We start from the raw sequence: 144,179 nt of genomic DNA on the forward strand, positions 1-144,179 counted from the left end.
GTAATTCTAACTGACAACGATCCCGCTGCCCGGGTTTGTGAGAGAGCGTCATATTTATGGACGTGTGAGCTGTATGTCAATGAGATTTTGGTGCTACAGCGTCTGAAGAAGATCATCCCCAGTACGCCTGCTAGATCCCAATGCTGCTGCTCGGTAAACAGACGTAACATTAGGGGGGAAGGTACGCAATACTTCCCCCTACTAATGTCCTGTAAAACTAAAGAGATAATTTACAGAGATTTGATGATGAGGGAGAATGATTTTAAAAGGTGTCTTGAGAGCAGATTTAATGTTTCCTTTTTACAGTTTACGACGTTAAAAGCAAAGCGGTGCCGCTCTGTCTGCACTCAGCGGTCGGGTTTTCACATTTCTTCTGATGTCGCTCACTGATTCAGGGATTTGCTTCTAATAGATCCAATAGATCTGTGTGCGCGCGCACACACACACACACACACACACACACACAAATAGGTGCTGTGTTTGTACACACAATTTTATTTAACACCAAACAGTGTGACTGGTGTTTTCCACTGTCAGACACGCCTCTAATTGACAGATATTTCCAAGAGTACCCACTCAAAGGATCTTCTTTTTTGCTTTTCATGTCCGTAATTGCCTGTTGGCACGCCTGACCCGTCACGTTGACACCAGGCATGCCGAGCCACATTCTCACATCTTTTTAATGAGTCGCTGTTATGATGCGGCCTCTAATTGTCATGATGGGCGAAAGAACAACAACACTACAAAAAATAAGGTACGAAACCAACACAGACAGGCAGCCAGACAGCCAAGCCTTTCCCATCGCACCCGGCTGTGACCCCCCTCTGGCTGTGTGAGCGTACAGATTAGGGGGGAAAAAAAATCCCAGGCTCGGAGCCAGACACTCGTCATTTCAGCCAGAATGACTTCTATATATCAAATTGGAGCCTCTTGATGAATCCAGTTATTCTGTATCAAAAAGCCATCATGAGCAAAATTGAACTGGACCTCAAAGTTAAAGGTGCAATGTGTAGTATTTGGGGGGAGAAATGTTTAATCAGAAGAGAAAGATCTTCATATCTTTATGCCCGAACAAACTAAATAAACACGCTCTTTTCACGACTGAACTAAACTGAATCAACAACCTGACCTTAAAGGGCAACACAATTTCATGCTGTTTTACTTCGTTTATATGTGGCGGACCCTGCCACCTTTTGTAGCTCTCGCAGTGTTCTGGGGACCTTATTGTTCCCCTCCCGAGAACAGCTCGTTTATTCACGGATAGAAAAAAAGAAATATTTATTCAGTTTTGTATTATTACCTCATAAATATCGTGAAATAAACACACGTGATTGTATCCAAGTCACGAGGGAGGATAACAAAAGTGTACCAGATGCGACAGATGGTGCATGTCAGCATCAAGAGTCTGTCAAATTTTGCATCCCCTTTTTTTAAAAACAAAACAAAACACACACCATCCGATCACTGATAGCCCGTGTTGGTGTTGTTTTCCTCATCCCTAATCAATCAAATGGGAAAAAAAATAATAAAATAAACCCGCCTTTTTGGAAAATAGAGTTCAAGCCCATCTTTGCACCCACATCACCACCGGCGGCGTGCGGACTGACGGACGGACGGGGGCCAAGGGAGAAAATGGAGCCCCCGAGCACGAGAAGTAATCAACGCGGCCCACTATGATAGTGACAGCAGGGTTAAGAAGGGGATGGGGAGGAAAAAAAACAGCTCTGTTTCTATGCCAGAGAAAATGAAAACAGCTGGGGGTATACGCTGAGAGTGCACCATGCAGCCAGTCAGTCATATATGCTTGTTATCAAGTGTGTTTTTTTCTAAATGTGTGTGTGTGTGTGTGTGTGTGTGTGTGTGTGTGTGTGTGATGACACTTTTTCACATGCGGATGTGGTGGTTGTGCATGTCAGTGTCCTTCTGTGTGTGTGTGTGTGTGTGTGTGTGCGTGTGTGTGTGTGTGTGTGTGTGTGTGTATGTGTGTACGTGCGTTGATGGCTGTAAGTGGAGTTTACAATAGTCCGCTGGAAGAGGTCAAGAGGATTATCTTAAAATATTAGCCGACCTCTCACCCTTTCCTCCCTCTTTCTGTCTTCCCTCTCCTTTCCCCCCTACTCTATGCGGCCTCCTCCTCCTCCTCCTGTATCCTTGAGGCAAACGGCAGCACCTGTGGCACACAAACACACACAGACACACACACACAGTGACAGTAGGCATTTAGGACTACCTGCACCTGATTCTCTTGACCCCACAAGTGTGGTTATATTGGCGTAACATTCAAAGTATTTCTTGTATTTGTTTGTTTAGTTTTTACCTTTTATACGCTAGCCAAGAGGCAACTTACAGTCAAACTCACCTAGAAATCTTTGCTCTCCTCTCTGGAATCATCACGAATGTTAAGTTTAGGAGTTGACTTTACTTTAAAAAAAAGTCAGGAAACTAATTACATCAGAATTACCATGTAAAGTAGTAAAAGTACATTTCTAACTACTCCAAATTATTATTAAAAGTCTACTTTACTTGGGAATTTTGAAGATAATCGGTTCATCGATTATTAAATAACAGATTTTACGGTGCAATTTAAGATTTTAATGTCTGCATCTTATTATTTATTTCAAATTGTTATCCCAAATATCTTCTTCTTTTTTTTTTCTACATCTAATTTAATTTACATTTGGTCACATGGTATGGAGCACAAGCAGAATTAAATTAATTGGATCATTTTTTTGCAGTAAGTTCTAAACAACTCACTCTTCTTTCTGCTTATATTACTTTTGGAAATTGCTCTCAAAACTCTGTATTTTTCCACTTTTAATTTGACTGTAATAAAAGGCATAAAAGCTTTTTTTTTTTTTTTTTTTTCCATTTTCTTACACAAGTTCACATCACTTTTTAAAAACATATTACTCATATAAAAGTCATCAGCACGCACACACAAATGGCTAAAAGAGGGTTTGGGTTAGAGAAGAAAATAAATACAAAATAAAATAAAATATCAAAGGATTTTTCCGCCAAACTAAAATGCAGAAAAACATAAATGTTAAAGCGCCATGAGGTCGCTGTAAATCCGCCCCAGACGTGCTGCACATTGTATCCGTCTGAATTAATGTTACATTTATTTTCGTTCGGCATTTCCCACCTGAATTAAAGGCCTGCTGCTTGTTTTCTAAAGTTTCATAAATCCTCCTTGTGAGCACTTGTGTGATTTCGGGCGACGACAGACGCGGTTCCCCCAGGCGCGCTCGAACTTGGATTTGTCCCCCCGCCTCGCCCCCTCCCCGCCCCGCCCCGGCTGAGTCAGCTGTCCCGCACGGTCGCCACTGCGGGGCGTCTGGAGCGCTGGAGCGGCGCCTTGAACCCACCCGTCCGTCTTGCTTCCTCCTGCAACAGGCTGCCCCTGTCACAACTAACCCCCGGGAGCCCCGCACAGCCACCACCGCATGGCGTGACACCATCATGGAGAGGTCGTGAGGCAGCAGCTCCCCCCGCCCTCCCTGAGAGATGTGACCTCTGAGCTCAACTCCTTAGAATAAGAAAAAAAAAAAAAAAGGAACATTCTTTTTAATCAGCAGTTTGGCATTGAAAAAAAATAATAATCTGTGAACATTCCCCGTGTTTCTTTATCATAAACTCACATCTGAGCTAATATTCAGATGTAATTAAGTATTATTAATTGGGTTATAAAACCTCATAAAAGGCTTCTTTCCTCTTATTAGAAGAAAAAAATTTAAAAAGCAGTTTAATTGAGTTGAATGGAGAGAGAGAGGGAGAGAGTAACTGGAGTCTTCTTTGCTCCGCTGCGTCCGTTTGCATGTAATTACATCGCGTCGTGCGCACTTATCGCTCGGATCTGACAGAGTATCTAAAAAGCGGTCCCTGTCCTGCGCACCTCTCCCCCCACCCCGTCCCCCTTCCAGCTTTACCTCTTCCTAATTGAATTAGCTCGCTTTTAGGCAGGGGAGGAGGGGCTTGGCTTTGTTCGAGCGACGCCCATTCAAATCGTCTCAAACCAATGGGACTATCCCCCGCTCCGCCGTAACCAAACCCACTCTCTCATTCGGCGTCTGGAGCTGCCTGCCTTTGCCCTCACCTTCCTGCGCGTCCCGGCTTTTTCTCAACCCAAACACAAGAGAAGAGAAAAAAAAAGAAAGAAAGAAGGGGGAGACTGACTAAACACGGCGTGCACATGGGAGAGCGCGAGATTTTTTTCATTCCTGCGCGTCGCACCATGGCTTATATATGAGGAGGACACTTTTGGGATGCGGACATAAACAAGAAGCGTCTCCGCGGAGAGAAGCGCATGAGAAAAACGCACCGCCGTCCGTCCTCTCCCCCGCACCGAGAAGGACTCCTCCCCGCCGCGGCCGTGACACCTCCCGGCGGAATCGCAGAGGAAGGATAACATTACCCCGGAGACGAAAAACACCGAGTCTGACGTGACCATCCGTCTGCCAGCCGGTGACTGATTGACTGTACGGCTTAAAAAAAGTTGCCCGGAGAACATGGACATCTGACGTGCGCCACACGGCGTCATTGGACACATTGAGCCTCTCTCTCTCTCTCTCCCTCTTTCCTCCATCACATCTCGGACTGACTGATTTCCCCCCCCGAGCTCTGGGGTTGGAGTAAGAAGAAGAAGTGTCGAGCAGTTGTCATCTGCCCTGACACCGGCTGCGTATCCAGTAGCTCCCGGCATAAAGGGAAACATTCTCACACCAACCGAAGACACTGCCTGTTGTTCGCTGCGCATTCAAGTGTGTGTGTGCGCGCGCGTGTGTGCCTGCGAGCGTGTCGATCTCGCCGTTTGCGCATCAGTGGGGAGAAAATATTTGAGCCAGCCGCCGCCAAGGATTCTGTCCGGAGCTGACATCCTGCATGACATAAAGCCCGTGATTCATCCGGACCGTCGCCCTGCATCAGAGAGAAAGCGGCGCGACGCGCTGGTTTTTATTCTTCTTCTTCTTTTTCCCTCCCCCTCTCTTCTAACTTCAAATCCCCCGTCGACCTGAACAAGTGTCATCTCAAGTGTCCCCTTCGAATGGTCACGTCCTCGCCGTTCTCCGCGTTGTGCGCATTTGTGTTTGTCCAGCGTTCGCAAGCTGCGCCAGACGCGCGCGGCCACATGTGAGCAAGACTTCACCGCCGTCACCTGTCCCGGTTGAAGCGCCCGTGTGCAACTCGTCAGACTGACCCGACCCGCTTGAAGAGGAATAACGTGCCGAAGTTTCGCTGTAGTGATGCTGCAAATGGAAATGGTCATCTTCCTCTGCCTGGTGCTGTTGATGTGTGTATTTAGCCAGGAGCCCAGTTCCAAAGTGGTGGCCGACCGCTACGCCGTCTTCTGGAACCGGACCAACGCCAAGTAAGTGGCCCCCGACACCGGGCAGGTTTTTTTTTTTTTTTTTTTTTTTTACCGCGGAGGGGTCGGCGGTGTTCCTTCTCCCCCCGCGTCCGCATGAACCGCGGGGTTCGCAGGCTTGCTGGACCACATCGGTGTGTTTATTCTCCGCAGTGAGGGCATAATGCCAGTAGCTGTAGGTACAGGCTATAGCTGAGGACAGGGACAGGAGTGTAAAAGGGCTTCTGTGTCTTATTTCCAGTACGTTGCTGCTCGCTAACAGCGCGTCCTCCCGGGAAAGTAGCGATAGAAACCCGTGCGTAATGATAAGGCCTGGACGTAACGTCCAGCGTCTGCTGCTGTTGTTGCTCTTCACCCGCTGTCGATAGTGTCAATATCAGGTAATTCACTGTGAATTATTCAGCTGGAGAACGTGTAAAAAAAAAAACTGGAGCATTGTGTTGTGTTGTTTCCTCTGTCCGGCGCACTCAGCCTGGACACCAGAAAATAAGAACAAAGTCCGTCAGATCCATCTCCATATCCATTTACCAACTTCAGACTGTGTAAGGTCACTGGGAAACTTGGGTTGGAAGCGCACGCACAGGCCAAACTGTGAGGACTCCTGAAAGTGATTCTGTGTCAGGAGTAGCATTTTTTTTTTTTTTTTTTTGGTCTGAGTGGCGACACAAAACGTAGGCTGCGAGAGCCCAAAGAATCAGTCAACATTAAAAAGCTCCTTCACGAGATTCAGCACAATTGCCACGATGACATGTTTGGGCACACAACGGCCTCAGCACATCTGAAAGCACATTGAGTCATGAGTATTATAAAAAAAAAAAAAAAAAAGGCACCACGGCAGACAAATGACAAACTCAGAAGACACACAGTGCGGCTGAAGCACAGGAATATTATGGTGATTCTTTTAAAGAGCTCACGGCTCCTCAGAACTCACCTACTATTAATCTCCCCAATAGTTCTTGAATCACCTTTTTTATGAGAGCAAAACGCTTCCTGGAGAAGTTGAGCAAAAGAAAAATGATGTTTAGTCAGGGTTTTTTTGTGTGTGTGTGTCTGTGTGCAGCATTACGATGTTGGATCACTGACATTTGAATTAAGCACTTGATTGTAATAAAGTAAAAAATAAAAAACCAATTCAAATGAATTTTGGTTAGCAAGGTTTTCAGATGTGAGGCGAAGGAATAATACGACTTCCTTGCTAAAATTGAACCGCAGAGGACGTTTAAATGAGTCCCTGAGAGTAAAATCCAAAGTAAGCGTGATAATGTAAAACTGTGAAGATGTTTTTTTTTCTAATTCCACCAAGTGTGGAGACGGCTGTGCAGTTTGGACTGTCCCACTGGAAACTTTTGGAAAACCTGAACTTTATGTGACAGTGTGCTGCCTCCTCATTCTAAAATTGACAAAACTTCCCCGAAAGAATCTTTACTTATTGTTTTTTTGTCAATTCTTTTTTACCCGGAGGCACAAATGACGTCCTGACCTCACATATTCTTGTTAAAAAAAGGAAAAAAGTTCATCTGTATATATATATATATATATTGTCTGCTAAAAAGCTAAAAACTTTACATTCATATTGATAAGAAAACAAGTGTGTGTCCAGCGTGAGGCTCCGCAGTGAAGCAAGGGTTTTTTTTTTTATGTGCTGCTGACTCAGTTGGGCCACACTGGAGCAGGACAGCTAAAGTTAAAATGAAAAGTTTCTCAGATGTTGTGCGATCTCCCCTCCTCTCTGCTCCGAGAGAGAGAGAGAGTCCACCTCAGCGTTCGGTGTTCGTGTTTGTCGAGACAGCGTTTCCCACTAAAAGTCCCTCGTGGACTTGGACTGTGCCGCCTTGTCCCGGGCTTATTAAGTCTAAACACTGCTGCCGGAGTTTACAGAGATCTTTCACTCAACTGCCAACGGCACTTAGTATTTGTTGAATAAAATCCTCAGCTTACCCTCCGAGTGCGCGCAAAGCCATTAATAGCATACGCCAAATTTGTTGCACAACTATTTATATTCAGTTTGAAGTTTGGGGAAAACATGATTTATTGCTTGAAGCAATTAGTGGTCAGGGGTACAAACGCAGGGCTGACTGTAAGCCCTCTCTCCTGAAGCCGGGGCCGGTCTAGCAGGGTGCGTAGATTCTCGGCCTGATATACCGTAGACCGTGACTGTTGTGGTCTAGGTTCTCTACCCCGGCTGTTTATTTATGGACCGGCTTTCTCCGACGGAGGCAAACACAATTTTGAGTCGAGATCTCGATCCCTGCCGTTGATAGACGTACTTTCATTAGACAGTACATTTTCTCTTTTTCGACCCAAAAAAAGGAAAGAAAAAGTTTTGACTTGTCTCGCCGCTCGGTTAACTTGATATCTTCCAGATGTGCTGACAAGTTTTCTCAAGTTTGAGCGAAGAAAGAAAAGTTCAGGGGGGGGGGAGAAAAAAAAGTAAAAAGGGGGACATTTAAGCGAAACTACTGTTAATCTGTGATCTGACACACTCGCAGTGAAACAGAGAGAGAGGGAGAGAGAGAGAGAGAGAAGCAGGACTTTGTGTTCCGCTCGGCTGCGTGCATGTCGTGCCTTTTATTTTCCTCTCAGAGTAAAAAAAAAAAAAAATCAGAGAAATAGATAGTTTCCTGAGCCTCATCCGTTTTTTTTTCTGAAGCCTCCGACTTGCCCGAGGAAAAAAGGAAACAGGTTTTTTCAGCGAGACTCTAATGCTGCTAACACCAGTCACTCCGTTCTACTTACTCTAAATAGAGTTTGTTTGACTCTCACCCCTGCAGGGGCTGAGGCAGGAAGCCAGAAAGGTAACATAACAGCAGAGCGGGGGGAGACGGAGAGAGAGAGAGAGAGGGAGAGATAGCAAACTTGTCTTATTGATGACTCAGTTAATAAATATCGAGTCCCTTTCTTCATGCATTACTGTGGAGGGATGGCGTGGCACTGTAACGCGACTTGCCCAGCGCCTGCCTTTGTTCCCGAGGCTTCACAGTCACACCGAAAGCACGGCTGCTCCTAGAATTTACCGTGTGAACGCCCCGTGACCGCAGAGCAGGCACGTCAGAGCTCACATGTTACGTTTACAGTGGAAATAAATGAACGGCAATAACGTAATTTGTCACGAGTAATGATAGGACTTAAAGGATCATTCCGGTGTTTTTTTCCCCAACTCTTTTGAATCCTTCTCCACGTTCATCCTTGTTGTGTGAACGCGGTGGTTCCGGGCTGATTTTTTTACTGCCTTCAGGAAAAAAAGGAAGAAAAAAAAAGAGCCATTTGTTGCCATTCATTTTCTTTTGCGCCGTACGAAACCTGCGCCCCTTCCACAGACTCCACAATTACCCTCGGCTACATAATCCATCACACTAAAGCTGTAGTTTGAGTTTGGGTTTTGTCACAAAATCTGTTTGGCTCTTAATTCATTGTGCCCAAGTTGGATCGTGGTGTGCAATACGTTACGCTCTGCTTACTCGCTTAATCACCTGAAATACACAGCAAGAAATGAAAACCTCCACATGGAAATACCAACGAAAAACTGTTTAACTTACAGACTTTGACATGTGTTTCCCCTTTTTTTTCTTTAATGAGGAGGGGGGAGAGGTTGTCTAACTTCTAATTTTAAGTTTAAAAGTGAAAATATTTACTCTAAAAGTGACCCAAAGATTGCCTCGTTGCATGTGACATTTATTGCAAAAATGATTGGAGAAAGTGTGAACTAGACGCAGACAAAAATAAGCCAAAGGGCCTTGAGGAGTCACCTCTTGCGGGGTTTGTTTGACTCACTGGTAGACAAAACACGCTGGTGTGGACACGTTCACAGCTTGGACCAGCAGGCAGCAATGAATGGGCAATCTCAGATAAGGACTTTTTGTGTCTAAAACGGAACCTTTTGTCAGCAAAAATGTTAGAATTCCTTCTATGTGCCTTCTCCCGTGGTCAGAATGCTAAGTAGCTTAAGTGTGGACATTTTATATTTGCTTTAGTGTGTCCTAATTTGTGTTGGCGGTGGCACGGTCGTTTCTGCTGGGTGTTTGTGTTGTTGGTGTCTTGGTCAGGGGGCTGAGGGGATTTCCATGCTGTGTTGTTGGCTTCGGTCCACCGTTGTGTATCACAACTCCAGCGTGAGGCCAGAGACTTTGCTAAGTGTTGTGTTTTTCAGGAGAAAAAATCTTCTGTTCAACATACGCACCCTTCCTCATTAGGTTCCACCATTTGTGGTTCAGATTGTCCTACTGTTTCTCTAGCGTGTTTAGCATTTTGCCCAACGGAAAGTTATTTTGAGGGTACTTGTAGTAAATCTCGAGTTTTTTTTTTTTGTCCCGTCCTCGGAGACTTCCCCCTCAATAACTTAAAAATGAAAGGGACATTTCTCTCTCTCGGTCGATTTGACCCTCTGCTATCTCGCTGACCGTCTTTGCTTGTGAGTATTTATTCTAATGAGGGGACAGACAGCGGCTCTAATGATGTCTCAGCTGGAATGCCGAAGAGACGGCCCTTTTCCTTCCTTTCCTTTCTCCCCCCCTCTGCCCTTTCTTCTTCCCCATGTCCCTCCTCGCCTTTCTCCTGTGCTGCCTCTCGGCGCTCTGCTTTCTCTCCCTCACCCTCACCCCCTCTCTCTCTCCTTGCCGGGCGCAGAAAATGAATGAATACAATTAGATATTTCGGGAGTCCCTCCACGGTTGATGGTGGAGAAAGACGCGCAGAGGTCAGGCACACTCAGAGAGGAGCTCAGGGAGAGGTCACACACGCACACGCGCACACACACACACACACACACACACACACACACACACACACACACGGTGAGGAATAACGAAGCAGAAAGTTGGCCTGTGAATGACAAACTAGTAACTAGAAACTCTCCTTGAAGTGGAGGGGTGTTATTAACATAAACAGTTTGATGCGGTTGTGGTCATGCAAATTGCTCAAGGTGATTTGTATTTTGCTGCATAATTTGTAGCTGAGCAAACAAGCCTGGAAAGCCTTTTTTTTTCTGACGCGCTGCTCTGTGTTGTAGTTTTTTTGTAATGTTCATTTTTTCTATATTCCTGGACTGTAACTGGGAGCCGGTGTACAGCAGTTTGTGTTCGCTGGTGTCAAAGACAACTTTCTTTTTGTTGCATTCGCGTCTGGCTGATGTGTTTTTTTCTTTTCTTTTGCGTCTGAGAGCGCATGCGGGTGTATGCACGTGCATGCGATGTACCAAATGAGCCGTGGGGTCATATAGGGCTTGTTTTCCTCTCCTTCAGGCTCCTGGATGTCAGGATAATTACATATTTCTCCCTTGGACTTCTCATTACCTGTCACAGACCAGTGGGACGTGAATAAACGTCTCGTCAATCTGTGTCTGCATGCACGAGTGTGCAAATGCTGAGACTGTACCCTGACAAAGGAAGGTAGTCCATACACCCCATCTGCTTCTTACAACAATGTGAATGTGTATTTAAAACAATATGTAATTATAAAAATCAAGTTTTGCCTGCTAAAGTAGGTCGTTTCTGACCCCGTGTTCGCCCTCCTGTCCCCCTTATCATTTTTCGACTGTCTCGCTCGGAGCCGTGTTTTACTCTCTCCACCACTCCTCCTCTCCTCTCCTCTCCCTCCGTCTCTCAGTCTGAGGGCTGATTAGTTCTCGTTAATGACCCCTCGCTCTGTCATTCTTTTATGCCCGTGGCACTGGCAGAGCACGAGCACCGACCGAGCTGCAGGGACAAGCGAGTGTGGGAGACACAAAGAGAGAGAGAGAGAGAGGGAGAGAGACGGGGCAGGAGGGTAGCAGCAAAATAAACACAGGAACCAGCAAAGTCTGTGATGATGCTGTAGTGCGATTGTAATAATTCTGCTAGTTTTCTTTTTTTTTTTTTTAAATGGTGCTCTGTGTTTTCTCACCAGACCTGTAAATGCACTTTCCATTTAAATTAGATTTTTTTTTCTTTCTTTCTATTAACTAGAAAATGAGCCCAGCAGGCAGTAGTCAATGCTTAGTCAATGTGCTTGGCAGAGCAGCTGTTCTTCAGCGCGCGGTGGAAGAGGGGGAGGACTCTTGGCCGTGACCCTTGTGGACTTGCTATGCGGCGGACAGAAGCAGCCCTGTCACCGGGGGTGCCTGGTGGTCAGGCTGTAGTCTTGGATATGCTAATCCCACTGACGTGAAGGGCGGCCTACAACTGGACAGAAAAAGACATTCCAAACATGTATTATTTTTATAAATTTGTATGTGTATTGTTAATTGGATTTATATTGAATCATTGATTTTTCTTTTTTTATTCGATTTTTTTTACTGCAAAAGTGGCACGTTATTATTCTGTTGGGCTGCAGGATGTGGTCAAACAATCACATTACAATTATCGCCTTTGTGATATGATTTACAATTAGCAGGATGGTCATTTTGGCGGCACAATTTTCATTTTCAGTGGTAAAAACTATTCAAATCATGATGATGCCACCTTTGTTGGAGTACCTGTATTAAAATAATGTTGTTTTTTTTACATATGGAGAACCAGGTTTGTAGACTGGGGGCATCAATGCAGCACTCCATTACCAAAAAAAAAAAATAAAAAGGTATCCTCTGCAATTTGGATTATTGCACTTGGCCATCTTCCAAATAGTACTGTGATTAATTGTGCAGCCCTGACGTTGATTTTTGTAAGAAAAAATCTCAAACAAATCTCAAACATATGTACATTATTTCATATGTATAACTTCTGAGCAGCTGATATTGTGTTTTGACCTTCATTTTGGTGACTTATTTATCTGAACATTAAATGAGAAATCCAGAGTTTGCTCATGATTAGATAAATATTACTTAGCCTAACCAAGGTTAACAGTGTTCAATTTGAGCCTTAAAGGAGCATTGCCTAGTTTTAGGAAAAGGTGGCGCTGTCGAATATAGACAAAGTAAAACAGTGTGAAATTGTGTTTAAGGTCAGTTTGTTTAGGCATAAAAAAAAAATCAGTCGACGAAGATCTTTCCCTTTTGATTTGAATTTCTTCCCCAAAACTACACAGTGCAACTTTAAAAAGATTGTCATCAGTTGCCACGTTACGAGCAGATGGGATCTCTTACGTGCAATATTGGATGGCAGCTTCGGTTCAGTTGCATGTCTCCCTCCCTTTCGCTCGGGGGAATCAGATTTTAATGTCCAGGTTTTTGTTTTCAGAGTAATCACTCCCAAGGTCAGACGGAGTGCTGAAATGCTGCTATCAGCTGAGCGATCTGTCTTTTTTCGCCCCCATTCAACCCGTGGCTTTCAGGGGAACGCTCTCTGTATGGCTCTACTTGGAAACAATAAAGTATTAACCAGCTTATGCAACGGCGGCATGTGCAAAAGCTCGACGCGAGGTCGTCTATTCTTCCGTGAGGACGATAAAAATAAATGTTTGCCTTTGTCGCTAGTTGGTTGCCTTTCTGCTAGATGCATTTGTTTGTTTGTCGAGGGGCAGATTTGGTTTCTCTGTCCCTGCTCCCACTGTCTCAGTTTCACTCCAAATTTCAAAGTTGTGGAAAGTTTCTTTTTTTTTTTTCCTCCTGAACTGTTTCTTTATTTTCCCTAAAGTTAATTTGTGCCACCCCAGAGGAGCTGTGAGGGGGAAAAAAAAAGATCTGGCAAGTCCAAAGTTGTATTTTGTCTGTGAACACCTGAGCAGAATAATTGTTAGTGGGAACATAGAAGACGGAAGAAGAGAAAAATCTATTGTGCTGTTCTCAGAAAAGGCCTATATTTCCGTCTAAGACCCCAGGAAGAAGGAAACATGAATACAGGATTGCTGTCGGTCCAAAAAAAGGGTCAAAACTACAGTCGAGGCATCTCGCTATGTATTTTAAGTCCTCGTTCGTGGCTGAAAATGGCGCTACCCTATCCTTCTTCTGCTCCTCTGTAAGATGGAGGCTTACAAGCAGCTGTTACTGTAGTAACGCTCGGTTGATCTATCACCCCTGACCAGAAAGGGGCGCTACTGAGAGAGGTCTGATGGCCCCTCTTGTGTCCTCTGCTCTCAGCCCAAAGCATTTCAAGTGTACAGTTTGTGAATAAAAGCAACACAGCAAACGGCTTGATTTAAACCAGCTCTTTCTGCTTTGGTTGATTTGACCTCGTTAATCCCATTTACTGTCAAACTCATATTGTATTTACAGGAACTACAGCAGCATGTCAAAGCCAAAAAAACAAACTGATGGGTTACAGAAAAATGTCTTTTTTCCCCTCTTTCTGTCACCGGTCAATGTTCGACTGGAAAATGTGACGGGAACGATTGAGACTGTTCGAGGTTTTTTCGCCAGACACATTTTCCACAGATAATTCCTTTCATGGTAGACTGGCTTCGGACCTTACACTGCCGTTTTCCTTATTTAACTTGGGGGGGGCTTGCGGGGGAGTGGATGGATGTTTTTCTAGCTGGGCAGCAGTGTGGAGAATAGATCCCAGAAGAGAACACATCTCCAGCTTGTGAATAAAGACCTAATTGACGGGTTGCAGCCAGTTGTAAATGACTCATGAGGTAATTCGCCTTCGCGGGCTTGAGAAACACACAGAGAGGGCTGTACGATCGTGTGGTCTACCGAGACAATCGCCTTGGTTTATTTCCAGACGTTTATATCCCCGAATAGTAATCTTAGACGTCACAGGGAGCTACTTTTAGCCAGAGACGGTGTTATCACCTCCTCACCTGTATGTGGTTAGTATTCTTGGATGGCTTGGGCGCCTTCTCCTTGTTTTCATTCGTCCCTTTTCGCTGTGTTTGCGTTGGCGCGGCCCCGAAAAAGGTGAATTCGGGTGAGAGGGCTAATTGATCCCCGGGCCGCGTTTGTAAATACGAACACCTCATTGTGAAAGAAATTCCCACTCCTGCCACAATTTTTCCGGCCGACACAAGTGCAAACAAACAAACAGTTGTAACAGTGTCGCTTTCACTCTGCTCAGTTTTGCGGGGAGACGTGCCAATAATAAGCTAGCTGCATTAGCCTGTTTTGAATTGACAGTAGAGAAAAAAAAAATACTAGCAGCCAATGTCCTCCCCCCCCCACTTCCAATACTGGGTCGTGAGACTGAAAGGCGGCCATTGTTCTGCTCTCTGTCCACTCCACATAGCCGGGGCTGAAAGTAATGCATGCGCTTAAATGGAGGGAGAGGAGAGGAGGAGGAAAAAAAAAGAAAAGAAGGGAGGGCAAAGGAGAGGAGTGAGGGAGAATGGTGTGAATGGCGAGGGGGGAAAGGGAGAGCACACAGCTGAAGATGTAGTACCCTTTCGGACAGGAAAAAAAAAAAAAAAAGGAGGAGAGGAGGAGTAGAACGCGAGCGCCAGACACGAGGGGGGGAGAGAGGCATGTAGCAGCCGGGGGTGACACAGTGTGTGGAGAGGAAGAGGTGGCAGCTCCCCTCGTTTCCAACTAGCCTTATCCATCCTCTCTCTCTCTCCCACTCATCTGCCTCCCTCCATGCCATCCAGCTCACCCTCACCCTCCCCTCACCCTCCCTTCCCTCATTGTTTGTCCTTGCCAGGGTTTAAAGATGCATGTGGCTGGCTGGCCCTCCGTCTGCCTCCCGTGGTCGGTTGGTTGGTTGGTGGTGGTTCACCAGGGGATGGACTCCGGGTCCTCACCCCGAGGAGGTGTCGTCTTTGCGGTCCGGGTTTAGTGACACTGGGGCTATTTTTCTACAAGGAGAGGATTAAGCCTGCTCAGGTTTTTAGACCCCCGCTTTGTTTCCTCTGACACCGAAGGCTCCCACACACAGGGCTGTGTTTACTTGGGGGTTGGCGCTGCGCTACTAAGTTGCATATTGCTCTTAACTACTGTGACACACTGCACACTGTGCCCTTGAAAGTGCATTTTCCAGCAAAACGCATGCATCACAGTCGGGAACGCCGGGGTGTGTGTAATGTAGCGGCTTAATGGAGGGTTCCATTCCAAAATGCTATATATCTGCTGCGGAGACAAATTGGTGCAACAAGAATGAGCTGTTTTTGTCCTCTGAAGTAGATCTACTTCGCAGGTGAAGGTCAGGAGATGATGCGCTCCTGTCACTGTGATGAATAATGTGGATTATCGTCATTTTAACTCAAACGGCAGACATCTCGTTAGGCTAAATGGGATTTTGAATGGAACGAAACGGCAAAACTAAAAACATCATTTTACAATCTTTCATACTGTACTTTAAAAAAGAGCCTCATCCAAATTCAAAATTAGTGTAACTGAACTTCAACGAACCCTACTTTGGCATGAAAGGATCTTCTTTTTTTTCCAGATCTGCTCTCCTGGCGCCCGGCCTTTTATGAGGCAACAGATGCCTGTCTGATCTCAGAGCGGAGAAGAGGCTGGAATCAAACAGATATTAAATCATGTTTAAAAATGTATAACACAGAAGTGAATCTGACAGCTACAGTTGAATCTGGGTTTGATGTTAAGACCGGCGAGTGTTTTGTTGTTTTGGGTATCCATGTCTGTTTGCTGGCAACCCGCTCGTGTAGTAATTTGTGAATGTGTGTGTGTGTGTGTGTGCGTGCGCGGTTATCCTGAGCCGACCTCGGCACGGAGGCCCGCTTTAATGAAGCAGCACAAACACACACCCTTTACTATAGCAGAGCACACCACTATTCTTGACCCAATTCTCTGAGCCTGCTCCTCCGAGAGCCGCTTGATAGTTTTCCCATTTTGTGAAAGTTGCATTGTGCGTGTGCACGTCGGCCTTTGTTTATGTGCGGTTGCTGGTATTCCTATGTGAAACTGTACTGACTGTGTGTGTGTGTTTTTTTTTTTTTTTTTATCTCCACGCCCTGAAGGGAAAAAACGATTGATCCCGGGAATGTGTGATGAATCCCATCCTCACCCCCTTCCTCTCATCTGAGCCCAGAACTGACTGGCCTGGCTTACTCCAAACATTATCCCACATAACCAAATGTGACACCCTAAAGAACGTGGACTGACAAACACACAAACACACACACACACACTGGTCTGGAAAGGCAGTTCATTATTTCTTGAGTGAGGTTCAAGTTGCAGGAGATGTGGTATTTATCCTGCTTGTTTATTTTCTTCCTCTAAATCAGCGAGCAGCGAGCCTTGGAGTGCAGCAGCCTTTGAACCGCGGCCTATCCCATGACTGCAGCCCGGGGTATTAACCCAGAGCCACTGAGAGGCTTAAAAAGCCATCAGCTCATTGTCCGGAGACACAAAAACCCCCTCCCTCTAAAATCCCCCCACCCTCATCCCTCTCTCCTCTTTTCCTCCTTCCCTCCTTTCCTAAGAAAGCCTTCAGCTGGCCTCTGCTGGCATTCGTATTAATCAGTTTTAAGGGTCTAATGAGATAAGTGAGACTTAAGGGGAGTCCCCAAAGTGGCCTAAGCCCTTCGGATAAACAGAGGTGATGAGCGCTGCCTATGGTTACATCCTAAGGAGTGTGTTTTTGTTTTTTTCTTCCTTTTGCCAGCCTAGTCATGCATACAAAAGTTTTTTTTTTTTTAAATCCTTAATCTCACTGTTGATCTTTGAAAGCCAAAACAGCACCTTGAGACAGTCATCACCTCGCCTCGCAAATTGGCGAGGTGACGATGACGGTTTTCACGACTGCGGTCTGGTTCAGGGCTTGTACAACATCTGCGGTTTTGACCAAACATCGGGTCTTTTCCGATACAACTCCCTCCTTTTTTCCTAATCCCCCCCTCACCCAGTTCATGCCCTCTGTTCCCCATCCCGCCAAGTGTCCCTGGAATATAGGCCAGTCGGCTTCCTCCCGCTCTTTTGCTCTTCGTGCCATATTGTCCTCTCCTCCCCTCCCTTCCTCTCCTCCTGCATTTGAGGATGAGCAAATCTTTAACTGGACTGTCCTTGTACCTGGCTCAAGGGGTCCTGCTGAGCTGACCCAGCATGCCCACTGTCAGCATTAGGCTCAGTGCTGTGGCTGATGCGCATGACTGACAGTCGCTACACTCTCTCTTTCCTCCTGTTCTTCTTTCTGTTTTTGTTCCCTTTTAATGTTTTTTTTAAAACATGCACCACCCTAACCCCTCCCCACTTCAACTCAACTCCAACACAGAGAGACAAAGCTACAATGTGTGTGTGTGTGTGTGTGTGTGTGTGTGTGTGTCAGGAAACATGGCGGCCAAACCAAGAAAAACGTAGCACGCTGCAGACACAAAGAGGTTTAAAAATGGCAGCACTGCTCGAATCGGCGTTTGATTTGAAACTTTGACAGTCAGAAATTGCATCAATTAGGCAACAGTGATTAAAGCGACTCAGCAGGGATAACTGGATAGGCGAGCGAATAATCTATAATCTGTAATAATCTGCCCATAATTCACCAGGCTGGGATCAGTTACAGCAGGAACAACAAAAACAGACGTCTAAAAATAACGCTTTGTTTAGATATTATGCTTGAAAAGTTAATGTGTTTTGATTTTTTATTTTTTTTTTATGGTTCAATTTATTTTGCAAATTCCACAAGAAAACGATTTTCCGGCACATTTGGGCTCTTGTGTAACAAGAGGGTCTGCTTGAACCGTACAGTAGAAACTACTGGAGTAGCTATGAGGCGGGACAAGTCCTCAGGGAGTTCAGTTTCACCTGCTGTTCTGTTCCTCGGAGCCGCTGGACTCCACGACCGGAGACATTCCAGCCGGGATTAGTGCGTACGAAGCAAACGGAAGCACAAATAACAGGGAGGGAAGGGGCTTTTTTTCCTTCTTTTTTCCAGGAGCGACACAGTGTTGTGTCTGGCTGCTTTTAGGTGAATGAGCCTTTGACATTTTTTAAGACATTTTGTGGAAAATGTATGATCATAATGAGCATTTTGCCATTGAAGACACAATTTAAAAATAGTTATCATGAATGGTTAAGATTAAAAACAAACGTGAATTGCATCTATTTACAATAAACTACATTACAATGTAATAGTAAACAACAAAAAAAAGACAAATTGATAACAAGAAGTAGCAGCTGCTGTTGAAAAAAAATCCTTAATTTTCGCTTTGCCTTTTTAAGAAAATAAAAAAATAAAATTTGTTAACGTTAAGTGTTAATATAAAACAAAATATTTTTTTTATAAAGTGGTTGACAAGATAACATCTTACAGTAAAAATGCAATCCAATACAAAAGCCCTGAAATGATTCTATTTTGATAAATTTTCTGCCCTTCTGAATTTTACCAATTATATATCTTTATATCTATTTATCTCTCTCTATATATGTACATATTTTTATATCTATCTATATATATATATATATATATATATATATATGATTTTTTTTCTTTTCAATAGATTTAGTTTTAAAGGGACAGTACTTTAGTAGCTTCGTTATTATCAAATTTTAATTAAAACAAATTATAATAATGAGGTAATAATATAAACTTAAAAATAAAGATCTTTTTCCATTACTGATTAAACAAACTGTTTTAAACGAATAAACAAATAAGGTCCCTAGAACACTAATTGAAGCTAGAAAGGTGGCAGGGTCCGCCTAATCTAAACAAAGTACAACAGTATAAAATTGTGTTGCTTATTCAGTTCATTCAATCATGAAAACTAAGATCTTTTTTTATTTAGTTTGTTTAGGCATAAATATTCAATCTATAAAGATTTTCTCTTCTGATTCAAACCTCTTCCCCCAAAACGACGTAGTGCACCTTTAACACATATTTTCCCTCAGTCGTATTTAATGGATTTAAAACTTTGAAACCTGCCCTCTTCTCATTGCGTTTATGTAAAAGGCCCACAGATTGCAGATAGTTCAGTGGCATTACTTTTTATGAGGAACGGAGTTGAAGCAGATTATTAGCCTGTGGGAGAAGAGATGCATCACATTCCTCGTATTGGATTAGAGTGCGTGCTTAGCTTTGGGTGGAGTGATGAAATATTCATTACTGTTTGTGATCTCTAAGAAGAGTAGCACTTCTAAACCTTCGCACGCAATTCATGAAAAATGAAATCAAGGTAGACATGTTGCGAACATGAAGGTGGTTGGAGGTTGTCTGCTCGTCTGCTTCGTGTGACCTTAACCACGAACATCTGTGATGGTGCGAGCTTGTTTTCTTTGTCTGCTCTTTTAGAAAGTATTCTTTTAGTTTATTACTTATTTGTACTTTTCAGAAGTTGCTGATGAATTACATGATTATCTAGATGACTTTGTTTAATGATTGGCCCTGGATTCTCAGATTTCTTGTTAACAGACTGACAGGTGTCAGCAGCCGCGTCTGCGACAGTGTCAGACATGTCGATCTCTGAGTGACATCAGGTTCGCAGTTGCTTTAATAATGCAGCAGAGCCACACTTTTTATGTCCTCCCCGGCTCTCCATCCTCCCCCTCTGAGGAGAGTTGTCCTTACATTAGGGCCAGGTCAGACTGCGTCTGCCGTCGTACATTAGCAGCAAAGCCATCCTGCCTGTATCACTGGTAAGAGGAACATGGCACGAAGATGGCTGAATTATTCACACTCATAATCGGCCTTTATGTCCTGCTGCCAAGCCTGGCCCCACTGTTATTCTAGTGCATAATTGATAGTGCTCAGAAGTGGAAAAGTTAGAATAGCAGAAGTAATGCGAAGCGAAAGTGTAGTCAGGCAGCACAAGGAGGGAAGAGGGGGATTGGTGGGGTAGTGAGGGGGGGACAGAGGGACGGAGGTGGGCCCCTATAGGAGTTTTTACACTGAGCTTGTGTTAGCCTTTACGGGGCTTAGGCCCAGCTAGCGTGAGGATCGCGTGTGTAGGCCAGCCAGACTGGTCTGAGAGGGGGAGAAGAGAGGGGGGATAAGAGGGGGATGAAAGGAGGTGGGAGGGAGAGGAGATGGGGATCCAGAGTAACAAGGCCTGACGCTGAGCTGGCCCAGAATGTGGTCTGTTTTCTCCCCCAAAGTTACTCCGGGGCGCCTCTGTGGGCAAATATTTTTTTTAATTTTTTTAAATCAAATTGAATTTGATTCCGCAGTGAATACATTTATTTTTGTCTTTTTGAATAACTGGGGAGGAGAAATCACAACTGTTCTGTAGTCTGCAACGGTGATTTGTAGATTTCATTCACGACCTGCTTGCTCGGGCAGGTAAGAGAGGCCTTGACATCACATTTACAACCATGCGATACAATGATCAATAAACGGCAACCTCCAGAGAAGATCCCCGATTGGCTCCATTCCAATAGTAAAGAGAGGCCGTCTATTGAGGGATTGAGTGAGACGAGAAGAATACTCCACCCATCGGAGATAAAAGTGCTGTCTTGTTCCACGTTTTGTTTTCATTAACCCTTCGCTGCACATCCTCCATCTTTACTTAAACGGTTTATTCCCAGCGCTCGATATTTTATCTGGTTGGAAATTTCTGTCTGAAAAGATTTTCATCTCCCATCCAATCCTCTCCGTAAGCTCCCTCGATTGAACGGCAACAGCCTTCCGTGGAAGTTTGAATGTCTCAGGTGAAGGTGTTAACACAGCCCCCAGGTGTAGTCTATTTAACACCTCTCTGACCCTTAACAAAGCCTCACTAACTACTGCCTAGCTCTGCCTTTTGTGTTCCATAACAAAGCCCCTTAGCTTCTAATAACACCGCAGCGCTGCCAGTGTCAAGAGAAACCTGAGATAAGGTCCACATCAGAGGGTTGGTGGGAACTGTTTAATCCGCTTCTCGAAACCAAACCAACACACAACAGGCAGGGATCATGTTTGGCAAAGTGGCCTGCTTTGATGGAGGGATCGGATGGTGTGAGTCGGAGGAGTGGGGATGACGGAAAAATAGAAAAGGCGGCTGAATGCCGGTAGTCTTTTTTTACGGAGCTGTGAAAGAGAACATCTGGAGAATAATGCAGAGAGTTGTACACAGTGTGCGCCAATTCTCACACACACACACACGCACACACGCACACTAACACAGTATCACAGCAGTATTACATGCTGTTCTTTTTATGGTCGGTTTCCTGATTCGTCTTATTACTTCAGCTTTTTGCCCTCTAATCGCAACAAGAGTAAACGATTTGCTCGATTACATCAGGTTATTACATGTATGGCTGATACACTGACCGTGCCTGGTCGCAAGTAAAGCATGGTTGAAACACCACGTACCAAATACCAACTTTGAAAAAACTCCACTTCAAGTTAAAGTTGAAGTTGCATTGAAGTAAAAGTGTGTAAATCAGCAAAATTGATTTAAAATATCAAAAGTAAATGTACACATCGAGCAGTAAAATGGTCCCTGTCTGTGTTGTAGTATTATATCCAGTGTTTCAAAGTACCAAAAGTACAAGTTAAAGTAAATTGTACATATTTACATGTGTATAAGGTATACTGTGGGTTGACTGATTATTGGCCCGGCTGATTATCATAATAAGTGTGTTTTTTTATTCAACAGTGGATAAAATAAATACATTTCAAACGTCACTCTTTTGGCTCTAATGCAGCATGTAATCTGCAAAGTAACTAATAACTAAAATACTCGGTAAAGGTAGAGAGTTGAAATGACAATATTTACTTGAGTAGATGTACCTGAGTACATTCCATCACTGGTTTTATCTGATGTTTTTGGATTACCATTACTGCAGCATTGATGTGTGTGTTGCATTTTACTGCTGTAGATGTTTAAACTTAATGAACTTAGTTCTACTACTACTTCTATCTGTAATAACAGCGTCTCTGTCCTGCGAGGACCATTTAATCTCTGAGAAAAAGCAGCCCCGTATTCAGTTTTGTGACAAGCTGCATTTTCAGGAGGGTTTGCAAATAGCTGATTTATCTAATCTCACCACATCAGGGAACACTCAGTCCTACAGTGTATCAGAAGGAATCTTATTCAAAATCAGCATGTTTGGATGGTTTTCACTGGACAGAAAGGTACGGAAGATTTTAACCTGAAAACCTAGTAACAATAGCTGTACAAATGTACTGGAGTAAAAAGCATCATATCATCATATCATCTGAGATGTAGACGTATGAAACTGTACAAAATGGAAATACTCGGGCAAATTACCAGTAAGTAAAATCTGACTTGAGCACAGTACTCGAGTAAATGTACTTCATCACATTCCCCCACTGCAAGTAAATCAACAAACTAGCAGTCGATTAATTGAGATTCTTCTTTCGTTCTTCTCGTCTATTTCCTAAAACAAGCCGCTCGTACACTTGGGCCGCCGTGCCAAACACGTCGTTATCACTTAAACGAAAGCTTTAGATCCGGGCCGTATATTTCTTTTTGTCAACATCACTTTTGCAATATATTAGAAAGTATCTCTCACCAGAGTCGCTACAATGTGGCCATAAAGCCGTCGGGTGGAAACATTAGCAGCGATATGTCTCAGAAACTCATAAAGACAATTTACGAGTGCACTTAAGGCCCATACACCTACTGGAGCCATTCTATAAAGATGCAGACAGAGATTGCACCAAACTCCCCCCCAATTACCCACATTTAAAAGTAATAAATGTGGATCGATAAGTGATAGAGGGCCTGTTAATCCTGGTCTTACCCAGTTATTTCCAATCCCAGTCTCTTTCTTATTTCAAACTAAAATAGCAGCATTTACAAGCTCGCCATTGATTTGTTTTATTGTTCTCTTCCTACAGGCTAAACACTGCACCGAGCTGTCTTTTGCAGCACTCCTCTGGAATGACTGTATCTTTTCGAGTGTTTAAATTCTTTAGAGACTCGCCTTTATCTTATTAACAGAGAAACCGCGAGGACCAGAACGCCTGTTTTTTGTTTTTTTTTGTCCTGCAGTTATTCTTATTATACGCGAATAATTCGTTTTTTTAAGATATCCCAAATGAGAAAAAAGAATTTTAATTAAAAGAAACTTTAATAATCGACGCTTCGATATGAAGTAAACAACGCTGCCGCTCTGGTGCGCGGAAACACCACCAGCAAAGCCCTCCTGTGGATTTCACTCTTGGTCATCCCCGCAGTAGGACATACTGAATTGGCCGGTCTGCCTTGTTGAGCTCGTATGCTTATTTATTTACTGCTTGGCTCAGCGTGCCAGTGCTGGAATGCTATTGGCACTAGCAGGTATGGATTAGACCCCTCTCTGTCTCACTGTGAAGTTAATTGAGGGAATCCTCCTCCCACAGCGGACTGGGACACGTCTCGGATCTATGTGCAGACTCAGCGCATAAAGCACCACAGTTTCACTGTTAATGCGAGTTGATGATTTCTGACTCCGGATCTGATGGGGACCCGCATCCGATTAATCGTTTGCCTCGTGACCTTTAACACGCACCTGACACGAGCCGTCGCCGTCGTGCTCCCAGTCCCCCGGTTAATGTCATTAATATGATATAATGGCTTATTAGGGTGTCACTAATTAGATTGTACAGCAGTTAGATGCGTTGTCATCCTATTCCACCATTGACTGCCTCGCTAATGGTTCCTCTTTTCTGCATATTTACATGTAACTGTGCAGTCCTTCTACATGGCTTTGTGTTTTTTATGGACAGTAGCGACGCCGTAGAAATGTATATCTCTCTCTGCAACACTGTCACGAGTGAAACTTCATCATTTTCCAGCCCTAATTAGTGCGCTATCAAGGAAAAAAAAAAGACTCACAAGGAAATGCCACTGCTAATGCCCACGGATTGGCATTTAGTTTAAATGCCCACATGGCTGACAGAAGAATGAGCGACTGCCTCTTTTGATACATTCGTCTGAGCATGTGTTATTTTTATGTGCAGTTTTTTGACGCAAACGGCCAATTAATTAAATGTCACGCGGCAACGAGCCGATCGGCCATATGTTTATTTGCTCGCACAGGATACATGGCGACGCAGCGTTCGAGGGAAGGGATTCATGATTGATGTGTTATTATTCAACTGCCACGGCTTATCATATGGATTAATGTGTAAACACTTCCATCGTTAGGGTTTGAGTTGTTGAAGTCTCAGTGGCAATTTCCATTTGTTCTGTCGTGGCCCTTGAAACCCCCATAGAGAAACCATTAGTTTCGTCCGTGCTGATCACCCCGTGGAATTGTACGTTATTGTGTCCGCCGTTGCCGATGTTTTACTTCCAGTTTAATTCCTCTTCTCCGGGCTTTGTTTTCTCTGTGTCTCTGCCGGTCTTTTAATTGTGAATTTTTCCAGTGTTTTACAGCCCAGTAATGATTTTATAGCAGGCTGTTTTATACCGGTGTCCAAACCTGCAGCCTGGGGAAGATTTAGTGTGTTGCCGCTGTTGGGTAGTGAGCTCTAATTGGAAGGTCAGGGGGACGTGTTGCAGAGTAGCAGGAGATCACCCGCATACCGCAGATTTAAAGGTTATCCAAACCCACCCGCGGACACAAAGATGTAATTTTCCCGTTATTATATTAGCCATCTGGATGGAGGATATTGCATGTCAGAGTGATTTAAAAATTTAATTTTAAAGAATCGGGCTTGAGAAGCATCATAAAAATGACACCATATAGAATATTTGTCCTGCCAGTAAGTCCCGCAACATGCAAATACGCTCGTTTCATTTCACACTTCGTATGAATTAAGATCCCACTGTGTTTTCATGCACAAAGGGTATTTTAGTTTAATCGGGAATCATGCTATTTTGAAAAAAAAAAGTGAAATAGTCCTCTCGCCTCTTGCTTCGACACCGGGAAGATTTTTTTTCTTCCATCCAGTCATGGCGTCTCTCTCAAGAACAGCTGCCACCGGTCCTGCGTGGCATGCCAGAAGTTAACCACACTGTAGGCTCGGCTGAGACGTCTGTGCGCTCCGCTCTGTGTGTCTGAGGGGCTCCGTTTCTGCATTTCGTGCCACATTTCGTGTCTATCGCCAGCCCTTCTCTCACGCTTGCCTGGTCCCGTGTCGTTGATGGGGTTTGGGGTGGAGGGTGGAGCGAGGCGGAGGAGGAGGGTGGCGGCCGGTAGATAAGTGGTCGATGTCTGGCTTACGCTGTTGATGTAGGCTGGGGTAGGCTGGGTCACGTGCTGGGCCCACAAAATGAAAAAAAGAAAAAGAAAAAGGGATCTCTCTGGGTGATTCTTGGCACGCAATGTTATTAAGTCAGGCACACACACAGACTCTACTGTACATCCACACACACACACACATAGAAAACGAGTATTCTTCTGGCTTCCAACCTGATTTAGCCTGGCCGTGTGTGAGCTGTATTATGCATCTTGTGCACCTGCCTGTGTCCATGTGCCGCTGTGTGTTTTCTACCTGTGTGTGTGTGCGTTCGAGTGTGTCTCAGTGCCTCTCCCACCCACCCTCGCTAGCAATATGGTTATTGACAACAGAGGGAAAAGGTGAAGGTTCTGCAGACAAAGAGGCTGAATGTGCTGACCGGAGCATCCAGCGACAAAAAAAATAGCGAGGAGTGTGGGCTGAGGCGAGTGTGCAGAGAGAAAGGAGATCTACCATAAACTGAACCGGCTTGGCTTGCTGACCGACACTCCTCTATTTTATTTCTTCTCCTCCTCCCTTCTCCTTCCACTGTTTCTTTTTTCACTCCTCTTTTTTTCCGAGGGATGTCTGCCATTAAAGCAGGGAGAATTGATTTTCCTCATCCCCCCCCCCCCCCCCCACACACCCCTTCTTTTATTTAATACCCCTCTGCCATCGCCTACCCCTTGCAGCCCAAATCAATACAGTATCTACATGTACGCTGGGATAAAATACAAGCGCACACTAGAACAGTGTCACAGTGGGGCGGCGGCTTTTCTTTAGCCGGCGTCCCGTTTGTTCTTTGTCCTTTTACCCGTTTCCTCTGTCCTTCGTTCACTCGGCTCGTCCCCGTGTCTTTCCTCAACCTCGTCTTCCAGTCCGTCCACTCTCTTCTCCAACCTTCTTTCCTCGCCACCTCTCCTCTCACTGAGGCTAAGATGTAATGCATAAAGGTGAAACAATTTAAGAGGTAGAAAATGCATTCACAGTGACCTTTTGCCTCCGCCTCCTCCTCCTCCTTGGGATGGCTTGAAATGAGTTTGAATGATGCATGTGGGTGTGTGTGTGTGTGCGCGCTTGTGTGTGTGTGTGTAAGTAATGAGGGTCGGATCAGGTCAGGGAAAGCAAACATGCATCTTACACTACACCATTACACTTCCATAGTTTGTGTGGATATTGTACGTGGGTGTATGTGTATTTCAGTAGATTGGTTTATCGACTACCGTACTGAAGCCATGCGTTTGGCATCATGGCCATTGCTATTTTAGCTTTTCTGACCCATATTTGGGGCAAGAGGGTGGAGCTGCGGATCATATCCTGATTTGAGCTGACTGAGAAACGGGGACATAGTTTTTTATTTTAGTTTATTTGATTGCATTTGAGACCATGAACTAATAAGGAAACTGTTTACCGGGGTAACAAATCATGTGAAAAGTAGGTTCATTTTCTCATAAGCTTACATGCAATCAGATTCCTTTTTGCAACCAGCGCAGTCGCCATTAACAATAATGCAGGTTTTGAGCACCTCCCGTGTGCTGGCTTCCCTTTTCAGACCCGTCAGCTCCGTCCATACAGTCGATGGCCTGCGCTTGTAGGTTACACTATATATGCAGAGCCGACTCCATCTGCAGTCCTCTCCGCTTTCACCTTCTCTTTGTCCCCAGCCGGGCGCCGTCCCGAGAGAAAACAGACACAGGCGAGCACATGTAAGCCAGAGCGCACACACACAAACACAGCGAGCAGGGAGAAGGACTGACATGCAGTCGGAAGCACACTGACACCACTTCTCCATCCCCGTCTCCCTCTACTTGACTGCTTGGCTATATTCAGCGATTTTTTTGTAGAGCAGCATCGAGAGCTGTCAGGGCCCAGTGTGGAGCTCCCATGCTGGGTTTGCTGTTTCCTCGAGCTCCCCTTCTTTGATGACAAATGACCTGTGTCTCTAGATCAGACACCGGGAGCTGCCGTGGGGGCGGGGTGAGGGAGGGTTTAATAGTGTAAAGTGCTCGGTTATATGGACTGAATTTAAAAAAGGCGCCGGTGGAAGGCAGTAAAGAAAAAGAAAAAACAGACAGAATGACCCATATCTCTGAGGAATGGACCCTTTGAAGCGACGAGGACCTCGTTCACCTTTTCTGTTCATCGAGTCACCTTCACTTTGTATTACAGCGTGCCATGTGTGAATCTTCTTTTCCCATGACTTATTTTGTTATAACATCGGCTTATTTCCAGAGCAACGACACGTGATTGGATACACCCGTGTGCAGGACTCAAAATTAAACACACACACCTCAGCTCATCACAGCCGGCTGCTGAGGGCAACGGTTCCCCCTCGCTCCATTGTGCTATTGCAATTTCTGCAGAGTCCCTTTGGATATTCATGACAAAAAATACAATAGGTCCCCGTCAGACATTTGGCTCAAGGAAAAATAACTTCAAAATTGACTGGGTGGTGTCGCTGAGTAATTTAGGCCCATTAGAATAGCTGCTGATTGGAGACGCTATTATTTCTGTGTATTACCGCCTAAATGGCCTCTGATTCAACCGCTTGTCACAGGACGGGGCGGCCCAAGGGGGGCCGGTGTGACTAACAGTTCCTCTTTGTTCACGCCGAGGTTTTCATCAGGCCTTCAAGACCTCCATTTCTTAAACAGAAAATGCCTAATTCATCCCACATGCCTCTCCTGGTCCCTTCTCTCACTTTCCCCACCTTTTTTTTTTTTTCACCTTCTCTCAGTCATTTTCACATTCCACACACACACACATTGCAGATTATGGCCCCACGCGCACGGCCACAGTCCGAGTATGCGTACGTACAAACACAGACAAATCACGCGCTTACACCTTCACCCCTCGGCTCCCTCTTGGCTGTACCTTCCCCAGTAAGTCAGTCAAGTCAACGCTGGATCTTGCTGATTCAGACAGCCGTCACAGCGGCATCAGCACTCGGGGGGCTACACCACTCAGACACCACGCAAAGCCACGCAGACATTATGCTGCGGGGGGATGTGTGCATATGTGTCTGAGCATGCATCCGTGGTTTAGGTTAAGTCACTTTTAGGCTGCATTCGAACCAAAATGAATGAAATGTATTCACTGTTATTTCACGAGGGCAGACAGGGTGGCCTCGCGGTTAGAGAGAATGTGCCACAGAGGAGAAGTCACACGCTTGACAGCCGGTGTTTAGCGCTGAGTGCTCTTCACGTTGCACCCTCACCTGCTCATTCATCGTAATCTGCCCCCGGATGAAAAAAAAAAAAAAAAAAAAGTGACTGCGAAAAAAACCCCCCTAATTTTGTGATAGATTGGATGTGACAGCCGTTTGATGACAAAATGTTTTTAGTGATATGATACCGAGGAAAATTCACCCTGAAATTAACTTAGTGGGAAAGTGAATTAACCTCAAACTTTAAGGGTCAGTTCACCCAAATTACAAGAAAAAGACACATTTTATCATGAAATATGAGTGCAGAGTTTTTTTATTTGAGTTGTTTTGTGGTATCCCTTTCCTGAGATTTCTGCCCTCTCCCTGAACATTTGGATAAATCATTCAACGCTTCTCATAGTTACATAGTAGCTCCGATGGAGAATTGTTGACATTGTGTTTTGTGGGTTATCCAGAGTAAGTGGGGCATGCGCTGTGGAAAGACATGTTACTGCTGAATTTCTTGGTATGTTTTTTTTTTTTTTCCAATCCTATGAGCATCACATAGAAATGCAATTCACCCCCAGTGTACTGAACAAGAAAACACGATTTTTATCGTATTTTGGTGTACTAGCCCTTTATTTGGCGTATCTAAACAATCGTACTGCACTGAATTAATCTGACACATTTAATTGTGTTTTGGAGAGTACTACCGCAAGTAACCTGGTGCCTACATTACCCATAATGCAACTTAGCCACCAAGTACTATCACTGAAGGTAATTTATACATGCAGTAGTACTCCCCAAGACCTTTAAACACTTAAATGTGCATAAATATGTTTTTAGTTGCCATGTTTGAGTGCATGAGTCATGTGTGTGTATGTGTGTGTTGTTCTTTTGTGAGTCCGTTGGTGGTTGATGACTGTGTGAGCACCACTTGGGGTCCTTAGCTCCTGCTGTGCCCTGAGGAGGGGTGCTACCCTCCTTAGATTAGACACCATCTGTTGGCTGGCTGACTTGACGAACACATCGCCTTCTTGTGCACTGACACACACACACACACACACACACACACACACACAACCTTATACACATCTTACACATCTGTTGCACTCCTCACCTTTTCTACATTATTTACTCTTTTCTTTCCCCTAAACCAATCCCACCTTCACCTTTTCACTTTTTTCGTTTCATCTTCCCTGACATTTACTATAAGTCTTACTTTTTCCACCCCAGTCTCGTTCGCCCTTCCTCTTTTTCTTCCCTCCTCCCTCGTTTCCTCGCGCCTTCCCTCTCCCCGTCCCGTCGCCGCTTCTCGCTTTCCTTTCTCCCCTCGTTCCCTCCTTCCTGTCTGGGGGGAGTGTTTGGGTGTGAAAGACTGTCATTAAAGAGATGCCCCCCTCTCCTGCTGGGAGTAATCATCTATGAAAGAGGACACATTAATGTTACCGCAGCTAACACTGTTTGCTCTGTGCACGTGTGTGTGTGTGTATGTGTTGCCGTCTGAGTGGCCAATGATGCCAACATGGCCCACTTTGTCTCACTCAGCACTCCCTCCTCACACACTCACCAAATCCTCCCTCAAGGTCACTTCAACCAGACTTTGTGTGAGAGTGTGTGTAGATTTCAGTCTGTTGCTGATCCCGTGACTCTTTCTTTCTTGTACCTTTATGAAAAGGGCTCCTTCTCTGCCGAAACCACATGCCGTCATATTTTTCAAAACCAATTTTGAAATTGGCATATAATCTGCAGACCAATTTTGCACAAAATTGATGCTGAACTTAAATAAAGGTGCGCATACTTGTGTGTGAAGGAGTGTGCTTGTGTCAGCGGTGTGTGTGTGTTGGTGCCCAAGTTCTATTTTTGTGTCAGGCTTGTTTGTGTGTGTGTGTGTTTATAGGTATGTGTGTGGCCCCTCTGTTTCATCCTTCCTCCTGGGGTTCGATGCTCTCTAGCTGTTCTGAAGGTCAGAGATGACACCGTGGGAGAGGGGTCAGTCATCACTGCCACCCCTCCATCTCTTCCTCCCTCCATCGCGCCATCTCTCCATCTTTCCTTTCATGTATTCTCATCTCTCTCTCTCCCTCTCTCTTGTGTGGCTCTTGGTATGTGGACTTTATTAAATTTTCCTCCGGGTGGGTGACGGAGAAGACAGGAGGGGATCACGGGAGTCATCCCCTCTTTGCTGCTTTCATCTGTCTCTCCTCTTTCATTCCCGCACGGGGACTCTGGTCGTAGGGTCCATGCGGTGAAAAGGTAGCCTGGCTACCTCTGCCCTCTCTGGGCACTGTGCTTCACAACAGCTCCCTGATTCCATCTGGAGGTCAGGGAGTGGAAAAGAGATAAAAAAGATCCCTCTCTCTCTCTCTCTCTCTCTCTCTCTCACATATTACACACCAGACCCTGCTGCGCTCTCTTTAAGGCCTAGAGCCTGACAGAGGGGTGAAAACTTTGTTCCGCAGTCCTGCTCTTTCTCGTCAATCTTCCCCAATCAATAGGAAGCAGGAAATTGTGCTTTGCAACAGCAAAATGAGGTCCAACTTGGAATTGCTTTGCAATTTCGGTTAGTTGGCGGATGAGCTCTTCCTTTAATGAAAGGGTCAAAAGCTCCTGTTCTGCAGACAGTTTAGAGACGAGAGCACGGAAGAACATGCGTGTGTGTGAGCACATGTGTGAGTTTATGAGCTTGATCATCTATGTGTGTCTTTTTTGCCAGTCATAGCGCAATTACAACACTACAGCTGTTTATAAGCTAATAAAGGTTTTCACTCAGTCCTTATCTCTTGTGATAAGGCATTCTTTCCCTTGTGGTCAGAACACGAGGTCTGTGTTTTTGTGAGAGTGACGTGTGTGTGTGTGTGTGTGTGTGTGTGTGTGTGTGTGTGTGTGTGTGTGTGTGTGTGGTTGTGAGTGAGGGAGGAAAGGCATGGGGGGATTAAAGAGGGAAGGCAGCATAATTGAGAGCGTATTTGAATATTATGCATGTGAGACAGAAATGGATGCCCGTGACGCTCGATGAATGAAAAAAAAACGACACTACAATCACCGTCAACGCTGGTGTCCGTGCGGTCTTTGCCTATGTTTATCTCGTTTACATCTGCGTATGAGCGCGATCAATCCGAGATAAAGGAATGCCTGTAATGTCACTTCCATTGTGTTTTTTCTCCAGTGGCGGTGATGCAGTGTGGGTTTTTTTTTTTTTTTCTCGTGCTGCTATGAATCATATTGTGGTCTGCCCCGGGGCTTCCTGGCTCACACCGTCTCTGTTGGAATCAAACAATCTAATTGACTGCTTGAAATGATCCTCTCCCCCTTTTTGTTCACTGCTTACGCCGTTCCCTGCGCTGTAGCTACAGCTCGTTTAATGGCGAAGATTATTTACACATATTCCTCATGGAAAATGGGCAGATGATGCACTTAAGGCTCCATTTAGCCATCAAACCGGCCTTAATGATTTAGAATGAGTGACGACCAAGGATCTGCTGGTTTACACATGAGCCTGTACTGCTGCTAATTTTGCCCTAGCAAAACAGATGCACGTTGCATGGGAACTTGTTTTATCGTTTCCTAAAACAAACAACTTCATCTTGGACGTTGGACTCCCTTCCGGCGAGACGACCTGCGCAGCAACTCATTTGATTGGAAAATAGGAAGGTTAGACAAACATGCGGAGGACTATTACTACATGTGCAGAGTTCCGTCCGCTGTTTTTGTATAATGCGTTTTTTATGCAACCGATTGCTATTAAGACTTGACCCACATATTTGCTTAACGTGATCGCGTAGAAGGTCACCGTCACAAGAACGAATATCAATCCCAGTAATGTGCAGAAACTGCGTCAGACAACAGTCGATGTGATTGCACCCAGTGGGCAATTTGTTAAAAAAAAAAAAAAACCTAAAAGGGATTGTGACAGATGAATTATTACTTTCCCTCTTGTTTTACTCTAAACTCTGCAGCCAACAGAGCGGGATTGATAATTTGTGTTAACAAGAGGGATGCCAGCCTCCTTTCATTCATTCTCAAATCGTGCCCCTCGGCGCTTTCACCCCTGTCGCCCTGCTGATTATACCTGACAGTTCCTCCTTCTCGTCGTCAGAGATGACGGAGTGTTTCTCCCGTGCTCCCCGAGTCTCATCCCTCACCCACAGGATGGCCCAGATCACAGTAGGAGCAGATATGAGACCAGGGAGGAGATCCGTCACGACTACCCTTTCTACCTGGAACTCATTTTTCAGCTCCGGGTAAAGGCGGGCGTGAGGCATCTCTTAGCGGTAAATGTGATTTATCCACTAACTGTTGCTCGGCGGTGGCCAACGTGGCTATAGGAGCAGCCAGGCTCACAATTAACGCTGATTTATCTGCCAGCTCAACTGTTAGACTCTGAATCAGCGCTGGTGGTAATGAAGACGCTTCGGGTGGAGTTTTTTTAGCGTTAAAGTCAATCGACGAGCCTGTTTGTGCTCATTAAGTGTGTGTGTGTGTGGGAAAAGAAGGAAACTGTAGTTGGCCCTGTTTTCTTTCCATCCAAGATGTGTAATTTGAAAATATTTTCTAGGGAAATGCCAAAATGAATTGTCACTTATAACACTTAACTGAATGAGGTCTCGTTGTCTAGACGAGAAGACTAAAGACAAACGTGCTCGGATGGATCTCTAAAGATAGATAGAATATGAGTACAAGCGTTCCCTTGTTACTCACAAGGACACCTTATGACCACGGCGGTACAACGGTATTAAACACAGTCGCGTTCTACTCGCATCCACGCTGCTGCGTTCCCTTTCTCCGGCGCCACAATGGGAGGAAAAGCTCAGCCACATAATTTAACACAACACTAGACTAATATAAGACATTGTAGGCAGCGAAGACGGACATTTAGCAGCGCAGCATTAGACAGGATTAGGATGATTCAGCGTGGAAAGGAGGCGCCGGAGATGACAGCTTTAGCCACACGTTTCACTAGGTGTCATTTAATACAACGACACCGCCGAGCCAAAATTAATTCACTCGTGATGACTTCTGCTCTTTTCATTCCCTTTATTTATATATTTACCTTCATCGCATTTGTTCCCCGTCTCTTTTTCCCTTTTTTTCTGCATTCCACACAGTTTTTAATGGATTTATTTAATTCCGGTGCCTTTTCTCCCCAACGTGGCAGCAATCCGAATACCGCAAATTTGCAAGAAAATGAGTCCATTTCATCTCTGTAATTATTGACATGAGGGGAGGGAGGGTGGTGGTGGGGGGGGAGGGGCGTGTGCTTGAAACACTCACACATGCCCATTACTGGTTGTCTTTGAAGCCCGCTGAAGCTTGCTCCTTCAACAGGTTCGCCAAGAAACCGTGACATGATTTACTATCACCTAGACAGCTTATCTCGTGTCGAACAGTTTACATGTGTGGCGACTGCACTTCGAGAGCTGTCGAAGCGATGAATTCGAACAGTTTTGCAGCGCATCTCCCGTAATCCATCATGATCCAGATGATCAGTATGACTTACTCCACACACTTGCAGAAGTTTGGTGAGGGGGGGATAAAAAGTCGTTTTTTGTTTTGAGGGAATTGGGGACTGAGAGAGGTGAAGGGGGTCAGGTCTTAGCCTAATCTACCTCCAATCTGGTGTCGTGTGAAGAAATGCTGAGATCAGGCCGTGGCTGGAGGTTAGGTCAAGTCCCAGATGTACACCCACAGCATTCCTCCAGCTCTAATGGTGTATTGCGTTCGTGCCTCCTGCAGCCTCTGTGTGTGTGTGTATGTGTGTCGTAGCATGTGTGTGTGTGTGCATTTTTCACACTTTCTACCATATCAACTTATATTTCCACTGTGTGGCGGAGCGCAGGGAGCAAGAGGTCTCCGAGGGGCTCTGGGTCTGCGCTAAGACCGTTATAAAGGATCGTGATTGCGAGCGATTGTGTGAGAACGTGTTTATGTGCGTCTGCATGGGGGCGCTGACAGGAACTCTCTCCTGGGGTCTTGGGTTTTAATTCCAATCGGACGTGTGAGGACAGGCAGGGCGAGACGTGTGTGTATGTGGGGGGGGGGGGGGGGGGGGCACAGATGCAGTGTGTAAAATGGTTATTGTAGCGTAATCAGCGTGGTGACCTGAACCGGAGTTAATATTGAGGAGATTGACCTTTTGTGTTGGCGGGAGATGAGGAGTGCCCTCCATCCCCCTGTGGCTTTGTGCAAGCATTCTTTCATAAGCACGGTGCTTCACACACACACACACACGCACACACACACACACACACACACACACACAGGCTGCACATAGTCAAGCATGTAAGCATAGTCAGCGTTCTCACAAAATGCCAGACGTATAGCAGAATCAGAGACGGCCATCCGCCCACACATACAGTACATATAGCGCTTAAAATGCTCGGAGGTGTCGGCCCTGCTCGTCTTCTGCCGTACCCGAAACTGGAGAACAGGCAGAACGGCTCTTTAAACTTCAAAGGGGAGCGAGAAATAAAGGGGAGAAAAAAGAAATGCAGAAACAAACTTGTTGGGTGTTCTAGGTGAGCCATTGTTCTCTTAAAGAAAGCCACCTCATTCACTCGCTCTCTGCATCTCCTGCTTTCATTTGCATTTGGGAAACCTGCCCAGTCATACCTACCTCCTGTCCCCGGGGGGAGGGGGGGGGCGGAAATAGCTATGTGCTTTGATCACAGAGAGAGCACTACTACTTTACTAGCATCTACTTCACTTATCCTTGTTTCTCATCCTCGCGCCTTTTCTCCCACTTTTTCTGACTCGGTTATTCTCTGACTTCATCTGCTTTCACAAACCTCCCTTACTCTCGCCTCCTTAAATCCTCCCAGTAGTATTAAATGTGTGTTTATCCCGCCAGCCTGCCTCCCCCATGTCTCCAGGGTCCCCGAGGGAAACATCCAAGGCACAGAGCCCAAGGTAGGGAGCCCTAGGCTGGGCTTGTAGCTGCCGTGGGAGCCCTCGCAAGGGATTTCACGAGCTCTAGAGACCCCGTAGTAGCTGCACAAGGTCTTGTGTTGCTCTGGAGAGAGAGAGATGAGGAAGAAGAGCGGGTAGAAATAAAGTGCGAGAGAGACAGAGGGGAGTTAGATAAGTAAATCAGGGAATAAGTGTTGTTCTTGTGCATATTTTTAGGATCAAGAAAAAGTTTGTGTGTTGCTGTAAATCTACTCTGCTGGAGTGAGAAATGTAAAGGCCCTCGGCATGAACGTCTTAAACCCCTCCCACGCACCAACCCCTGCCTGCCATTTGTCCGACAGTGAGAGAACAATTGGTCGCAGTGGTTTCTGAGGCCCTGTCTCGGCCTCCGCTTTGTGCAGGGATAAGATGATGTCCCATGCTAAGAACAAAGCCGGATAATTGACCCCCTTCAGCGGCGCTAGCGCGGCTGGCTCATGTGGCCCATCGGACACAGGCGGGCGGCTTCCTGTGCGTACATATGTGCACACGTGAATGCACTGACAAGCACAATCATGCTCACACGCGGGCATTCGAACAGGCAGAAAATGCAAACAATACGTCTCGCGCTGCTCCGCTTTGAACTAAAAACAGCGTGCGAGTAAATGTGAGCTGTATGTCATTTCTGCCTGCTTGCCTACACGGCGCGTTTTCACTGATCTGCTGAGTGCCTTTCAGCAGCCGAACATATACACCCTGTAATCTTTTCTGCTTTGTTATACAGCCTAGGTGTAAACTTTCAGCTTTGATGGACAACTTTACAATGGGCCGGCTTTTCCCTTTTTCCTCCGTGTGAAAGGGGTACTCTCGGCGCATAATGATAGGCCGCGCTTAGCCGCGGGAGAACAATGAGAAATATTAAACGTGCCTGGTTAGAGTCGAAATGCACCTTGTTGCACCTAATCTCCTCATCTTTGTCTGCTAAATCCCGGTGTTTCCTCTCTGCATGCGCATCATACAGTAAGTGCTTAATGAACTCCGAAGATCATGCCTGAAATCTGAGGCTCTTTTTTCTCTCTCTCCATCACCACTCCGTCACCATTTGAAGCCTGAACAGAAGGGAAGAGAACGAATGACATTACCTCTCTTGCATACCGAGGCAAAAAAACAAAAAAAAAACACTCTTATTTAGTATTCAATACGCTGTTGAAATTTCTCATGAGAGCTTTCAACTTTCCAACGTGCAAATTGAATTGATTTCTTTGCGAGAGAAATAACAGAAACAAAAAAAAACATTCCCGACGTAATGCACTTGAATCTGTGGCCCTGCTCTCTCTCCCTCTGTGTGTGCCAGTGTCTCTCTCTCCCTCTCTCTCTCTCTCTCTCCATTACTGAGCTCGAGCTTAGTGCGGGTCAGTCACATCAGTCATTCTCAGATGGGCCAGAGTAGCAATATACTGTATGCTAATTGTTTGCTGCTTAATATGCTACATCAATCAGGACTAATTATGACATTGTTTCAGCACTCAGTGTTGTTTCAGCAAATGAGACTAGGAGTGGGTGAGCGAGGGGAGGGGGAGAGAGAGAGAGAGAGAAAGAGAGAGAGAGAAAGAGAGAGGAAACCGAGACAGAGAGGCGCTTGATAAGCAGAGCGGGGCGTGAAAACAAATGCAAGGGAATATTTGCAGTGTATTAAAAAAAAAACTAAGAAAAAAAACAACAGTGTGCATCAACTCTCCGTGCAGTTCTCGGAGCCCCACGGGGGGAAATCCTGCGTTATGATCAAGTCTTCTGTCATCTGAACCGAACTTTTCTATTTTAGTGTGAATTCACTCCTCAGCACGTTTCTCGCGAGGGTGAAATTGGCATTAAACGCGGTGCTTTCAAGGAGGGAGATGATCATCTCCGACTGAGCAGGAGCTCCGATTGCGTGCAGGGCCTAAGAAAAAAAAAATGCTCGGCAACAATATTACAAAATAAAAAAGCAGCTTAACAAGCGCTTTCTTTGACTTTTTCTCCAAATATGGCGGAGGCGTTTTCGATGGCTGCCGCATTAATCGCCTTTCATGATTGATTACCTCAGGAATTCCCTTTAATGTGCTCCCATCACACAGTGGAAGCGCCTCTTGTTACGCTGAATTATTGTCAGATATTGTGACATGCCAGGCTATCAAAATATTACTCCTCTGGTTTAAAGAAACTTTGACGCGCACACACATGCACACCCTGCACCGACACCCCGTCTTTCTCTCACACACACACACACACCTTAAAAATCTTCTTGACTGCAGTGTGTGACCTCCTGGTCGTTGCCAAGTGCCTGGGATGGGGGCCCTCTGGCTTGTGAGGCTTTTTAATGGACTCCTAGACAGTCCATTTCTATTGTGTGTGGAGAACAACCCCCGGTGAATGCAGCAAATTAATCACATTTGGACCCGGACTGGCTGCCACTTTTCACTGTGAGCCCCTTCCTAAGGTGCGACTAGAAGGACCAGAGGGGTCAGACAGGCACAAAATGGAGGGCTGAAGGAAGAACAGGGGCAACTCTTTAGTTAAGCTCCCGACTGAAAGAGGAACAAGGCTGTCATTTTGTATTCCAGCATGGCCTCTTTCGTGTTCCTGCTAGCATTCCCGCTGCATTCGTAGTAGTGGGTCCGCATGTCTTTGTGTGTTTTTGCGTGCACGGAGGAGGAGAGCGTTCTAGCTGTTTTGTTGTGGCAAAGGTCAGCTTGTAGTGCCAGCTGGAGAGAGGCCTCTGAGGCCCACTGGATGGTGCAGGCTGGCTGGAGGGGGAAAAAAAAAGAAGGCAAGAGAATGAATGAAAGGTGGGGGAAGTGGTAGGAAATGATGCAGAGGCAGGTAGCTGACGAGGCAGATTCACTATCTGACCCCGCGCTGTTTATTTCATCGGAACGCATTTAATGCAGGTGGCGCTTTCAGAGAGAAAAAAACACTGCTGGTTGGTTTGTGTCGGATTGTACCAAGCGGAGGCAGAACGAGGGTATCGTGGGAAGGAGGAGGAGATGGATTTTAAATGGGAAGAGGGAGGTGAAAGCATGAAAAAGCGAGAGGAACCCCTTGGCTCGCCATGGCCCCTGTTCAGTATGCATACCCACTGTTGGGATGATAGTGGGGGCAGAAGAAGGCCATTGTTCCTCTCGGATCTTCCTCTCCATTGAAAAGAGAGATGGATGGAAGAGAGGAAGAGAAGAAGGCAAGACACAGAAGGAGGGTTAGGGGTGCGGGGTCGACCCGTGACCCACCTCGACCCGCAGACACCCGCCACAACCGGGGCTTTTGTCTGAGGGCCGAGCCCTCCGCGACCTCCTCCATGTAAAAAAACCCCTAGATCCCCCCCCCTCCACCTTCCTCCTCCTCGGACCCACTCGAATGTGACAAGGTCAGGGTTCAAACACTGTCAGGGGCCCCGGGGGCAGTCACATAGAACTGGGAAGCGGCATGGTGCATGTGTTTTTTTGTGCGTGGACTTGGTGTCTGGATATGTGTTTATATGCTTGGGTGTGCAGTTGTTAAAAATCTGTGGTCATGTAATGTAATAAGGGGGAGGATTGAGAAGAACGGCTCTCACAGGGCTTTCGAGCGGTTAAAGTAATGCCGGCTTTATGTTCGTTTCAACACCCTTTCAGTCCCATTCTACCTGTGTGTGTGTGTGTGTGTGTGTGTGTGTGTGTGTGTGTGTGTGTGTGTGTGTGTGTGGCAGGGACTCATTATGATCCGTCCTTTGGTTTCAGGGCCAAATTAACTAAAGGAAAACTTTGAATTGGAACGAGTCGTCAATGGAGACAGACAAGAGTTTTGTGTTTTCACAGCCACATCAGCCGTTAGCGTATCCAACATGATCAGACACACACACACACACATTCGCACAATATTTCACTTTTCTTTATTTCTTTATCCCTCTATACCCTACTTTATTCTCTGTTTAGTCTTTCATCATAGTATATCATAGTTTATATTCATTGGAGAGCCCGTATACTACTGCGAAATCACAGGAGCCTGACTGCTTCCATGTGTTGGGTTTTATTGCCGGTTTCCTGCCTCGCTAATGTGGATTTTATCAACTCAGCATGTGGATATTGATGTTTGAGAGAAAAGTTTCCTTTTTTTTTTTTTTTTCGACCGAGACCCTCGATGACACAGTCTGTGCTCGAGCTCTAGGAAGGGAGCTCGTTCCTCGGACGCGGAGGATCTCGAGTCCCGTCTGAAATAAACACATCAACACCGATTCTCTCTCTCTCTCTCTCGCTCTTTCTGTCCCTTCCTCTTTTAGACGCACGCATCAGCACATTCACACTTCAGAATAATGCGCTTTTTTTTTTCGGGATGAAATAAATCACCCGCGAGATCACACGCACCTGCCGTCAACTCCTTGGCAAGGCATCCGCTGGTATAAATGAATTTCATAGACCTTGCCGGCGACTAGAAAACACATATTAACATTTTCCTCCATATTTCAAGCTTGTCAAATGAAGAGGGCGGTCGACGGCGTGTACAGCTGGTAAAACTTTTTGAGTGATGCCTGGTGACCGGATTGGAGTGTTATTTTTTAAAGCCATAGCAAGCGGGAGGGAGCGAGGGGGGGGGGAAGAGAGTAAGAAGAGCTAAATGTGGAAAACATGAGAATGCTGGCAGAAAAGCAGGCAGCTGAGCAGTGGGGGATCAACAAAGGGATGGTTTGACATGGCTCTGTCAAACCAGTGTAATTACTAAACACCCCAAATTACATACCCTTATTTAGTTGTACCCTATCATTTACCACTATCCACATAGCGCTCGTTTTACTCCTCCTCTCCGTCCTTGCTCATTCGGGCTCTCTTTTCGTCCCTTTTTTTCCCCTCCCCGTCTCTGCTTTCTTTCTCCTTTCTGCTCGATCACATCGCTCCGTCTCTCCACCTGTGGTTCCCTCTGAGGCCTTTGGGGTTCTGTTGCATACTCGCTATGAAACTCTTCCTTCCGAGAAGGTTACATTCTTGTGAAAGTTAACATCTGCACGTCAATAAATGTATGTTTGCCTATGTTTGTGTTCATTCTGCCGCTATGAAAAGACGTATGACCCTGATCTTCGGTTCTGATGGCAGCTTGGAGTTTATAAAACCTGAGGAATTTGGTCAACATCGGGCTGTGAATAGTTGGAAATTCATTCTGAAGTTGTTAAATGCAGTCGCACACTGTGGATGTGAAGCCTCGCTGTGAGAGCAGTAATTTACATTAGTGCCCTGAAAGGTAGAGAAACATCCTTTCCATGAGCTCAGCCTCTCGCATTTCCACAGGCAGAATGGAGACAACCATGTGCTTAGAAATCATCAGCGAGGCTCGAGGTCAGCGTGCCCACTGTGTACATCTGCGGGCTTCCTTTGGTGCGTACGCCCAAGTGTGCACATGCACACGCTTGTGTATACAATCGCATATTTTTAAGTACCTTAATGTGCACATGTGGTGAAGGGTGTATGCTTGTATTAATCCCCTGTGATCGTCCTGTTCTGATTGCAGCCATGCTCGTTTGCTTGGGTTGGCACCAAAAGTGGCACAGACGAGTAGCGAACAGACTAAATACCAGGCTAAAATGCCCATATCCAGTGTCCCTATGTCTCACCCACATCATGCTCACAGGGCTTCCTGTTAGGCTTTCAGTGTGTACCTTTTTGATTGAGTTCAAGCCGCTCTCCAAGCTGCCGCCGCTATCTGAAGTGTCTCACTCTGTTTGGGAAAGAATGAAGCACTTAGGAGCGCGTCCTGTTCCAGCGTTTTGTGACTGTTTGCACGACTTGAGACCTTGTGGATTGATCAGGCTGTCGGGGGCTCTCCGTGCCATATCTCTGCCGTGGCAGCACACTGATGATGTCATAAACCTGCTCCAGCCCCTCTACATCATGGCTGACATTTTCACGGTTGACGGGTCTTGGAATGGGCCGAGCGCCTCACATCAGGGAAGGGATTCCATTACTGCTCTCGTAACTCATAACTCACACACACACACACATACACACACACACACACACACACACACACAAACTGTCTGCCACGTATTCACACTAAAAGGTAGGCTTGAGCTAAAGGACACCCTCCCATTGGACACCCATTGTGCATGTCTGAGGAGGTGCGTATCGTTCCCAATGAGGACATTCTGGGTTTTCAGGGTCGAGGAGTGTGTGCTCAGTTGGTCTCCGTGGTGATAATCGCTAGGCGCGGTCTCTGATTTATTGTCCCATCAACGGCCACAGAAACCATCAGCGGAGCGATGCAGATGAGCAGAGAGGTAACGAGATGAAAAACGACAAGAGCAACGCAGAAGTGAAAGAGAAGGGGCCGTGATCAATAGGAGAGAGTGGTGTCCATTTGGGTAATGGACAGAGGATCATAAGTGAACAGGGTCAGAAGCTGTTTCATTATCCACTCCACCCTGATCTCGGTCTCCTGGATGCGCACATCTGCGCGTGCACACGTTTGAACCACGTGTGCATGATTATGTGCGTGTCTGTGTGTGTGTTTTTGTATGTGCGCGCGCCTCATACACACACTGTTACTGGCAGGTTGCGAGTCAGCTCCATTATCTCGCCCATCAGCTCTTTTTTCCCCCATCTCGGCCGTGTTAAGTGAATTAGAACCGAAAGAGAAGCGGCTGATTAGACAGGCCGCGTGAGAAGCTGACACAACCTTAAAGAGAGGCAATAAGATGGTGTTTGTCAAACGTCCGCGGCGTAATAACAATATCATCCTCGATCCATACGTCCGATTCGATTGCCCTGCTTGAACCCTCACAGCTTCATCATGCACGCCTGCACTCATTCTCCTTCACTTCTTCTTCTCCTTCTTCTCTTCTTCTCTTTCCTTGTTCAGGTGCACGGGAGCATTTGCATGTGTTTTTAAGATGCAGGTTAAGTTTTCCGAGTCACCTCCGAGAGCCCCGTCTCTCCGCAGCATTCGCTAACAGATCCTGCCTTTTTTCGCAGCGACGCTTTGAAGTGTATTTGCTTTGTGACTGGCTGCCAGGTGCTCCCGTTTCTTCCTCTCTGTCTCACTCTCTTCTTCCCTTCCTTCATTCTCTCTCACCTTTGTTCCCTCCCGCGTTTTCTTCCCCCCTGAATCTCTCTCCTTGTATCTCCCTGACTCTCCTTACCTTTTCTCTGTCACCCCATTTATCATCCTAGCCTTTTCTTCATTTTTTTTTTCTCCTCCAATTCTTCTGTTCACTCACTCCCTCCTTTCTTTCTTTTTCGTTTTCTTTTTTTTTTTTTCCCTCTGAGCCGAAAATTGACTTTAATGGATGAGGTCATGGAGAGCTGTCAACACCGTGATCATATGGCTGCTACCGGCTCTGCTAACAGCTGAGGATGCGCTTTCAATGGCAACTCTGTGTTTTGTAATCTCAGGAGAAAATTGAGTGATTAATTTGCTGGAAGTAAGAACCGGCTGATAGGCAGCTATACGGAAGGTCAGCGGGTAAGACGATCCCATGTAACAGGACTGTGAATATTAGAATATAAACAACCTGTAGCTTTGAGGTCTTAAACAAATAAACCCTGGACTGATCCCGGGTTCAATACCCCCTTAAATCCCACTCTCATAACTGGTGCGTCTGGTTATGTGTGTGTGGTCACGGCTTGTCAGACTGGGGTGTCGTACCTTTTCAACACATGCCGAGACATCAGAGACATCAGCCTGTGAGAAGGTGTTGATTTGATCCCACACCCACAACCCCAATGTGTACACACACGCAAGCATGCACATACTCTTTATCTGCTGGGGGATTTCCCTTTCAGCCCGGGAGAACTGTAGTTAATGATTTTCAGACACAGATAAGATCTCCCTCGTCTCACATACACCACGCAGGTAAGATGTTAATATAGCGCTCCGTTTCTGTGTGTTTTTAAGAGTATGCATTACTGTTTCTTAGGTTAGGGTTATAGATGTTTATTTCTATATTTCTATATAGATGTTTCTAAGTTCATTCCCGATGCTTTGGGATGGCGGCCAACCTGACCTTCAATCCCAAAGCGTCATGGTTTGACAAGTTGGACCTTTAACAAACGGCGACACGCTTAACACGTTGCACGTGTCTTGTTCTTAAAAAGACGTGACTGAAAGCATTGAACCCAGCGCAGACATTTACAAGGGCTTATTTGATCCGGCTAATGCATATTGGGCAGTCCAAATCCCCAACGTTGTGTCTTCTACAAATATCTTTCCTGAAATTAACCTCAGCAGCAAGTTAACGGATGTTGAGGTGCAAGTTTAACGCGCCTCGACAAGCCTACATGGAACTACTATACTTAGGGTCGAAAACGGTTCAGAATTTGTTGTGAAAGCGGTATCAGTGGATTGTTGTGTGCATTTATTCACAGTGCTCAAGTTGTACACCCTCTTCAGCTTTCAATTAGGCCATCGCTGACCCTCTCAGCTCTACTTTCATCTCTGTGGTTCTTACTCGACACACACTGCTGTTGTTGCTGATACGTTGATGACTGCCTCCACTTCCTGAGCTTCCTCCAGTCCATTTCCTAATGAAAACACCACACTTCCAGTGGCGCGGCTGTTCTCCGGAAGTTATGCAACCCATATGTCAATAATAAGTGTTCGGTGCGTTGTCTTATCTTACCCCTGGGCGGCGACTTCAATCTTTAGCATGCTAATGGATTGAAACAGTTAGGACCTGGGACGGCGGCGCCTGTATCCTCTTAACAGAACCATACGAACCTACCTCTTGACTAAACTGTGGATTTACGCAGAGAGCAAAAGCGGGAGCTGTTTCACACTTCTTTTTTTAATTACGCGGGTCAATATTCACTTCAACAACCAGCAGTGAAGAATCTGACAGTTTGGTGCCAAGTTGTTGGTTTGCTCGCACCTCTGTGGGAGTTGTCTGCGGAGAAGGCAAGAGAGATGGAGCCAGATTGTGGATTGCATGGAAAAATAGCCTGCAGGTATTTAGACAGTACTAGCCTCCGCTAATGGTGGTTTTCACACAACATGTGGCTGGAGCGACTCCTAGTAAGATGCTGCAACTCTTTATGTCACCTCCAGGTTCACGTGGAGCCGCCTCGGGCTACTGTTGTTTAAACAGGCTGATGGCGAACAGCATGTGTGTGTTGCAGATGAGGTGCATCTGCTTTTTAATGTCCCCCTCCGTGTTCTAAACGCTCCACACACACACACACGCACATACACATACACATCCAGTCTCCCTGTCTAGATGGTTATAAATGGCCGGGTGGATGGTGCCTGCAAGCTGTCATTAGGAAGCCATTAGGAGCGTGCAGAGGAAGGACAAAACGAGACTGAACAGACCATAGGAGGAAACATGCAACTGAGATCATCTCGGATCAGCCACACAGCATCCTCCTCCTCCTCCTCCTCCTCCTCCTCTTTTTTCCTCCTTCATCCTCTCACCCCTCTAGCAAACTAGAGGTGCTCGGCTAATGGCTGCCACTCCTCCTTTCAGCCGGGCCCTGGCCCCCGGCGCTGCTGTCAGACAGAAAAATATACAGGGAGGGAGGGGCGATGGCTGACTGGAGGGGAGGAGAGCTGAGACAGATGAGGATAGAAATCTGGCAGAGCAAACAGATCCTGATATTGGAAAGTGGAGGAAAAAAAAGAGTAAAACATGCAGGAGGAACAACATTATTTGTGTGGGGGGGGGGGGGGGGGGGTTAAGAGTGGAAAGGAAGAAAGAAAAAGAGAAATTGTTTGGGGCTTTGTGATTTTACAACTGCCCTCTTGTGTGACAAAAAGCAGTAGATGGCTTGGAGAGGGGAGAGAAATCAATAGACTGGCTTTTCTTCTTCTCTTTCTCTTCAAGATTCTCTCCATCTTTCGGCACAATAGAAGAAAACACCCTTCTTCTGGCTCGCATTTATCCAAAAATCATCTCCCTTTGTTTTTGGCCCCTCTGTTTGAGTCAGAGATTAAGTAAAAGGGACAATGAACAGGTACAGTGAATCAGAGCGAGACAGTGAGAGGAAGGAAAGAGGGAGAGGGAGAGAGAGCGAGAGAGAGGAGTAAATAAAAGCTTGTGAATAGCTGCTTGAAGCGTGGACACGGGGTCTCCTAGCAACCAGGACCAGCTATGCATTTCTTCTCTGTTTTGTTTGACTTCCTTTAAAAGACTGAAAGGACAAAATACACTTTGATTAGGAGAAGGGTACCGTGGTTCTCTATGGACCAGCAAAGGGACAACAGGGATTTAGTACTTCATACAAGGCCCGGCTATAGGAGAAGATGGGATGAGGGGAAGAGAAGCAGAGGACTGGAAGTGGATAGTATGTAGAAAAAGGGGTGGGGGGGAGGAGAAAAGTGATGGAAACCAGGACACACCCTGCCTATGAGAAAGGAGTCGGACCTGTCTTGGGATGATGTGAGGGCTGAGGCAGAGCAAAGGAATGTAGGCCAGACGGTAAACCAGAACAGACATTTTGGGACGTAAAGGGGCGATGAGAAAAAGGGTGGAGGTGAGGATAGGGGTGGAGGGAGAGGGAGAAATGTCAGCCGATGATCCAGCGCGATCCAATCCAGTTAGAAAAAAAAAACAAAGCAAAAAAAGGAGAGGCGGAGGAGTCGGACTGGGAGAGAAGTTGCGTGGAGAGGAGGTAGAGTAGAGAAAGGAGGTTGGAGGGATGAGGTGAAGAGGGAGGAAACGGAATAGATTCAAAAGAAGACAGAACAATGCAAGGCTGCCCTGGTTTGCTCTTTTCAGATGTTCTTCCTCCTGTCTTTGCCTTTTCCCGATGTGCACCACACACAGGCACACACACACACACACACACACACACACACACACACACGTAGGGTTGCGACAGTGAAAACCAGCCATCGCGCCGCTGTGGCTTCTCTCCACAACAACCACGATCAGCCACATGAAGTTCTGTTCGTCTTCCCAATCGATTTTTCCATGCATGGTGTCCAGCAAGGAAAATGAGGATAAATGGCCGTGCGTGCATGTGCGCATGTCTGCATTATTTTTTTTTTTGTTTAACTTGCACTATATGCAATACGTGCATGCAGACGTGTAAGAATTGGGCTTCTGTTACAAAAAGCAGCTCCCTGTAATACAAACTGCGGGTCGAGGGAACTCATCTGGGACACGATGAACTCCCGAGATCAGAGGAAAAACCATCTGTATATATGAGTAAGCTTATGTGTAATCGCTCTGTGTGTTTAAGTATTCATCTCATCCAGCGCGAGGGGGGGGATAGTGTACATAAGTAGAGGGCCGTTTCCTGCAGGAACAATAGATAATAGGATCAGAAACATACAGTAAACAGCAGTTAATAAACACAGGAGGTTTTTTTTTTCTTTTTGGAAGAATCACAGACAGTCAGAAATTACACGGCTACACTGTAAATACCACTTTATATGAACGACGCCCCGAGTCGCCTAAAAACAGTATGTCATGTGTTGATAAAGATGGTAAGTTTCGGTTGGCGTTGAACAGAAGTCAGACAGGAAGGGGATCAAAGAAGGAGAGATTAGATCGTATCTCAAAATTGACTCGGTGGTGCCACCCTTGACTTAAGATAATTAACATCCCCACCTGCACACAGATGGAGGGGGGGGGGAAAAAAAAAAGTGACTTGGCAGATGGATTTGAGGAAACCGAATGAAAGGCAGCCACCAGGTGTGCGTGTGTGTGTGTGTGTGTGTGCGTGCCTGTAAACGCAACGTATACATAAACGTGTTTATGAGTTCGTTTGATCGAGAGCCAGTTGTCAGAGAGGGGGAGATAATGACTACAGATGACAGCGGTACAACCAGTTTGTCAGCTGTAGAGAAAGACACGACATATCAGTCAGATATTTATTAATAAATCTTCACGCACGGTGCACTCGGCAGAGTTCACTGAGACGCCCACACCGAGAATACACCTACAGAACAATACCAGGTATTATACCTTCTCAAGACGTTCTACTTCACAGCCATGTCCTTTGGCTTAAAAGGGATTATTCACCCCGAAAAATCAAAATCAAATATCAAAACAATTAATTTTATCTTACCTGTACTGCTATTTATCTGTCTAGATTGTTTTGGTGTGAGCTGTTAAGTTATGCAGGTATCAGTTGAAAGATGCCTGCCTTCTCTTTAATATGATAGAACTAGATGGCACTTGTCTTATGGCAGAGGTGGTAAGTAACAAATACTTTGGTACTGTACTTCTACTCTCTCTTCTCTCGATATTAACGTTAGTGTCCTGTGTTGTCGCGAGCATCTATGGATCATAATAATAACTAGTGGCAACTAGTTCTGTCATATTGATCTGAAAGTTGCAACTCTAAAGCAAATATCTCCAAAACTTCTCACCTTCTCTCCAAAAAATCTTGGTGGATAAATAGCACAACAGATAAAAGGAAAGAATATGTTTTTTTGATTTCAAGGGTGAAATGCCCCTTTAAGCAGCGAACAGATCAGTACTTTTTTTTTGCTGGTGACAGACATGACAGATTACCTTCCTTGGCAAACACTCCTTTCCCACTAATTAAACACACACACCGCATCTTTAACATGCTGCCACACACTGTCGTGGTCACCAAGCGGATGATTCACATGTGTCAAAGTGACACTGCGCCGTTGTCTCGGTGTGTCGAAGGGTTGGATCGCCGAGAGACGCACGCAAAAAAAAAAAAAGAAAAAACAATGAAGATGAGACGAGGGTGAATTCCTGTGTAATAGCCGGCTGGCCTGCCAGCCCTTGTTCTTGTTTACCATAAACACCCTCATGCCAATCACTCCATCGTTCTCTCGCTCTCAGTGCTGTGACTCCGAGCCAGCATGTTGCCCTGGGCGAGTCTCAGACATTGTGTTGGAGCTTGCACCCACATGCAGAAACATTTGTTGTTACACGCAAGGCAGGTCTCACTCGTGTGCACTCACACGCACGCACACCCACGGAGAGAATTTGATTTTCTACTCTCACACAAATTGTCCTTGTACCCGCGTCATGATACCATATTTTTGAAGGGTGCGCATGAATGAGGAAGGACTCCTGATGGGAAGATATATGAGCTCATACATGCATTGCTGCAATCCTCGCCGGCAGTAAGTCACCTAATCAGAGGCCCCGAGGACATAACCGTCTATCTACCTGTCCTGCCATGTACCAGAGTATCAACCTGTCTTCCTGCTGGCTTACCACTTACATTGTGTGTGTATTTTGGATATTTCCAAGGTGGTGTTGTGCGGTCTTGGAAGTGTGAGACGGTTTCCTGACAGGCGGACCAAAATTGCTGGAGGGCATGGCAGGAGAAGGGAAGCATTGTTTGACCAGGTGTGCACAGAGGTGTGAGGGGAGAAGGAGAAGAGCCAAAAACAGGAATAGAGAGAAAAGAAGACAGTGAGAAAAAAAGAAAGTGCGGGTGACAGATTTCTGTGTGAGGCACGCGGCTCTTCAGGCGTCAGGACGGTGGTTGATCCAGCATGATGATGAACCATGATGGATCAACACAACACAGCGCCCAGTACCTCCTCGGGGCTGCTCTCACCAGAGCTGAGTGAAGGGGGGGGGGGGAACAGCCCCCGGCTGCTAGTCGACACAGAGCCAAGATGGAGAGAGGACACTTGGGGCATTTGTTTATTTATTTCCTCCCATATGCTGTATCCTCTGCAATGCTACAGTGAGTCAGCTCAATGAGGCATAAGGTGAACGCTCCATCAACTCTCTGAGGATGGGCGGGCATTTCTGCCACAAGAGCAGCTTACTCAAACTCGCAGCATAGAAAGTGGCCCTCTGGAAGGTTTTGGATGGGAACAAAGCTTTTTTGGCATTTCACTCCAGGCTAGTAGACTTGTGTTGCTCTTTGTTTTTGTTTTTTTACCCGCCGTCCAAGAGCTCTCTCCACAATGCAGAGACTGAATAAAAACACACAAAAAAAAATAGAAGCCACAGCCATTCCGTTTGACACAATTTCCACGTGACAGGTGACTAATCTGAAAACGGACATGAACCAAAGCACAGCAAAACTTCAGTGTTTCTTTGAGGCTTTGCCGGTGTGACACATTGCTTCTCATCCCCAGGCGTTCACACGTTAGTTATACTCTCTTATGTCGTGGCTGCGTGTGGCCCTGAAAGAGAAAGAGTCCTCTAATGCCCCGCAACTTGAGAAAAACTGTAACAAAGCCTTCTCATTACCAAACGCCCTTCTTCGTGTGTTTGTTTACGCCATATGGAGCGTTCGGGGCCAGCAGGGTGAGAGAATGTTTCGACTCCCTTTACATCCCAAATAGTTTTGACCTTCTCATTGAAATTAAATTTTTTTAATGGTGCCTTATACGGTTTGAGCTAGTGGGTTCACTGGTTCACATTAGTATGTACAGCGAAAAGGCCAGAGAAGGGTTGCATAGGGAGAAAGGATTAGACACATACGCCTACTCACACCTGGAAGCTGCCCATTACGAGTATTTAGCTGAGCATCATGTTCAAGGACAAGGGGCAGGCGGCTCTCAGCCCAGGCGCAGGTTTTCAAATGTTTTGCATTTATTTGTTTGTCTACGCAAATGTCATACATTGCCCATGGCTTTTCTTTTTTACCATCACTTTCAATGGTTGAGTTTGCATGTTATAGACAATTATATAAATCACGCATAGTTCAAGTCACAGCCAAAGATTGTACGATGTAGACTACACGTTCTTTTAAAAAGGTATAAGCGACACATTTAAAAAAAAAAAAATGTTCACATGTAGATTTCTTCAGGTGTAAACAGATATCCGAGAATTAAGATTCTACTCCTGGACTAGAATTTTTAACCCGTGCAAGAAACCCACCAACTCATTATCCTTTTTCACATCAGGTATGTTTTTCTCTCAAGAATCGATTTTTTTTTTTTTTTTTTTTTTTTGCGGCACAGCTCGTGAATGTAATGCTTTCTTGGCAGCTGACTCTTGAATCTTGGATGTTGAAGTTTGCTTCAAGCAGGCAAACACTGAACACCAAGTCCATCCAATAACCAACGTGCTTTGCTTATTGGATGACTCTTATGAGCTGTTATTTTGATAAGGGAAAAAAAAAAAAAACTTGGATGCTTCAAAACAGTTTTGAAGATTGAAGATTTTTTTTTTTTTGATCTCATCCTTCCCTCGAAAGGTTCTGACTGTCCTTGTAACTGCTTTAAACCCAGAGTTTAGCATAATCCTTTAAGACAACACACATCATTTCTAAACCCAGTCAGGATTAACAATTTAACTATCAACTGTGACAGCTACGTTTCATATGTTGCCTCGTCCACTGCTATCCACACTGCCTTCATTCGATCGAACCATTCCCCCGACTGAGTTTGAGCACAAAAATGCTTGTCTTCTTTTCCTTAAAAAGATGCCAGTCCCTCAAGAGATATTCAATTCTCACCGAGGATTTAGGCAATCTCTGCTTGTAATGACAAAAACCCTCGCACACAGTGGGTACCTTGGAGGCAGAGAACTCCTCAGTTCATGAAGCATAAAGCTGCAAACAGCCTGCAACCTCTGTAGAAAGACTCCTAACAGGACGACAAAATGAATTCCCGGAGCCCAAATCAAATTAGTCTGCGTTCAATCACAATCTGACATAGATTTGAACAATTTTGAAGGGGAAATGAAAATAAAGTGGAAAAAAATAGGAGACAATAGCAGAGGACATCTTGTGGTTGTTACACAGCAGTGGAACGGCTGCGTGATGGGAAACAGTTCCGCGCTTGAACGGCGCCCTGCAAGTTTATGCGAACACCGTACAATGCTATGCATGTGTGTGTGTGTCTGTGTGCATGTGTGTGTCTGTATCCGAGTGGGAGGCAGCACTTATGAGTGCGAGCATTTACATACGTGTATCTAATGAACAGTAATTTCATTTGGAGAGCAGTTAGATGGGCGGTGCAATCAGGCGTCCCATTTCAAAACTCTTTCCCCCCTAGGTCACTCACTCACTCACTCTCTCTCTCACACACACACACACACACACACACGCACACATGGTGACTCCGTGACTCTTAACGCATACAGAATAAATGTCTCCTGGCTATTATCTAGCTATCTAATTATTCCATTTTTCATTAAATGGGTAAATCAGATTCTAATTAGCTAGGCTGTCATTCAGTGGCCGGGGAGCTGGAGATGGTGAACACCCATTGGACAGTGTAACTCTGAGTGTGTGTGTGTGTGTGTGTGTGTGTGTGTGTGTGTGTGTGTGTGTGTGTGTGTGGGTGGGTGATAGCATATGCTCTCCTCTCTGTCCCCAGGGCGAGGTAGAGGTCTCTGGTAATTACTGTTGTTGCACCGGGAAAGAATGTCGGCAGAGAGGCAGGAAGGGAGCCAGCTAGAACCAATCAGGTGTCAGACCTCTGATTAAAGCTTCTCCAGTCGTATCAATATGCACAGTTCGAGAGGTGGAAGTGAGAAAAACGCTCCGAATACATGTTTATTAATTCGAGCAGAACCTCTGTTTAGAAAAAAATAATGCACATTTGGCCTCGCGTCCAACGAAAACAATATCCGAAATCCAGATCACGTCGGAAGAATTACTCCGTGTGTGTGAAACGCTGAGGTTTTCTGAATGACTGTCTTGCCCAATTTGCCGTGCTTTGTTGTACAAGTTTTTAGGAGTAGGTAAAGGAGCCATCAAAGGACATAAAGAAGAGAAGAGGATTGTGTAACATTAACCATGGCTCCTCTGACTAATTGGCCCTCAAGAGACTCACAAGGAGGACACTTTCTTCCCGTTCCTGTCCTGCAGCAGGACCACCGGTCTCACTCTGCGTCTAACTCGGAGTGGGAACGCAGCTTTGCTGAGGCTTTCGGCTATTAAGGGCATGTATTTGCGTCTAGTTTGCGAAGCTGCTTCGGGGGATTTATGTGTGACGGCGTCTTCTGTCTGATTGGACGAGGCGCTGCTGTTTGTCCGAACCCCATTTGAATTAGTTGAATTGATGTAAAACACTTCAGAAATTACTATCTACCCCCCCGCCCCCCGGATAAGATAAACATCAACTCATCAGGAATTCCGGCCCGGCACGACAGAACAAGCCTGCCAAAGTTTCCCATCAGCGAACCTTGCGCAGAATGTCAATGTCCCGTACTACTGATTCGGATTCTAATGCTGACCCAGGCCCCCTTGGCTCTGGGGAGCTGCTAAAGATTTGTTTGGGAGGCTTTTGAAATTTGCAGGACCTTTGCGTTTGGCTCCTTGTGTTGTGCCTGCCTGGTGTTCTAAGTTTTAATTGCAGAAGGGGGGGGGGGGAGAAAGAGAGGAGAGGACCTGTGCTGTTTCAATGTGTGCATGAACGTGTGTCCCGTGTGTTCAAACCTGTGTGTGTGTGTGTGTGTGTGTGTGTGTGTGACAGTGTTTGTAAGTGCTGGTGGGAATTTGGATTTGGTCTGATTGAGAACAAAAAACATTCCTGCATAATGTTCACTTCTGAGCATCGCCACTCAAGACTCTCCTTTCTCTCTTTCACACACACACACACACACACACACACACTTCAGGCAGTAAATGGTGCAGGAGGGTAGGAGGAAGTTTGCATGGCTGTCTTAATACGTTTGTTTAGCCATTTCTGATACAAGAACAACATGCAGCTTACCCTGCATCTTTCGGACTGGTTGGCCATTGTTTACAACACCCATGTGTGGGTTTTCCTGGCAAGCAACCCTCCCTGGTATGACAAGAGGATCGCAAGCCCCAACGCTCAGCCGCCTGCATTCGTACTGCACGCACGCAGAATCCCTCCCCGACCCAGATAGATTGCGTTCAGATAGCAACACCTGCAACCCCACCCACCCCCACCCACCCACAACACTGTATAAACACTGGCTGCGTGGTTTGATCGGACGACGACTGTATCTGCGCAGTGCAGCGGTCGACCCCAGTCCAGCACAGAGTCTGCTTATGATTCAAATCCTCCTGGGGGGAGAGATGAATTAGTGCTGCAGGAGACCAAGGCGGTGATTTTGAGAAGTGCTTAAGGGATGAGTCATTATGTAAATGGTTACATTTAAAGATATTGTTCACTTGTTCGGGCTGCTTTCCCTTTTGCCTCAGAGTAGAGGCCTTTTGCATTTTTAGTGATTATCTCTCTTCCTTTATAAACACTGTTATAGAGCGACCCGGATGAATCATTGCAAACCAAGAAAAACAATTTTTGTCCTCCACTCCTGGTTGCTCACTTCTCGCACAGCTGACGTCACCCTTTAAGTGGTCCTCATTTCTACATGCAAAGGTTGTGTGTGTGTGTGTGTATGTGTGTGGGGTTGGCTGAAATCGTAGCTCATGAGTCATTTTATGGAGGATAAGACTTTACGACATGACGGAAGAGGGGGAGAGATCAGGTAGACGCAGCTGCATCTTTTGTTTTCCGTCATTTCCCCCGTTTTTCGGTGATTCAACCCTGAAAACCATCTTGTGACGGAAAGGACCTCAAAAAAAATGCGCTTTCTCTTTTTCCTCCCCTGTTTATTTCTCTCTCCCTCTCTCTTTCGCTTCACCCCTCTCCCTCAGTTCTGTGTGGGTGTTCTAATAGTCCGGCCAGCTCACCACATCTGGGCGCCGTTTGAAAGTACACTGTTATTTCGGCAATTAGGCTTAAAAACAAATAAAATACCTTCTGTTTATGCTTACCAGTCTCTGTATATAAATGCCAATGCACACGCGCGCAAACCCTCCCTCTCCTCATGCGACGCGCGCACGCGCGCACACACACACACACACACACACACACACAGGCGCACACACCAGCAAGATAATGACAGTCACTGTTTATGTTTGTCATTCATTTTTCACGGCCAATTAGGCGAAATGGAGAGCACGTCTCGCTCAAACCTCAGCTACGGCAGGAAATCGCAGGCTTTAGAGGATGCAGACGGAGGCTCAGAGACGAGCCGGGAGTGCAGTAGATCAGGGCGCATGTGCAATTATGTACGCATACTTTTTTTTTCTTCTTTTTTTTTGTGCGCCCTTCAGAAACAGACGCCGTACGCACGTGTGTGTCTCTCTGTGTGTTGCGACGCTGCACGGGCCCTTTTGCGGTGTACAGTAAAGTTTCATCAGTTTTTGGACTCACACATCAATCACGGCAGATTAGCTGACACTTCTCCTACCCACACTGCTCTGCTCCCTGCCTGCAGGCCCTGACTGATAGGTGGGTGCTTCGAAAAAACGAGACACACTTTCGCCCCGATGGCAAACAGAAATACAAGGACTCTCTCTTTCTCTCTCTCTCTCCCTCTCTCTCTCTCTCTCTCTCCTTCTCTCGTGCGCACACACACATCCGTCCTCCTCCCGTTGCCTATTTTCTTTTTCACTGTCTTTGTTTTTCTCTCTCTAACTCAATATTTTTGCTGCCCACTCACTGGATCAGTCTATTTTCATGTATACGATTTCTCCTTCACGTGTGTGCGTGTGTGTGTGTGTGTACAATTTCACTGATTGTCGTGCCTCTCCACGGTGGCTCGTCGCCCACTGGGCTCGGTATCAGGCTGATCAAATGCTCAGCACTCTGTCTGCCTGATCACACAGGCAGACGAGCGGATCCCCGATGATGGGAGCCTCAAGATTACAGTCTGCTCTGGACCGGCGCCCGGTTCAACCCCGAGGCTCTGCCCAGCTGAGGCCGATGGATAGACAGACAGGTAGCGGATCAGTCAAGAATGTGGCCGGCATAATCGGCACGAGAAACAGCCCGACGTACATTTTCGCCATGATATCGATATTTAGCTTTGGCGTTCACTTGACCTGTTTACAGAGACGGCGTCCCGGTCGTCATTGGTAAAGCATTAGTCATCACTGGCTTGCACTGCAGAATCAAGCTGCACTAGTTCTGTTGTTTTTCTTGGGACGCGTAGGAGGAGAAATGGAAACTGAAAAAGGGCTGAAAATTGATGAAGACTCAGCAATCATCGCAAATACTCTGGCAGCTCTTCTCTTCGGCACCACAGCGTTGTTGCTGCTTCTGAAGTTTCCTGACATTTGAAACTTCCAGCTCGCAAAGCCAACATTACCGCTCGCTTTGCTCATGAGAACTTTTGCCTGCTGTAACTCACCGGACATGTGAGCGGATCCTGAGCATGTCAGGCAAGGATCACACTCCCAAACAGACACAGGTACACTGACAGTCGGGGACACCGCAGACTTGCAGCGGTAGATCTGTTGAGACTACTTTCTCGAGTTCGCTTGGAGAATGCATTCCACACATGCGCAGATGTGTTCTGTAGCTTGTTGTCGTGGAGTGGAATACATTGGCAGCAGACTAATGTTTGCACGGAGCCTATGCGTTCACTCGTAGCAGACCCTCGTGGACGCAAGAAAGCTAGCTGTTAAGAACGACTTAAAGTCTCTGCTCAGCTTCAGTCTGTAATGTTGAAAACTACAGACCAAGTCAGAAACCTTGGTGTGACTGTGGACTCAGACATGAATTTCAGCAGCCATATTAAGACAGTTACAAAGTCAGCCTACTATCACCTTAAGAATATATCCAGGATAAGAGGGCTTATGTCTCGGCAGGATTTGGAGAAACTTGTTCACGCATTTATCTTCAGCAGACTCGACTACTGTAATGGTGTCCTTACAGGACTCCCTAAAAACTCCATCAGACAGCTGCAGCTGATTCAGAACGCTGCTGCTCGAGTCCTAACAAGAACCAAAAAAGTAGATCACATCACTCCAGTTCTTAGATCTTTACACTGGCTTCCTGTCTATCAAAGAATAGATTTCAAAGTCCTGTTGTTGGTTTATAAAGCATTGAATGGTTTCGGGCCAAAATACATTTCTGATCTGCTGCCGCGTTATGAACCATCCAGACCTCTGAGATCGTCAGGTACCGGTCTGCTTTCAGTCCCCAGAGTCAGAAGTAAACATGGAGAAGCAGCTTTCAGTTACTATGCGCCACATATTTGGAACAAACTCCCTGAAAATTGCAGGTCTGCTCCAACACTCACCTCTTTTAAATCAAGACTTAAAACATTTCTTTTTGCCACTGCTTTTAACTGAAGCAATTCAAGTCTTTGAACTGCATTATTACTCTGAGTTTTTTTTTTTTTTTATAATGCAATTTTTAATGTCTTTTAAATGAAATGTTTGTCTTTTAATGTAATTTGTGTGTGCCTGTAAAGCACTTTGAGTTGCCTTGTGTCTGAATTGTGCTATACAAATAAACTTGCCTTGCCTTGCCTTGCCTTACCAAAACTCCCGACAAACTCTTCAGTTTCCAGGGTCATCTTCCTCCAGATTCCTCTTTTTTCCTCCTTTTACTTTCAACGAAGTGGTGTCAAAAAAACCTTGGCATAGCACCAACACGAGTGGATTTATACGTCTGTTTATGTGCACCTACTTAGTACATCTATCAAGATTAAATAACGTGTCTGAGAGCCCACTGGAAAATCTTATAAAGATCACAAAGCTGAAATCGTGATCGCTTCTCCTCGCTGCTATAAAGTTCACCGTTTTTTCGAGATACACGGTTGTCTCTAGACAGCAGCTGGCACACACACTCGCTTGAACAACCGCAGCGTTCGAGCTGTAATAGGCACAGTGAGGAGTGATGTGGATGACAGGCACTATGAGGGGAACTGTCACTGTGACCATGCCTGGTCTTCCCCCCTAGAGCAGTCATATAGAGACGCGAGCGGCGGTGCTGCTTATGTTTATCGGATGTTTATAGCACATGATCAAAAGTCGAATTTCCTCATTAAAGGCTGAAGTGCGAGCTGACTAATCATCTCTGCAGGAACCGAGATGAAAAGAGAATCGCGGCGTAATGCTGAGAGATATCGAATATTACAATAATGAGAACCACCTGCTGAGCTTCGCAAGTCCCCGTGGTGGAAACAAGGCCAATCATATTGTAATCTCCCTGCACGGTATGGCGTCTTCAGTCAGTTGAATCATATTCTTTTGGAAGTATAGAGCCTCACAAACACACACACACTCACACACCTGTGGATGCTGTGCATGCTATTGTGTCTGACTTGGTTCAGTAGACCAGTAATATCAGCCCATGGGACCAGCTAACATTGGCAGACCACACAGGGTGAGGATATGTGTCAGCACTGTATTTCTCTCTGTGTGTTTGTGCATTTTTGTGAGACTACACCCTGCCTTTTCTTGATTAATGGAGTGTGAAGGGATTATGCTGATTCAGTTCATAACTGGGGCACGGTGACACAGTCATTACACAGGTGAGTGTGAGTGTTCTAGTCTGTGTGTGTGTGTGTGTGTCTGTGTGTCCTTGCATGGCTGTTTTTCCACGCACAGGCAGGTGAATGGAGAATGGCGGAGCACTGAAAAACGTCCCGGTCCTTTTGTCCTCTGTGCCAAAGGCAAACATGGCAGAGAGCTCTCACTAATCCCCTCCTCTAGCCTTATCTAAACTACACCTGAGAGCAACGGAGAGAGAGGGGAGAAGAAAAGGCGAGGTGAGGAGAGGGGAGGGGAGAAAGAGGTGTGAACAGAGGGAGATAGAGAAGAGTTATGGGGGGGGAAGTAAAATTGGATAGATGAAGAACGAGTAGAGGGAAAGATGGAAGGAACACTGGAATGGCGCGCCGATGGGCGATATCAGCGGTTTGACGATGAGAGGGAGACAAAGAGCGGAGTCACGGTGTTAGGAGGAGAAAGCTTAGTAATTGTTATCTGTACGTTATCAGGTATGAGAATCTGCAAGTAATCCGATATTGATTTGTTTCCTGACGAGGTTTAGCGGGGAATATATATTATGCATTATCAGTCTGCAAATGCAGTGGCCACTGTTGAGAACACAACCCCTAAAATCAACTATTGCTGCCTACATCTTTACAAAAATAATGCAATCCACTTTTTTTTTTTTACCAACAAAGACTGCTCACTAGCCCTGGGAACCAGAAAAATCCACCAAGCACATGTTGCTCTGGCACCCGACGTCCACCTGAGCTGGTCCGTGTTGGACCAATCACAACCGTTTTTGCTAATATGGGATGGGTTCGATACACCGACCGACAGAGGAGCTGCTCCAGATTTGAAAAAGTCATACGTCGCAGGTCTATCCGTTCCAGTCCGTCCAGGCTCAGGAAATTCAACTTAAACTGTCAAGCCGGGCAATGCTGATCAACTATGGCTCAAGGTTCTGTGGCTGCATTGCCTGTTTCCCACCTCAAACGTCCGAGGTACTGTTTAGCAATGATTTGAGAATGTTTGTGACCTGGGCACCATTCTTTCCCTGCTTGAGAACGCACCAAGAAATGCTCAAATTTGCACGAGGCCTCTGGTTGTGAGATTATCCGATCCTGTCCAGGTACACTGTGGTCGGCACCTGTTGATGACATCCCTTTGGTAACTGAAACTGATTTGAGACGGGGCCAGACAAATACGCATTCGCGAATTAGTTTGACGACTTCGCTCACTGAAATCGATCTTCGATACAAAAGGCTGGTGCAGTCACTGGTATGTCCGTTGCTCAAGTAGTCAGTCTAAGGGTGCGGCATGGTGGCTGGCATTTATGATCGTAAGTTAAAATAAGTATGTGTTGAAATTAAAAAACGCTGCGGTCCAACTGTCAAAAGCTGCTGATTCATTATTACACAGACATGCCATCACCATTTCCCAAACTGCCCCACCTCGTCAGACCAGTGACAAGTGTGTGTCAACTTTTTGTCCTGATGTAAGGTAGGACAGCGCTGCTCATAGTAAGAAGCAGAATGAGGAAAGAGATCTGTTAGAATTTTAAAGTGACAAAAAAAACAAAAACAAACGGTATTGGTTTTCACCGAGATAAATAATTATCATATTGATTATTGTTCTGCCCCGACATGTTTACCAGCGCTGGTGCCAGGCATAAGAATGTTAAGCAGGATAGAACAGGTTTTTTTTTATTGTTATGAATCAACAGAGAACAAGAATGTGAGTCAGTATTTAGATTGAGATGAGCAAAGAAAGGCTGAGGGAAAGAAAAAAAAAAAAAAAACAACATCGCCGGCTTTCTTTCCAATTTCCTGAACCAGTTAAGTGAAACATCTCCTTTTGTTTGAGCGACGCTATGATGTGGGATTTTCGTAGCCGCTGTGATAAGGCTTCAGTGAAACGCCGAAGCAGTCACGTTAGCAGGAACAGAGGGGAAATCTGACAGCATCATTGGTGTTGATTCAGCTTGATTTAAATGAGCATGTGAGGCTTAACTGGAGTTTTGTTTCGTGGTGCTAACCTGCCCCCCCCCTCCTCCTGTCACAGGCACAACAAGCTAATAGATTGTCTCGTTGTGTTTCTGGAAGCTACAGAGGAGCAGAGGATGGGTAGAACGGCAGAGAGAGTCAAACGGTTAGATGGATGATGCAGTCGGTTGTGTTGGGAGGACACAAAGGAGATTTGTCTCCCTCCTTCTTTCCCCGCTTCTGTCGCTCTCATGTTCTTCCACTCATCCCTCTGTGTGTGTGTGTGTGTGTGTGTGTGTTCACTCGCTGAGAGCTGCCTGCCAGTTGAAAGTGCGGAGGACAGGAGCTGCGTCATGGGCATTTTACACAGATCAACACCTGCACACACCCCACACTAACTAGGCATGTGGAGGACAGACAGACAGACAGACAGACAGACACCAGCTCTCACAAGCACTCAGAGTGTTTATGTGGAATCCAATAAAGATAGTCCCAGCTGTCTGTCTGTCCGTCTGTCTGTCCTCTCTCCAAGTCCCCACACCAATAATCCTCTTTTTGCTTCCACAGAGTCTTAAAATGCATTGCAAAAATGCTCGCATGAGTGATGTGTGTGTCCGATTATCATCAGTTTTGTTATGTCGGGCCTCAGACCCATGTGACAGCATTCTTCCAGGATACCCATGTTTCCTTTTTCCCCTCCTCAGTAACACTAACCCTCTCTTTGCGTCAGCTTGGTCGCAAAATGGGCAAAAGCTTGATTTACACATTGGTGGAGCAACGAGATGGAGAAACATCGCGCCTCGGCCGAAAAACACAGGCTGTTTTAACAAGTGTGTGAACCCACAAACTGCATGTCTTCATGTGCCAGCCTGCATCTTTAACCAATCCTCCAGCATGCCTACCGCTCTGGTGTCAGAGTGTGAGTTATGAACGGGACGTGGCTTCAGAGAAACATGTCACAGCAGATCTTGATATCTTGTCATCTGCATGTTTGTGCGTGCATCCATTTAGTGTCTTTTTTTGGGTCTTTTTTTTTGTTGGTGTGTCTGCACTCCGGTGTGTGTGTGTGTGTGTGTGTGTGTGCGCGTGTGCATGATGAAGTGCCAGGCAATGAGTTGATTGGCCATATGTCTGCACAAATGAGCTCTTTATTTAATAAGGCCGGTGAACTAAATTGTCATTACTGTCAACATTTAACTGTGGTCCTCCCTGCCAGATGGTATTTGGTAATATATCACAGCGATGAGCTCTCTCAGATTACTCTTTTTACTCATTACACCATGAATCCATCCCAGATTAGAAAATGGTCCAGTTTTCAGTCGCAAGATTATCTTGAAGTACTCTCCACATAGTCTAAGTGACTCTTGAATTTTCTATTCAGGCTGGGATTTTACAGATTCTCCAGCTTCATAATTATACGTTACAGCTTTATATTTGATGGTTTGTAGCTCATTGTTCATTTTTAGCTTGTGTAAATGTAAAGCATCTTTTTTCTCCTACATTGTCACGTTTTAGTTGAGGAGACATATTCTGCTTATTCAAGCTTCATAATCTAACTCTGAGTTAATACTGGAATATGTTTACATGCTTTAATGCTCAAAAAACTCATCACTGTATCCCCCCTCTGTTTGCAACACTGTCTTAGCTCCTGTCTCTTTAAGGGCTACCCCTCCTCTGATTGGTCACCTCACACATGCCCGACCCAGCAATGTATTCGACAACAGAGCAACTGTGCTAAATGTATTCGTATACGTTACAAAAGTAGCTGCTAGGCAATGCAAATCTGTGACATGGTGACATAGTGGGATGTCAAAAAAGTAACTTAATTCAAGGCGAGGCTACTGACGAGGCCTTCCAGGAGCAGTGTTTTCTGTGGGAGAGAGGAGCTTCCATTGGTGCAGACTTTGCCCTTTTTAACTTTTAAAAACTTTTATAACACACTAAAGGACAGGGAGACAAACGAAAATAAACATAACAGGTCTCCTTTAAACTCTACACTTTGGCCCGTTGCTGGTGACCTCAGTAACTTGTAACTAGAATGAAATGCAGCTAGTCGTGCAATGTGCCCTTCTGAGTTAAGTATACGTTTCACAAAATCAAAATACCTGAAGTTCTCTAATGATCTGACGAAATTACCCCAAAGTCGTTATACTTGGGAACGGTATTTGATTAGATGTAGCTACATGTAATTAACTTACAATTACAGTGTCTTAGTCGAAGCGTTCGCTGTGTTGCTTCGTCTCACATCTCATCGCCTGGCATAATTTCCTCTCCTGATGTCGGCTGGGCGATATGCTGCTCGTTCCCCCCGCTGAATATACAGGACTGCGGATGAAAATGTCAGGCAGGTTTGTTAATGATCGCGATGTCCCAGACGAGGTCAGGAGCATGGGGAGGCAGCTAAACGTGGGCGCGTCTGTCCTATCAAAGCACCGTCTAGCAGCCGCTCTCGGTACAGGACGGAAATTTAGTCGAATAAAATGAAGGCTCTGGGTGCGTTTGAGCTCATTTGTACAAAATATGTGTGAAAATGTCTTCAGTATTGCCTTCTGTCACTTTCCCCCCCGCAAATCTCTCAGAAACCACGACTAGGAGGGCTTCCCGCTGTGCGCGCATACACGTTTGCCTTTGCATTACGAGAGTAGTAGGAGGGTGCATAAGTGTGATATAATGACAGGCAGAAAGTGTGACAGAGTGGCAAGACGGAGCGTGAAGTGGAGATCCACGGAGGGAATATATGGATGGATATGTAGAGAGTTTCAGGCCAGAAGGACAGTCTGTTTGTGAGGAACAGAATGGGAAAATAGATGCAGAGTAATGTGTTTGCGTGGTGAAATGTTCAGGTGTATCACAGTGTCTTGCTCTCAGCAGTGGTCCTGTCATGTTTTGCAAGGTGTGTAAGGCTGTGTCATATGCAGTGTCTGTCTCCTGATCATTTCCCCTTATATTTTTGGCAATATTAATGGTCGCACCACTGCAGCTTCACGTAAAAGAAACAATATTGAGTGCAAGCAAACAAAAAAGGAAGAGACCCAAACTCTGCTTCCTTTCTTGCCGTTAAGGCAATACTTCAGCTGCTTATCGCCTTGACAGAGGAGTTTACTCTCTCTTTCCTTGCCTTGGATCAATGTGAGGATTTAAAAAGATATCACTAAAAGAAAAAGTAACAAATCCCCTCTGTGAGAGAGGAAAAAAGTGAAAGGAAGACATCCTAACAAACCATGCCAGAGTCATAACAAATTCCACCGCAGAGTAGGAATCGGTTTGTGTCTGAAGCGGAGACGTGCTGCGGGCTGTGGCAGTTTTTGGCATCGGGCGCCTTTTAATGCAGTGCGTTGAGAGAACGCTCAAGAGACGGGACGAACGGCGCTCGCTCGATGCGGATGTTGTTCGCGTAATTTGGCCCTTTTATTCATTAGAAAACTTCTTTTCATTTGATGGTTCACGTCCGCTCTTGCCGTCGTTCTTTAACGGTATGATGTGTGCGCAGAGTTTCCATTCATTCATTCAAGAAAATTTGGAACATTTTAACTTAATCTCCGTTTTTTGACTGTCTCTCTCTCTCTCTCTCTCTCTCTTTCTCTCTGCCCTCCGTCCCTCTGTCTGTCTCTCCCTGATGGGGGTTAAGTGTTCAGGTTAATTGCAGCCCTAAGTGGAGCCACACTGCAGCTAAAGAGGGAATTTTCACACCATCTTCGATGTCCTTTATTCTTTTTTTTTTTTTTCCCACACCGTCATCCGTCCTCCATTGTTTCAAAGCGACCCTCTGAGAAATACAGCCGCCACCTCCCCAATCTCCCTCCTCCTGTCTCACTGTGTGCGTCTCTCTCTCTCCCTCACACAAGGTTACTGGCACATTTGCTGTGATATATACGGTCTAAGTTTCCGAAAGCTAATGAATATTTAAAAGTGCACACAGAGCCGTGTCATTACCGCTGTGTACGGTACTTTGAATGTCAGCGGAGTGGCAGTGAGAAATCCTCGTAGCTTACTGTAAGGTGTTCGAGCCCGCGACACCAAACAGAGGCCCGCTCTTTCTCCCCGCGATGTCTCCGTCTCTCGTTTCTTCCCTCTCATCTGTCATCCATCGTGTGCTGCCAAAAAGACAGCCAGGAGGCAGGGAATAGGAGCGGTGGTAATAACAGGGAGGAAAGGAAGGGAGGAAGGAAGGGAGGGCAGAGCGATAGCTAGAGTGAGGAAAGGGGAAGCGGTGTGTACTAATTGTGCGATAGAAGGGGAGCTGAGAAAAGTACAGAGCGATGGTTTTCACCTGCTGCGCTGCGGCCGTTCAGAGAGCTCAGGTGTAGTTTTAGATGGTCTTAAATTTTGGATTACGGTGGAAAAAGAACATCATATATAATGAATATCCGTGTTTTATTTTAGGGGTAGTGGAGTTTTGGTCTGAGCCATCGATGTTACCCACTGTGTGGAGGTGCGAGTACAACAGGTACATTTTTCATCTCTGTTCTCTTCTCTTATAGATTATTCTGCGAGTCGTTAAACGCGGCAGTGTTACTGTGCCGTTTATACATTCATATATGCTGAATATAGAGATTCCTATAAGTGCAGTTGTGTAAATGCTGTCAGGAAGTTTGAGTTTGCCCAAGTCTGCTGAGCCGCTGCCTGCTGACCGAGCCTAGACCCTCTGCCACCACCTTACTTTGGGTTGATGGTCATATAGGCGTAGTTATATGTTCATGTTACAGGTTGTATCAAATCAAGTTGAGAGGAGTCCTTTGGTAAGGCAAGCCAATTCCCAAGTCAAGTCGCTTTCCCTCCCAAAGGTGTTTTAATCTTTATAAAAGGCAAAAAGACAAGGTGTCAGTACTCGTCTTATAATCATATCATCGGCCAATTTATGTGGCCAACTGGCTGGATGAATTGTATTTGTATCATAACTGACAAATCAACAAATCATCAAGCTTATTTATTTCGTCAATAAAAAAGAAAAATGCACCCCCATCTAATTTTAAACGATGACATACTGCGAGCCAGATGGTGTAAAAAACAAAAACAAACTAAAAGACTTAGATGAACAGACAAGTCATTCAAGTCATCGCGTCTCAAGTCAAGTCCTGATGCTTTAACTTCCGTGCCGAGTCCCAAGTCATTTATTTTCTGTCAAAACAAGTTACAAGTCTTCAAATAAATGACACTTAGCCCAAGTCACAATCACTCCACAAGTACTAATCTCTGGGCGATGGCAACCCAATCGGCAGAACCATGGATACGTTGGAACTTTATGCTTCATTTTTTTTTTTCTTGCTGCTTGATGGTAACTTTGCAGTTTCATGCTGGGACAACACCGTGCTCATGGTCCGGTTGGTATAAGGCACAAAAACCTCTCCACCACCATCCCCTCCTCCTCTTGAAACGATAGTTAGCTCGTCTACAAATAATTTGGCTAGCTTGATTCGGCTGTGCCTTGTTGGCTTGTTACATTTCTGTCAGTGTTCCATTCACAGTATATCGCCGATCAGCTCTGGGTCATGCCGCTCATCAGGAACCAGCAGCCACATGCGCGGCGATGCTCTTGTGTGATCCTCGCTAAGGATCGATCAGACGTGGACAGCCATTTTTTTGTGATACTTCCAACCAAAATTCCTTTCGTTTTTTTGTTTAGTTTTTTGTATCTGAAGTGTGCCGCTGCGCCCCTGGAAAAAGATGAACTGTGGATTTATTGGTAGGCTGCACAACATCCCCCCCTCCTCGCTCTCTGTCTCTCTCTCTCTGTCTGTCTCCGTTTCTCCGTCAGTTGGTGCTTACTGTCATCCTGCTTCACTTTCCGCTGGTCTTTATTTGCCTTTGTTTTTTACTCCATCTCCGCACTGACTTCCTCTCCCCTCTTTCTCCTCTCTAATTCTATTCATGAGAGGTGCACACTCCATCATTCTGTCTCCCTATATCTCTGTCTGCCCTTCATTTTCTCTACACCTTTCTGCACCAGAGAGAGATGGAGGGAGGAGGGGGAGGGAGAGAGGGAGGGAGAAAGAAACAGAGAGAGAGAGAGAGAAGAGAGAGAGAGAGATGGACAGATTAGGTGACAGTGATAAGCGATCGATCTCAAGGCCAAACAGCCCAGGGAGGATCCCCCCTCCCTCCCTCCCTCCCTCCTTCCTTCCCTCCCTCCCCTATCCCCTCCCCTCACCTCCACTCTATTCTTCTTTTTTCCACTCCCCGCTCCTCTTCCCTCGCTTCTCTCCCTCTAACCTTTGTTCTCTTCAAACTGACAGGGGTTCATTAAGGATCCACTTTGTGTGTATAAGTGCATGTAAGTGTGTGCATCTGTGTGAGTATGTGTACGCACACTTTTGCCTGTCTGCCTCGTTGATAAGTCATGAAGGATCGCTCCCTAAGGTGCCCCTAAAGAGCTTTTAGTGGCTTTCGATCACGCACACACTCACAAGCGTGCGCACAAAAAAACACACACACGCACACACAGGCCTCATTAGACTTTTTTCCACGAGCACAAAGCACTTGGTTAGAGATTGTTGGACAGTCTCTCATGCATGTTGGTTTCACGTCTGTATATTAATTTTGTACACTGTTGCTTTTCTGCTCAAGCCAATGAGTGCACGGCGGAGCACCACCCCCCCCTCCCCTGTCACACCCAGCTCCCATCACCCCCCCCGCCCCTGGCCTCTTGCGCCTCAGAATGTGCCCGCCACAGCATATTGCCCTAACGAGGTTGTCTATTGATCAAGTGATGCTCTTTGTTCTGGACGCCTAAATGGACCTTCAGCCACTCTCACCAGGCCTTTATGGGAGCTGTTATGGCTTTGGCCTGATTACAATAGAAGCACTTAAAATGCTCAACGGCTGATGTTTTATGTAAGAGCACGCCTGGCCTCAGAAGTGTACGCCTGCCATATTACGGCGCTCCCTAAAGTGTGTGCATTTCAGCGCGTCGTTCCTTCCGGATGCTGCCTGGTGGCTGGGCCATCAGTTTGTTTTCAATGGGAGTATCTGTTTAGTGTAGACGGTGATGATGAGAATCGGAGCAGCTCAATTCGAAATTCAGAATTTCTGTTGATGTACCTCTGTATAGTATATGAACGTTATATCCACATGTGTGTTTTTGTTTGTGTTCGTGCATACATGTTTTGAATGTGTTAGCCGTGCCCTCCCGCGTGCCAGTTTAATTTAAGGCCAGCCAACTGTGACCAGGAAGCATGCGGAAATATTACCCACAATCCCTCTCACTAAATCCCAGGTTTCCCCCCCTCCCCATCAGCTCCCTTCCCATGATAAATAAGCGTTTCCAGCCAATCATTCCCTCCGCTGTTTATTCATGATGCATCCACTTCAAATATTTCACCATTCATGAGGAAAATATATTGAGTCGGCCTGATGAATTATGAAAGTCTGTGATATTGCGTGTGTGTGCGTCTCAGACACCATCTGTAACATCAGCCAGCGAGTTTAACCGCAGCCCCGACTACTTTTGTAGTGTTTTGTGAAACAGTGATTGTTTTTTGGTGTTACTTTGATCCGCTGTCATCTGTCAGATTTGCTTAAAAGAGACATGTGAGTGTTCTCTGTAGTTAAACAGATGCCTCCCTCTCTCTCTCTTTTTTTTTCTCCGTAAGTTTGCGTTTCACACATAGCCTTTTTCTCAGTCAAACAGCAGGAAACCAGAGTCTGATATTAAACCAACTCCTGCGCGCGCCCCATGCTGATGTGCTGAACTGCAGAGATGGTCAATTAGATCCCGACATATGATTTTCATTTTTTGATAATCTCCTACCCTCTTCGTCTTTTGTGCCGCTCTTTCATAGTCATATTTCTTCTGCTCACATCCCTGATAATCTTTGAAATATGTTTTTTTTTTTCGTGTCATAAAAAAAAAAAAAGAAAAGGCTTGGATCATGTCATCTTTTTTTTCTTCTTCTTCTCCTTATCTTGATCCATCTTTTTTTTCACTCCTCCCCAAATGACTGCCTGATGTTTCTGTTTCCCAGAAACAGAAACAAAAGGTCAGCGTTATTTATGGGAATGTTTTTTTTTTTTTTTTTTTTATCCCATTGCTGGATAAAAGCGGCCGACTTTCTGGTGTAAAAAACAAGCAAAGACATACAGCTGGATCTGTTTGCAGCTGTGTGATGTCAGAAACCGTAAACCACGCAGGTGAGGGCGTGCACGGGGATTAGCGTATGAAATGATTTGTGTTCGAATTGATCCCCAACACCTGTGGGATGTTTTCGGCCAGCCCTGCTAATCCTGCACTGCCGACTTGATATGGACCATCATCCTCGCGCATATACGCACACACTTGACTAATGCCTCAACTGGGACATCTCACCCAGCCAACTGCATGTGTGTCCGCGACGAAGGGGCCCCTGCTGTGTCCTGATGGGGACGTCAATACCAAGCGGGTTAGGCTTTCGACACACTTGCATCAGAGTGCGAAGGGAGAGCAGCAGGTGGAGAGAGACAGGCACAAAATGGAGGACAGGCGGAAGGAATAACAGTGGACGGAGGGATTATTTTGTTGTGAATGTAAATACAAGCAACATCTCTGCCATCAACGTGCGATAAGGCTGAGAAATACTCTCAAACGGGTTGTTTACATTATCTCAGTGTTGCACCCAAAGAATATACAATCAATTCAGCCCCAAACCTGTAAAAGATTATTGTCATAATACACCATATGTACCATATGCCATGCAACATATGGGCCTAGTTTTGGTCGTTAAGTAATAATTGGACTCTGTTTTATAATACTGACTGATGGTAATTTTATTTTATGAGGTCTTGCAGTACGAAGCCGTGGTATGCGGCGAACATGCAGTATGCTGTGTTGAAGCGGGAGGCCCTGACAGCCAGCTCAGGTCAGAGGATGAGAGGAAGGAGACAGCTGGGGAGGAGTGTACGTTCAGGGATGGATGGGCGCATGGATGGAAGGCATTCTCCAACTGCGCTAACTTTAGACCACACATGTCGGTAAACCTCCCGAAACCTGTCCACAGCGTGTCACCACTTGCTTCCATAAAACCCCCTTTGTGAGCACGAGTGTGGGTGAATGTGTATGTGTATGTGTCAGTGGGTGTACTGGGGGGGGGGGGATCTTCTCTGTTTGCCCAAAACCAGAGAGAGTGCACAAATAAACAGCCCAAAAGGGGGGCCAAATCGTTTGCTACTCTGACAAATCTCGTCGCTGTGTCGAAATTTTATTTTCTCTCCAGAAGCTTATTGTTTCAATTTCCCGTTCCGCGAGGCGAGTTCAAAAGTTCACACACTCACAGTTGGAAGTGCGAACAGAATGTAGCTTGTGCCCACCAAGACATGACCTGCAGACCTCGTTTTCGGTGCCAAGACCGACTCCCGTTTCCCTCCGCGGGGGAAAAGTCAACGAGGCCAATTAATTTGAATGCAGAACTAGTTTTGGTTCAGTGAGAATCAATCAAAATGTCTATTATCAGAGGAATGATTTGGGAAGGGGATCTGTGCGTGTGTGTGTGTGTGTGCATGTGTTTGGTGGAGAGACACGTGGACGTTCCGAGTTGCCTTGCTGAATGTATCTTTTACACTTTTGAGTGTTTGCCCCCCTGGTGTGAAGCACATACAAACACGAGCACCTATTAACATACACACACCCACAGCTATCAACACAAATGCACAGACATTCATATACACATACAGTAAGGTCAAACCCCCCCCTCTCACACACACACACACGCACAGGGTGGTTGGAACATTAATCGCCCGCGGTCCGCTCTCTAGGACAGCAGAACAAAGGCTCGCTGAGCATCTTTTAGCTTGTTTGACGTGACACAAAGCTCCGTTAACCTGACAGAGTTCCCCGCTCTGTCAAACTGGGCCTTTTAAACAGGGCTGAGTCGGTATCAAAGGCAAAGACCGGACCGACTGCTCCCACTTTGCACGGTTTGATCCTGTTTGCTGCTCTTTTGCAAAGAGAAGCACACTCAGTCTCTTCAGAGGGGGAAACAGAAAAAGGGGGAAGGAAAAGTTCCACCGTTTGTGCACAGTATTCAGAAGCAGGTGGCGTCACGACACGGCGAGGGGAAGCAGCCTTTTTCAGTCCGGAACATTTGTACTTGGGAGGTCATTCTCCACGCTGACATTTTCAGCTGTCATTTTGAAAAATATTTGACTTGAACCTACTACTGTAAAACACACAGAATAGGAGTTCAAGTATACAGTGACACTGCGACACATTCCATCACAGCAACTTCAGTAGGTTGATATTAGAGTTTTTTCCGTGCTTAAAAATAATTCTGAGTTGTCTGCCAGTTATACCAAATATGCAGGCTGTGTGTGCGTCAACACTGAATAAGGTGTGTCCCCAATAAGTACATTAAACATGGCCAGACCAAGGCCACAGTCATGTGAGCCATTTATGATGAGAACACTACAAGGATAACTGCAAACCGGCCCTGAACTATACAGTTTAACTTTTAGGGATTTATGTTTGCACATGCATGACGTGTGCATGTATATGTTCACATTTGTGTGTGTGTGTGTGTGTCACGTCTGTATTATAAACTGACCTTTGCTGCCCTATATAAGGCAGGCATTGCCTACAATAAGACACACAGCCCAAGTACCCGACACACCACTTAACCCCCTGCCTGGGACCTTGACAGCTTCTCCATGGGAGGCTGACCCTGAAGGTCCCGGAAAATGCTTTGTTCATGCGCACACACTCGCTGGAATAATACAGACTTACGCTCCACACATGCATTCATGCACACATGCGTATACAGTGTAGAAGCTAAAGGACCATATAGCTTTTAAACAGGCATGAGGAATTAGCAGAGAGGCCCGTGTGTCAGCAACCCCCCGCTGACAAAAAACACTGTTGATCCTGCTTGAGTCACAGCTACTGCTCCGTCCTCCTGACCGCCTCGCCTCTTCTCTCTGCCTCTATATATCTCCCGCTGACATACACGTACACACACGTGCAACAGCAGAGGTTGAAATATATGTACACACAAATATGTAGAAGTGTTTTACTGTTATAAAGTAATAATTCCCCGAATTTTTAACATTTGTTGCGTCTCTCACCGCCTCTGGGGGAGAATGTTGGAGATTTTTAACATGTAGCAATAACTGATAATGAAAATAGTTGTTAATGAATAGCCTCCATAAAAGTGCATCTATGGATACAAGCTTGTTTAGCAGCTGAGCGCGTCTGGAAACAAAAGCCCCTTTGTTATAAGACATCGCTGCTGTTGCCTTGCGCCGAGGCGGGTTATGAAGGACTTCCATCATCTCCCCATAACCATCTGCTCTTAAAACACTCTGCCTTTTTACAATCAGCAGATGCTCTGGAAATCACCGCCTCTTTCCCCCTTCCGCTGCCGCACCAACCACATCTCCTGTCTGCCACGTCTCCAGCTCAATAACGAGAGTTGCAAGACAGAGGAAGGTGGTGCGCTTCGATTGTTCTTAAAAGTTATGATCGAATTTGAAAGTTGTATTCGGACTTGAGGCCGTACGCCCCCTGTAATCTGACTGTACACTGTTAACATTAAAGTATTTATCAGCCTCTTTAGAAGCCCCAAGTTCAAAACTCAGAACTAAATTTGGATATCTGCCAGGCTGATAGCCATCTGCGAATATTCCTTGTTTTTATGCTGTCTGATGCATGTGTCAACACTTTCTCTTAAGGCTGTATTATGACTAAGAAAGGTGTAAACGGTCTAGACTGATGTAGATAATGGAGACGGCAAAACATGACATGATGAGACAAAACATGTCATCACATAACTAAGGGAAGCTGGCACAAGCGTTTCTTCAAAGACTCATTCGGTACAGTAGAATAATAACTTTTATTATGAGTGAAAAAGAAAAGAAAAGAAAAAAAAATCCCTGGCAGTGTTCAAGTCTTCCACTGAGTCAATTAGACTATCCTGAAATTAGTTGGCTGGAGTTAAGATCACGGGCTGATTTCCTCTCATGTAAGATGCCAGTGTTGTACTGCATTTCCCTGCGCAGCCCACTTGTATTGCCTTAAGACAGTAATTAGTGTAAAAATGAATGGTTGACGTATCATCTCATTATGTGAACAAGCTGAATCCATTATATTAAACTTTTACGAGGAGCACAGGCGTGGGAGAGCTACACGGGGGAAGATATGGATCATTGTGGAAACCGTGAGAAAGTCGAAAAACAGACCAAAACAGTTGTGATAGGAATCCCAACAAGCTTTGTCATAAAGTTTTCAATTCAACGCGTTTTGTTGGGCGTTTTGTTGGAAAGTAAAACATTTTCCAAACTAGTTGATGAAGGCTCTCAGCCATCCAGGTCATGATAGTTCTAAGTGCTGTATAATAGGCAACTGGACTTTTCAGTTTCAGTTCTTCTCAAGCGTCTTCAAGAGACTGAAACAGGTCCATTTACCTACAAGACAGCACTTAGAGTTTCCAGATATAGTTTTTATCTAAACCGGCCCGCTTAAGCTGTAGTAATGTGAAGCTATCCAGGAGTAATCAAGACGGGAGTCCAGGAATGACCCTGGTAATATGAGAGACAGAGTATTGACCAATGGAGAGCATCTCATTTAACAAGTCTGTTTACGTCCACGAGACTCCCGGCTGCACTTGCTCACCTCTTTAACAGCAGCTATACATTTTCATGTACTGTAGATCGATACGTTTCACAAAATGGCAGCATGCCTGGCTGAGTACACAAACACGAATGAATGGTGTTGATCTTTGTAATAATGTCAAAGCAAATTAGAATATGTTTGCACAGTAATGAAACTTCCAGACCTCCACACAGTAGTTAATGTGTGTATGTTAACAAAGGAAAAAATACAGTGCGGTTAATTTGCTTCTGCTGTTTTTGTCCATTTTACATAACCTCGAGCGGAAAGTCACCGTGCCATCACCCATTGGTTTTTCTTCGACCAGGGTTGCGGCTAACGATCATTTTAATTGTTGATTAATCTGTTTGGTCCATAAAATGTCAAGAAGCTGTGGGAAAAAATGCTGATCAATGTACCCAAAGCCCAAGATGATGTCATCAAATGTCTTGTTTGTTTACAGCTCAAACTGTCGGACATGAAATGAGAAAAAAGTGAGAAGCTCGAATCAGACATATTTTTTTCCTCTTGTTCTTAGAAGAATTACTTTGGGCATTATGCCCATTGCCGTCTTAGTTTCTTTGGGCCAAAAATGTCCATATGTGGACAAGAGGGTCGAGCTTGATGTGACATCCTGATTGGATCTGACTGACAGCCCAAGGACACGCAACGTTAGCAACTTGTCTTTCACAAGGTTGCCACACCCTATGGCATTCCCTGCTCTAGTTTACTTTAAATGGGAAATCAAGTGAACATCATGCTGTATTTAAAAAGAACTGAAATCAAGTGAGAAGTAGGGTTATTTTCTCATAAACTTACATACAATCTGACTTCTTTTTGAAACCAGTGGAGTCATTTGTTGCTGCTTTTTAAACCCAAAAGATCTGTCCAATATTTTGAAGAGTTAATGTATAAACCCCCTCTTGAAGAGACAGCAGGCGTACATGAATCTGTGTAACCCTAACCCTCCCTGAAGACATGAGGGGACCTACATTGTTTTCACATGACAACAGTGATGTATAGACAGGCACAACTATAGCTACAATCTGTCGGTGAGGCAATTACATCCCGCAGATAAACACATACATAAACAGTTACCATTTGGCTTCCCATGGCTCGGCCTAAATCCCCCCGCCGTCACACAAAGCCCGACATGCACGCTATGCTATGCCTGCACAGACACAGCGGTACAGTACAGTACAGTAGTGTACAGTCAGTGGCTTGTGAACTGTGAAAGGGGCCGAGGGTTTTATGAAAGCGGTGACATTATAACATCCTGACACAGCTCCACGGGCACCTACCTTGAAGGTCAGTGTGCAGTTGCCCGTGTGCACTCGCGGTATGGACGAAGAGTGCAAGGGGATCGGTATGTGCGTGGACATGACTGCGAGTCCTAATGATCAGCACAATTAGGAAACATACAGTCACCCCGAGATGAAAACAAACGGGACACATATATGTTTTTCCCTTTTTCATCATTGCGTCTTCCTTGTTTTATCCTTGCTTCCATGTCTTCTACCCACATGTTCAGCCTTTCGCTTGATGTCCCCCTTCCATCTTTTGCAGCTTGTAAACCTTCGTGCACGCCTTTCTTTCTTCTTTCCCTCCTCCCACTCTGGATCTCTCCTGCCTCTCCCACATGGTATGCTTCCTTTATCTTTTTAGTCCATATCTGCCCTTTTTTTGCCAGCTTTCTTACTCATTTCACTCCTCCATCCATCTGCTGATCATTTGTCCTGAGAGACGGAATGAGGGTGGTGCTTCCATGGAAACAACAGAAGAAAGGTGGGCTGACGATCTTCTGTAATGTGCCCACAGGTGGGCCACAGGAGGTGGAGTAGAAGTAGTTGAGGGAAGGAAGTTAGGGGATAGAGTAATGTGTCTCATAGCCCCGTCAATACGAGAGCCATATGATGAGAGTCTAATGAATACATGCACACTCCATTCCTCCATCTTTTTTAGATTAATCAGGACGTGCACGCAGAGGAGTCTGGTCTCGGGTTGTAGGTGTGTGGTAGTAGTTCAGCCGTCAGAAGGTCATCTAGTTTGAGTGGAAGTCTTCAAGATGGTTTCAGGGGTATATTGTTCAGAAGCTCCTTTTAATGTGGCATGCAAGAAGGTCCTGTTTTGGATTCTGGCAGGGGCATGGCTTTTCTGTGTTTGCATATTCTCCCTGTGCTTGCCTGGGTTTCCTTCGGGTACACCGGTTTCCTCCGGGCACACCAGTTTTCCCCGGGTACACCGATTTTCCCGAACCACTCAACCGGTTGCGTGTGTCGGCTGCCCACTGCGCCCTCAGGATGGGTTAAATGCAGAGTCCCAGTTTCACCATGATACAGTTTGTGATAAAAATAAAGGTTCTTCTTGTCCTTGCCAAGCAAGAAAGACTCCTAGACCTTCATCCGGCCACTGGATTAATTCTCTTGCATTATTTGTTTCGTTTCCGAGAGTAATTTCTTCCGCCGACTGCATCATCTGCTATCAAGAGAAACTTTTTTGTTTATTTGGTCATATTTTGCATCAGGGACATTATGCAACGCTGTACTGTTTACAAGTCAAGCTTGTTTGCTTGCACCTGTGTTTATGCATCCATGTTACCTCACTCCATCAGAGTGCATAGTTATGTCACTTGTGTAAGCATTAATTGCTGCAGACATATGGCAACTTTTACCGGCCACGTGGGGTTTTCTGTGTTTACCTAACCCTCCTGGAGGCCGTTCCCCGCTAGCTGGATATTCAGGGCTGAGTGCAGGTTATGGAGCTCCCAACAGACCAGGGGTTGAGCTCTGTCCCTATCTGTCCTCTTTCTCTCTCTTACATCAGGAGGACATGTTACACGGCTCACAGACGTTTCATTGCCGCTGTTCCGTCTCAGCTGCCAAATACCTTGTCCCTATAAAACAATGACTTATGATTAATGGCAAACACGTCTCCCACTCAATGATGTATGGCCATTAATTGACACTAACTGCCCGTGTGTGACCGTGCATAAGCTCACATGCATCCATGGGCGTGCTGGTAAACATGTCAGAGCGTACTGTATTTACAAAGGGATTGAAGTGGGTTTCGGGGCAGCAATGATTCAGGAGAATGGCCCCGGGGTCTGACAGGATGTTGGGGGATGTGTCATTTTTCCCCCAGCTCCCTTGGTGATGAGCAAAGACATAAAGAAATCCTTTTACACACACACACACACACACACACACACACACACACACACACACACACACACACACAGAGATATACACAGACCCACACACACACACACATACTCATCCATTCACTCACATATATAGCCTACACACATCAGTGTTATACACCCATAAAGATGGTTGTTTGGCAGTGTAGTGAGTAGATGAGCTCAGAGGAAGTATCTGTGTCTTTTCTTTTTTTTCTTCTTCTCTGTTTTGGACTTGAGCTGCAGCATGTTAATGCAGACTACATCAAACACTCAGTGGAGCCCTACATCTCGCTGTTCCTTTCACTCAGCACCAAGAGGAGAACAAGAACTTGTCTGTCACTGCTCTTAATTCATTGTCTCCCTGGGGCAAAATGAGCGCTGATGGACATAAATGGCAGAAATGAATATTGTAAGATCACAGTCAAGGGTGGCGGTGATGGCGGCGGTGGTGGTGGTGGTGGTGAGGGAAGGGGCAGGAACAGACAGGAGAAGTGGAGGAGAAAGGGTTGAGATGGGAGGATGAATGAAACTGGATGTGAGAGAGAGAGGTGGAAGGAATGCATGGGTACGTCCCCGTGTCCCTCGCTGCTGACAGTCGGTATATTATACTGGGCTGACCACCTGCTCTGAGCCTGCAGTACACCCTCCATAAAGCTACAGCAGATGGACATAATAAAATGCACCATGACCAGCAGCTACACATTCATATGTGTGTGTTAGGCATATTTTAATAAATTTATGGGGTAATGGCCGGCATTACACACACCCCGGCCCCTTCCACCACGTCCCAGAGGCAGCACCAGTAAAATGTGATACTCTATAGGTCTGATGTCTCCGCGTCTTCTCCCCATCTCCCCTCCCAGTGCTGTAAGCCTATCGTCCAGTTAGCCAGCCTGGAATGTGGCTGTCAACTCGTATAACAAGCAACACTCTCACATGCTCGTCTTCTGACTTCACTGCTCTCTCTCTGTCTCCTTAGCCGCCTTTCGACCTCAACACCTTGTATTTTCTGGATAGCCTTTCTTTCCTCACAGTATCGTCTCATTTGATTGAAGGTGCTACGACGGAACCAGAGTAGAGCGAGGACGTGAAACAGTATCTTAAAAGAGACCTCCAATTTATTACAACTTGGGTCTCATTTTCATTCCTCCAACCCTATCGTTACTCATCGTATACTGTGGTTGGAGCTACAATGACTCATTGCCAGCTATTTTGATGATTGATAAATCATTTCAGTCATTTTTCTTTCAAAAATGTCAAACATTTGCTGGTTCTAGCTTCTTAAATGTAAGGCTTTCCGACTTTTCTTTCCCATAAGTAAAGAGTCTTTGTGTTTGGGGGAAAAAAAAAAAAAAGAAGCAATTTGAAGACTGCTGGGAAATTGTGAGGAGCATTTTTCTCAATTTCTTAACATTTTAAAGACACAATGATTAATCATGATTCGTAAGAATGTCTATTTTTGAATTACATGGCAGCCGACCTAACCTAAGATCCCAAAGCGTCAGTATTTGACGAGTTGGGAAACCCAAAGTGTCAGAATTTGACAGGTTGGTAATGAGACTCAAAAATCAACTTTCTCTCAAATTGGACTGGTAATGAAAAATAATAATTTGTTGCAGCCCCAGTCGACCAAGTCTGATGTGGCAGGAAACACAAGGGGCAGGCAGATGATGCAGGTTTTTAACAACCTCTGGGTCAGTTTTTTTGGTAGGAAAACAAAAGCGTGCTGTAAAATACAGGCCAAAACGTCTTTAGAGACATCAAGGTCTGGTTCAACCACAACATATCATACTTACCGTATTGAGGACAACCACAATTTACTGTGCAATGAAGGATTGTTGCCAACATTCCAGAAGTTTAAAATAATCTGGCTAAGGTAATAGGCTTGTTTACCGTTTCTCTTAACATTTTTTGACCCCATCAGACTTTGACTTACCAACATCCCATATTCCACTTTACTGAAATAAAAAGAAAGACGAACTCAGTCATAACAATTCAAACTAAAGATTTTGTTTCGATGATATCGCGATTTAGTGTGAGATCATGGAAGTTGCTGTTTCCTTTATTAAAACAACAACCACTCCCGATGAAAATCCATTCAACATGACTGAGTTTTATTTCTGTTGGTCGTGTTTCCTGACTGTTTCCCCGGAAGATTAGCGACAGGTGACTAAATGAAATGCACCATAACCCTGACTGAAATCATGGATATCTGTGGGTTTGAACACTGTTGGAAACATACGAGTACACAACTGAAACAAACAAACAAAAAAAAACATATAACAAAAGTCTGTCAGAAACGTTACATATTATATCTTTAAAGCCGCCTCTCCCCTGTTTTGACATGCAATCTTTTTGAGACGAGAGAGTTACAGCCAAGGTTGTCGCCGCCTGGTTCGTGTGATTGGTACACAGGTAGAGAGGCAATCTGTTGTGTATTATGAGCTGTATTATTAGCATCCCAGAAGGTGGCATTGTCATTTCTCGCCAGTCCCTTTAGACAAAAAGAAAAATGTTTTCCATCTCAAGGTCTCAGAGAAACGAGAACTGCCGGAATGGCGGCGTGGCCCGGAATTTAATTTTACAGTCAAGATGATTGTGTAGTGGAAATACTGGGTGCAGTTACCTGTTCCTCAACACCACCCCCTCCCTCCTTCCTCGCACTCCATTACACCCCTTTGCCGCCGGTATAACAAGGTGAATTCCTCTCTGGATAGAAGCTCTGATGAGTTGCAGCAGTCTCTCCGCTCTCCCCCCTCTGTCTCTCCTTATCTTTCAATTCTTCCTTTCTTTCTGCCCTCCTCTCGCTTTCATCCTCTGACCCCCCCACCCCCACCCCACCCCAAGCCAATCATGTGCAATTAGACAACTGCACCAACTATATCGAGAAGTGTTCGGGACGTGCATTGGTGGCGTATGTGTTGAAAGGTTCCCGGAGAGGCCCTTGCATGTGTGTTCTAGTCGGGGGGGTTCAGTCATAGGTCACCTCCTCTCGGCTAAACATATTTTCCCTGCGGACCAAAATCAACAAATGATCTCTCACTTCAGGGAACACGCACACACACACGCCCACGCCCACACACATCCGCGAAGGCATACATGCACACTCGACAGGATATCACCGGTTCGCCTTTTAAGGTCCCAGTGCATTTTTTGGTTTCTGGGTTACTGTGATTTGATTTATCAGACGACGGAACATTGCCTGAGGATATTGAATTGAAAATAAATCAGATGTATGAATTTCAACAGGGAGAGGTGAAATAATGTAAACAGATATGATTTGGGGTCATGAGCCAGAAACTCAGACGTGCGGCAAAAAACAAGAAAGAAAAAAAGGGGAAAATAGAAAGGGAACAGGAGGGAAAAAAAGAGGCAGAGTCAAACAAAGATGATGTTTTATACAGAGGTAGAGCTTTGACTTTATAATGCGTGCAGCTGTCAGCAGTGTGTAAATGCTACCGTCTTGACAGTTCCTGTCAAAGTCTGTGCAGCTATAAAGAACATGAAGCGGGATTGTTTCAGGCACCCCCTTGTATTTTTTTTTTTAACATCAGACACCCTTTTTATGGTGTTTTGTCACTGTGCATTCATCAATTGTCCACGCTTAAAGTCAAAACGTTGTCATCACAGTTTGGCGGTGACACCAAAAGATTAGCTCCCTTCTCGGCGCCGTTTTTATCCGCACATGCCCTCAAGTTTAGCCTCGAGAAGTGCACGCCGTCTCTCAAGGTATTGTTCATAATGTGTTGCCCTTTAATGTCTTGGAGACACAGCAACATAAGAGACGAGCGTTGAAAAGTGAGAATTTCCAAGAGCTTACCAAACAACCAAACATTTCATACAGGATCTTTTTTTAATCCTCTGGTATCCTGTTCGTAATCGCTCCCCGACTCTCCTTCTGGCTCTCACCTTTGAGCTGTGGTATTTAGAGCACAGCGCTGCTGCGGCGGCACACTGAAAAGTTCCTCTTTTCTATAGATTCTCACTTATTCAACTGGTTAGATGACTCGGATTGCTCTCTGCCTCTACCTGCCGCCGAGCTCTTGCTCTGCTCCTTTCTCTTTCACTCAGGTTAGCTATCTCTCCCTGTCCTCCTTGCTTTCTGTCTGCAGCCACTGGTGCACAGCTCAGAGAAGTGGCTGATGGGAGTTCTTGGGTACGGTGTGTGTGTATGTGTGTGCGTGCAGGGGGGAGGGCGGGCTGTGCGCGTGAGTGTCGTTGTGTGTGTGTGTGTGTGTGTGTGTTTGTGTGTGTGTGTGTTTGTCTCTCTGCGCGTGTGCCCGAGTGTATGCACAGCAATGTCACTGGGCTGTGTAATTGAAATGGAAATGAGCCAATCAACGACTGCAGTGGTGTGCCACCTTACCCTGCATTCACTTCACTGTTCCAGCTCTCCCGAACTCACTCTTTCCGTTTGCGACTCCATGTTTGCGTGTGCGAGTGTCTCTCTGTATCCGTGTGTGTGTGTGTGAGAGAATGTGTGTGTTTGTGCTGACAATACTTGGCCCTTCAGTTCCTGCCCCGAGGGCTTGAGGAGGTGGTGCGAAAATGTAATCAGTTGGTAATAAAGATTATCTCTCTCTCTCTCTCTCACACACACACAGTCGCTCACACACACATGCACCCACGCTCAGTGTCCAGCTGATTTCCCCGGCTTTGTGTTTTGACCCACCGCTCGCCGGGACAGCTGTGGCATAACAAAGACGTGTAATTATCACCATTTGACAATTAGCCTACCATCCAACTTTGCTCCTTAATTACCTATTTTAGTGCTAGCAGGCCTCCGCTGCCACTCTCCACTCCGGCTACTCCCCCTTTCTCACCAGAATGGAGAAGATGTTGCCATTAGTGTGTCGTAAAATATGGAGTGATTGTGGCAGTCGGGTTTTGGAGAGAGTGTGTCCGTGCGTGCGCGTGTGGCATTTGGGGAGTGAGGGCGACTCAGCGCCAACTCCATCTGGACATTTTGTACCAGCTTTTGGCTCCAATCTTAGGAAAACTGGTAGAGCTAAACATGTGACTGATTATTGGAAGTACTGTAAAACGAGTATTATAACCTATAATAGAAGTGGTACATTTTGAAAAGCATTGTATATAGAAATTCCAATTTATTCAGTTTACTAATTTGTCTGTCTGTTATACACTTTCTCCCAATTCAGCCTCTGATTGGCTAGCTGTCATGTGATGCACATTGCTGCCACCTACACAGTAACTGACAGGTGGGGGAGTCACTGTGTCAGAGCTCCACAGCTGGTCACAGAATTGTTATTTAATCCTACATGTAATATTTATTTAGTAATATTGTTGTTTGAAGGCATTTACACGAACATTTAACTGATACACTAGCGACGAGCGAATACACCATTATATGTATCTGTATCTCTTTTTGTTTCAGTACTTGCCCTCAACTCAACCCTGTGATAAACGTAGAACCGTATTCTAAAATTGATCATCTTGTTTACTGGTTAATCATTAAACACTGAGGCATTCTATTATTATTCTGGGAGCACATCACAGGCACAATATCGCTGACACGCGCACGCACAAAAACAGCCAATTTTGATGCGGCTTTAATTTACATTTTCTTTTGTGTCCACTGGATTAGTGGATCCCGCAGCATCTTTGCAATTACTCTCATCTATTGACCTTAACATTACCCTCAGAGTCTCTCCCGCCTATATATTTCACTCTTTGCGATTCTACCGGAGCATGGCCTTGATATGCATCCAGTCGGTGCAACCTCTTAGTACTCGCTTGTCCTACAACATAGGCGGAAAAAAAAAAACATGTCCGTTCCTAGGTGAGGAACGACTTCCCTCTCGCTGCTGAAGACTGTTTATAGAACAGCAGCAGCCGATTAAAGCTGCCATCGCTATAAACAAGACGCCGGCCGCATCTAAAACTCCCACATTAGTCCCCTGATAACAGGGTTTTTATAAGGACAATAAACAGCTTTCCACAAAATACAAGAAGTTTTTTCTTTTTTTCCAGGAGGACTCTGTGATGATAATCCCTCTCTGAGTAGACTTGGAGAAACATTTACAACTCCGGCTGCACACAGAGTCATGTCATGCACATGCAGTTTTTAGTGGAATCTCTTTTAATGATGAATGCACGGATGAATGACTCCCGCAGGGACTTAGATTCACTGGGAGGCTGGCGGCACTATCAGCATCATTCAGTCTCTCCTGCCCCCCGACCCTTTTTTTATTTTTTGCATTACCTCACCCTCTTTTGGATCCAGGTCCTGTTCTCTCTCCAACCCTGTCTGTTTCTCACCCTCGCTCTCTTTCTCACTCAGTGCCATTAGCAGCTTCTGGCTGTCTCTCTGCTGTTCCTTTGCCAATGTGCCAGGGAGCTCACTGAGCTGATAACACATACCTAATGTATGTGCGTGGGCGGGGTGTGTATGCGCGTGGAGGTGCTTGCCAGTCGCGTACGCTTCTTGCACATGTGCGATTGCGTGTGTGTGTGTGTGTGTGTTACATGTTACAAATGCCTGTCCTGTCCCTTTTTATGTGCCCGCTCACCCAAACATCCTCTGCTTCATTTGCAGTCAGGGCCACGAGCCACTATTCTGACTGCTGAGGCAGGGAGAGAAGGGCAGCTGAAACAGCACACACACGCACGCAGACACACACGCACGCACGCGCACAAACATCCACACACTCATTCTCTGTCTCTCTCTCTCTCCTTCTCACACATACACATAGTACACATACAGTACACACACACACGCACACACACAAGCCGATGGGAGGATGTGACCATTAAGTCGGTGACATTTTAAAGCAGTGAGGGAGATGCATGGCTCTTCCTGGACCGCCGCAGTCATGTTTTAAATGAGATGTTACAGATGAGCTCCCACCATGCCTTGCTTGTAAACACCCTGCACGGGTAAACACAGAGAAAAAGCGACATTTCATGCTAGCTCATGCTCACATACACAAACACACATACGCACATAAACCGGCAGACACACACGATCCCATAAACGAGAGATGGCCGTGGCTCGTTTTGTAGCTTGATTGTTACATTAATCATTCCATTATACCGACATGAATTCGGTGACGAGTGACGGCGCCAGAAAACAGATTTCTGCTCAATTTGCGGTTTGATCTTCAAGAAAACAAGTGGTCTGGTTCGCATTGCGATTGTAATTCTGTGTAGTTTGTCCGGGCACGCCGCAGACTTAAGCAAACGCAGCCAAGCAGCATAAGTGTTTTTTCGGTGCATTTATATATATACACAGCAATTTTGATCTTAGAAAATCCTTTTCTTTAGAGTCAGAGCCCAGACGCTGCATTGAAATAACGAGCGCAGATTGAACAGAGAAAGCAGAGAAGGGGGTGGAGGAGAGATGAGAAACAGATAGAGGGACGTGCTGACATTTTTAAACTATTGTGCAGCATATTATTTTCATCAGCATCAAAAGGTGTTTGTGACATTTAGTGCCAATGAAGGAAAACAACATATTTCATCCCCTGGTATTTCCACACCCACTGAAAGAATATATATATTTTTTTTTTTACTATAATCCTCGCTGGATGGTTGATTTCTGTAGAACATCTGTAGGATTTAATGTCTACTGTGTACATTAGAGCAACAGAGAAGTCAAGTCAATGTTTTTGTTTAGTATAGCCAAATGTCACATCTCCTGCTGACAGGAAAAAAAAAAATGGAAGAAACCTCAGGAGAAGCAACAGAGGAGGATCCCCTCTTTCAGAACAAGGTACACACAAAACAGTCAAATCACAATATGGACATGAACCGAACTGAGCCACGCGACCTTCCTTCCATCATGGGAGGAGCACGGACTGCACAACAACACAAACGCTGCATGGCGAGAGAACGGGGTCACCGTGCTGCGCGTGCCCTGCTTCAGTATGTTAATCCTGAGGCTCCAGAGTCCTCGGGATAAAATAGTTTGAGCCTGTTACACGCTCTGCCCCTCATGCGTTCTGGGGCACGAGAAGCCCGTCTTATAGACAGCAGTGGCGGTTTTCAATTAAAAGTTTTGTCAAAACTCTTGTCAGGTTGTGCTCCTACAACATTAAAGACTGGCTTCTCAATTATAAGCCCGCACCACCTGGCTTATGGGCGAAATGAGTCAGTGGCACCAGCTGCTGCGAGGCAATCTGAGAACGACCGTGTGAGCCACAAAGTTGCCCAAGCGCGCTAAATTGAGGGCATCCCTGGCTAAGTTTACAGGTGGTCAGTGTTTTCCCTCTGTGAGGACCCCAGCCCCTGTGACCCTCACGGTTAGGGTCCCACCATCCCAGATCAGGCCAGAAACTCACAACACAGGAACCGCTCGCTAATTTTGGTAGCTGTGAAAATTTCACAGTCGAGGGATGTTTTTTGGAAGCAGCAGAGAAGAAAATCGTGTGTGTGTGTGTGTGTGTGTGTGTGTGTGTGTGTGTGTGTGTGTGTGTGTGTGTGTGTGCAGACGCGAGCCCGTGACACTGTGTGGCCTTTTGATGAATCTGCCTGTATGTATTGAAGCCCTCTGACCCTGTGTGGCTCGTTCTAGATCATTGCAGTTGTAAAGATGCCTCGCTGCACAGCCCTCAGAGACAGCCCCAGCTCTGTATTTTTCCTATCATGACATTTACTGTCTGGACCATCCTGTAGCCCCGCGATCATTTCTACTTTGCACTCAGCCTGAGGTCGTTCCGTACATCCTTCTTTTTCATTTTTTTTTTTCCCTTCGTAAACGAGAGACCTGAAACTGTTTTTCTTTCAAGCATATTTTTCTCAGACTCGAACACTTAAGTTTGCCATCATTCGGAAAGCAGATGTGCGTGCGTGTGAGTAAATATCTGCAGCAAGGACAGATTTATAGATAAACCGGCCCACACAAATTTTATTGAAGCCAGGAGATGACGGCGCTGGTGCTCTTAAATTTTCACATAAAGAGATGTTTCACATAGAAAGACTATAAAGAGATCAAACTGGCGTTTATGCAGGGAATGCTTTTCAAACAAACATTCATCCAGGATAATAAAAGCGGTGTTGATTCATCGACACGCAGATTCATCAAGACTACACTAAAACAAGTTTTGAAGTGCTTGTTTATCAATCAGAACAGGTGGTCCGTGCTTATGCTTCGTCTAAAAAACAAGAAGTTAATCTTTTCCCGTCTCTCTTCTCGCAGGTTCCATCGTGGGGACTACCACATCGACGTGTGCATAAACGACTACCTGGATGTCTACTGTCCTCACTACGAGGACACAGTGCCTGAGGAGCGGACAGAGCGCTACGTCCTCTACATGGTCAACTACGATGGCTACAGCACGTGCGACCACACCGCCAAGGGCTTCAAGCGTTGGGAGTGCAACAGGCCGCACTCCCCCAACGGACCGCTCAAGTTCTCGGAGAAGTTCCAGCTCTTCACTCCCTTCTCACTGGGCTTTGAGTTCAGACCGGGCAGAGAGTACTACTACATCTGTGAGTCCCGGTTTGCTTTGTGCACGTCATGTAAATCACATAGGCGGCAGATTTTAAGGAAACAATACCTATATACACGTCATTTGGTGTTTTACACTGTACAAGGCACATTTATTTGTCATTTTACAACACTAGGGTTGAAAAAAAGGCCACTAGGTTTGAGTGCTATGGTGCTGCATAGGTGGTACTCCATAAAACAACAGGTGACGTTGTGGTGGGTTTACACTTGGGCCCAAACAATTCCTGAAATGGGCCCTTCCTTTGTTAATGTTAGCCCAGCCGAGCCCCCGATGGTTACGACCGGGGCCTAGGGGAAACCCCTGGCGCAACATGAAAAACGAGACTCCCCTCTGACCATCTCCCAAGCACCACCAGCAGCAGCAAAGTATTTTTAAAGATTTTATTTAAAGACACATCCAGCGCACCAACAGACAGGCTGGCAGCCCGGCTGGGAGAGGAGAGCCCAGGGGGAACTGGGAAGAGCCTGCCTTTTAAACTTCTGGCCTCGAAGGCAGGAACCAATCAGCTCCCTTAGACAACCCACGCTCGCTCAATTAACTAAACACACCTGCGACCAATCACACACACACACACATGCGCGCTCAGGTAACACAGAGGGGCATTAAAGCACAGAGGCAATTAAAACACATACAATGGAAATGGTTATATGAGCCCTGGGGTCGTAACAATTTGCATTTGTCGTGTTGATCGTGGGGCGGCTGTGGCTCAGTGGGTAGAGCTGAGGACTAGTGACCGGAAGGTCACTGGTTCAAATCCCTGGCTCCCCTGGGCGGGACTGAGCTACAAGCCGAAGCATCCTTGAGCAAGATGCTGAACCCCAACACTGCTCCTGATGTGCAGTTGGCACCTTCGTGGCAGCCACTGCCATCAGTAAGGGCCCTGCGATGAGCTGGCGTCTCATCCAGGGAGTACCCTGGCCTTCGCCCATAAAAGCGGTAACATCACCCGCGACCCGCATGGATAAAGCGGAAGAAAACGAACGAACGAACGAACGTGTTGATCGTCTCATTTATTCGGGCTTTTCCTTTAATTAGTCATCAATCTCTGGGCACAACAGAGACGGAACGACAGTGATACCGACGAGACAATTCGGCATTTTATCACGGCGTTGTTTCCAAAACCCAACGTGCATTCACAGAAAAAAAGACAAAAAATACGAGGCCAAATGACCTTACTTGACGTGATTTTCAGACCTAGATGGAACTTTCCTGACCGACTGTTTTTCTTTTAATACGGCAGAGCAAGAGAAAGGGGGAGTCACACACACACACACACACACACACACACATAAAATCCCTCACCCATGTTTTCATAACTTCAGCGCGGAGCTTTGAGAGTGGCATTACAGTGATCCGAGTAGACACTTTCATGCTCTGCTTTCAGCCAAGCTTTTCACGCCGCTCTCATCACTCGCTGCAAACTCTTCCCTAAAATGGCAATGGAATTCACGGGGGAGTTAAATTGAGACAGTTTGAAAGTTATAGCTCACAACCTCAGCTGCACAACACTGTATCCGTCAGGAATGGAGTGCCCTCCTGTCCGCATTATGTTATGCTCCCCATTCAGCCCGTGTTAGTCGTTGAGTTGTCGAGTTGTCTGCCTTCTTGGCGTTGGAACCGAGTTCATCTGAAGTTGAAGCCCCCGGGAAATCAGGTTTTATCAAAGCAAAGGTGATAGAGTGGAACTGAGTCGAGTTCGTCCTCCCACCGCAGACTGTTCCACACATGGGAGACGGAGGAGTCACTGCCAGTCGGCGCAGTCGACGCCACTCGCTCCGAACACATTTGTCACAGGGATATAACGCTGATATCACAAAATGGGAAGCGCAGGTTTGTTCTCATACGGGTGGCATTAGTGCAATATCATGCAGAGTAATGCATTATTGCTTCAGCTGTTGAAGGAAGAGTTGACAGATCGGTGCACCTTGTGGGCTAACGTGTGAGAAAACCCCGTATAAATTCCCTCTCAGCGAGGGGGCGTCAGTTCTGACAGTTAACACCCCTCCCTGCTAAACGCTGCTGGTTATACTATACTTGTGTCTGTTTGTCTGTACAATTTGGCCTGTGGTGTTAATGCAGCTCTAGGTGGCTGTCAAACCCCTGCGTTCTTTTTTTGTTTTCTCCTCCTCTTAGAGTCAGGAGTGTAGCCGAGGCGAGCGCTACGCCCCGAGATCTGTTTTCTAAATTGGCACCTTTTTATGAAGCTGTTAACCCGACAGCCAGCCGAGACTTTTGTCCCTTTATTCACTTCACATGTTTTTGCTCTCACTCCCCTTCCCCTGCCTTGTTACACTTCAGAGTTAGAGACCAGAGATTAAAAAAAAAACAAAAAACGCCTCCCTAATGCTCGCCGTTGTTTCCGTGGTGAAGAGGTGTTTTCTCTCTCAGGCTTGTCCGCAAAACATATAGCAGGAAATCTCTTTCCAGAGGCCTTTCAACAACCAGGTGTTTGGCCGTTTGTCTGTTTTAGAGTAACCAGATTTTCCTCTTGCTTTTATAGCCAATTTGCATTGACAGTCATGCTAAATGAGATGAGGGAAAAATGGAAGTCTCCGGAGTTGGGGAGCGTAGATGGGGGTTAGCGAAGGGTTATACAATTCATCCCCTCCCTCAAGTCTCCATTTCTAACATCTTTTTTTTTTTTTCCATTTCTTGAGAGATGCTTGTCCTAAGGGCTGGATTAAATTACACAGCGACCGACAGGGCTTCCATGGAACACATCCATTCTGCTGTTGCACGCCATATTGGTTTAGTGGCCCGCGGCTTCATTGGCTATTGAATGATTCTAGCATATAGCCTCTCTGGCTACTGTGGCGGATATTAAAGTCATCTACCATGAAGTCGTCTGACATGTGATTTCCCACCGCCATTGTGTCCGGGCCCGAATGTCCGTAAGTAGTAGGGGGAGATGGCTGCTGATTGATCATACGGAATCGATCCAGCGGACAGAACGCTGAGCTGGAGGAGAAGGGGTTGAGCCGGGCGGTTACATTACCACACCTGCCAATTTATCTGCAACAGCTGCTCCTATCGCTACCATCATCGTCATCATCATCATCATCAGTCTTCCTCGTCCCCCTTGCAGAATCGTTCAAGAACTTGCAGGTTGCGCTGGCTTACATCAGTTTTAATCTCCTTTAATCTTAAGAATTCAGCGATAAATAAATAAAAAAAACAACTTTCTCACTGAGGAGTATGTAAGCGTGCTGCAAAATTAAATCACAATGGGGAATCTTTCAAAAGAGTCCAACCTAATTACTATAATTTTCTCAGGGATTACACTTTGGCTTAAGATACCATTATTATAAATATTCAGAAGTTATGCTGGTGAAAAAAAAAACACTGTCTCAGACACGATTATCTCCAATCTTTCATCTCTAATCTTTTTAAAAAGAGTAAAGCCAAGTGCCACGGTGGACGCAAACGTTTCAAGTTCTGTTCCCCTTGTGTACCGAGTGCTCATTTTCTTTCATCAAAACCAAACAATGTCCCATCTGCTGGTCAAGTTTTGCCCATAGCCATCTCACAATAACTCCTACCAATAAGATGTCGCCATTTAACTGTATATAGAAAGTACACATTTCAGTTAGTTTCACTAATGCGTCAAAAGATTTTGCAACAGAAATGTCATAATCCGGTAGAAACTTAAATCCATCTCTCCACTAGACATTGAACTGCAGTATTAGCTAACATTCTGACCCAACATCCAATCAGAACACACTGAACTATACATTAAAAACAACTGAAATGTTAAAGCCCCTTCTTCTGAAAAGATGCATGTTAAGCATTTGAATTATTCTTGAGATATCTTTTAGGATTATCAGGGACACAGGGGTCTGTCATTTTCAGAGTAGTTGAATAATGTTGAGATGATGTCCGGAGTTGGAACAAATAACCTCTCAGTGTTGCAGATACTGGTGTAAGAAATTACAATATAGAGTCAGACCAAAGATAGCAAACTGTGTGTTGAGCCTCGCAGGATTACGTGCATGTTGTGTCTGTAACAACCTGTTGTGTTGGGCAGGTGTGCACTGCATTTCTCTCGGTGCTCAAATTCATCCTGCTGGAACATTTTCAGAGGTATAGCGGCTGTAGTTTGTCGGTGTCTGATAACACTACGCCTGCTTAATGAAGTGGAGGCATTGCCTGCCTCTCTTAAATGATAACCATAATGTTACGTGCCCAGGTTGATTTCTGAGATGTGAATGCCTATTGAACTATGAAACAGATATTTAAGTTAGACCGCCAGCTACCTTGTGATGGTATCCAGTCTCATTATTGTTGCCAGTGAGATTAAAGACCGTTGTCAAATTTGAAGTTATCAGTGTGTACTGTTGTGCAGCCGTGAGTAAGTAAACACCAATTTAACTCTTGGCTCGGGCTGCGTATTTTTAGGAACGCTATTCATTGTCGGCTGCATCAACATTTTGTGCTTCGTTTTTGAGAGCTGACTTTGTTCTTAGGTATACCTCTACATGGAAACACTACAAAGACCAAGTGTGGAAGGCTGTTGCTTGTATGAAATCGCAGAATCACACTTTTCACGAGGTCTCCCACTTAAAAACGTCAAGGCGTCACATGTACTAAGACTTGTGCAGCGAGGTTTATGGAAATGAAGACATCACTTTTGACTTAAGTGAAGTGGGAATATTTTAATTTAAAACTACGTCCCTTAAGTCCCATTCAGCCTCACCTGCTCTGGTGCACAACCTGATTTTTTACCCAATTCCTCCACTGGGATCATTAAGTGTTCCATCTTCATCCTACGGTGCATCGAAATGTTTAAATACCTGAGGCCGAATGTCTAAATAATGGATCACAAACCTTTATATTTTAGCATCTCAGTGCAGGACAATCCCCTATGCAGAGGGCCTACAACATGGCAAAGACATCGAAGATATGGTGATATCTGCAGTTCAGCACAAAGTAAGAGGTCAGACCTTGCCCTTGTAGCCCATTTGCCTACTGTACATTGTGTGATTGCGTAGTGCGGCGTAGCTAACCGGAAAATCGTATGCATCATTACCCGCGGAAGATGGCTGTACTGCACGGCAGAGGTCACTATCGACGAACACAAGAGGCAGAGGTGAGCAGTAGTTAACTGTGAGTGGGCTCGGGTACATAATGGTACATCATCCATGGAATCCACAAGAAAGTGGTGCACCGTCTTGATGAACCGAGATTATTTATTATTATTATATTAACTCCAGTATACATTTATAAAGACGAATGTTTAGCTACATGCAGAACAGCAAAGACCTCACACATCAACTCCTGCACCCCGTATCAGAATATTAATCATTTCGTCATCTCTAATAACTTTCCGTAGCCAAATGACCTGAGGGAATGCGGGATGAAATATCTGCCCCTCGGCGGCGTGATTGATTAGCTTTCTTGTTTGTAGATGAAAATTAAGCTGTCAAATCATATTCCTGCCGAGAAAATGCCCGTTAATGGCGCTTTCGCCCTGTGAGTTCGATGCGGGTCGAGGGCTTGATTTGTTGCATCTCTGATAAAATTAGAGGAGAGGAGACAGGGTTCTGCTGTCATCCGCTTCAACAACAGAAACAGCTTAATCAACGCTAGCAGGATGGAGGGAATTTACTCAAATGGAGGTCATAATTCTTCATTTTTGCCGTTGTGTCAGCCTCCCCGCTCGGTCTGAGGCAGGTAATTGAAGACAAGACGAAAGCACGGAGTCGGTCAGGAGCCTGATCCTTTCGGCTGACAACACGCAGCTGTGTTTTCTCTTCAGGTCAACACAAGACAGGAATAATTCACAGAGGAATGCTTTAAAAATGAAAAATGAAAAAAAAAAATAATTACCAGGCTCAGGGAGATACCACACATGCAAGCAATTCCGCAAAATATTATTGGCGGCGAGTGAGTTACAGCTCGGAAGTATCAGCCACTGTGACAGACGGGAGAGATAAGCGGACAGTCGGATCACTTCTCGGGTCGGAGGTCACGGCGCATTCGCGGTTTAAGTGAAACCCATCTCGCGGAATGCTGATGCAAGCACATTTTTTCTAATGTGGACACAATCCACAATCTTGTATTTGAGTGATTTTAATCGGAAAAGGGCAGAAATCCAATATCGGCGGCGGCTCGCTGCGAGAGATGACTGAGCCGTGTGTTACTGTGTTTTTTAGGCGTGTAAGATGGGTGGCAAATAGGAAACCACTTGGTGTGATCAGGCAGCGCCGGACTGAAGGTAGAGATGATGTCGTTTTCTTGCTGTCTGCTTTGTTCACCCGAGTGGACTGGTACTGCCTTCTCACTACTGGAAAAACTCAATCAATAACACCTTTCTGCTTCTCACTTGAGGCGGGAGTTATTTATAGATATTTTCTGTGTTCGACGCGGCGAGTAAAAGAGAGATGTTACAATGACACCTGATGAGAATGTGTGACTGATATCAAATGAACACATTAAATGACCAACAGGCCCCAGAGGGTGGAGTAATGACGCTTACGCATGTTAGATTACAAAATGAAAACCAGCCGGTGAGGCTTCAATCACCCTGCAGATGCCCGGAGGCCAATATGCAAAACTGCAACACAAGATTGATCATTACTAACAAGCCGACGCGCCACAAGCCTTTTGAAAATTCACAAGGCTTTCTCCGAAAGATCTCAGAAGGTCTTTTTTGTTCGTCGTTGCTGGATTGCTACATGCACACACAGCTTGAACAGACCCGTCCAAGATGTGGACTACAACTGCCTTCTGATTGATCATAAATCCTGTGATGCACCATGCTCCTTCAAGCAGCTCTTGAGAGGAGTAAGGAGTAGAGATTGCAGAGCAGCAGCAGCGGCAGCAGGCAAAATGGCATTAATGGACAAATGAAACAGAGACAGGGGATAGTGCATGCAGTCTGTATTTTGTTAGAGCCATGGGAAGTCCGCTAATAATGATAAAGGGCCGGTGCTGTTCCATTTGTGGTACAGGGAGGAAACCTGCATATGGACACCATCATAACTCAGCCCCTTTCATCCATTCACTGGAGAAATCGACCCTGTCATCAGCACTCAGAAATGATCCGACAACACGGAGTAATGTGACAGAGAGCTACGCACACTTGCGCGCATGTACAATATGCATACACATGCATGAGCAGACGTACGGGGAAAGCCACACAGATGTCTGGAATGCATTATTTTAATCCTGATAGATGGACAGACATTCTAGCGCCACCGCCGTCGTCTCCCCTGGTTACTTCATCATTTCTTGTCTCCCCTTTTAATCTCATCTTCAGCCACGGACAGTACCTACGATAACTTACACTCCCTGCGTGTCTCCCTTCGCACCAGAAAACCGTCAGCTGTGTGATTCTGCCCTCCAGATTGCATGGGCGCAGACATACGACATCTACATACTGGTGACAAGCGAAATGAAAACCCTTAATGAAGCATTGGCAAATGCAGGTGCTTCTGTACGGGGCACAAGGGACATACAAATAAATAACACAACCTTTAAACACTCAAACTGCACGCCGTGAATACGCCAAAGTCCAGTTTTGCATGCAGGTGGTGAGCCAATCTTTCCCATTAACTTTTTGTGGAGACCAGATGCATTCAAACACCACACATAAAATCCACATACACAGGACTTTCACCCAGGATTTTTTGTGTCTATGTCTAATCTATGTTGATTTGTTTCGATGTACGTAACGAGTTACAAGGACCAATGGGTGAAACACTTGATTGTTGAGTCACATACTGACACTTTGGGAATACCCAGGACGCCACTACTGCTGTTTAGGTAGGTCCGGCGGTCCACAAACCCAAAGCATCAGCAGACCATTTAAAAGGTTGGGAATGAGAATCAACAATCAACTATGTCACAATTTAGACCTACAGTATAAATTACATCAAATCTGTCACATAACATACTTATATTAATCATGAGCCATGATCTTTTCCTTGACCTAACAGAGTGGTTTTGTGGCCTGAGCCTAGCCAAACCAACCATTTCACAACATTAACCATGTGACCACAACAGCAGAGGTTACCTGACTGTGGATGAGGACATTCACTCAAGTTTATGTGAGATTGGTGACTCAAAATCGGACTCGGGATATGAACTGCACGCAGTGAAAGTGTGAAGTTGTGTTATCGGCACGCAGAGTGCAGAGACCGGTTAAAGGGATCGTTTATTGTGTATGAAAGTGATGTGAGTCATGCGATGGCCTTAACAGTCTCGAGATGTCAAGGCATTTGAGCGCTAATGAGAAAGTTTGGATCAACAGGTTGATTTATTTGAATGAAGGTGTTTATTTTTAATTTTCTCTCATTTAAGTGTCAAAACAACTGTGAAAAATGCTCATCACAGTTTTCCAAAACCCAGAGTGACTTCTTAAAATGGTTTCTTTTGTCCAACTGTCTTCAACCCAAAGACAGCAAATACTTACATTTAAGAAACCAGAACTAGGAATGTTTGACATTCTTGCATGAAAAAAGCCTGAAATTATTAACTGATTACCAAAACAGTTGGCAGCAAATTTTTGTTTGATTGAATTTGTTTGACACAGCTCTCATTTGAACATGTGCATCAAATACATAAAACAGAAAACAAATCACTCTATTCTGCTGGCTTCAAAATAAAGCGTTAAAAGTCTGGTCGTGACAAGCTCATTGGGGTTTCAGGAGTCCCCTTTCAAAAATAAACTGAAAACAGTCCATCGGAGAGAGAAGCTCATTGGCCAGACCTGGCTATTAATAGACCATGAGCTAAGTCATGGCACACTTGTTGACAGCCCAGAGAAAGGCAAGGCGAGAGAGAAAAGTCTCTAATCAAGTTATTTGAGTGCGACCGGCAATAAAGTCGTCATCACTTCGACAGACGAGAAAACAGAAAGGCTGCAAAAAGCAGGCGAGATCAGAGGAAAAGTAGGGCAGGAGAGGGCACAGGGTTCTACTCAGCCTCGTGTGATTCATACATCTAAAAGCCATCTTCAAGAGCTGATTATGATTCACTGTCACAACGACAAGGACACTTTATCCTTGGCCATTAATCCATTAACACATATACTATTAACCCAGTGCATTAGTAATTATGTTCAATTGGTTATTGTTCATCGTTTTGTCCTTTTTTCATTCTTCCTCTGCTCAACACGCACTCATTTACACAAACACCCGCATGCAGTTTTTCCTCATTTATTCAGTGGGTGGATACCAAAGCCATAACAATAATATTGTGATTGTATGGGATACACTAAGTGCAGTAATGAAACATTATTGTCTAAAGTGATTTATTATCCCGGGGCTGCTTTAAAAAGCTGAACTCCCCCTTAGATTAATAAATCACCGTGTTTATCGTCAGCTGAGTATGAAGACGTGAATGAGTCGATGAAATTCGAGGGTTTTTTTTTTACTTTCAATCACTCGCTATTCATTTTTAAGAGGACAGACTAATTTGTTAGACGATCATTATGCGATCTTTCACATGAAATTGTGACGCTCATTGTGCATTGGCGTGACAGCAAAAAGGAAATAATTGCAACAGCGCGAGGAAACGACCCTTTTCTTCCTCTCGCCCCTTCCCCTCAATGGCCTGTGACCTCATCACCTCGGCGTGAAGTGGCATGAGGAGTGACTTTGGTTCACTTTTGGCGGAGGGTGAAAGATGCGAGGAAAGAGCAAAAGGGCAGCTATTCCTCCTCTCCTTCTCCTCTTTCACCGCTGCTCGCAGTTCCCCCCATTCCCTCCATTCCCTCCTATTGTGTGTTCGCTGTAGTAGCATCTGGTTAATGGGCCCCTTCAGCGGATAGCCTCTTCCATCTTCTTTTCCATGGACAAATTTTGTGAAGGCGTACACACACACACACACACACACACACACACACACACACACACACACACACGCACAATACAGATAGTTTGTTTGTGCTGGTCTGTATATTGAATCTTTTTATATGATGTCTTAGTAGAAAAAGAATGCTGCTTTAGAATCAGTCGAATGCGGGAAGGACAATTTTTTAAGGACGTTTCGTAATTTTTCAGTGCGCACATGTGCAATCCTTTATTGCATATGGGTTTGTACAGTACATGTGTGTTTTTGTAGGAACTGAAGAGATTACTTTGGACAATGCAGCAGTAGATATTACCCACCGGAGGGGTCATATAAATATTCTCTCCCTCTCTCTCGCGCCCTCTGTCTGAAACTCACTCTGGCGAGTCTACCATCTTGAATCCAAGGTTTTCCTTCCATCTGTTTAGCTCAACATTGTCTTCTTTTGACCGATTCCACACCCTTAAACCGAAGGACAAACGTTAATGAATCCCAGCAGTGATTTCTGTACGCAGAATAGAGGAAATGTATTCTGGCTGCAAACTGTCTAATTAGCTGGATGAGACGTGGGTAGAAGATGGCACAAAGGTTCTAGAAAAGTAATGCAGTGTGTGTTTGGGTTTGTGTCTATGTGTGCTGTCTCTTGGTTTATATAAACTCAGACTCCTGGTCTCCTGGACCTAAACTCTGACTGGGATCGTACAGCCTAAGCCACATGAGTAATCTCAGTGAATCAAAGACAAGGCCAGTGGCATTTTCTTTTCTTTTCTTTTTTTTTTTTTTTTTCAGAGAACTGACAAAATTAGCCAGCCAGGAATGCTCGGTGCTGGACACAACATTACAGGGCATTCTGTTTAACCCGTCCCATCCGAACAAAAAAGCAGGGATCAAAGGATTAGAGCACCATTATTAAAGCCAGCTGGAGACCTAAGGCAGAGTGGAGGCATGCTAACATGATGCTATTAATGTTACGTGTTCACACAATGGCATATGAGACGGCGCAGGCTCTGCCGTGCTGAAAAATACAGTTTTATATAAAAGTGTTTGCGTTTGTTGTCACATTATGTTTGGAAATGCGGACATTTGAGACACGTAGTCACAACGGATTGTCGACTGATTGCTGCAAACATGTCGGAAAGAGAGGGGAACTTAAAACTTGAACCTACCAGTGATTTGAATCCATTTCAACCATATTTCTTAATCCACAATATTGCATTAAGCCCTGTGGTCGTGTTGGTACTGCCAACGGTTCAGTGGTGGAAAAAGTATTCAGATATTTTAGTGAAGAAAATGTAGCAAAGCCAAAGTGTACTCTGCTACAAGTAAAAGTGCTGAATTCAACCTAAAAAAAAGGTGCAATATGTAGGAATTGGCCACCTGTCAAATTCATAGTGAAAACAAAGAGAGGACAGCGTACTGCTAACTGCTGTGGCAGCCGTTTACTAATTAGCTCAGTTAGCCGTGCAGCTAACAGTCAGGACTGAGAGTTTGGGGACTAGGGGAGTGCCATGAAGGAGCTTTGGACCGTTGCAGGCTGGGGGCTAGCTGGTTAGCATGCTAACATATTCATTACGTCAAACTCTTATTTCTTTACATTCTGTCCATATCTTTTGTACATTTTCAAATGTTTTCAACAAAAATTCCTACATTTTGCCCCTTGAAGAAAATGTATTAGCATCACACAATACCACAAGTATAAAAAGTATATTTACTTACATGCAGAGGGTCCATTCCAGAATAATGAATGCTATTTAATTATTATCATGTGTATCCATTTATATGTAAAACATTTTGCTATCATTATTATTATTTTTTCCTATATACAGCAGGGCAGCTTGTGAATTTCACCAAGGCATCAATAAAGTCTTATTTCTACCCATAACACTGAACTTTTAAAAAAAAGTAAGTAGTAACGAAAGCATTCAGATAAATGTAGCCGAGTCAAAAGTACAACATTTAACTCCAAAATGTAGTGGAGTAGAAGTAGAAAGAAGCAGAACATGGAAATACTTAGTACTTAGTAGAGTACTTGAGTAAATGCACTTTCCATTACTGCAGAAGGCCTCGTCTCGGCGATCACAGGATATGAGACCCTAGATGACACCCAATTTAATGTTTAAAGAGTAATAACAAACAAATCCTCCTACGGCAGTTTGATTGACTCACCCTGCAGTATTTTTTTACGGCTGAGCAATTATGCCAGCTAAATGATGGATAAGAAATCAATATCTCCCCCATGATATTATCTACTGTATTTAGCCGGCGTAAACTTTGCTTTTAGCCTCCAATCAGCACAGACACATGGTTGTATGCCTGCGTGTCTGGAATGTGCCGTTGACTCTTCCATTGAAAGGCAAAGGAAATGTGTTTTCCAGATAACATTACAGTTGCAATAAAGCTTGGCTTGGGCTGTGATTGAAACAATACTGAGCCTAAGCCGCACTGAGCCCACCTGTTTGTTCTTCCGTAATTGGATTCTGCTTCATTCCATTTGCCTTAATGCTGATGCATAATGCAGTGTACTGAGGGGACCAGCCATTACCAGCCAGGGGACAAGGCTTGGAGGAGTAACCCGAACTCGCCCCACGTCCTCCCCCTTCCGCCCGCTAGCCCCCCCCCCCCCTCCTCGTCTCGGGGACATCTTTTCAGGGCCTCTGTCCTTCAAAGCAGCCACACTCGCTCAGGCTGGACGGATTGATGGTTGAGTCTGTGGGCCTGATGGGAACCAGAATAGCAGGTGTTGATGTTACGGCCTACAAGAACAATAAGCTGACCCTCAGCAGCATGTTAATCCAAAATAAACAGGCCTTGGCTGTGGACGTTTTTGGGCCCAGGCGGAGAGGGATCCTCATCAACACGCGGAATACGAAGAGCTGCTACCAAGAAAGGAATATCGAGCCAAAACCGAATCTTTCCTTTGTGGTCAAGAACCTCCAGCAACACACCTCACGTGGCAATGCAACGGACATGTCCAAGATCAGCTGATCTCATCAAGTTCACTTTTGCAATATTAGCAAAGCAAAGTGAAAGCTGTGTTTTTAAAACAGCATAACTATAATATAATATAATATATATATTAAAAAAAATGCTGCAAGCTGCTAGATTAAACACAGAAACAAGGAACTCTGCTGTAACTATGTGAAATTTAGTAGCTGGGAGATACATGGATCACCATAATCGTGACACCTGTTCACTCTTGCACCTTATGTCAGTGATTCTCCTCACGTAGGATGGGATAACACGTTTTGGCTGAATCTATAAACAAGGCAACAGCTTCACAAACCGTCGCCATGGCGGAGAGACTCCCACATGCCTTTTGCCATTTTCATCGAGGCCATACTTCTCCCATGATCAGCTGCCTTTGCTAAGTGGCTGGTGTCGATGGCTGTGACTCAGCTCCTGCCCACAACAATGATGAAGATAAGACATCTGGAGGGCGGCGCACGCATGTGTTCGCACACATTGGAAAAATGGGAGCGTAAAGGAGTTGTGGGAAAGAGAAGTGGAGCAATAAGGAGAGTGGCATAAATTGTGTGGGTACTGGTGTGTATATATGACTGAGTGGGTGAGCGGCGGTGGTCAAGGTTCATTAGGGTGTCACCGGCTGCCTCCACACAGAAATAATAAGGCCCTATTTGTCGCTCTCTCTCTCTCTCTCTCTACGTTCCTTCCACTTTCTTCCCCCTCTGCATCTGCTGAATATGAACTGAGCTGTGAAAAAAGGGCATCTGATCTCACGCCACCTCCCTTGCACACTGACACATGACTAAGAAACAGATAACAGCTGATGAAGCGACAGCATTAAAAGCAGTAACAGCGAGGTCGCGAGGCGCAGAGGGAGAGCTTGATGAGCTGCGGAGAAGGCTTCGCAAAATGAAAGTGATGGAAGGAGTGTGTAGTAGGCATTCGATAAAAAAAAAGAAGACTGGCATCTGGGTTTCTGGATTAATCAGGAGCAGAGAGCGTGCACAAATGCAAGAAACACGAACAGATTTCCATCTCTGACCTTTTCCCATGGTTATTAGTCAATGATTTTTCTTAATGAACACATCAGGCATCACAGTACAGAGACAGCTTGCTGCATTTCTCTCAGCCTTAACATAAAATATATCTTGGAATATCGATTACCGAGTGTACAGTGTGTTTAAAGACATTCTTGATGGTGAAACATTCTGCAGAATGGTAGAGATCAGAGAAATACTGTTATTCAAAATAATGCAGGGCAACACTTTATAGGAGACATACTGTGCTAATTTTTCAGGTAAATAATTTTATTTTGGTTACTACTAGTATAGGTTTTTATGTTTATGTTTTCTCGTATGGTCCAGTCCTGCAGCTCTGTATTGCCCCTCGGTCTGAAACGCTCTGTTTAAGCTCCCGTCTCTTTAAGGTTCCCCCCTCCTGAATACCCAGTCTGCTCTGATTGGTCAGCTCACACATGCCTGAGACAACAACAACAGAGCAGCTGTGCAAAACGATTATTATGTGCCAAGCTAGCTAAATGTGTGACATGTTGACGTAGTGTTATGTCAAAAAAATACGGAATTAAAGATGGGACTACTGACGAGGCGTTTTTAGGAGGCGTTTTCTGTGGGAAAGGGGAGCTTCTGTTGGCGTTGCACTGATTTTTTATAACTTTATTTTATAACTTTAAAGACCTTTACAATGCACATAAACATATGTAAAACATAGGAAGAAAGGTAAAGAATGTAGAAGCGTAATTAATCGCCCTTAAGACGGATTTGAAAATCAGTATTGTGTGTGCATGTGCCATGAATACGATGAATGCCAGTTAGTCGAGCTTTGATGAATGGATACTGCCATGCTGACAGATGAGGAGAGGGGCTGACACAGCTGGGAGGGAGGGAGGGGAAGGGAGGGGAGAGGTAAAGCTTCACTAGCAAGGGGCTGACAGATCCCAAATGGTAGCCTTTGGAAATGGCTGGCTTCATTGCATGAGCTACAGAACGATCCATACGAGAAATAAAAACGATGCCCGAGAGACATCTCAGCGGACAATGTGGTCTCTGTGGAGCTGAAAGGGATGGTGGAAATGAAAACTAGTTTATAGTAAATAGCATTCATACATCACAATGCAGAGGAAAAGCCTGCAACACCCGCCATTTGATAGAGGTCCTGACACAAGGCAGCAGCATATACCTTAAACTATACTGTACAATTTTCCTGAATGCTCGCTGTATGCACCCACCATGCTCTATCTGACATGTGTTTGACCCCAATACAGGAGACAGCACCTGGTGCCTCACCACAACACCATTAGTGGTCAACCACACACACACACACACACACACACACACACACACCGACACACACGCTCTCCACATGAGATATTTTTAGGGCATGTGATATAACCGCTATGGTAGCTAACTCTCAGAGATTCACACCCCATGGGCTTGACAGGAAGGGATCTATTTCCTGACAGCGACCACAAACCATCCACACATGCAGCACATACATCCCAAAATGTTGTCTTGAGGAGCGTTAAGGCTTTCAATCAGGGAAATACACGTATGTATACATGTGAAGTATTAGCACAGCATGGTTTCTTCCCCCTTTTGAGTGCCTTTCAAAGAGCACAAATTACGCAAATTCCTTAATCCTCACTAAGCTGCTGCCAGTTGCGGGATCTAGAAATGCTACAATTAAACTGTGAGTTAAGCACGCCACTTTTCCTTGCACATCTGTAAATACTTCGTGGCCATAATGTCACAAGAACCATGACTAACCCCACAAAATCCACCTAAGAGTCAACATTAACTCCCTCAGTTATAACTGTCATCTACAGGAAAGAGAATACATTCATTATTTTAAAAATCTAATCGTGAAGACCTTGAAATGAAGGCGAAACGCAATCAGAAGCTATCTTTAGGCTTGTTTGGCGCACATGTGATGCTGCTGGTAGTATTATATTAACACCCTATTTGCTTGTTTTGTGTTTTTTCAGCGTCCACCATTGCTGAGAACGGGAGGAAAACGTGCCTGAAGCTCAAAGTTTTCGTCCGACCATCAAGTAAGTGTTTGCATGCAACGCGAGGCTTTGTAACAGAGCTTGTTGAAGTGCACAGTTGGGATTGGAAAATCAAAACAGTTTATGTCTACTTCTCTGGTTACATCACTTCCTCCCCCGATGACCACTGTCCAACATACTTTTCATTTATCACAAAAACTGCTTTACCTGCTAAGGAAATGTTTTTTTTTTTTTGTTTGTATTTTCTTAAACATGAGGATGATGACAGATGATCACATCAAGTGAAATCCAGGTCACTTCATACCTCATCTGAATGTTGCCATGGGCTTTGTTGCTTGGGATGTTTGATTGCAGGGCTGAGAGGGGGGCTTCAAATGTCACTAACCTATTTGGCATTTACCTCTAATGATTTCTCATTCTCCCTATTCTCTGTTATAGACAGCTGTGTGAAAACTATAGGCGTACATGACCGCGTTTTTGACGTAAACGAGAGAGTAGACAATACATTAGAACCACGAGGTTAGTATGGCTTCCTGCTTTTTTGATTGTCTTCAGTATGACCTCCATACATCTGTACATGTGTCTCTTGGTCTGTGCCTCTTTCCTTTTATGCCGTTTGTCTGGAGGCTGATTGTGTTGTTGTCATGTTACTGTTGCTTGCATACTGTATTGATACACTATACTGCATGTTGATATATATTTGTATATGCACTAGGGCTGTACTGAATGTCTTTTCTTTCCACATTTGAAGTTTCTTTCAAGGTGTTCAAATGAAACTCTGAATGTTTGTTGCCATATTTCATGATGGAATCACCCTAAAAGTAATGAAGAAATCAAACAAAATCCTCCCTTTAACCATAATATTCAGCAGATTAAATAAATGTGTCTTTTTTATTTGATTAAATCCATTTTCTTTAATGAACATAACTCTACCAAACTGGCAATTTCTTTGAAATATTTCTACAGTCAGTGCTAAGTGATGACATCTCGAAGGAGTGCAGATATAAAATATGATAATATCTGGTAAAGACTAGTCTTGGGCCAAATATCACAGTGTAGTCTGTAGTCATGTAGTCTTATTCAAATCCCTCGGCTCGCCGTGTTCTCCTGCTTTAAACCTGAAAAATCGCCAACTTGTCGAGCTTGCATCCTTCTCAAGTCCTCCATGTCTGTGTGTCAAATGCATGGCGCTTCATCAGGCCAGTTAACGTGTAGTCACCTCCTGCAAGCCCAGCCTTATTTCCACCTTGTCAGATATCTTATATTCTTTTCAAAACAAAAGTCAGGCGATGCCCTAACAGCTGCCCGATATTTGATATTTAAAATATTTAACATATGATGGCAAATATTGCGATATTTGATGATATCTAATATCAGCCCAAGCTTAGTAAAGACTTAATTAATTTACTATAACCGTGTTAGAGCAGAATTAGCCTTTGTATATAGAAATAAATGGAATTTATGGCACTGTTAGGTTCTTGCTAAGCTCGTGTGCCGCCCTTCTTGTCAATGTTAATGAAGCACTGAAGCTTTAAAATATTCAGTACAGCCCTGTTATATACACTGCATATGTAGTGTATATAATAAATCTCATATATAGATCATATTCTTGAAGGTGTCAGTTTGTAGTACATATGATGTGCATGCTTATCACATAAACCATCACATAGAGCATCACCTCCGGCCGCATGTCGACCATTCTGCCATAACACATCAAAATGCAATGAAAACCATCAATTAAATGATACGTGCATGTATACACATGGACACACGTGTGCGCACCGACAACACATTTGGCCAAGTTTAATGTTCTGTTTCCCCTCCTCGTCGAGCTGCTGTTTGGCTCCGCGGCGCAGCATTGATTGTTTTCCCTGCTCACGACGTAAAGCACTTTTATGTCTTCATACGCGAGTCTAACCCAGCCACTGAACTGAGACGCTCCACATCACCCACATGCTGCTGTCTCACTCCTGGCTTCAGCTCAACCCCTAACACAGCGACTGCCCTGCTGAGAATGTATATAATAAACTCAAATATAGGACGTTAGCCATGTAAAAAAAAAAAAAAAAAGAATAATAAAGAAAAAATAATTCAATGGATATTATTTATTTAAAAATAGATAGAGATTCTGCATCATCAGCTCACTGTGGAGCTCAGAGTTTATTATGGACTGCCGTCTAAATGGGACACACACACACACACAAACAGTAGACCAGACATATCAAGGCTAGATCCTCAGACATTTGTGATGCCCACCTGCCTCTCCTCCTGCCTGATTCTGTCTGCGCCACCATGCTACCCTGCCTGCATGTGTTAATGGCCGCCTCTCACCTTGCATGATTCTTTGTGCTCTCCATAGGAAGGAAATTAAAACATTCATCTGTCACCTAATGCTGCCTTGTACCTCCACCCACTACCGCACAAACACACACACACACACACACACACACACACACGCACACACATATATAGTTATGTAACGCGTCTATCTGTCCTTCCGCTGTGCATGGTTCAGCTACTTTCTCATGGTGCAGCGGGCACATGGCTGCTCACAGATACTGATGCCACTGCCAGACAGACACAAGGGGCAGCTCAACTGGGAGATGAATTAAAAATGTTTCCGACGACCTTTGAAGCAAGCTATAGCAGCTGAAGTTCATATGGCAACTCAGAAAATCACTTTTACAACTTTAACGAACACACAAGCCCAAACATCCCCAATAATCTCCACCACGGCTATTAATCTGAATACGGCCATTTTATGGCTTCATACAACACAGTAGCAACTGAAAACATCAATTGTGTAATGTTTTTTTTTTTGCTTTTGATGCAGTTTGTACCATAAAGAGCAATTCACCTTGTTTCTTTTCTTTTTCTCATCCTTCAGACGATACCAGCCACGAACCGGCTGAGCCTTCCCGAAGTGACGAAACAAACGCTGCGCCGCACCTGCAGAAAACAAGCCTGCTCCTCGCCTTGATGCTGGTCTGCCTACCAGCACTCTTCACTTTATAGCGCCTCCCTCTGTCCCGGAGGGCATTTACACCTAGCGTGGCCTGAATCTGCCCCGAGGCTGCAGGGAAAAGGAGGGGGAGGGGGGGGGGGAGGGGGATGCGGGATTTCGGGGTTGGAGCGCGTTTGCTTGATTGGGCATCAGAGCAGGCTTCTCAAGGAACCCTCTATTTTTTTCAGAAATATATTTAAGTGGTCTTTCTCCGTCTGTGAGTAAAAAAAAAAAAAAAAAAAAGTTGATGTTAGAATTGGGAGAGACAGTTTTCCCCCTGCTCAAAACTTCAACTGAGATGCCAAATCCCGTTTTTTGACACTTAGTGATTCTTATTTTCCCGTGACTTTTTTGTGACATCCCTTTACATCATGTTTATGTCATCGCAGCACTGACATTCACCCACCCACACAAACACACATATACATACATTAGCATACACATGCTTAGAGAGTCAAATACACTAACAAACAATAGCAGTAGGGTTCTTTAGGTGGAAGCAGTAGCAGCATTACACAGTAGGAAAGTGATTTTTAGGACTTAGAAAGAACTGTACATACACAAGTAAATAGTTCCGAGACCTCTCAAGAAGCCTTTCAGGAAATATTTAGAATCGAGTTCTGTTCCGCCCGGGTAGTAAGAAGTAGATTTTTTTGTGCATCCATTTTTACTGGGAAGTGCATTACAAAGCTGAGAGATGAAGGATGAAAAGGAGAGCAATGGTTTTAAGCAGAGGTCAGACTGGAAAACCACAGCACTGAGGGAAAATGCGTACGCGCCACGCACCTCGGCCCCGCCGGTTTTAAAGATAGCGTTCAATTCTCTCCTGAATACAAAGCGTGTGCATAGGTGGATGAGCTTCTCAGAGCTTCAGCGAGTGAGTGAGCATAAAAAGCCGTGGAACCGCAAGTCAACTTTTCTCTTGTCCTCCTTTGTGTGGAGCAACCCGGTCGGCTCGATAAAACACCTCTCAGAGGTTCGCCCCGACTCACCAAAAAAAAACAGCTAAATTGAAACTTTCTCTCCAGACCCCTTTGCGGGCTTTGCGATTAAGACGGAGGAGTCGATATCTTTTGAAAGTTGATCACACAATTTCACGGCGACAGTCACAGTCATTGTGAGCAATGTTTACCGAGCAATTGTCCCCTCTGTTCCATTTGAGCATTAGTCGATATTAACACCCCCGTAAAACATTTGCATGCACCGCTTCTTTTCTCCAATTCTGATTGTTTGAAAAAAATGTACAAAAAATGATTCAGGGCTAAATTGGGGGGGGGGGGGGGGGCAGGTTATTTTACTTTACCGATGGCATCTCCAAATATTGTCTTTCACACTGCAGGCTTTGTGTTTTCTTGTCTCATCTGAACAACAGAGGTCTTCGGAGAGACAATTCAATTCCCAGTGCCGTACGGTTTTCTCTTTGTCCTCGAAGACATAATCACAGCTTTGATTCATGTTCATCAAATATTAGTTAGCCGTTTTTTTTTTTTTATTGCAGCAGTTAGTGCAGCGTTTTTTCGGGGACTGATGCACGGCTCCAATTAGTCCAAAACACACTGCGAGAACTGAGAAACCTATCCATTCAACTCAAGGCGATGCGCAGCTCTATTTAGTCGAGCTACTGTAGGTTTATGTTAGCACTTACACCCAAATGAATTCACCGTGTTGATAATGATATTCAGCTTCCTTCGTCTCCCACAGATTGCACATGGTGGGTTGGCATAATGAGCGCTGTTGTGTCTTCTTTTTCAAACGGAAGGGACTTGTGTCTTTCAGAAGAGGCATGGACAGATAGAGAAATGAACGCTTTCCCGTCAGAGCCATTTCTTTAATGTGCGAACCAATTGGTATGGAAAGACTGTCAGAAAGAGAGAAATAGAGCAATGATAAGGAGCACAGGAGCAATTGCATGTCCACCTACAGCTCCTAGTGTTACTGGTTTAAGTGACTCTTTAATGAGGTTCAAAATGACAGGCATGTGGACCCCATGTTGTGGCAAGGGGGAGTTATTTCTGGTATTAAAAATAGATGGTGGAAGGGCTTGGGGGGTCTTGGGGGGGGTGTAGATTTCCACCGTGGGGGGTTTTAAAGCACCAATGACCTTGCAGTTTGAGAGAATCAGTGAGTGAAGGAGACAGAGAGAATTAAAGGGGAGAGACGCACACGCACACACACACACACACACACACACGAACAGATAAGACAACGGGAGGTAGCCGAAAGGTAGTGCGACTAGAGTGCCTAACAAAAACAAGACACAAACAACAACAAAAATCCATGCAACACTACTGGAAATCGAAAAAAAAACCCCACTGGAGTCAATGACAAACTTATTGTTCAGCATCATCCTGTCTCAAAAGGCATGCACTGTTTTGTTATTGCCGTTTTCACTTTTATGGCTGCCTTTTTTTTTTTTGTTCCAGTTTTTCCACCCCAGAAAAGACTGCCTTTTGCCTTTTCGCCATTTGTTTTTCGCGCTACGGTAACAATGCTATTACAGCGGAATAGCAGCTCGGCTATGGGGGGTTACAGGAGACGAGGCCATTTAATGAGGTACTAATTTTCCAGAGAACACCACAGGGAATGAGCACCGAAAAAGCATTGAAAAATGGACGCCTGTCAGCAGATTAACACTAGACTTTTATCAGAAACCAGCTTCACTTGTACTCTCTTATAGTTACCAATACTACTATTTGTCATTATTGCTATTATTACCATGGTTTATTCTGTACACACCTTAACCTGGGAAATGAGGATCAACTTATAAACTGGATACTGTGTATCCTGAGGTAGTCAACCATAAAACATGTAGTGTTAGGTTAGTATCTGTTTTGTACCTTTCTGGAGGACAAAAGAAAAAAATGAGATACATCATTGTTAAAACTGTATAATTATTATTATTGTTATGATGATGATGATTATGACTATTATTATTAGGAAACTTCTTGATGTAAATAGTGTTTGATATTAAAGTATTAATTTGGTTCTTATGTCTTTTTCTAAAAAATGAATACGGTATTATCTCTGGGTTTTGCGGAGTGTGTACTGTCCTCGAACAACGCATTGTGTGCTCCGACCCTCAATGCCTAATGAAACTTTGAGCTAATACGATGGGGAAACCTGTGGGAGCTGTACACCCGGTGTACAGGAGGCTGGACATTTAGCCAAAAAAAAAAAAGAAACGAGTGGCTCAGCGGTTTCATGTTTTCAAAAACCAATCACCAACCTTCACCATCTTCTTCACACACGGATCCTGCCTCGGAAGGAAGACACTTGGGACTTTAACGGACGGGCTTATTTGTACTTTTTTGCCTTCAGTGTTCTGGAAGAAAGCATGCCGGTCAGCTCCAAGATCTGCCACGGGTGGACTGTTTGCTTTTTAAAAACGGAAGGATCTCGCCAGTTTTCATTATGTGGCATGCGCATGAACTTGATGACATGTAAAAGAAAAACAAAAAAAAAACAAATCCAAAAAAAAGTTTGAAAAAGATGTTTTCCTTTTGCTCTTCTTTTTTTTCTTTTTTTTTTTTTCCTTTAAGTCGTGTTAGATTTTTCGGGTCACTTTCATGTCGTGTGTTTTTTGCATCCCCATTCGAGTGATGTCATTAAGCTGTGTAGTGACAAATGACAAAATGTACATAACACAAACCATTGTTGTGAAGTTACCGTGGGGTAGGGGAGGGTCAGACATGTTGTAGTTCAAAAGCAACTTCTTTTTTTTCCTTCTTCCTCAGAACGACTCTTTTCTGTACACATCTACTGAATTCATCACATGTAGTTGCAGTCCGTCTCTTCTGACTATTCATCCTATTTCTACTCTCCTGAGAGGGAAGGCGTCTGGGAGCGTATACATCGGTGCGAGGACGTTTTTCAGTGTGGAAAAAAAAAAAAAATGTGTGAGACCTTTTAGTTTGTGTGTGTGTGTGTGTCTCATTTGCTGTTGCCGCAGTGAATGGGAAGCGGCAACCCTCTTTGGCAACGAAGAGTGTTTCCCATGCCTTAGCCCTACAGCCTCTGCCCTGGCAGCCCTGTCTGTGTACAAGACGCTTTCTGCCATTGTGCTTTTACACGGAACGGCTGCTGGCGTCGAAGAGGCTACAACGGGGGCCCTTCAATTTTCTCTCCCCTTTTTTTAAAAACAACCCTGAATCACTTGTCCCTACGGTTAGACGTTGGTCCTGGGCACAGTTCAAGGATTAGTGCGCCCCCTCCACCTTAAATCCTGAACTGGATTGTTGGCGGGGTAAAGCCTATCATCGATCCCGGTTCTGTGCGTGCACGGCCAAAGCCTCTCTTCGTCAGCTCCCCAACCCCCCACCCCCCACCCCACCTCTTGCTGATGAGCCACTTCGTTCATTTCGTGCACCTGTCCTGTCCCATTTTCTTCTCGTGCTTGTGTATCCTCCACCCACACCACCTGCTGTCCCTTTTTTCCATCACCTTTAAACCTCGCTCCGACTTTGCCATCAGTGGGGAATATTTCCAACCTGCTCTTTTACAGTATATAAACAAACGACAAAAAATTTGACAAAAAATGATCTGTATTTGTATATACACGTGTCTGAGCAACTATGAGTAATACAATAAAAACGGAAATACATTGCTTTGATCATTGTGCTACTCTTATTTTTTTCCTCCTCTGTGATTATGAAAAGTACAACTGGAGAGATTGTCAAGTATTGTCAAACGTGTCATGAATGTTCGCTGCATTAAACATACTGCAAATGGACATAACTCCCTTCACTCAAGTAGCCTCGTGTCTCATCATGTGCCAAGTTGGATGTCATCCCCACACTCGCACACATACACACCACTCCTCTTTACGTATCCGTGCCTCGGCCTAGCTTCGCTCCGAAGACAGATTGAGAGGAACACCATCCATCAGGATCAGAATAAGACCTTAACCCTCCTTTCACTTCAGTCGGGCACTAATGAGGACACCTAATAACCTTCTGCTGGACCCCATCAGCGCCATTTAGCTTCACCCTCCATTATCTCTGGTAATTAGACTGAGAGCCAAGCAAGCCCCGAGGACCAAAGGAGGGGGGAAAGGGCCTCCTGATAAGCCAATTGGAGTGATGTTATGAGAATGAGTCAAATTTAAGCTCAAGAGAATCTTAAGGCTACTCTTAAAATAGGAGGCGCACACAAACAGTCGGGGTTTGATACAGAATTTGATGCATTAGCATAAGAATTCTTGGAGGATAGTTGTGTTGCCAGTATGTTTGGTATTAAAAGGCTTTTTTCAGCACCGCGGTGGGTCAAAGCGAAGATTAAGCAGACATCGCTTTGTAGGCTCGAATGAAACACATCGACGCCAAAGATATGAAGTCTCATCCAGGATGCGATCCTCTCCAATCTCGTCCTTTTCCAAAAAACAAAAAAAAAAACGGCACTTTTTTTTTTTTTTTTAAGCGTCAGAAGAAGAAAATGCTTTATGCATGAACACGCTTGACATGATGAGCCAATTAGTGTCAAGTTGTTCTTCCTGGTGTCATTACCAAAAGGAAAGGCTCCGGAGATGCAGGTGTGTGCATGTCTATGAAGGCCAATAAAGACAAATCACTGCGCCTGATCATTAAATCTGAGGTAATGATAGCTTTATGTGAAGAAGCCTCCCAGATGAACTATTAAAGCTCCGAACATAGCCAAGGTCTGTGACCAGCAGCGAGCAGACGGGAAGCCATGACACCTTTGAGACGGCGACGTGAATGTGCACAGCTTTACCTGTGCGCCTTTGATGCAGTTCCTCTTTCCGCGAGTGTGGGCTTTTTTTTTTCCCTGACAGAAGAAGTTTTATCTCAACACAATAACAACTGAAGAGGGCCACTTCAGTGAAAGGCTCTTGAAGGCATCATTCTCAAGTCAGCTGGCTCCCTTATTGGCTGCATGGTGTTCCGTTTCTATGCGAACAATCAGTTTGATTGACAGCTCTGAATGATGTCTTCAGTTAATCGCTCCAGTGGTTTGAAAAGGTCATAAATCACCCAATTATGTTGCCCCGCTTTATGAATAGATATTTTTTGGGGGGAATATTTAAAACGCCTGCGAGGCATATCAACTTAGTCAACCCCATATTTATTGAGAGGGAGTTTAGAGGGGGGGGGGTGGTGGCTGCTTGTGCCAGAAATAACTGATAAGCTGAATACATTTTTAGAGTCTCAGTCACACTGTGGAATGTCACAGTGTTGACGGGTTAGAAAGTTGGAACCGAATTCAAGGTCAGGATTTTGTGATTTATGACGGCGCTGACACGTTTCAAGAAGAAACTTCAGAGAGGGAAAAACAAAAGAAATAATTAGAGAAGGGAAGTGAAATTGAATAATGGAAAACGCCGGGTAGAGAGAATAAAGGATCTTTTAAACGAAGCCATGAGCACATTGTTTTACAGCACATTTATCAGAAAAAGCACAAAAGATATTTATTTGTAACACCTTGTCTCTGTCAAAGCAAGAGCGATGCATCTTTCCACTTTCGCCGCTCGATCAATACCCGTCAAAATAAAACGTCTTGGTTTACTTTCATTGCACTTGCAGAGTCAGAATCTCAGAGAAAAACAGAAACTCACAGATCTTTGTTAACGAATGAGATGCAGAGTGCGGTTTTTGACAAAAGAAAAAACAGGCGAATAAACCGCCTCGACCCCTTGATCGCCAGAGAGTAGAATCTTTAAAGCAGTCGGGTGAACGCCTGTGTTGCAGAGATTATAAGAAAGGGTGGTCTGCAGTGGCTTATAAAGATGTTTTATTTGGATGGAGTATGTTTTTAAATCAATTATCAGCCCGTGATGACCAAGGCTTCTCTCTCTCCCTCTCTCTCTCTCTCTCTCTCTCTCCACACGTCCTTCTATAAATCCAAGGTAGGTTACCCTCAGCCCCGGTGGAGGTTACCGCAACGTGTTTCGCGCAGGTCATTTTCTTTTACTGATGCCTCTCACATGTTGACCTTCAGGGCTGAGAGATGAGGGGCTGCAGCCAATCCAGAGGAGGATTATGGGAAGATGTGACGCCACTACAAAATATCAACTTCAGGGAGATTGAACGAGGCGGCGGTGGAGGATAAGGGCTAACACAGAGGATCACATGTTGTGCATCTGTCCGTTTGTATGCATCGAGCTCGTGTGTCCGATTCTGTGACCAAAGGAAAAAAAAAACAATGGTCTTTATTTGCCTGTGAAGCGTGTGGGACGGATTGTTTTCAGTGTTACGTGCAGGCAGTCGGATTGCTGCGGAGAGCTATGAAAACAGCAGGTTTTCACACAGCGTTTCACACCACGTCCGACGTGTTACATTAAGTATTCACACATGCAGAGACGAAGATTTCCGCGACTGAAGTGACAGCTAATTTCACAGGGAAATGTGACAAAGCGAGTGCGACCCAAAAGTTTTTTCCGTGGGAAACAAACAAAAACGCTGGTTAGAGCACGGAAAAAGTGTGAGGAGAGAGTGGTTATAATGAAACAATTTAGCTTCTGTCAAATGGTTGCAAAAAAATTAGCGTGTCGCAATTTCCTCTGTCTGTAATTTTCGTTTTTGCAATGACATCCATTAAAAAAGGTCTCATATTGTATAAAGTGTTGTTTTCATGTATGCTTTGATTATCAAGCGGGTCGAGGTTCTATATAAATACTGTGAGCCTATCAAAACCCTCAATAGAAAGAAAAATGTGCAAAGCCTGTATTCAGAAACCGCGCCTTCAAACGACCCATCAGGACTACTGTAGGGTTGTGATGTCACAACTGTACAGTCGACGGCCATAGCCACGCCCCCACCATGGCCGTGGTTGGAAAACTCCGGGCAACGCTGATTAGTTAACACAGATGTAGCTCTGGGTAGAGCCAGCATCTTGTTATCTGAAGGTTGCTGGTTCGACTCCCCTGGTCTGCATGTCTGCAAGTGTCCTTGGGCAAGATGCTGAACCCCAAACTGCTCCTGATGTGCTGGTCGGCACCTTGCATGCCAGACACCACCATCAGTGTATGAATTACTGTAAGTCGGCTAAATGCCCTAAACTGTTACTGTAACATAAGTGCTCAGGCCTGCAAGGGCTAACCAATCAGAGCAAGGATCGTAAAAGAGACAGGTTCTAAAAGGGATCGTTCAGGCAGATGGTGAATAGAGGTGCTGCAGCAATGGACAGAATAAGAAAAGTCATTTGTTGTTTGAACCCAAAATAAAAGGTCAAAGTGAGCAATAATATGGGATAAAGTGTTGATCAGAGGGTTCAAGCTGATAACCTTCAATGCTGCCGTTAAAAAGCACCGTCACGTAAACTATGACATGACGGTTCGGAGTCGCAAAAACTGCAGCCGAGTCGCGTTTAGCTCACTTTTATAGAGGCAGAATTTTAATCACCGCTGATGACTTTGCTATGCGGCAATCAGATATCGGAGTCAGAATTACATCCTGCACGTCTATCTGCTTCCTCCCTCACAGAATGGATGAGTTATATTTCGGGGGGTATTGCTGTGGAATGTGAGCCCACCGATTTGCCAGCTTTGCCAGAAGGAGAGAGAGAGAGGGAGAGGGAGAGAGGGAGAGAGAGCGAGAGGGCCACGGTCATCTCCTGAGCAGCTCGTTCCACTCAGTGTGAGTGTGCCATTGAAATGAGAGTATTTCCTGCCAGTGCCCATTGAATGAATGAGGCAAACGCGATGACAGGGATATTACACTGACAAGCCAACACTAGATCATAGAAAAAGTATTTGGCCCGGGGGTCATAAATTAGATTCTAATGATTTTGTCATCCCGCTAAAACAATAACTTTCAGACCACATCTCCTTTTTTTTTTTTTTTTTCCCTACCATAACCTTTGATTTATGCTTTTAATTTTTTGATGGCAAGAAATAGTCTGACACTTGTGCCATTACGATGTTGATGGGATGAAATATTGTAACAATTCATTTTCTTTTTCAAGTTTAATTAGTTTACTTTAAAACACCATCCATCATTACTCGTATGGATGAAATGCAGAGAGTACCGGGAGCGGGGGGGGGGGGAGGAGGGGAGACTCTTGGCGAGAGAACTGCGCTTTACAGTTCGACTTCCTGGGAAATAAACGTCGGCTGCATTATTCATGAAGCTCGCCATAACTTTAATCTGATTCTTAATTCAAGACTTTCCTTCTCTGGACGATATTTCACGTCGCTGTTTCACAATTTTCTTTGAAGCCGCCGCCGTCGCTGGGAAACGTGTGTTCAGGTGGATGATCGCTCCCTGCTCTTGATAGCATCATATTGTGTTTCAAATGAGAAGGCATGTCTGAGATCAGATTAGCAGGCGGCAAGATTTAGTGTTCCAGCTTTTCATTAACGCAGGTGTAAATATTGAAGGTTGAGTCGGTAACAAGACATTGAGACAGAAAAAAATGAAATGAAAACACATTTTTATTTGTTTTTTGGTCTGAAGCTTCGGCATTATTCATATATTCTATTACACACAAACTCACCCTAATGAAGTTTCAAAAGCTACATGAAAACTTTCAATCACAGAAGTTTCAGCCTTTCTCTCCCTTATTTACTGAACATTTCAATAAGCAGCGAGGAGATCACGATCATTCGCAAGCCTTTCTTTCATGTATATATGTGTCTGGGTTCTGAACTCGCCGCGTATCAACGCCCCTACAAAGTGGTAGGAATCGTTTCAGTTCTGACGATGTGCACAAGGTCACTTACACTGACTTTATTCAAACCCTGTCGCTCCGTTTTCATCCTGAATGCAAGACATAAAGGACTGACTTACGTGAACATTTTAACAGTCATTAGTATCACCTCGACGCCAAACGTTTTTGATGTCCTGTACGTAATTTTTGAGTATTGGCAGGAAGTTGAAATAACGTTGGAGTAGTCAAGTGAAATAGTGCATTAATCCAACCGACTTGATGAGCACAAGCTGATACGGGGGATGAACTTGATCGAGCTGCATATAAGGGTAAACAAGCAAATTGGCAAAAGCGTGAATGAAAGATTCATCCCCGCGCGTATGTGTTGACTGGAGGACAAGATTGTTGGCTGGTGAAAATCTGACTCACTGTGCCTCTAAATGAGTACGAACTGAGAAGACTGGTGATTACAATTAACAAACTGACAACAACAAACTAATAAGATTTACAGGCAGAATAACTTCATGAAGACTGCTAAGAATTATTAAACTGTCCTGCTGTATGTTTAATGGATTAATAAATGATGTATGATACAGCAACATACATACTTCAAATTAAAATGTTACTTTTCATACAATCATCTCACACACCATTTGTGAAACTGACAATTACATAAGTCCCCGCAGACAGGAATGTAGCCCTATGATAAAAAATTTAAATGAATCTGTTATGCTAATACCGACTAAATTATGCATCGGGACTCTTCACTAGTGGATCTTATTAAATGTCATTATTCGGAAGTGTTACTGAATCACATTAATTAAGGGAAAAAGGCGAAGCTAATTGTGAGAGTCCTGCCTTGTACAGCCATTTTAATGCACCGTGGAAGTGCATTTATTTATCTCGGCCCGGCAGAGTGAACACAATGTGGGAAACAACTCAGTTGTCTCTGAGCTCGGTATTCTTAGTAAACGCCCGAGGCTACGGCAATATTTCCAAAGATCATGCAAATGACCCTTCTCACTTCCGCCTCTCCCTGTTCATCCCTGCTGTCCTCTCGACCACATTTTCACCTCCACACACGCAAGCATGTGCGTATTCTCTTCGTACACATACACACACACACACACACACACACACACACACACACACACACAATGGATGTCTGGTGATACATCCTCTGATATTAGCCTCTCATTTTCTATTTAATGATACTATTTCTATGTTAAAACTGACTAACACACTAACAAAAGGTGCAGGTTTAAAGCAAAGTTCATTTTCAGTTAGATATAATAAGGACAAAAAAAACATATCAAAAAGCCTTTCTCGGCTTTGTAGGCACTCACATACGCAGGTCTTCATTGAAGTCAGATTCTTACATGACTGCCGCCTTTTCCTGTCCCCTGACTTTGTAGTCTGGCTCCTGTATTACACGCTGAGGGTAAATCCTAAATGTCAGGGGTCGCAAGGTCAACATCCAAAGACGGCCTTCGATGCCTGCCTGTACATTAATGGCCAAGGCAAAGAACGTAAGCGGCTCCGACTGATGTGCGGTAACACTATGTCACAGTGCTTTAGGCGCAGGCATACAAGTGATACATACATACATACATACATACATACATACATACATACATACGTACATACGGCACGTGTGACATTGCATCAATAAAAATAGTGAAGCGATGCAGGGTCATTCAGCAGCAGCGGGGCCTGTATGTGTTAATAACACAGCATATCCGTGGTGGAGACTTGGAAAAGCATGAAAGTATAAAAAGTTCAGAAAGCTGATTTTTTTTTTCCTCCTTACTGAATGGATGTGTTATATCTGGCTCTGCTGTTTGAATGCTGTGCAAGATAGATCAAGCGCACATGGCATAGTGCAATAGTTTTTTTTTTCGTTTCAATGTATTTCTGCCCAAGTGTTGAAAATCTCTTTCTTCACTTGCTAAGGTAAGGCTGATGAAACCAAAGGCAACTGGCCAGGCTTTAGCATCCTTCTGGCATCACTGAGACTTTACCAAGTTAAAAGTCTTTAAGTAGCTCTAAAACGGTCCCTTGGAGGAGCTATTAGGCCGCTCTGTACGCCGCGCCGCACCACTGAAAGGAGCCATTTCAGCTTAAAATCTTGCGAACCAACTGTTGTTTTCCTGGCGTCCTGTCCTGCTGTTTGTGGGGATTTAATTATCAGCATTTTACGTTCCGGACGCTTTCGCAAGCATCCACGCAGGTTGTTGAAACAGAGCAATTATCATCTCACATCACACTGCATTATTTAGTTTACTGAAAGCCCCTACTACTTGTGTAGAGTAGCGTGTGAATGGGGAAAAGCAAACACGATGTGTATCGCAAATATTTTAATAGCCCCGAATCACGTTTTTGTACGACGGCATATAAAACAGTGTGAAAGTTATAGACTATTCTCCGGTTCGGGCGATGAAAATCAAATCCAGATATACTTAAAGGAGAGCGACTGAGACGGGGGAGAAAAAAAAGAGAGAGAGCAAGAGCACAGAAAGACAGAGGACAGATGAACAGATGTTATCTGACAGGTGCAGTAGGCCCAGCTTGGTGTGTGGGCAGCAGATATGACAGGGATTTTGCATACACTGTGTGAGCTAATGCTGCGCACTTCAGTACCTGTCATGACTGTAACCTTATGGTCAGATACAAAAGTTTGGGACGGGGGTGTAGGAGGATTAGTCATGTCGGCGTTTCACAGTGTTGGTGTAATGCGATCGCATCAACAAGGGCGCCTACTCAACCCGTTGAGCTCGGACCGACCTGGTTTGCAGTGCGAAAACAATAAAAGCGTCACCGTCAGGGCGCATTGCGTTTGCATATATTGCCTTCAGAGATGCGTTGGCCAATCGTGTAATGACACTTGTTAGGGCATGACTCGTGTGACTAAAATCACGAAGGGTTGATGTGTTTTGATGTTTTGATTTCATTCTGTTTAACCTGCTGCTCTCCTCCTCCTCCATGTGTTGATTTTGCGTAATTATTGAAAATAGAACAATGACTGGCACATACGCGGATTCATGGTCTGTGTTTTTTTTTTTTTAGCACTTTGAGTGAGTGCTGTTGTCCCTCTCCAGCCCGGTTATAAATATGCCAGGCAGGCAGGCCCCCCTGGCAGGGGGGTGGTGACCGGCAGCAGCGGGGTCAAGGACAAAGGAGACCCAAACCACTAGATGCAGAAAATTAAATTAGGTCACCCACCTGGAATGTAGCTGTTGAGTGAAGTGCGTGTGCACACTTGTGTGTGTGTGTGTGTGTGTGTGTGTCAGATGTTGTGTACTCAAAGCCTGTTTGTGCTTAAGCTGTTGAGTGAGTGATTGAGAATGCGTTGTGGGTTTGGTGGGTAGGTGGATGGTGACAGAGCAAAGGTGTACGGTGTGATGTGCTTCGAGCAGGCGGGTGGGCACCTCTTAGGTAGGCTCAGCTACTAATTCCAGATAAAAGCACAGTGAACTGTGGTAATGTGAGGCTAAAACCACAAACCCATGCCGGGATCTGAGGGTGCAGTATAGTACGCGGAGATCAGAGACGTGATATTTCAAAAGATAAATCCCCCAAGACACTGCTCGGAAACTCGCAAACTTGACAGACAACAACATGTTCATCCTCCTTTATCGTATAATCATTTTGTTAAACTAACTCCTGCAGTAAATATGTAAATTGTGTTTTCAATACAGAGCATGTATTACTGATCTCTTCCTGTGTTATTTAGAAAAAAGTACAAAATATTAAAAGATAAAAAAACATTATGCAAATTGGGACAGTAGGTAGCAACAGTATGTACCATCGTAATTATCTACAATTAGAGTGTAATCCTTGGGATGAGTCTGGATCATGTAAAACTGTGGACAATACTTTCATTTTCTAATTATTTCCTTATACTTTATGCCATTTGACACCAACTGTATGGGAAATCGACCGTTGTGATCCAGTTAGAATCTAGTTGTGTTGAGATTATGAACACATGTTGATGTTAAGAAGAACAACTGCTCCTTTTGAGCGCAGTCATTATCGATTCAACAGTGGGAATTTTATTTTCCAGCTGACCCGCTGCGCACCCACTGAGAGCCTCTCTTGGTTACACTGGCAATTATCTGGAATTAATTAATTGGAAGTGTACCAATTAAACACTGACTCCATTTTTACACATAATTAGCACCAAATCGCATAATGCTTTCCAGGAAAATTCCTCAGAAATGACTAAGTGTTAAGCCTCTGTTAAGACACCCCCCCCCCCCCCCCCCCCCCCAACCCCGATTTGTGGAGTACTGTTTTTTTGAAGCCTCCAGTTTGGCGCTACAGCTGTCAGCATCTTGGGTTTTTTTTTTTTTCGGAGCCTGACATGACTGTGAAACCCAGAGACATGCCGTAGTAGCGACATGTCAATCACAAGCATACCCTGCTTTATCGTCTATTCAATGCTTAATTAGGTTATCATTTGCAAACTAAACATAGGCTGCATTAAAGAAGACTTGAAACTAGCATTTAAGACCAAATACTCATTAGGTTAGGTTTTTGCTGAGGTGAGAATCATGGTGAATTTTCTCACAAGCTTACATACAATCAGACTTATTGTTAAAACCGTTGGATTCCCCCCCTACTAGTCGAGGAAGAATATAAAAGAATACAGATTTCACAGGGATTCACATTGGCTCCTTCTAAGTTTTAAACAGTCGATGGAAATGACAGATACACAAAACAAAGTGCTACAAATCGGTGAGATGAAGCAAATTCCGTCAGTTTCTATAACATTGTGTGTGAACGAAGGACGGAACAGTGAATGACGTGGTAGAAATTGAGCTCACGCTACAAGGGAGCAGCAATTTCTCCTCTCCGTCCCTCCTGCCCTACGGCATTCGTCATAAAAAAATTCATATGATTGTACAACAGCCGTGAAGGACTGCTGCGTATCAAAATCTTCTCTTTTTTTTTTAAACATCACTCTCGGGCTTACACTCATATCGTAATAAACGTAAAGAGCGGTAATCAAAATCATCGCATCAGTGTCGAGGCCTGTTTTACACATTAAATTTGTAACTCTCAAACAGATAGCAAACAATCCCAGATCCACTCAGCTGTGTTTCTGCCCCCTCAGATGGCCACCACGCAGCGCTGTAGTTAAATTGAATCAGAATGACCCTTTGTGTTCGGGGGAAATTGAACAAGCTTATATTCATCGTATGAGCTGTTTTGCTGAAAAAGGTGTAGCGTGGACTGTGTGAGGCACTGAGCATCTTGTTTTGGTCAACTCGACCACGGCTGCAGAGTGAGGTGATCTCAGTGCCTCTACAGGCAACTCTCCAGCTGCAGCAGGGGTCATGACAAGAATGTTAAATTGGCCAAAAAAAAAGTAAAGATTTGAATACTGAGTTGCATGTTGTTCACTCCTTTGTTTGCATTATGTCGAAAGAAATACACTGCACAAATGAACTTTGGCGGTCCGTGCTATTTGTCCTGCTTTTATATCACTTGGCGTCGACGGGCTCTCAATGATTTCATCTGGCGTTGGTCCCTGAGGGCGGATGACTTATATTCATTTCTTCCTCTAAATAACACTCATTCCCTGAATCATAACAGACTTATTGATTTTGCCTTATTTCACCCTCCCCCCTCCCCACTTGGCCTCATACTTATTTACCCTGTTATTTATCTCAGATGTGACGAAGAATAAATACATACTTGGTGTCACTTTAATTGAGCGACGAAGAGCTAACTTCTTGTTCCTTTGACTGTAAGTGAGAATCCATACGACGAATATAAAGCCTTCTGATTGACTGAAGCGCAACAGAGAAAGGCCCCATGCTCTCATTTCTCGTGCGTCTACAAGTGTATTCAAAAGATGACTCGACGACACCATGTAATAGCCATGAATAATACCCATATGTCAAAAGGCAAAGTGCCCTTAGATGTTATTTCTCCCCAAACGCCATTAAAGCCGTTTAGTTTTAGGGTCGTCTGTGATCCCACTGTCTCGACAGTATTGATCAGACTTACATCACTGGACTGGTTTTATTAGACGGCTTTGATTTTTTTTTTTTTTCTTTCTATTACAGACGTCTTGTTAATATTGCCAAATCGATGAACATGAATATGGTGATTCAGGGAGTGCGGGCACAAGAAGATAGTAAAAGAAACTAAATGGAGACAGAGGGATGTGTGGTGTGTGTGGTCCCTTACAAAAAGGGTGTACAAGTCTTTCCCCCCCCCCGAGCGTTAGACTTCGACTGGGTTCACCTGGGAAGGATTGAAAGTATTGTGTCAAAGCCTGACGAATGAAAAGACATACCTCCCTGTATTTCACCACATCGCTGTGGCACACATCACACGCACCAGCATATGAGATAAATGGACTACTGTGAATTTTTATTGGGGGACATAAAAAAAGAAAAAAAAAAAGCCAGAATCGCAGCTCATCTTGGAAGCCGGGGCGACCATGGAAACTCTCAATGAAGTGTTTAAACACATGTTCTGGGCTGAGCCAGGCAGAGCTGACTGCGTGGGGTATAATCACAAACAGTCAAGTCTTAAAAGAGCTCTAATCCTGTAAGGATTACAGGGAAAATAATCAGTTTATGTGCGCCATTACTGAATGCATACAGAAAGAAATAAAGTCACATAAAGTGTTTTCTCCTGCTTTATTTGGGAAGAACAGCCTATAAGCATTTTAATCTCTTCCTCCAGATAATGGTGTTTTCAGTTCATTTATTTCTATCTCAGCCACTTAGAGCAATGTAACCCCTTAGTCTTCAAATAATGCCCATTAGGTATGCAGCCTTTCCAATGAAACAAGTGGAGAGCTTCTCCTGATGAAGACTGATGGCCCCACTAAACCGAACAGACCAGAGACACTTAAAGACAAAATGGGATGTCTTAAGAATAGTAAAAAAAAAAAAAGCCAACAATACATTTTCAGACTGTATTCTCTCTCCAGGCGTTTGTTCATCAGAGGGAACGCAGAGAAACTAACTGTTGATTCATCCATTTTCTACACCCCCGCTTACTGAGGTTCACAGGTGGCATGGAGTGGATCCAGCATGCACAGAGCTAAAGGCTGGGAAATATCGTGAACAGATTGTCAGTCCGGCACCTGGAAGGAATCCATGTGAAGACAGGGTGGACGTGCAAACTGCACTCTGAGATCTGGACACAGGACATTCCTGCTGTGAGGCAACGGCGCTAACCGTTTAGCCACCTCTGTGCCGAAATGTAACATCTCCATTCCAAAGGGGAGGCTTCAACTACAGTTGTCTTTCTCTTAGCAGTAAAAACTATTTTTTACTTGTATTTTTATAAGAACTTTCCCACTGAGATTCAGAATCTCTTTTACAAGGGAGTCCTGGCCAAGACAGCAGCATATCAAATCCAGTCAGTGAACTGTTTGAGACATTTCTGTCATTCAGTTTGTTGGAATGTGCCTTGTTAAAAACTCTAGTCTTTTGTGCTGCTTGGTTAATATGCTGGATCATTAAGTTTTGAGTGGTAAAAACAAATACGAGCCTAATCATTTGATACCAAAAATGCAGGTGAGCATCAACCCTCTCCGATGCCCTCTTCCTAAAGTCAAACAAAAGTGAAACCATGCTGTGTTTGGATTCAGGGAGCGAGATTAAAATCTATTCTGTTGAAGAATGCACGTCTCCATAGCGCCTATAATAACCAATGTAGATGCGGCGGGAGAAGAACTGCACCAGTACACCACGCTAATTCTGCTCGCTTGCACGTAACAGTGTGGAAAATAAGCTGGAAATATCAGATTTGAAACACAAATCAGATTTCCTTCGCTTTAGATGATTAAATGGCATTGGCAATAGCTATGTTTACAGCATGTCGCCTTGATAAGCCTTTTGATTGAATGAAAATAATGATATTCCTTCCGCTCAGATTTAATTTCATAAGAAGCTTGCTTGCTCCACTGGGAGATTTCAATTCAGGAGGGTGAGACAGCATGGTTGTGTTTATATGTGCAGAGTAACTCAGCTGTTGGTCGTAATGTGGTTAAGGTGATGTCTGAGTTCAGCTTCATATACAGGTTTAAATAACCTACGGATCTCCATGAGTAAATCACCATCCACAGGTTGAATGAAAGGTACTACTCTTACCTCCATGGATCAACAGAAGGTTATTTCCATAGATGATGAAGAAATGACTCAAAGTTCTAATGACTGGGTGCCAATGTAGGAAGCCATCAATACCTTTTTTGACTAAAGCGAACCAAGTGCTGCTTCTGGGCTCGTACTTACCCTGTTTTCAGTCGGTTCAACCTCCAAACCTTTCAAGAACCAGTCTGCTTTTCCACAAGCATGAGAGTCACCGCAGAGTCACATCATTCGGTGGCTGTATTTGTCTCCAATGCCCGAGGATTTCTAGAAAGAACTACGGCGGACTACATCAACGCTTGACAAGTTTTGTTCCTGGCTTTGCGTGGCATCCAAACATGACTGGTCCTTGGAACACTGTCACTTTAATTTGGCATCCATAGTGAAAATCTTTAGTCAGAGCACGCTACACTAGCTCTGGTTTTTAAAAATGGTGTCCATAAGCGGTTTTAGTTGGTCCTTGATCACAATAATCCTGCCCTCAGACGGAAGCGGTTCTTCCTTCTAGACCAGCGAAGTGTTGGTGCCTTCATCGATCCAGGGTAGTCTCTGGCTCCAAACCAGCACCTGAACAACCTTGGTCAGAAAAGGGTAAATGATAGAGGGCTGCACAGTGAAATCCATGAATTTGTAGTCATATTTTGACAGGTCTCATAATGCCATGAATGAACACTGTCATGTCTGCAGATGAGGCAGATCGTTGAATTGGTCCAACGAGGTTTGACAAAGAACATTTATCCTAACATTTACTTCCTCTTAAACCATACAGTGTTTATTTTCTGTGGTGGCTTTACATCTCACTTCGACCTTACACTGACAATTCATCCAAGTAGTCTTTGGAAGTGAAAGTATTGAAATATGATGGATACGTTTCATGTTATGTTCAAGGGCCACACAAAATGGCCCCCAGTCTTTATTTTGAGAACTCCTCGTCTATTTGTTAAGATGAAACTGTTCTCATAACTCTGTGTGAGTCTCAGTATGAACTAAATACAAAAGCAAAATTGAAATGACTGAGATCTCTGCTGGCTACGGTAACCCAGTTAGCCTTCAAAGCATGTTGAATTTCTTTTTTTTTTTTTTTTTTTTTTTTTCGCAATAATGGTGTGAGTTCACGCCAACCCTGAGCTGTAACGAAACTCTGAACCGCTTTAAAATAGTTGAATTGTCGGGTCAAGAACAGATCTCTCTCTCTGCACACAAATCTTCTGTGGCTGGTGACACAGCGGGAAAGTACCTGTTGATCCCTAGCACCAGAGGTTGTATTTAAGGTCACCCATCCAGACAGCCATTCCCGTAGATGCAATAAAACTCTGGATCCAACATTCCAGCGGAAGCACTTTGAGGTTCCGTTTAAACCCCGTCACCAAACCGACGAGAAAGAAAGAAAGAAGGAAAACACCCCAAAACCAGCCTCTCTTGGCAAGCAATTATTTACAGTGAGGGAGGCAGCAAAAAGATTCAAACAGATTGAGAAACTCACACACGCACATGTGGCCCGCACCAAAACACACCCAGAAATACACACACACACACACATACACACTCGCACACATGTGTTTCCCGCAGCAGAGCCACCGACACTTCATCATCTTAGATTAGCAGGGTGGTCAAACATGGTGGAAACTCTCTCAGTAGTTTGTCTGCTTTAAAAACCAGTCTTTGTGTGTGTGCGTGTATGTGTGTGTGTGTGCGTGCGTGCGCATGTGTGATCTACCAAATCTTCCATGTCATTCTGAAGGAAAGTGATGTGTCTATATGTGGATAATAAGCTCCTTCAGGGAGAAACTCTCTCTCACTGTCGACCACAAACTAGTCTTTTACTTCAGATGATACACTTCATTCAGGGAACATTTTTTTCCCCGTCTCCTGATCTCAATTATATTCCTCTTGTATTGTTTTTTTGCGACTTTGTATTTGGACACTCCGTTGCCATAGAAGTAATATGTGTCCTATTAGAACGCACACTACAGTCTACTTTCCATGACATCGTAAAAAGCTTTCAGAGCCAGTATCCAGCTTCACTCCGAGCATTACACACCACTAACAAAGAAAAAAATAAAAAACTAGGCCTGGCTATTAAAGCGTATATGGCCTCCTTCTTCGAAAAAAAAATGTCTTTGATTATCCTTCCAGTTCCTCCTCGCTTGAACCACTTCAACTGCTTTCAGGCTTGGTTCTTTTAGAGCCCTGCTAAGTGCCGCTAATTGAGGTGTGTTGAGTTTTTCTTTTTTTTTTATGAGGGATGCCTGTCAAGCCCCTCAACACTACTACATCCCCCCCACCCCCTCGGTCCACTCAGGCACATAAACACAAATTAATTCACATCTGAACCCTCGCCCCTTGCTCTTACGGACATTTCATGCCTTTAAGCTTCTGCGATTGTTACGACTCTCCTCCTCATTCTCTCGTGGCCCGGCTACGCACAGCGCCAGCGGCTCGTCTCAAGGTCACACAGCCTCGCTTTTTTGTTGTGGATTCACTCCCAGTATTGTCACGCTGTCTCTTTCCATTCAACTTGAGCATATTTGTCTTCTTAGAAATGAATCTGAAGCACTCTAAACAAAGGTATAGTGTAAAGCACACTTTCAATTCTCCAAAAAAAAAAAAAAAAAAAAAAGCACCCAGACAGGTCAATATTATGCATTACGCTTCATTTCCAGCACCATAATGCCGTCTGATTCATTTTTCTTTCATTCTTTCGAAACCAAAAGAAAATATGTGTGGAATTCCACGGACATGAATGAAATTGTAGGTTTTCTCTTCCCCTCTCGAAAAAGAGGCCACACAATCCCCAGTTCGGAGCAAAAAAAAAAAAAAAAAAAGGGTATTTCTGGGCTTTTTCTGGGACATTCACCTGGCGTGTGCGCTCAGGGCCATACAGTCGCACATCAGTATTGCCGCCGTCATACTCACTTTTTATAGGGTCTGGAAGAACGAGATGGGATTTTGGAATCACATCACTGTGCTGAATACATCACCACAAAATGAGAGCACGACCAAAGCAGGAGGTGGGGGGGGGGGAGTTCCTTTTTTTTTTTTGCTTATTTCTCAGTAGATGTCTCACAGTAGATGTCCTTGTTTATGAGTCAAGACTTCTTGTTTTCCCTCGTTTTGAATCTCTAGTCTGTTTAGCCCATGTATGGATTCCTTCTCCCCTCCATAGTTTTGTGCCATTTCTGATTGGGATAGTGTGTCTTCAGCCGATCAATGAAAATATGCCAATAGAATTTATTGAAAAACGTATTTACTGTATGGTGTCCATGAGATAAGGCGTTATCCTAGATTGTCTGCTCTCTGATGTATAATCCCCGTCATGTGGTTGGAAAATCATTAATTGTGCTGTAGGGTATTAGATAAGAAAACACACACACACACACACACACACACACACACGTCACCGGCACGTTCACGCTCAAACACTTCAGTCATGGCAAGTGCGGTGTTTCACATCCTGATTTCCACAGGTCCGAATGAATCAAACAGCACATGGCAGTGCAGTCGCATCCGACTGATCAGTGATTTCTTATCAATTTTATTTCTCGCAGATCTTAAAAATTGATCGTGCGACGGGCGTGTTTTGTAGCGTCGTGCACTGCATTACAAAAGGCCGCCGACGTCACTGTTAACTGACATGGTTGGCTGGACCAGTTCGCATGATCACTTTTCATCATTCCCTTTTCGCAGCTAGATCTGTAACAGATTAGGAATAAATTACCTCCATTCATCATACATCTACGGAGGCGCTGTGTGAGAGAAATCAGTCGCTGTATGTGGTGGACTGTTGCTGTGGTGGAATTGCACTTCTCTCTCTTGCCACTGATTAACACACCAAGTAGCTGTACATAAAGCATACATTAGCGCTTTCTGGTTGTACGGCTGGATTTTGATGGAAAAGATTTTATTTTCTGATCACACTGCCACTTCTCCTGCGGCATACGTGATAATTTTACTTAATTTCGTACGACAAAAGAGCACAAGTGTCATATATTTGAACGATGTGTTAATTTGGTATTATTTCCCTCCCCCCTCTACCCTCCATTTCATCCGCCAGCGTTGACACTGGTGTCTTGGCACAGTTTCTCTTCACAGCTGCAGTGCCCTGAGCCGGGTCAGGCAAGCAGACTAACAGGGAGATGAGCTGGTTTGCACATCATTAGCTCAATGATCACTTATTGTCTGTGCTGCCAACTATAACAAGAGATACGGTGGTGCGCTCGCCCTGCTCTGCTTCAGCCCACGTGAGGAGATGTGACGCTGAAGAGGTTTATATTCAGATATAGTAACGCAGATGTGCATTTAAATGGGTAAATGTCTCCACAGATAGAAAGAGAAGCTGACATAGCCGATAGGAAAAACAGACAAATACCAATATAAACTCCGATTAGAACAAAATAACATCTCTCCCGCTTGTATACAGAGATTTTTAAATGTAATTTTGCAAGAATACTCATGTAGAAAATCAAATCTCGCTCCCACAAATCCATCCAAATGGATTTACAGAGGAAACAAGAGGTTTTCCGTTGATTTGCTTTTGTAAAAAAAAAAAAAAAAAAAAAAAAAAGTTATTGGCGCTTTCGAAACTTCAACTCCCCGTGCTCTTTAGAAGAGCTCCGTTTCCTCGTACTGTATCTGGTTACAGACGTTTAAAATTGTGCACTTAAAATGTCTCCTGTAACTAGCGCCCTGCTTCCATTACGGTGAACCTTGTAGCGGAGCGGGGGCACAGGTGAGGCCATTTTGCCTCTCCATATCATGTGTGCAGTTGAAAACAGGGGCCATTAGGTTTAATGAATACCATATTCTATCAATTATACATTGCCCCACATGGTGTGTGTGTGTGTGTGTGTGTGTGCGAGGGAGCAGCAAAAAGGTATGGGGGGGTTCGACATTACAGGAAGCAATCATGCTTAAAAGTTGTCGCCAGGATGTGAAAGTTGCAGCTCGTGTCATATTTTCACACAAATTGTAGCGGGGGGGGGGACGGGTTAAAGTTTCTTACAGCGCATGCCTTCATCTCACCTCCTCCTTTGTTGTGTAATGTGTGAGAAAGTGCTCATTAGATAATGCGGTCCAGTGGTTCAGAGTCGGCGTAATTGGCTGCTGGGCCATCCAGCCCCTCCTCTGCCGAGCATTAATTTAATCACTGGTCTAGTGTAAGCCTATACCGACCTTAATGGTTAAAGTAATTGTGTCAGTGTGCTCTCCCACAGACATTATCCATCCAAAGTCTGTCCTCGAAACAGAAAATTCCACCTTGAGATACAGTTAGTCAAGGCCATTGAACTCGAGCAAAAACACTTGTGGCTAATGGGAAATTATTCGAGCAATTACCACTGAGGTCAGTGGGAAAAATGATAATGGGAAGTGAAGTTGGAATAAACAAAACTTAATAATTCTATTATTCTGCAGCTGAAAAAGAGAAACTCATCGGATGTATATCGGACCTGACTGAGTGTGTAAAGTAATTTACTGCAGTTTTAAGCAGAGGAAATAAAAACGAGTAAATCTCTTGCGTAGTTGAAATACAGTGCACCAGTTGCAGCATGGTGGACTCCGTGTACAGCTAGAGCTTTGCAGTGTTTATCACTCTGTATTTAACCCAAGGCCCCTCCTCTGTATGCCCTGCCGTCCTTCATGTGGTCACAGACCACTGGCGAGGAACTAAATAATAACATTTCACAGTTTCACTATGGGGCGCCATCTAAGGCCTGTAGCACTGTCACTTGATATCACTCTCGCCGTGCACACGGAGTGCGCAAAAAACGTGTGTGTGCGCGGGTCTGTGTGAGAGCTTGCACATGTGAAATTGCATTCTCGTGCGCTTGAATGTCAGATATTACGATGACTGAGAGGCTATAACCTTCATCAGGTCTGTAAAGGTAAAACATGTGTTTCCAGGGGAAGCTAACGCTCCACTCAGATTTACAGAGGGAAATGACATATCCCCTTTCTGACAGGGAGTGTTAAAAAGTGAAATGGGGATAGACGCTGAGACAAAACACACCTCAGGGGTACGAAAAGCTTGAATCATAAACCTGAGTCTGGAGGATGGAGACAGGCATCTAGAGCCATATAACACCGAGCCTAGTAAAGTAGAGGGAGGCTGGATTTTAAATAACATTATATAATATAGTCATATTTTTAGACCTTAACGTCAGCTCCACTTCTGAATCATGTACAAAGGAAACCAACTTCCTTCATAAGAAATTAAATGCCTTGGCACTATTTGGTCTTAATTATTTGAAACGTACCCTGCGATACCATTAGCGCAGTTTATTAGATAGTAAAAAAACGAAATGTGCAAAAATCGTACTGCTACTTATTCGGCTGATAACTTCGCGGCGTGTAATTGGTCCTTGGCTGCCATGCCGTTAGTTTGACTACAACATTACGGTGCATTGTTCATTGTCCTTAAAACAATATAGGTGTCTAGTGTCCAAACCCGATGGTTATTTGGATAGAAAACATGCTGTTTAACCCTTGTCCAGTTTGTCAAGATAGACAAACACGCTCCTTTACAGTTTGACTGCTCGACCCCTGAAATATTGGCACTGACCCGCGCTTACACGTCTCGAGTCGTCGAGGCATAAACATTTTCCCTGTCAAAGTATTTCCTTCCCCTGAACCAGTCAGTAGTCATTTTCGCAGCGCCCTGAAAGATTGAGATGCTTGTCGTATTCATTCTCAGCCGAATCGCATGTCCGTCTGAAATGGCTGCTGAGTGCCAGTGAAGGATGCCTTTCAACAGACGGGGGGATTTCCAGCAGCTCGAGGTGGAATAGTCCCTGGGAGGGGAAGCGGAGGGGATGGATGAGGGGGAAGGAAAAGGCAGGGAGAGGGGAGCGGAGCCCAGAACGGGGCCAGTTGCTCAACGACCATGGGGAATCTGGTCTGGGCTGTGGCTCTCAACACATCCATCTTGACCTGAGGCAGGCAAGAGATTGGTTTCCTTTAACAGCGCTCTAATGTCAAAACATCATGAGGCGCGTAACAGGAACACCACCAATGAATGTCTTTGAATCTATAAACTGATATTTCAGCAGACATAATTGATTATCGCATGCTGACAGGCAGACACCGTGATATTGATCATTGATACGTTCCCCTTTTCATGTGGGATGGCCGAGTGTGTCCAAGAACAACTGAACGGATTCAGCCTAAGTGTTTTCTGATGACCAAGAGATTTGGGGAAATATACAGAGAATGTTGGTACAACTCAAACCGTCCACCATCATGTCCAAAATCTTCCACAAGAATGCAAACCACAGTGGGCTGAACCAGAGCCAAGTTTGGCTGCAAGCTGGGAAACAGGCTGAGACGGGTTCACATTGGTTCAGTACAGTAGATTAGTAATAGCAAACATCTTTTCTATGAGAACCATTGGAATTGTACTGCAAGCATATTGTTTGCATTTCATGTGCGTACTAGAGTGTGTGTGTGTGTGTGTGTGTGCATTTCAAAAGTGTGCATATCTGTGCACTGTTACACTTGGCAGGGCCTGTCAGACAATAGCCTATAGTGATAATTCAGACTGGGCAGTATGAACGCTACCTATAGGTCATCCGTGCGAGCAACTTATTCAGCCCATATTTACGTTTATTGATAGGCTGCGATTTCTTGTGGCTTTAGTAATTATGACGGGAGCAAAGGAGGAAGTCAGGTACCGCGTATAAGTACCATAGTCCACGGACGGAGGCGGTTGAGGTGGATGGTCGGGTCAAACTCAGGACTTGAGACCCTTGGGTAGGAAACCAACGTCCTTACTTTAAACCAAACATGCCATTTTTTCACGAAACCGAACCCCCTCATTTTCAAGCTTGAATCTAGCCAAACTGCGACCGTTTCACAGCGTTAACCACTTGTTTGTCCTGCACGCTTGTTGGTCGTACCGTAAATCTTGTTTCAGGATTCCTTGGCAAACAACTTGAGGTGTGGGGGTGTGTTAATTGTTGAGTGCATGTGATTAAATGTGCATGTGCATATTTATGTATCTGCTTCACACTGTTGCACTTTGCGGGGCCAATTAGATAATAGCCTGCAGCGATTAATGCAGACTGTGTAGTGCAAACATTACGTGTGCTATCTGTAATTAGCCCTGTAGTACATTTCGAATGTGGCAAATGGAGTACTCAGTCACTACGGGCGTTAATCTCAGTCCGGTGTTTGTCGTTTTCTTTTGAAAAGAATCTTTTTGGAAAATATGTTTGCTGGTTATGTGAATTGTTCATTTCACTATTTCAAAATATATGGTCCCTTCTTTCTTTTCTGTCTCATGATTTATTACACTTTATGCTGCATGCTACTGTTTTTCTTTGTGGCAGTCAAACAACATCACTGTGTGCAAGCAATGAAAATTCCCTTTTACCCTCCTTCCTTCTCTCCTATTTTTCCATAAATTGTCAAGGAGACCTGGATGCAAACCAGCTTCAAGGCCTGGAAATGAGAGTATTTTTACTGGCTCAGACACTGTCCAGAAGATATTAGCCGTGTAGGAAATGTGCTGAATATTACAGGCCCCACTATCCGGGGCCAAGAAAGACAGTTGGTGCAAACCCCAGACTGCCGTGCGGCTGCTATCTCTCAAAATGTCAAAGCTTTGGTCTCTAAGTCCTCTCTCTGTTCTGCTGTGGCTCCAGGTTGGACCGGGCAGGCAGGCAGGCGAGCTGACTGGCTGGCTGTCCAGCTCGCTGAGTCATAGTGGTAATTAAATGTGACTGGGGACTATAGGGTCAACTCTGATACTCAGCCCAGTCTAAAGGAAGGGTTTAGGCCGAGGCTTACACTGCTGCTGCTGCTTCCATTTGCACATTTTTTTAAAAGACCTGGCTGGTTGAGACACTGTCCCAGTTTTTCCATTCATATGCTAAAACAATAGCTATTGTTTCAGCGCTATCAAAATAATGCCCACGCGTGTGTGTATGTGCATGCATGCCTACATGTGCACCTCTTTCGAAAGGAAAAAAAAAAAAAAAGTAATTCCAGATGTGAAATAATAACATCTGACTGCCACAAACATGTGAAGGCTCCAAGTTGAATGAATTCAGAGTCAAGATATTTATGATCCCATAAATGGGATTATTTTGAAGTAATCCATTTTCATGAAGAATAAAACAGAGCCAGGCGTTAATCACCAGACTTGCAAGCTCTTAGCTCCACATTCCTCACACGCTGTGCAAATGAGCCCTAAAATGTGCTTGACTGGTACTGCTACTCTGACGGTTACATGTAGTTTCCTGATCTGCAGCGTCATGTGGGACCGCGGCTAATGATCAGAGGGGGAGAACACAATGAAAGGCAATTTGTAGCATCTCATTATGACCCTCATTCATTATTATAGCTCGCTAATTTATACTTTATGGCAATTTTTGCTCTGTTTCAGATGAGGAGGCATTAAAGTCACAGTCCCACAGTGTTGTTGACAAGGCCTGTCTAACCGCTGGCCACAACCACAGCAGCTATGAAGTGGTAGAGGGGATGAATCCCCCTACGAGGGAGCAGAGGAATAATATAACTCATATGAACAGCCACATTAAAATCAGAACGCTTGGTCTTGTAAGGTCATCTAAGAGAACATTATAACTCTTAAACTTGTCTCCTTGTAATCCCTGACATGAGGGGAAGAAATAACATTAAGTGCTTTTGGCTACGTGCACTGCGCTAACATCTCACGTCCACGCCTCCTGTGATTGGTCCGTGGACACTCCAAAACCCTGGAGACCGTAGGTTCAGGGTTCAGCTTCCACTCATGCCAAAGACAGTAAACATCGGTCCAAGGAGTGTGTAGTGAAATCCAAATCCCACACTCCAATTCTTGAGTCTCTGACTTTACGAGCTCTTATATGATGTTTACGATAGATTCTGCATACCGTGTGGAATATCTTGTAACATCAACAGCCATCATTTTGGTTTCCCTTTAAGTACAATATTTGATTTCTGCATTAGTGAAATGAGTCCTGCACCATAGTTGTGAGAAAAACAGCCAAAAAGAGGTTTGGAAAATGGAAAATGACTGCCTGTTGTTGCTTGCTCGTCTTCGTTTTTCATTTTTTGGTAGGAGATATGATTCTATCTCTCAGAGTTTACATCCTTGCCATAAACGCTAAGTGGTAGTGGACAGTTCTTGGCAGGCAGCTACCATAGATTGGCCAAGTCATCCAGCAGCAGCGGCAACTACACGAGAATGTGTCAACGGACCAGATAAAACACACAGACGCTCCCCTTGTTAGATGTTTTTCTGCCATCACAGACATCAGGATTTAGCATTATAATCTCACATTTTTGCTCTTGCTTCAGCAAGCAATCAATAAATTTCGTATCTCTTAATCCAGTGACATTTCCAAGGGGATCAACACTGATTTTTCTTAGTGGGATCTGTATGTTCTTCCTACCGCACAGTCAAATAAGTGGAACCTTTGAGACCAGGCGCGGTAACACAGTGGCTGATTTACGGTCTGAACAGGAGAATGAATAAAGTGCTTTTCCCCCCCATTGTGTAATATCCGACATGTCACGCCAGATCTTCAGACGGAATATGGCTCAGCAAGTGCCTTTTGCTTCATACAGAATGTGTTCTTGGCCTTGATCTGAGAAGCAGCTCTCATCTGAATGTTCTCTGCATGCTTCAAAGATATGAGATTAGACAGCTGCATGTCAGACTCATTGTCCTTCGTTAACAAGTCTAATTTGTGCCTCATTCTGTCTTCCAGCTCATCCAAGATCTCAGACAATCATTCTGGCCCCCACTGGGGTTGGAAGAATCATCACGCTGGCATCCATATTTGCACCATCTGCGATGGAGAGAGCTGTGTGGTTATAGATCAATCACACACACACACACACACACACACACACACACACACGAATTTACAGTATATACATAAACGAACGCACAAATGCTAACGTACAGTACGCACAAACATCCTTTTTCCTCTGTGATTACACAGAGAGAGGCTTACAAACAGATTTAAACGCTCTACTTCTTTGAGTCACAGCACGCACGCATGCATGCACACACACACACACACACACACACACGTTCACATACACTCCAGCATCCCTATGTTGTATTTATGTTCCCCATTCTCATCTAATCCCAGAATCCCTTAACTAATTTGGGCTAAAAACCACAACAAATGAGATGATACCACTTTCTGATGAGCCTAAGTGAGTGATTTGCTACACCAGCTTCTACTGCTGATTGTGAAACAGGCAGTTTATGTATCATGATGTCTGCAGGCTCTTCGGACAACTCACTATAGCAGTGGTGTAGTGTAGTTTACTTAACGCCCGGGATTATACCGATGTAGCTATCGGGCGGGTACCACCTCACACGTCTCTCTCAGTTGCACCCAAAAGGATCTTTTTTTATGGAAAAATCCAGTTGCACTTTTGGGGCTGATCCATTAAAGGGATGAAATTCTACAAATGTCTCCCACCGTATCCACTGTAATAAAACCAGTGACTGTGTGCTATCAGCGGGAGTTAAAGGGAGTCACTGTTGATCCCACTGTTGAGTCAGGATGAGTGAGACGGTCCATTGGTGGTTATATTGCTGCGTTAAGTGGACATATTTGAATTTAACCGCAGGTATTGCAATAAAACAAATGGAACGGACGACCACTGTTTGGATGGATGGTCCCGGCCGCTGCCCGCGGTTCATTCTGATACTTCCCCCCACCGGGCTCCCCCTGTCTACTCATTTGCAGAGTTTGTTTCCAAAAAAGATTAAAAGCCATGAATCTAACAGTGCATACCGAATAAAGCCATAATGCACGAGCAGATTTTGCTGTGTTGGGCTCTGGAGGGACGAGCTGGCACGGGGCTTAGCCGGTCTACAGCTGCCTGGTTCTGTTTGTGTGCGCTTTGATTCCAGGCTGTTCGATATTGGTCTGTTCTGCCTAGCAGGACGCTGACCATCACTGCCAACCTGTGAGCGAAGCCCACCACAGTTTGTTTTTTTTCATGTGAAACACACCCCAGTGCCTGAGAACAGAACACAACCATGATAAGGCAACCTTAAACCCGCATCCAAACACAACCCACTCCTGGTAGAATTCTGTGAAACGCCTCTTGCAGAGTGTAATTTTGGCAAGCCTCATTCTCTCTCCGAGCAATTAACTTTCTCATTTTTGAATGGATTCCTTTCTCCGAGCACGATGTTGTTCCTGCAGCACTCGTCTCCGCACCCCATGCTGCGCGGGCCTCTAGCAGGAGCGCTGTTGTAAAGCTGCTCTGGGATGCTGCAGCTTTCTATTCTCTGCCTCCTCACACAGCTATCAGCGGAGCAGTGTCTCGGCGGATGTTTTCGAGATGTGCTCATGAAAGCTAAGACAGATATTAAAGAGGGAATTAAACAAGCTCCTCTCTGTGGTTATTCCGCTATGAATGACTTGTTTAGATTTGGCTGTCTGCGCCGCTGCCAGCTCCAGTGTGACAGAGACAGACTGATAACGGCCGACAGTGCCTCCACTTTGAGAACAACCGCATTTACATGGGCGCGCGAGCGGGTGTCGTTTTGCCACACGTGTGTTCTCCATCTCCATCTGATAGACGCCACCCTGAGAGAAACACTTAACAAGTCAGGCACCTGAATACTCCTCTGGGGACTCGGTGTGTGTGGTGGGTGACAGAGCCCTCTCCAAAATCGAGGGGGGGGGGGTTGGGGGGGGAGCACGGGATGCGGAGGGCACCACCCGAAGGCATGAAGATCGCAATCACGCAGAACAAGCAGCAGAGGCGGAGAGAGAAGGGCCTCTCGAGACAAGAGGCAAAGAGGAGCAGACCTGTGTTTTTATATATAGGACTGGCGGCAGACAAACCGCGAGACCTCAACTGCGAGCGAGGAGGGCCGGGGGGTCGCCACTCTGCTCTAACGCAGCAGTTGAGACGGCGAGATGAGGGGAGATACGAGGCTGTGCGGCACAGATGAGGCAGTCACACAAGAGGGGCTTTTAAACGTCATTTAACAGCGCGGGCGTAAGAAGTTCACGCCTGGAAAAGGCAAGATGGAGAAAACCTCTTAAAAAATGTGCGGCCTGATGTTTCTGTCAAGACTTCCCATCGTCTGATCTCGCAGGAGTAAAAACTATATGATTGTACAGGCACAAATATGCCACACGTTCTGTCTTTGATAACATTTCACTACAATAATGTGCATTTTTTTTCCCCTTCTTCTTCTGCACGATACTTTGCTCCTTTTATCTCGGCTGCTGCCGTCTCGGGCTATGATTTTTACACATAGGAGACGTCAGGGCAATTAATTGTCATCCTCAAGAAGAGGGACTGTAAACTTCCCTCCCCAAGCCGGGATCACCCCGTCATGTCAGGCAGCGCTGAGCTCTCCACCAGTCGGGGCATGAGAGAGGGCAGAGGGGTCAGCTCTGTGGGAAAAAATAACAGTCAACGGAGGTGAATAGAGATGTGAGGAAAAATGATATTCATTCAATTCGAGAGACGGAAAGGCGGCGATTCATAAAATAATGAAAACCGGTTGTGTCGACTCGATGCGACTCCTCCATTCGCATCTTAATTGCGAGTTATTCTAGTGCGAGTGTTTCGTCTTGAGAAAATATGATTTATGTTCCTTTTTTATGTGCCACAGTGAGAGTGCATATTAGCATTCTAACCTTGGACCCCCCCCTCTTCTGTTCTCTGTGGGAGCAATCACAGCTCAATTAAACCACAGCGACGCTGACACAAATTGTCCCAAATAACCGGGCGACCAATGGAGGCTGTCCGTTTAATGGGCGGCTTTTTGAAGGTGTCATGTAAGTTGCGGTATACAACGAAATGGCTTTAATGAAATATGCAAATTCCTATTATAAACCTGATGATGTTGCACTATAATTAACCTCAGTATTTCAAAATGTTCAGAGGCTAACAAAGCACATTTGATACACCCTGCTTTCTCCCTCTGTGTGTGTGTGTGTGTGTGGTATTCAGACCTTAGAGGATCATTGAGCTGTTCCCGTCAGACAACTCTTCTAAATTAAGAAATCGTTTTCCACAAGGTTATCAATAACATCCCATGTTTGATTGAATGCACAGAGCACAATACAAAAAAAGAAAAAGAAAAAAAGAGCCCGTTGGCATTTGTGAATCGTGCAGAAATATTCAATCTTCACGGCCCATTATGACGACATGTTTTTGATCACTACAATTTCACAGTTGCTCAGGCCTGAACTCAACCCATGGGACCTTGGCATCAAAACAAATGGTCCATTTCATGAATTAACTCTACAATATATATATTAGGAGTTCTTCTCATGCACGTAGGCAGATGCACGCTCTCCTATGAGGTTTTTAAGGGCGAGATTCTTCAGGTGGAAAACAGCATTTTTTCATGCGCAGGTCAATTTTGTGATTTTGTCATAATTTGCCGTCATGCATGTCTTGTGGAAGTGTTCAAAAATGTCAAAAACACATTCAGGCGTTTATCTTAGTTCAGATTTCTGTTCTGGAAATGTTTACTGTATACATTGATTTAGATATCCTTATTTACATATTTAAAGAGAAAGTTTCAGGTATATTTATTATATATAATAACATTATTAATGTAACTAAAGAACAGAGTGAAGTTTTATTTATTAGCTCAAGACTGCATCCTATTGTGTCCTTTATTTTGAAATAATCCAAAGGTCTGGCTGTCGCAAATACAATTTTTGGGACTTTAAAACATCAGTGAGAAAGGCTCGACAGTGGGAATGGGGGCAGGTACAGCAAATAGCCTACAGTCATTATTTACAACTGTTCTTTGTTCATTTTGAGTCTAATGAAAGACAAGGACAGAAGGGCAGCCATCAGCCACCGTCTCATCCATCCCCACCTCCAAAGTCCCAAAAGTCAACTTGACTAAGGAGCGAGTGTTGAGCTGCCTCACTCCCACGGGTGCCGCTCGCATTTGTCATATTTTGTGCACGCGGAGCACAAACGTGTGGCTTTTCCTCACCTGTTCTGTGTGCGCGCGTCATGCGCACCTGCCTGGTTTGTACGTGCCAACTTTTGAGGCTAATTAAACACCACAGAGGAGCTCCGTCGCTCTCTGTAGATCAGTCTTTACCCCCTTTTTTTTTCCCCCGGTGCAGCTGATGCAACGCCGCCTTCTGCTTCAAATGCAACAACAACATCAAAAAAAACCTGTGGACATCGCAGCAGCAGGAGCGTCGAAGAATTTGGTTTCAACCTGAAGTCTGGTAAATGGGAACAGCTTATCTGTCATCAAGTGAAACTACCCAAACTGTCCATTGTTATTAATTATAGGATTTTTCAAAATATCTTGGCAGAACAAACGTTTGACTTTTTTCCATGTTTACTTCCAAGCCTTCTTTTCCGCGTGCTGTTGAAAAAAAAACATACTACTAATTTGCACCGATTTGGATACACTTGGAATTTGAACACATGAACCCCTTATGTTACCAACTGTAATGTTACTTCTCCTTTTTTTTCTCAGCCCTCCCTCCCTCCTTGCCTCCATCTCTCTGTCTGTCTATGTGCCCATCTGTTGGAATTAAGTGCGTGATCGTCTGTGTTTCTGTGCGCCTCCGTATGTCTGTGGTTATGACTTGTGTGTTTCCTAATGTTTCTAAGATTTTGCCAGACATCTGAGTGAAATACTGTGCTGATGTGGCAGCTTGGAAAGACGGGCTCACAGGAGGTAACCGCAGCGCAGTTTTCAGTCTGTGACATGAAAAAGAAAGAGGGCTCAGAAACTGTGTTGGTGTCAAATGCGATTCCAGCTACAGTAAATCCTCGCTCTCGTCCGGGTTCTCGTCGTGAAGCTCCACTTTCTGACACACAACACCAAACCGAAACACCTCCTCAGCTTTGAATACACCTATCTCCCGCTTTTGGGAGCCAGTGCAGTTTGCGGGTGCCAGCGGTTTTGTGGTTAAAATGCTGTATTTACATGAGTCAGACGAAGCCAGGGGGCAAAATCCAGAGCTCGCGTCAACTCCTGCGTCACCCATCCGTCCCAGCCTATTTCCTCCTGCACCCTTTATTTGACTCTTTTGTCTCCCTTTGTGCTTTTTATCATTTTTTTTTTCCTCCTCCAGCATTTCGAGCATCTCAGCTGCCATTTAGGCAACAGAAATATGACGTCTGGCGCTCTAATGATTTGCAGACCATAAGTGGAAATGCCCACCATGAATCATGAAAATGCATTTTCCCATTTCCATTATGGAGGAGACTACATGCTCACGGAGAGATTTACGCCGTCATTGCTTTCTCGTTCTCTGCCTCTTTCTCTCAAACCGTCTCCTCTGTGCTGCGTTGACCGCCTCTCCTCCCCTCGCCATTTCGTTTTCCCGCTCCACTCATTTATATTCCTCATGTTTTCTTTTTTTGTCATGTTTGCCGGTAAAAGCCGACCCGCCAAGTCCCGCCATGTGCATTTCATGAACGGACGTGAATATCTGAAACAGCCTGATGAGTCCTCTTGAGTTTTGCTGATGTTTCAATCTGATTAGTTTACAAATCCATCACAGGATCCTTTTTTTTTTTTTTTTCTTCTTCTTTTTACTCCCTGAAGGATACACGTCTTGAATTGAATTAATGAAAGATTACTGAGTGGGCTTAGAATTTGCGCAGCCGAATGTTTGCCTGTTGTTATGCTAGACTACGGCAATTATGGCATCGCTGTTTGAAACACAAGACTTCAATCCTTGCAGCATAACACAAGGTTTTGATTTCAGAGTGCTTGGCTGCCCTGGTACAACTTGGGGGCATTTACATGCTAATCAGCATCAAAAGCATGACGGCTCTGCAACTGATTTGTGCCTGCACATCCCGGGTTAAAGCACGGCGCAGAGCTAAAGAAAAAAAAAAAAAATGCCACCATTTAGTTTGAGTTCTGCTAAGAAATCTTCCTCGCGCCTTTAATATCTCAGTGTAAACCTTGAAACACACGCAAGCGCCCCTTCACAGCAAACACAGAGACCTCTCATAAATGAGTAGTGTTAATTGCAATTTAAGATGAGTGGCCGGGTCAGGTTAGGAGTCGCCATTGATTTGACAGTACGTGCGGAATCATAATGTTATTGGTTTACCCACAACTGGCTCAGCTCCTGAGGACCGCCTGTGGCACATAAACCCGGACCGGGAGCCCGATGCATTCCAAATCATCATGTCTGTTTATGTTATTAATCGCACATCCATCCAATCAGGATCAATCAGGGGAATTGCACATGTAAGAATTATAAACAAAATAATCAGTACAGTGTGTTGCGTCATCATGTACAGCATGTGATGTTCTGAGACACTGTTTTCGTTTATCGCTCGGGTCTTCTCTGGATCAGCTGCTCGTTTTCACTTTCTCTCTTTGTATCTGGTTCTTTTCAGATGCAATTATTTGAGAAACAGAACCATCCTGTGTGTTCTGGCTGGATGTAAGTGCCTCTTACCAGAGCTGTGATTGATCCCAAGTAGAACTTGAGAAGCAGAGAATACAAAACAACCAAGAAAATGACCAATATCACTAAGTTTGGAGATCATTCTGCAGCTCCAGGTTGCCTTAAACATTCACAAACAATAAAGGAAACTAAATCCTGTTTGTCTTGCTGAATGTCTAAAAATGACTTTGGCTGAACTCCTTGCAGTCACAGAAAAGCATATTTTAAAATATGTACTATTGTGTGAATGTGCACATACCATTCATAGGAGTGTCAGGGTAGCCTACAGAACACACGCAGAGATATCGTCCGTGGTTGCGCACTGCATTTTTCTGTGTTTTACAAGATTCATCACTAAAATATTAAGCTAAAAATCATTCCAGCCTTAGGTGCACATGGTGAGAGGCAAAACTGTGAAATGATGTTATAATTAATTCAAATGTAACCTACATATATTTGGTACCAACCTAAATATGTGTCTGTATTCTTAATCGTGTTTACTTGTTCTTGTATTGAATATTCAGTGCTTTAAGTCCTAACTTCAGACGGTATTTTTAATTCTGGCAACGTTTTTTGAACAGCTGCTGGTGTTCAGACGACATTTGACATTCAAGATGTTTGGCTCGGTTTCGTTGGATCGGGTTAAATTATTAATGGTTTTCATGGAAAAGCATGTTTATAATCCTCAGGTCTCCAAGAAGCATTGTTTTGGTATTAGTGCATAGCAAATGGCAAATGTGATTTGAATGAAACTATGAAATTGTGTTTTCCCTTATCATGATGGGGAAGTACATTATGAAATATGAAAGCATGTCTGGCATGTTGCAACCATTTTGATATTGAACAAACCAATAAGATTTTCACTATGTGCCAAAATATGCATCACCATGTCCAGTTTTTAGTGACTGCAGCACTGTTCAAATCTTTTATGGTGATGTTTATGCATCGACAGCACTTGTTGAACATTATAGGGGCAGATCATGGTCTGGTTTAGTGCTGTTCTGACTAACAGTCTGAGGTTGTGTGCTATTGTTGTGCTCCAGTTGCCTAAACAAAACCACAACATGGGCGTCACGTTGCGAACCTGGTCCCTGGAGTTAAAGTCCTGTACCGAGTCCACCCACCATCCACCTCCCTTCAAATCCGGTGCGGCTCTGAACTTAATCCTGGCAGCTATTACTTCTGTCACCGCAACATAATTCTGAAAACAATTTGGTGCTATTTAAATGTAATTACAGAAAGACAGGGTTGTGCTGTCATTGTGTATTCCCTTTGCTGTGTTGCATCGCGCAGATGAAGCTTCCTTCTCTCTCATGGAATAGCCAACAGGAGAGTAAACCATGTTAATGTTATAAAAAATAATGTCTCTGTAAGTTTGTTAGAATAACATTCACATTGTTAAAAACACTATCAAAAATATCACTCCAGTCTTTAATTAGGTTTCAGTGAGAGGTAGACGTGACAATTAAAACAAGAAAATAGCCTCATGAAGAGATTTCTCCTAATTTGGCACGCATAGAGAAAAAGCTTTAATCAATATGTTTTTACTTCAGGAAAAGAAATGAAGCAAACGTTCACAAGCAGAGTCACACACATACGGTGAATTAACAACTGTTAATAACTGGTGAAAGTGATACTTTTGATTAGTCTTCTTCTTCTTCCATCTTCATTATATTTACTTGTTTTGTGTCCTTGTTACTAACATGCTGTCTCGTTTGTGTCTGTGTAACAAACATGCTGACTTGTGTGCTGACTTGTTTGTGTCTGTGTACAACTACTTAATGTGCCTTCAAATAAACCCCCGGGGACAAATAACGTTTTTTGAATTGAATTGAATAAGATAACTTTCCTATTCAACACCATCATTTAATCATTTCTAGAAAATGATATAGGCAAGTTATCCAACAGTTGAACGGATCATGCCAAGATAAAAAAAAAAAAGAAAAAAAGTAAATGCATTAAAACAACTGAATGTGTCAGAGAAGAGAATCCACTTACATACTGCATCAGAAAAAAAACACAATTTCAGCTTGGACATGTATTTCTCATCCTCCTCCTCTCAGCTTTCCATTGTGAAATATTGGATTCCCCATTGCCCTTGACCGGAAGAAAAAGCTGCAAGTTCAACAAGAAATACAGCACATTCGCTGAAAGATCACCAAAAACTGAAATGCTACACTTTATGTAAGGTTAACTGTATTTCCTCACATCGTTGCTCGACTCTTTAGGTGAAACTCCTGTCACCGCTGAACTTTGAATCGAGCATTCCTCGTTCCTCTCGGGTCAAAATGTGAACCTCTGACTAGCTGGCCTCCTCCGTCTCTGCCAGGAAATGACTACAGTTCAAGTGGAAGTGCTTAACAGCTGGTAGCTGCGATCCATAAACAGAAGATGGAGGCCCTGATTGGAGCAGCACACTGTGCAACGTCAAGCTAGAGTTTCAGGCTTCTGCCTCAGCGTGTAAATCACACAGCGCGGGGAAACAGAAGCCAGATGGTTATTCGCGTCCCAGGCTTTTGTGTGAATGTGCGCGTGTGAGTGCTTGTACGTTAATGTCTATTTGTTCCTATGTTTGAATGAATGGGTTTACTTGGCATTGTGTGTCATCTTGTATGCAAGTTTATCCAAGTCTCTCTGTTTATACAGTGTTAAGGCTTTGCTGCTGCATAAATATAATGAGAATCTGACATTAACGTGGATAGATGACCATGGCACAAAAACAACACTGCGGGAGTCACATTTATCAGTTCACCATGGTTTAAAGAGAGTCTTGTCTTATGTCTTGAATTGAATTATGTGAATTGCAAAGTCCTTGGGAGTGATTAAGAGGTGCTGATGAAAAACAAAGGTGGACTTAAACAAAAGATTCTTTCATTACACAGAGAGCTTGAGATGAGAGAGATGCAAGTGTACATTATGTGTGCCGTCTCTTGTAAGTTCATCTTTGTATTCTCATACTCGAGTTTTTGATCATGAGAGCGAGGACATATTTGTAAAGGAAGGACATGTTGGCTTCGTCAAAGGGGTTTTCCAGGAACAAGACTGTATCACAGAACACGCGCTGTGTAATGGCTGACCCGGACAACATACTTTCTGTTCTCTATCGGTTGGGTTCAAGCACAAAAACAAGTTCGCTTGGCTACGGGATTATCGTGATCATGCTTAAAAAACGAAAATCACCGTGATTTGCGTTGGGAAACAAGAAGTTCAAAGTTTTGCTGACCCATCGAACTCCCTGACCTTCTACCTAAGTGGGCTTTATGGGTCTATAACAGCATAACACAATTTGATACTTTCCTCCCAAGGGACAAGACTTATAATTCCAACAAGTTCAATGACAGAAGATATTTGAAACAGCTCTGCAGATTTACACCCCATCAGAAGTTTGGCATCCACTTGTCTGTGCCTTCCAACAGAATAAATCTGTTTTATGATGTAACAACACTGTAGTTAAAGTTCCATTGGTCCAGGCGCATGCATGACTTTATGCGTGCGGTGAGGGGAAACTTGAAATTAAAGTTAATTTGATTTTAAGTTAAAAAGAAATTCAAATTAAATCAACCACTTGGTTTGGATTAGAGAACAATCGTGGTCATCGCTCAAAGAAACCAACATTAACTGTTGGTAGGAAACAGATGAAACCAGCAGGGTTAGGGGTTCCTGAGGCAAAGACACAGATTTTGTCCACCCACACATCCACCTTCACCGCCTCCTTTGCTCACACGTCGGCCACTAGAGGGCTTTGTCGCTGAAAAGCTGGAATGTAAAGATGGACATTACAGTTTTGAGGTCTTTTCTGCTGATGCTGCGATGTCTAAAACCTAGCAGACCTACAGTATGTTACATATTTTTTTTGAGTTGTGTATTAACAGCCTAACAAATAATTCCACTGTGTTTTATTCATGCCCGTTTTCTTTCTGGCGATGGTCAATGGCGTCATATCCCCTGTACCCCTTTGAGTTGAGGATGAAGGTCGCTGTACTAGCTGCAACTCTATTGTCTGTGTTGCAAACTGGGAATCGAGCTTGATTATAAATTCGGTTCAGCAATGAAGGCAACGATTCCCATGATCCTGCACTACTTCACAACGTCATCAAACTCCGTCTCCTGAAATAACACACTGTGCAACTAAGGTTTGAACTGGGTTTAGGTAAGAATTATAAAGGTAGGAAAATAATTTTGATGGTGAAGGTTGGGGTTAGGGGGCTAAAGGATGCTTTATTTCACTGAGGGTCCTCACATGCGACTGTATGAGAGAGTTACCATATGGAGCAGCTACTCGTCCTCTTTGTTCGCTCGGAGGTCAAGGATGTCACGGCGGACTGGCAGTTTTCCCTTAATGATAAGGGTCTCCTCCCGGGGTTAACAGCTTACATAGTCTTGGTCAAAGGTGAAATACAAAATGGGATCATCTATGTTACTCACATTTTATCCTATTATGGTAAGAACGGCTCAAGCACATAGATCCGTTCTATACTGAGGTAAGGGCCTCCCTGTGATGCATACAACCCAGACATCATTATCTCTGTCATCTCTGAACACTAGAAGACAAATACATTATTAAACCGCAGAGCAAACACTGCTTTTAATGTCTGGATTTTATGTTGTTAAATCAATATCAGGAATACTTGCAGACGGATGCATTGGACAAACACTGTACATACAGATGAACAGCCTACATTTACACAGGCGTTGGCTCATTATGAACCGAGATACTGCTCCCAGTGATATCTTTGATTTGACAAATGCACTCCTCTCTCGGCTCTAACAGGACTTTTTATTGAACCCTAAATGGTTGAGACAGCCACTGTATTGGCCGCTCAGCAGACAGGCCATCCTGTCCGGTATTATGGGGTGTGAAAGGAAAGAGATGAATATTGAAGGGGAGAGGCAAGGATAATGCTGGTGATAGAGGTTGGCCAAAAGCTGACAGGACAGCCCAATGGAGGGGAAACAGACAACTGACAAGACTCCAGCCATCTGAGCAGAGGGAGGCTTATAGACCAAGAGGTAAGATCGATCAGCATTAGTCAAAAAAAAGAAAAAAAAAAGATCAATAGAAAAGACTGTTAAGTGGCTGGAGAAGCAAACTTCCCTTACGAGCCCCAGTGTCTGATATACGGGTGGTTTAATCACATCCTTTTCAATTACCTGAAACAAATTAATATTGTGGGCTTCTATTGGCTTTTTGGTTAAAAAAATAAAATAAAATAAAAAAAAGATATTAATATATAAAATTAAAACTTTGTGTGTCTGTGTGCATCAGAAATGGATGGTTAGGGGGAGTAAGAGGTGCAAAGTAGTGAAGCTTATATAAGTGTAGCATCAATCCTCGTTATTAGACGTACGTTAACTGAAAGCGTTAAACCTGCACGTGTCGGCTTCGTTTCCTCTCATGGCCCCGGCGCCAAGAAACGCCTCATTTGAGGTGTTTCTGCTGTGCCAGCTGTGCTGCGGTGTAGAGGTGCCATGTCTCTTCTCTGCTAAACCTGTGAGAAATCGCCGTCGGTAGAACTCCAGTCCCCTCCTACCAATGCTCTGGCTACAAATGCATTTTTTTACACATTTCCACTGAGTTTTGACGCTTTGTCTGGAAGCCTCAGGCCGGCGCGAATTTGCCCGCGGGTGATCTCTCTCCGCTCTTCGCTCTGACGCTCTTATCTGTCTCTCTCTCTCTCTCTGTCCCTTTGACTACATCTACTCCTCTCCCTCTTTTTCCTTCTCTCTCTCTTCCCCCCTCTCTCTCTCCTTCCCCTCCAGCTATTCTTTCCCCTCTC

At 44.6% G+C, this 144,179-nt stretch overlaps 1 protein-coding gene across 2 annotated transcripts; it reads left to right on the forward strand.

Annotated features, from left to right (window-relative positions):
* The first annotated feature begins 4,037 nt into the window (after positions 1 to 4,037).
* efna5b (ephrin-A5b) lies at positions 4,038 to 107,904 on the forward strand. Of its 2 annotated transcripts, XM_030417702.1 has the most exons (5): positions 4,040 to 5,365; positions 84,198 to 84,490; positions 100,268 to 100,333; positions 100,730 to 100,810; positions 103,179 to 107,904. In XM_030417702.1, the coding sequence occupies exons 1-5, from the start codon at positions 5,241 to 5,243 to the stop codon at positions 103,304 to 103,306; spliced, it is 693 nt and encodes a 230-aa protein (XP_030273562.1). In that variant the 5' UTR covers positions 4,040 to 5,240; the 3' UTR covers positions 103,307 to 107,904. The 2 variants fall into 2 exon arrangements, with proteins under 2 accessions (XP_030273563.1, XP_030273562.1); XM_030417703.1 differs by lacking the exon at positions 100,730 to 100,810 and having other exon boundaries at positions 4,038 to 5,365.
* Positions 107,905 to 144,179: the final 36,275 nt, after the last annotated feature.

The sequence above is a fragment of the Sparus aurata genome, chromosome 5 (genome assembly GCF_900880675.1).
Source record: "Sparus aurata chromosome 5, fSpaAur1.1, whole genome shotgun sequence".
Taxonomy (NCBI): domain Eukaryota; kingdom Metazoa; phylum Chordata; class Actinopteri; order Spariformes; family Sparidae; genus Sparus; species Sparus aurata.

Coding starts and splice junctions, on each gene's coding strand:
- efna5b (XM_030417702.1), top strand. CDS start 5,241: ATGCTGCAAATGGAAATGGTCATCTTCCTCTGCCTGGTGCTGTTGATG. Junction 84,491..100,267: donor CAGAGAGTACTACTACATCT/GTGAGTCCCGGT, acceptor GTGTTTTTTCAG/CGTCCACCATTGCTGAGAAC. Junction 100,811..103,178: donor CAATACATTAGAACCACGAG/GTTAGTATGGCT, acceptor CTCATCCTTCAG/ACGATACCAGCCACGAACCG.